We start from the raw sequence: 131,832 nt of genomic DNA, 5'->3' as shown, positions 1-131,832 counted from the left end.
GTGAAGCGTCGGCGCCGACGATGTCGTGTCAAGAAGCGTTACTGACGATGACATCGAGTAAAGAAGCGTCGCCACCCACGACAACGTGTCATGAAGCAATGTCGTCACCCATGACATTGTGTCAGGGCACGTCGTCGCACATGATGTCGTGTAGTGAAACATCGCCGCCCACGACATCGAGTAGTGAAGCAATGTCGTCGCCCACGACATCGTGTCATGAAGCAATGTCGTCGCCTATGACGTCGTGTCAATATTCGTCCCCGAACACAATCTTGTGTCGAGAAGCGAAGTCGTGTCAAGACGTGTCGCCGCACATGACATCGTGGAGCACTGCACCTTTTTACAGTGTTGAGGCGCTTACCAAGGTCAAATACACACATATGCTTCTACACACAATACACTCTCATACTTTCACACAAAGGCCTTTGTATTTGTAACAGATACAGAAACTGAATCATCTCCTCACTCCCATCTCCAAGCAAATAGAGATTTAGGTGACGCAGGACATCGGATGACCACTGGGCGTGTTCTTAGGTCATAAGCAACGAATCTTCCCGTTTTTAATCACATTCTGTATAGACTCTGGGCCCCTGGTTTTCACTTCTAGTCTGTGATGGTAAGCGTCTCTTTTTTAGCGCTAAAAAAGAATAAAAAACGTAAAGTCTGATTGCTTTGTGTTGGCTGATTTACTGCTCGTGCGCTTGCATGTTTTTGGTCCATAGGTGTAGCTGTGGCTGCTCTTAATTTGTAGGACGGTTTAAAGGCACTGTTCAGGTATTGTCACTGCTCTCAACCTGGAGTGTCGGTCAGAACACTACTTAGGTTGGATTCAGTTCAGGACCAGATGTGGTGCAGTAGGTGGAAGAAGGAAGACATGAGGCAGGATCCCTTTTACTTTCTGTATTCCAAGTCGGGTCACAGATCTTAGTCCAACAACAGGAATTGGCATCAAGGTGTATTTGGTGGGTGTGGGTGAGTGCTTCAGATATGTGTGTAGTTGTGTGTGTGGTCTCTTGTCACTAACGCACACTTATAAGGCGATCACACATATTCTGCCCCTCTCACGTATTAGCAGTGGCTCTGTAACCCCACCTCCCCCTCTGATATCAGGAACGGTTCTCTTTCTTACGACGATGTGATGACGTCATCGCCGCCCCAACTACGGTATGCCCTAAGTGGCAAAAGTAATGCAGAACAGAAATCACTACGAACAGTACTAGTTAACAAACTTAGATTATTTAAGGGGTCTTTTGAACAATCGGGTTTAGAATACATGATGGCTTTTCACAACAACAGGAAACTCATTCTGATGCATCTGATGTGAAGTTCTGGTCGCAGCAATGGGAAGATAAAATTCTCTTCAGTCACGGGACAAATGGATCGGCTGGAGTCGCCATCTGTTTTTGCAAATGTCCTGGTCAGATTTTGACTGAAAACGCTGATAAAGATGGACATTGGGTAACATGTGTTTTGGGAGTTGATGGTGTCCCAATAGTTTTGTTAAACATTTATGGGTATAATAATGATCATTCCAACAAAAATCTGTTACATAATATAACCTCTGTTTTTGCGGCGTTTACTGCCAATTTTCCTACAAATTATATTATAGTTGGTGGGGATTTTAACTTGGCTCCAGATGAATATATGGATCAATGGCCTTCAGTGCGGATAAAAGAGACTTTGAATCCTATTCCTGAGGAATTTGTTAATAACACAAAATTGTTGGACTATTGGCTGATATCTGCAGCAGTCCTAAAGTATGTTAAAGAAACAGAGATTGCAAGCTGTCTAGGTGATCACTGCATCATCAATTTAAAATTACAAAAACTAAATAGAAGGTGTAAACCCAATAATGACTGGAAATTTAATTCAAAACTTTTTACATACTTGGATTTTTGTCATCATATTAAAAAACTAATTCTACATATTTCAAATGACAATTGTATTAAAACATCGATTCTTAAATGGGAGTATCTGAAATATAATATTAGAAAATTTTTGATTAAATTTGGTCAAGATTTACAGAGGAAAATAAAAGCAGAAGAAAAAAATAGTGATTAAAGATCTTATGTCACTTTACAGGAAATTATGTTGGAGTGATGAGGATAGAGAAACAATCAATAAATTGCAATCCAAATTGGATGAAATACACATAAATAGAGCAAAAGGTGCATATGTAAGGTCTAAAGCTAGATTGATTGAAGAAGAAGAACAGAATAGTGCTTTCTTCTGCAACTTAGAAAAACGTAGACAGGAATGTAATGCAATTAATAATCTTATAATTGATGGAGTGGAATGTTCAGAGACTAAATAAATATCAGAGGAAGTATTTAAGTTCTCTAGTAATTTGTACAAATATTCACATACTGAACAAATTACTTCATTATTTTTCGATAAAGTAAGTAATCTGATTCCTGTATTGATGAAAACTAAGGAAATCTGTGATGAGGAGTTGACATTCGCTGAATTTGACATCGCTATAAGAAATATGGCGTCTGACCGCGCCGCGGTGCCAGACGGACTCACAGCTAACTTTTATAAACATTTCTAGGAGGAATTAAAACCCTTGCTATTAATGTTAGTTATTGTTTTGATGATTATAACCAAATATTATATCCATAAATGTCGTTATGCAAAATGCCCCTCTCAATCTCTGCTCTCAAAAACGAACTTTCCTCCTTTAACATACGTCTGAAAAAGACGCGGACAATAAAAGGTAATAAATGGTGTGATTTAATGGAAGAATTTCAGTTAGCCCCTCTTCTCAATAACTTACATTTTGTTATTTATTTTTTATTTATCTTTTTTTTAACTTATTTTGTTTATTGTTTTGTAATTTTTTATCATTTGTTCTGGCCTTTTTTCTGTATTAGAATTGTTAATAGGAGTTGTGATCTTATTTTTTTCTTGTAATGATCATTATTGACGTATTGTTTGATTTGTTATTGTTATTCTTTATTTCAATAAAAAAACAAAACAAACATGACATCTTGCAGTGGAACATCGCCACCCACGACATCGTGCAGTGAAACGTCGCCGCCCAAAACATGTCGTGAAGCATCGATGCCTTTGACGTCATGTCACGAAGCACAGTCTTGTCATGAAGCGAAGTCGTGTCATGAAGCATCGCTGCCTATGACATCGAGTAAAGAAGCATCGCCGCCCACAATCTTGTGTCAAGAATCAAAGTCATGTCATGAAGCGTCGTCGCCCACGACATCGTATCATGAAGCAATGTCGTCGCCTGTGACGTCGAGTGAAGACACATCGTCGTCCACGACGTCGTGTAGTGAAACATCACCGCCCACGACATCATGTCATGAAGCAACGTCGCCACCCACAATCTCGTGTCAAGAATCAAAGTGCATCGCCGCACACGATGTCATATGTCGCCGCACACGATGTCAATCGTCACCGCCCACGATATCATGTAGTGAAACATCGCTGCCCACGACATCGTGTCATGAAGCAATGTCGTCGCCTATGACGTCGTGCCAAGACACGTCGCAGCCCACGAAATCGTGTCATGAAGCAATGACGTTAAGTCAAGACATGTCGCACATGACATCGTGTCGGGAAACGTTGCCGCGCACGACATCGTGTCATGAAGCATCACAACTTATGATGTCGTATCAAGAAGCGTCGCCGCGCACGACATCGTGTAGTGAAGCAATGTCGTCGCCTATGACGCTGTGTCAGGACACGTCGTCGCATATGACGTCGTGTAGTGAAACATCGCCGCCCACGACATCATGTCATGAAGCAACGTCGCCACCCACAATCTCGTGTCAAGAATCAAAGTCGTGTCAAGAATCAAAGTCATGTCATGAAGCGTCGCCGCCCACGACATCGTGTCATGAAGCAATATCGTTGCCTATGACGTCGTGTGAAGACATGTCTTCGAATATGACGTCATGTAGGGAAACGTCGCAGGCCACGACATCGTGTCATGAAGCATCGCCACTTATGACGTCATATAAAGAAGCGTCACCGCACACGATGTCATGCATCGCTGCCCACGATATCGCGTAGTGAAACATCGCCGCCCACGACATCGAGTCATGAAGCAATGTCGTCGCCTATGATGTCGTGCCAAGACACGTCGTCGCACATGACATCGTGTAGGGAAACGTCACACCCCACGACATCGTGTCATAAAGCATCACCACTTATGACGTTGTATAAAGAAGCGTCGCCGCACACGATGTCAAATGTCGCCGCACACGATGTCCTGCGTCACCGCCCACAATACAGTGTAGTGAAACATCGCCGCCCACGACATCGTGTCATGAAGCAATGTCGTCGCCTATGATGTCGTGTAAAGACACGTCGTCGCACATGACGTCGTGTAGAGAAACGTTGCAGGCCACGACATCATGTCATGAAGCATCGCCACTTATGACGTCATATAAGGAAGCGTCACCGCACACGATGTCATGCATCGGTGCCCACGATATTGCGTAGTGAAACATCGCCCACGACATCGTGTCATGAAGCAATGTCGTCGCCTATGATGTCGTGCCAAGACACGTCGTCGCACATGACGTCGTGTAGGGAAACGACGCACCCCACGACATCGTGTCATGAAGCATCACCACTTATGACGTCGTATTAAGAAGCGTCGCCGCACACGATGTCATGCATCACCGCACACAATGTCATGTCGCCACACACGATGTCATATGTCGCCACACACGATGTCAATCGTCGCCGCCCACGATATCCTGTAGTGAAACATCGCCGCCCACGACATCGTGTCATGAAGCAATGTCGTCGCCTATGATGTCGTGCCAAGACACGTCGTCGCACATGACGTCGTGTAGGGAAACGTCGCACCCCACGACATCGTGTCATGAAGCAACGTCGCCACCCACAATCTCGTGTCAAGAATCAAAGTGCATCGCCGCACACGATGTCATATGTCGCCGCACACGATGTCAATCGTCACCGCCCACGATATCATGTAGTGAAACATCGCTGCCCACGACATCGTGTCATGAAGCAATGTCGTCGCCTATGACGTCGTGCCAAGACACGTCGCAGCCCACGAAATCGTGTCATGAAGCAATGACGTTAAGTCAAGACATGTCGCACATGACATCGTGTCGGGAAACGTTGCCGCGCACATCGTGTCATGAAGCATCACCACTTATGATGTCGTATCAAGAAGCGTCACCGCACACAATATCGTGTGTTGAAGCAATGCCGTCGCCTATGACGTCGTGTCAAGACACGTCGTCGCACATGACGTCGTGTAGTGAAACATCGCCGCCCACGACATCATGTCATGAAGCAACGTCGCCACCCACAATCTCGTGTCCAGAATCAAAGTCGTGTCAAGAATCAAAGTCATGTCATGAAGCGTCGCCGCCCACGACATCGTGTCATGAAGCAATATCGTTGCCTATGACGTCATGTGAAGACATGTCGTCGCATATGACGTCATGTGGAGAAACGTCGCAGTCCACGACATCGTGTCATGAAGCATCGACACTTATGACGTCATATAAAGAAGCGTCACCGCACACGATGTCATGCATCGCTGCCCACAATATCGCGTAGTGAAACATCGCCGCCCACGACATCGAGTCATGAAGCAATGTCGTCGCCTATGATGTCGTGCCAAGACACGTCGTCGCACATGACATCGTGTAGGGAAACGTCACACCCCACGACATCGTGTCATAAAGCATCACCACTTATGACGTCGTATCAAGAAGCGTCGCCGCACACGATGTCAAATGTCGCCGCACACGATGTCCTGCGTCACCGCCCACAATACAGTGTAGTGAAACATCGCCGCCCACGACATCGTGTCATGAAACAATGTCGTCGCCTATGATGTCGTGTAAAGACACGTCGTCGCACATGACGTCGTGTAGAGAAACGTTGCAGGCCACAACATCATGTCATGAAGCATCGCCACTTATGACATCATATAAGGAAGCGTCACCGCACACGATGTCATGCATCGGTGCCCACGATATTGCGTAGTGAAACATCGCCGCCCACGACATCGTGTCATGAAGCAATGTCGTCGCCTATGATGTCGTGCCAAGACACGTCGTCGCACATGACGTCGTGTAGGGAAACGACGCACCCCACGACATCGTGTGATGAAGCATCACCACTTATGACGTCGTTAAGAAGCATCGCGCACACGATCATGCATCAACGATGTCATGTCGCCACACACGATCGTCCCACGATATCCTGTAGTGAAACATCGCCGCCCACGACATCGTGTCATGAAGCAATGTCGTCGCCTATGATGTCGTGTAAAGACACGTCGTCGCAATGACGTCGTGTAGGGAAACGCAGGCAGGCCACGACATCATGTCATGAAGCATTGCCACTTATGACGTATAAAGAAGCGTCACCGCACACGATTCAATCGTCGCCGCCACGTAGTGAAACATGTGTCATGAAACGCCATGATGTCGTGCCAAGAAACGTCGTATGTGTCGTGCCAAGACACGTCGTCGACAGGGAGGAACGACGCCCCCACCCGTTCATAGACGTCGTATATTAAGAAGCATCGCCGCACACGATGTCATGCATCACCGCACACGATGTCATGTCGCCACACACGATGTCAATCGTCGCCGCCCACGATATCCTGTAGTGAAACATCGCCGCCCACGACATCGTGTCATGAAGCAATGTCGTCGCCTATGATGTCGTGTAAAGACACGTCGTCGCACATGACGTCGTGTAGGGAAACGTTGCAGGCCACGACATCATGTCATGAAGCATTGCCACTTATGACGTCATATAAAGAAGCGTCACCGCACACGATGTCATGCATCGCTGCCCACGATATCGCGTAGTGAAACATCGCCACCCACGACATCGTGTCATGAAGCAATGTCGTCGCCTATGATGTCGTGCCAAGACACGTCGTCGCACATGACGTCGTGTAGGGAAACGACGCACCCCACGACATCGTGTCATGAAGCATCACCACTTATGACGTCGTATTAAGAAGCATCGCCGCACACGATGTCATGCATCACCGCACACGATGTCATATGTCGCCACACACGATGTCAATCGTCGCCGCCCACGATATCCTGTAGTGAAACATCGCCGCCCACGACATCGTGTCATGAAGCAATGTCGTCGCCTATGATGTCGTGTAAAGACACGTCGTCGCACATGACGTCGTGTAGGGAAACATTGCAGGCCACGACATCATGTCATGAAGCATTGCCACTTATGACGTCATATAAAGAAGCGTCACCGCACACGATGTCATGCATCGCTGCCCACGATATCGCGTAGTGAAACATCGCCGCCCACGACATCGTGTCATGAAACAATGTCGTCGCCTATGATGTCATGCCAAGACACGTCGTCGCACATGACGTCGTGTAGGGAAACGTCGCACCCCACGACATCGTGTCATGAAGCATCACCACTTATGACGTCGTATCAAGAAGCGTCGCCGCACACGATGTCATATGTCGCCGCACACGATGTCATGCATCACCGCACACGATGTCATATGTCGCCACACACGATGTCAATCGTCGCCGCCCACGATATCCTGTAGTGAAACATCGCCGCCCACGACATCATGTCATGAAGCAATGTCGTCGCCTTTGACGTCGTGCCAAGACACGTCGCAGCCCACGACATCGTGTCATGAAGCATCACCACTTATTGACCTCTTATCAAGAAACGTCGCCGCACACGATGTCATGCGTCGCCGCACACGATGTCATGCGTCGCCGCACACAATGTCATCCGTCGCCGCCCACGATATCGTGGAGTGAAATATTGCCGCCCACAACATCTTGTAGTGAAGCAATGTCGTCGACAACAACATTGTGTCATGAAGCAAGGTCATCAAGACACGTCGCAAATGTTGCCGCGCACGACATCGTGTCATGAAGCATCACAACTTATGATGTCGTATCAAGAAGCCTCGCCGCACACGATATCGTGTAGTGAAACAACGCCGCCCACAACATCGTGTCAAGAATCAAAGTCATGTCATTAAGCGTTCGACGCCCACGACATCATGTCATGAAGCAATGTCGTCGCCTGTGACGTCATGTGAAGACAGGTCGTCGCACATAATGTCGTGTAGTGAAACATCGTCGCCCACGACATCGTGTCATGAAGCATCACCACTTATGACATCGTATCAAGAAGCGTCGCCGTACACGATGCCATATGTCGCCGCACACGATGTCCTGCGTCGCCGCCCACAATATCGTGTAGTGAAACATCGCCGCCCACGACATCGTATCATGAAGCAATGTCGTCCCTATGATGTCGTGTCAAGACACGTTGTCGCACATTACGTCGTGTAGGGAAACGTCGCAGGCCACGACATCGTGTCATGAAGCATCGCCACTTATGACGTCATATCAAGAAGCGTCACCTCACACGATGTTATGCATCGCCGCCCACGATATCGTGTAGTGAAACATTGCCGCCCACGACATCGAGTCATGAAGCAATGTCGCCGCACATGACGTTGTGTAGGGAAACGTCGCAGGCCATGACATCGTGTCATGAAGCATCACCACTTATTACGTTGTATCAAGAAGCGTCGCCGCACACGATGTCATATGTCGCCGCACACGATGTCATGCATCCCCGCACACGATGTCATGTCGCCGCACACGATGTTATGCATTGCTGCACACGATGTCAATCGTCGCCGCCCACAATATCATGTAGTGAAACATCGCCGCCGACAACATCGTGTCATGAAGCACTGTGGTCGCCTATGACGTCGTGTCAAGACACGTTGCACATGACGTCGTGTAGGGAAACGTTGCCGCGCATGACATCGTGTCATGAAGCAATGTCATCGCCTATGACGTCGTGTAGAGAAATGTCGCAACCCACGACATTTTGTCATGAAGCATCACCACTTATGACGTTATATCAAGAAGAGTCGCCGCACATGACACTAAGTCAAGAAGTCACGCAGTCCACGACATAGTGTCAAGAAGCGTAGTCGTGAGATAGTGTCAAGAAGCGTCCCCGCCCACTAATTTGTGTGAAGACATTGTGGGCAGCATGTTCATGTAAGAGGAGTCAGCTCAGCTCAGGAGGAGTTTAAATGAGCCTTTGCTGCTGCTGGTGGTCAGAGGTTCTCTTCGATCCTCTAGGACCAGCAAAGACAGCACATTTATTTTCTTTAAATTACAGAAATTTACAAAATAAAAAATCCTTTAATGACCCGTTTGGCACCTTGATGCTACCAAATGAAGTTCAGTCGAATATTGTGGATATGCGGAACAATGTTACAATGTGCTGCTTTTGCAGAGCTCAGGTATTTACATCCCTACAAAGTTTTTCAAATCATGTCCCTTGACAACCATCAACTATGATTACTTTTAATCTGATTTTATGACATAGAACAAGAAGAAAAACAGTCCACATCATTGTGAATTGGAAGAATTTATGATTTTCTATTATTTTATTGGAAATGAAAAGCTCCGTCAGACCAGATGCTGAGGATTTGGCTCTGAGCCTAAATTTATAGTTCAGGTTTTCCAAATCCTCCATCAGGTCGCACTACAGATTTCTATTTCTAATCAACTTTTAGGAGCAATTTTATATATTTTTCAGGAATAGTGCCATTTCATAACACAATCAAGTAACTATGTTACCTTCAGGTGTTGGACGTTTCACATTATTTCCATAATAACCGCATCATTATTCATTTGTCAGCTGTTCAAAGCTGTGGATATTATTTTAGAACCCAGCTGTGCTTTAAACGTCTGTATTTCTCTGTTTCTGACGTGTTTGTTGTGCTCCTTGGTCTTCATGTTGCTGTCAATGTTCATGCCATGTTCTCCAATATGTTCTTCAACAAACCAGTGAGGTCTTCATAGAAAAGCTGTATTTAGACTATGGTTGAATTACACGCTGGTACGCACTGTTCACTAATTGGTTGTCTTCTGAAGCTGGCTATATTTGATAGAAGTATCACAGAAAGGAGGGATTAAATACAAATAAATGTCACAATTTCTAGATTTTTATTTGTGAAAAAAAAACTTTGGTAACCATTTATTAGATTCCTTTCAGTTCACTCTGCTCTAAATTGTGTTGGTCTGTCACATAAGATCCTTATAAAAGTTTGTAGTTGTAATGTGACAAAATATGAAAAACTATTGTCCACACCACAATGTATGTGTAGTTTTGAAAAAACTACATTTTTATTTATTATTAGCTTTAAATGCAATTCACAACAGTTTCCAATTTGGAATTTACAAATTATATTACAAGTTTGTGGAATCAAACCAGATGATGTTGATCTTCCTCTAAACTTGCATTTACTGCGGAACAACAGGAAGTACTGTAACTTCTCAAGAATTTTGGTCAAATTTCTTGTTTTTCATTCAGAAATCCATAAAACTGTGCATCGGAAAAAACTGTTGGCTACTTTACAACAGAAACAATCCACATAGTCTCATCTGTGATTAGTGTTGCATCAGTTGTCAAAATCAAACCATTTTTTTTCTTGTTTAACATGTAACATACTGATGGGTGAGATGTCAGGATCCCACCCATCACATTTTTTTCTGGCTACAAAAGCATCAGCTTTTATGGATAAAGTGGGATAACCTCGTAGTAATTTACTTTTCTGTTGCTTACCACAAATTGAAAAAACAAAATTTAAACAGTTATGGAAAATTCCTACTACCAACTGATTTCTGTACGAGCAGCTATGTGTATTTTCACAAGCAGAAACTATTAACGTAACTTTAAATTTTAATGCTATTAATGTGACTTTTCCCTTTGCTGCCTACATTTTTTACCCCCAGGTAAAAAATGAAACTGTCACGGAGGCACTTTCTGAAGTTATCGTTTATCCAATTTTATTCAATAACAAATTTATCATCGTTTTTGCTTTTTATCTTATGAATAAATTATGAGTATCAACTTTAGACGACTGTTTCCACTGTTTAGCAGAATTGAGCCTGATGTCAGAATGTTTGAAGCGCCTCATGTCTTCCATGTTGTCCTGCTCAGGCTCAGGTTGGTGGCAAGTTAGCGCAAGAAGGTAAGGCTCGTGCGCTGGAAGTTGTGGATCACGTGCGTCACTGTCCGGGCTGAGCAGTCCAGCAGCGGGAGCCTTGCCGCATCACGACGGCTCCTCTGGGCGGACGCTTCCACTCTAACCACCGCCTCTCTTTCTCCAGCTACAGTGGGACAGATTTCTGCCGTAGCTTTTTTTTTTTTTTTTTTTTTTTTTTTTTATACATATGAGCGCCAGTCCACCCTCCGGGACTCTGTCGGGACGGTGAGGCCGTGTCAAAGAAGTGCGAAGACGGCATGGGAAGCCCCGTGTTACCCAGAAGAGCGATGGTTTGGCCAAAATAATCCCGTCTTTCTGTCGCCAGAGAGGGAAACTTAAAACAAGTCCTGTTTTTGGAGTCTCACCGCCCCTCTCCGCTCTCCCCGTAGGATTTGATTCAAAGGCGAATCCAAGATGGCTGCTGATTCCGTGCAGGTAGGAAAAGTTGAGAACTATTGCGAAAAGTGCGTAAACCCCGCCGAGAGATGCATTAATAAGCTAGCAAAGAGTTTTATTTCATAAAAGCGGGTCCTCTGTGGTTCCGTCGAGTTCTGTTGAGCTACAAGGCCGCCGACTGATCCCAGAGGACTGTCTTGGAGCTTTCCATGGATTGAGGCCTGGGAAACAATTATCCAAACTAAGTTGTCATGTAATATTCATCATTTAAGCAGGTTTCTTTGTTTTGTGAACGTTTTCGTGTTAAATTTGTGCAGCTCGCGTGAAAACACATTAAACGTAGCGCTGTTTAATATCCAAATAAATGATAGTTTACGTTTGGTTCAGATGTAACTTTAAAGTTAACGACTCTTCTGTAAACTAGTGAGGAGTTCCCGTCTCGCATTGTTTGCAGATATCAGCTATATGGATGCAATGGAATCTAAGCAGTGAAGAACTGGTCAGAAACTTTTTAAACGGGTTCAAGTTGTAGCCAGCTATACCGCCGTCAGGAAAAGTCCAGTTTAACAGCAAAAAAATAAATAAAAAATAAAAATGCCTCCCGGTTTTAAACGGTGTAAACGGAGTGTCTCCTTGTTGAGTATCAATACTCAGGACCGCGTTTAATGTGGTTTCATTTGAGTGACGTCAGCCCCAGAAGCAGACGTCCCAAGTGTGGCGTTTCAGTTCGGTGGTCTTGAGTAAACACGTTTTAGGTCAACCTGGACCTAATAACTTAAGTTGAAAGCATTCAATTTATCTAGACAGCATCTTAAAATCCGAGCTTCCAGGGTTGTTACTCTTCTCTAGTTTACATTGAATCACGTTAAAAGTGAAACAAGGCACATTTGTTACAAGTGTTATGTTTTTGTTACTTTTAATAAAACGTTTGTATTGAAGTTTCAACCCTTTTCAGTGGTTAAGATGAATGTATCAAAAATAGAGGTGGGCAATGTTGATTTCAAAATGTTATCGTGATATTTTGTGGTGCTATAGTGATAATGAAAGTGTTTATGAAAAACAAGTTTACCTATTAGCATTTTTTTAGCTGTGTTGATGTGGCTGCCTTCCACAGCAACCTTAGATCAAAACACAAAATATGCTCTTGAAAAACATTCCCATTTGAAACAGGCTTCTTCAGGACACCAGCTGAAGCTTCATCATTAAATGTGATTTTTTTAAAAATATCATTAATCTGCACACAGCAGCTGTGTGATGTCAGACTCAGAAGCTTTTTCATATGTAGGCACTTTTTGTCATAAGCCTATAGAGACACACTCATTTGATCACTTGTGGCTGATCGATAACCAATTTTTAACCGTCTGACCTACCGATACCAGTTACAGCTGATTTTAGTTTTCTCTTTTTAAAAACTAAATATAAACGGCATAGAAATACTTTATTTCCCCCTGTATAAAATAGAAAGTTATGGATATTTACTGTTGTGTGTTGAAATGTTAAATTATTCATTCGTTTTTTGTAACTCCACAGGAGACTTTCTGTCATTGTCAGTCGTTATCATTAATAATTCACATTTCGATCCGAGGCAACCTCACAGAGTGTGTGAGACAGAAATCAGTCACACAGCATTGCAGTTAGACAGGATTTCAGTAATTTTTTAAAACAAAGATGATTACAGATTTTGCATTTCTAAATAGTCTTTAACCTCTTGAATTGCACTCAGTCTCTCTGTGGTTTTCAAATGAAAGTGGTGGACATTTACCGTAATAGTAAGATTTCTAAAAGATTACCAAAAATTTCTAATTTATTATGTTCCGTGAGCATTAGAACTCTACTCTTCAAATGGATAAAACAGCAACTTTCATGTAGTACTTTGAGCTTCCCCTAATTTTCTAAAGAATTACTCATTTTTGTTTTATCCAGTATAAAAAACAACATGCCTCTATGGTGAAGTTGGGCAGTGTACCCAAAAGTTGTACTCAAGTATGTTCAGTATGTTTTTGCTAAGTAAAACTAAAAAGTAGCCAACCAAGAAATTACTCAAGAGTAAAAAACTGTTTAGTAAAAATCACTTACTCAATTACTGAGTAAGTGATCAAATGATCAATATTTTAATATTTAAAGATGACATTATCAGACGGACCAAAATAAAATGTTAAGTGGAAGTTTTGGTATTTTAAGGACGAAAATGTCAACAATTAAGATAAGTAACAAAAATAAAGTTTTTTTCTAAATCAGTTTTTTTCCAGTGGAAAAAAAAACTTCCAATCAGGAAGTTATGTGTATGTGGAGAATTTTTGGTTAAAGGATGGTTGTTCCTCATTCACTGGGTAGAGAATCCAGAAATTTTACTCGTTTAAAAGTAGCAAATATATGTCATAAATATGCCATAATAAAATTACTGAAGTAAAAGTACAGCATACTAAAAATACTCCTAAAAGTACTTCTCCCAATCCCCCCAAAAATTTCCTTGTAAATGTAGTTAGTTCATGTAACTAGTTACTACCCAGCTCTACTCTATAGAAAACAGTTTTCATTCTAAAACTTCTCAGACCTTCTCTGCTTTCTCTAACGTCTCATTGCTACTGAAAATGGCAAACTGGATCTTTTTCATTCGGTAACAACTTCCATTGTGGCCTGGTGCTTTCCCTGATCGGAAAATAATCAAATGTTTATGTAATCTTTCCAATGACCAATAATCGTTATTTTTTGGGTTAGTCATCAAAGTTCTGCAGTGCTGCTGGAGGATTAATTATGTTTGCTAAATCTGGTTCAATAGCCAGAGTAAAGCCGATTGTTTTGGTTCCTAATCATTTGGGTTAGAAATTCTTATCATGGTTATTTTTTAACAAGAAATATACTATTCTATAAATGCCCACTCCGAGTACAGACCTGTCTACTTGTACTGTTAGTAGCTGCATGTTTTTTCAGATGAACTTTAACCTTTGGCCTAAGCTGGTTTGTGTTTTATAAGTTCTCTGAGGGAACCTTGATTATTTCTCCAGTCCGTGGATCGTTTTCTACTGGGTTCCAATAGATGAAGACTCAAGATACAGAAACTGAAGTGATCCCTGTAAGTTAAGTGGTGTCTTTAAGTGTGCTGTACCGGTGCAGTTATCAAATACATTTGTAATTCAGTACATTTATGACTGTGCTTTTTTTTTTTTTTTTCTTAAAGAAACATTTAAAGTCAATTCAGCTCTGTTTTCTGTATCATCTTGGCTGATACTAATCTTTAGATATCTGTATCGGTATCAAAAGTGAAAAAAGTGGACTGGTGTATCCCTACTGGCAACAAAAAAAATTGTGTAAAAATAGTCAAAAACGTAATAGCTGATCTGTTAAAGGAATAGGTTTTCTTGTCAGTATTTTCTCTACAAGACATTTATTTCATCTGACTTCCAGATTTTGGTCTGGAAGTCAGATTCACTCAGTGTACCATGTTATTGAGGAGTGAGATGGCTACGAAAACATGAGATTTAAGCATCAACAACCAGCTTCAGCCAGTTAAACACATTATTCTTATTATTTTTCCCTATTCACAAATTTTAAATCCAGACTTTGAATCCAGCAGCTGCATCGTTTCTGATGGAAGCCTTCCTGTTTTTAACATTTCACATAAACTGAAGCCTTTCATTGAGACAAGAGGTGCTGATGCTCTGTTGTCATGTGAACAAGTAGTCATAAAATGGCTTTTTCAGTCCCACTGTGTTGACTGATTTCCCAGCACAGGTGCACTATATTTTCTGGTGCTTTTATTTTCACAGTTATGAGACATGATGGTGATAACAAATCAACTGGTTACTCGGTTGTGTGCTTCTTGGGAAGAAGTCAGTTCATTGTGCAGGGATGCACCAATCCATGTTTTTCATTTCCGATACCAATATCTGAAGCTTAGTGTCAGCCAATAGCAGTCCGATACAGAAAGACTGGCTTTTTTTAAAAACATGTAAAAACAACTTTAATTTGTTAAATCAGTCAAATCAGGAGTAGAGCAGACAATTCAAAAGAAATAATAAAGAAACTGAAACTCACAAAAACAATAGGTTAGCTGGCTTGGTCAAACATATGAAAAATGAACAACAAACTTTCTTTAAAATGATTCAGAAAACACAATTATAAATTCTAAATATAACGTAAAATAAATAAAGCATGAAGGTGCTCAGAGTACAAAGCATAGAAGTAGACTGAATAGATCTGTCCTTACAGTTTGGGAACATTATCATCCATATTCGATCTAGATTCTTTTTCTACATCGGGACAGATATTAATTAGGGTTACTCTACATTTTTCTCTGGCATCTTAGTAAGAAAACCATTATGTCTTTAGGATATCAGAAACAGGCAATATGTAGTCATAGCACAAACTATATCTTGACAAAAAAATATGCTGTTGAGCTGATTGTATCTGCTCTATTGGCTTCCTATGCTAATAGTAGCCGAAGTGAACCTACACAAGTCCCTCTGGGCCCCTGTGAGTGCAACGCAGGTCAGGACTCTCGGCAGGTTGGTCCTTCAGAGCCGCTCATTGGTCAATCTGTGACTTTGTTGCTCCATGTTCACACACAGCCTGCCGTAGCATGTGAAGCATGACCTTTAACAGAAACTCAAAGAGTGTAATATTACATACAGTGCAATCTGTCCCAAGATATTCTTGGGAGTCATGCTTGTAGAATCTATGTTCATTACCATGCTTCTATTTTTGACCAAAGTAACACACAAGGCCTTGGCCACTGCTGTGCAGCAGTCTGTGTCGAACGATGGATTCGGTGTAATACTCAGATGTTGTGGCTTCTAAGGGGAAAGTCTGTCTCTGTAAGCCTGGGCTTGGAGAGTGGCCCGAACCTTTCCATTGTCTTATTGTCTGACCAGCGCTCACATTGTTAACCTGCGTGAACCGTAGGTTCAGACCTGGTGTGGGAATTTACTGCCCAATCCAGGTCTTGTGTAAGCCACCAAATGAACCCATGAAGCCTATTATTACTAGGTATGACATTTGCTAATACTTTATTTATTCAATTCATATGCTTACTAGCCAGCCACTTTATACTAGTCTGCTGCATTTTATAAAAATAACAGAATTAAGATTTTTATTTTTTTTAACATATTTGTTAAAGCTTGTTGCCATGTTGTGACAGTATAATAGTATGTTATGATACAGATAATATGTAAAAAGATCGATCTCCTTCACCTCCTGTATCAGCTGCTGTTGTCATCTGAAGAAATGATCTGCTCATAGTCAAAAACAACCAGTCAGAACCAGGAGGAGGGTCTTAGCGCTGTCAATCATCTGATGTACTCTCTTCTAAATCTTCTAATGGCAGAGAAACAACTTAGCATTACATGAAAATTGGTGACCATGTTAACTAGCCTAGCATTTCACAACATGCAATGCTAGATCCAATGTAGCAGAGAGAATTTGGGATGCGGACAGGATAGTAGAGAGGGGGATGAGTAGCGCCACACAGAGGATGATTGACAGACCTGGCTCCTTTTCTGACTGGTTGTTTCCAGTTAGCACTGAGAGAAGACAGAGGAGCTTGTTTTTTTTTTCTCACAGATTATCTGTCTCATAACATGCTATCAGAACATAGTGACAGTTTCAATTTAAAATATATTTTGATAATTAAATTTTTTTTTTACAAAAGAAAGCAAGAAAAAAAATGATTGGATATCGCAGGGAAAAAAATATTTTATTTTTAAATCATATCCCTCAAATCAAGCCATTTTTACTATTATTATATAACTTGGGTAGTAGTGCATGATTATGGATTGTCTCATAGTAAATAGTGGAGCCACAGTCGTTGAGTCCATCAGTCTTGCGCTGTTTTCTTATGGAGTAAGTATTTGCCTACAATTCCTGCTTCACTTCTCTTTGAACCCATGACGTCTTATGTTCCTGGTATGACTTTTTTTTTCATCCACATGAGTCAGTGTGTTCAGTTTGCAAGAAATAACAATACCTGCACATGACGACCAACATCTCTGGCATCTGTGGCAAAGACAGTGGAAGTAGAGACCAGAATAGTCACGTCAAAGAGCGATGCGTGTGTTAATTTCAAATTAAAATGTAGGCCTTGTGTTTGCCTGAGTTGATTAATGTCAGGCTTATCTGATTGGCCTTTCTTGGATTTCCTTGCATTGTTGCACAGTAAAAAAGGATCGTTTCGGTGTCCACTGTTGTCCTTATATCACACTGGGCAAACACAGCAAGGAGTGCAAACAAATTTTGCATTGGAGTGAGCAAACGAGAGACCTCTTCCTCCCCCGTCCAATCACTCACAATCTCCATTTTAACTGTGAGTCATCAGAGAGAATATGTGCAAATTATACTTTCCTAAAGAAGCGGACACCTTGAGAAGAGAGGCTGGATCTATGGCTGCATGAGGCAGAAGGTTACTTGTTTAGTTTACCTCTACACGTTCTCTCCAAACTGTTAGTAACATGGGCGAACATCCTCCCCCTGCTCAACAATTAAGAAAGCATGGAATACTTTAAACGAAGAAAATAGTCTTTATTTTACCTTATTATTTGTAGGAAAGGAACGTGTGTGTCATTGTAAGTCTAAAACTTCAAGTGGGTTTTTGCTTATACATTGAAAGGCAATCACTTCACTAATTTGTTTTTGAAAAAATAAAGACTCAATCTATTCTCAGTGATGAAAACATGATTTAGGTTTTCTTGTGAAAAAGCTTTAATAATGTAGTTGAAAGCAATTGTCGGTGCACCAAAGTCGTCTTTAGTGTAAAAGTCAGTAGATAGTTGTGGTTCTGCATACCATGTACTAAAGGGAAAATAAAAAGCTTGGTAACTAAAAGATGACAATTATGTTGTGCTTCTAACATTTTTGTGAGAAGATTTTAATTTGTGGGCAGGCCAGTCACATTAACAGATTCTGCTGGACTATAAATTGTCCCAGTAATTGCTGCGCTAAACAATAATGTTATTGTTTTGAGGACATTTTCAGATAATATATTGGTAATGGCAAAATAACACAAATTCACCCGTTCAAACACCAATAAACTTTAATTTTGTTAAGAACACTTAGCACTGAAAAGGTAAGATATTTTGCATATCCCAAGTTAAAAACACCACAGCCAAAAACAATAAATATAACCACTTACAACTGAAACCATGAATTTAAAAAATAATGAGATCTCTCAACAAAATTGACCATAAAAAATGTATTCATAAGATTAGAAATTGAGTTTATTGCAATGAATTGATAAGTTGCTTATTTTGTCCAAATTGGGGAAATAAAAAGACTCCATCTGCATCAGAACAAATCTGTGTCACTGAGCGGCAACAAAAGGCCTCCGGGCCGTGCTTTGGACAACGCTGCTCTACATCTTGACAGAAAAAGCCTTGCTTCATTTACCAGTACAGTTAAAGGTGTTCACTTATCCATCCATGTTATTGCAGCTTTTTATTTTTATCACTTTTCCCCCCTTTAATATAGTTGTCAGTTATTTCTCTTGTACTTTAAAGAATTGAAGTCACCATAAAGGTCAAAAAGGTTTGGATTTATCATAATTTTAAATATGAAATTCTAAGAAATCTGGAATCGTACATAAACTTAAAATGTCAGTTATTTGATACTAAAACAACAATAATGAGCCTGTCGAAATAAACAATTGATCGCATGATAAATTAAAATGAGCCAGATAATTTTCAGTCTGATGATTCATATTTTTTGAAGAGCATTTTTGTTTTCAGAGACTTTATAATCCATTTTATGGTTGATTTTGGTTGTGTGGTTTTTATTTTCTTTTTTATTGTTTTCGGTGATTGTGCTTTTTGGATATTTGAAATACCTTCCAGTTACAAGTTGGGAATGTTCTGTACAAAGCTAAAGTTTATTGTTCTTTGATAGGACAAACTTATTATGCCATTATCAATATATTGCTTGAAAATGGTCTCAAAACAGCAATATTATCGCTTATCACAATAATTTCTGGGACAATTTATCGTCGGTGCCTAAATTATTCTAACCTTCTCATCTTTTATTACTACAGCTAATATTCTCCATAACGTACTAATTAACTAGTAGTTTGATTCTGATTACTACAGTTTGGACAATAACATGAAAAAAGAAAAACAAATAAAAGAAGTAGAAGTTTAACAAACATGTCACTCAGCTTGGGACTGAACACCAGCTGATGGCAGGGATCCTTTAATATCCATAAGACTGTTAAAGCTGTAATATGCAGCAGCAGTTGAGGGCCAGGGATTATGTGTCCCTTCTGGCTTTCTGTAGCGTGTTATTAAAATGACATACAACTGTAGGATCAGTAATAGAAGATTTTTGCTGTTTTTATATTCTAGCTTTGATTTAATTTATTATATTTATTTATGAAAGTTCTTGTTGAGCCAGGTATTTAAAAGAATTAAGTGTGCTTAACTACCAAGCTGTGTTTATTATGATTGTCATTCAGCCGTTTATTGTTTATTGTTTGATAATATCACAGGAGCAGAAGCCTCAACTAGATTCAACACACCCAGGATAATTCCCTGACTAAACCCTAACTCTGCAGGTTTGTCATAGTAATTCTACATGATTATAAAATCAATACTGGGACACAAGTTTTCTGGCTCGCAATGTGTGTTTTGATGGAAATAAGGACCAATCACACTGAAGAAACAGGAAAAGAATTGGCACACACACGCAGACACACACACAAAAACAGATAAATTAGGCCCGGAAAATAAATCCGTAACAATATACATAGTGACAGACATGTAATCTGCATGGATGGATAATACGTCTGCTAATTCAATATGTAGAATAATCACTGAACTCTGATCCAGAACTTCATGGCAGTCTAGGAGATGTAGGCAGAAGAAAGACTTTAGCTGCTCTGCCTTGCAAGGCCAGCTAAGCTAGGTTGATGACATCAGCATACTCACTTGCTCTTTGGTTACCTGCCACAGCCGACACCTGCACCTGCTGATGAGAGGAGCGGCCATAGTGAAGAAATGTGTATCAATATGGCAGTAGTTGCAGTTGCTCCCACTTTCTGACATTTTGATTTCATTCTGACTAGGATGTTGGAATTTTCCATTTACAGCTGGAACTCAGCTTTATTAGCTCCTGTTAATTAGTTGCTGTTGTTTTAAACTGTAATGCCTCCTTTTGAAAAGATTTATAATGAATACTGAGCACATTATGCTCTCCAAACTGCCACATATTGTGTCTGTGTGATTTTGTTGATACTGGGATTGCTTGGAGCTTTGTATATATTTAAAATGACTCAAGACAACACAAATAGTTAAAAACACTAATGGTTTTTTAAATGGATTCATGCTTTAATGATGTGGCTGCAGTGTAAATAGAAGAATTATTGTGCCTGTTCAGTGGATTTAGTCAGTGTCTTTGATCCCCTAATAGCAGCTTTGCCTGAGAGAACATCCCTGGCTTGACTTACTCAGTTGATAACAAGTTATTATACAACTTTAATGGCAAGTTTAGTTAAGCCAAAGCTGTTACAGAAAATCTGGACAGGTGCAAGTTGTTTCTTGGTATTAGGCCCCCGAAAATGATTGTGTATTGTGGTTACGTCTGGTGATGGTAGCCTAAATGAAGTCCAATATAACCTTGGTTTCACAGTAGCAGTGCTTCCATCACAAACATGGAAGCGCAGAAACTTTGTCAATATTCTGCTAATGTCGAAAAAATACAATTTCACTATTGTGGTGTTTCCATTTAATAAGAGACACAATTAAAATCACATGTGAATAAGTTTGTTCACACAATAAGTCATTTAAAAACCTGCTGTGCCATAATACTCCTACTATTTCCTCTTGTGTTCTTTGTTGTTTCTGCCAGGAGTAACATTCGGTTGTGGATCTTGTTAGATCCCAAAAAATTTATTTCCATGGCAGTTTTGCGAAATACATAAATTTCTACACAGCTGAAAAACCACCAAATTTTATGGAATTCTTGTGTTCCCTCTAGGCAAATTTTTTTTTATTCCAATTTTTGCAATTTTCTGGTCAATGGAAACACAGCTTGTAATGCCTACATGTCATTACTCATGGAGTAATGACCTGGATATTATCAGTTATGTAGAAATGATGTCATTTCACAGGATCTCTATGCTTTGCTTTGTGGCAATACCTCTCTGAGATCCCAGGGTGTTTCCTCCATCACACGTGTTCTCTGGTGGGGGGAGGGGTGCTGAAGACGACCAGTGATATTCTTCAACTGGTGTTAATTTTAAACCCGGTTCTCACCATGGAGTGAGATTAGGTCCCATTCTGGGCTGCTGTGACCTCACAGAGCGAGAAGCTAAGAAGGATTTGGCTGTCTCTGCTCAGACTGTTTATCTTCCCTGTTTATGTCAATGGTCTGTGTGAGAGAGTTGGAACAAAGCAGACACCGGCAGAGTCAATGACAGAGGCTCTGGCTGCCGCCTCTGCCCAGCGCAGCAAAACCTGGTCTTGGGCGGCATTGAATCAGTGTGTAATAGAACTGAAAGTGATGACGGTCTAGCTGGTCGGCAGAAGATGCACGGACTTGTTTGTTCAACTGATCTGGAGATGGATTTGGCTGAAGCTGATGAAGTTGTGGTAAGGGACAGCTAGTAATACCAAGGAACTTGTTTTTCATAGATAGATTCGCCTGAAGCAGTTTGAATAAATGTCAAAGTCAAGTTTGTTTGGATCGCACATTTCAACAAGGCATTTCAAAGTGCTTTGCATCATAAAATTATAATATCAGGCCTGTGACAATAGCAAATTTTGTGGGACAATAAATTCCTCAAGAAATTTTTGTGACAACATAATAATGGGATAAATAATGCAAGAACCCATTCTCAAAGATTAATTGACTTTAAACTGTAATGAACATTTAACACTGAAACTGGAACACATGTTAAATATCCAAAACAAAACAACAGAAACAACAAATTAAGTGAATTATGAAGTTTCCATAAACAAAATTGTCCTTCAAGAAAAGGGGCTAGTTTAGACTGAAGACTTGTCATCCAGTTTTTGATAGAAAGAGAGAGAAAGGAGAAAACAATAAATCAAGCAAATGGAAGTTATTCAGCTTGTTTTAATTAATAATGTGATTAATTGATTTATTTATAATTGTGACAGGTCTACAAAATACATGCTGTCATCAAAATTATCAAGCAAATTGAGAAGCAAATGGACCTCAAATGTCAATGTTCCAGTTCTTATCAATCAAAAGCAGTTCTGAACAGGATTTATAGCCTTGATATGAAGAAGCTCAGTGTTTCAGCTGTTTTGCAGTTTTCTGGAAGTGTGTTTCAGATTAGTCGAGGATAAAAACTGCTTTTCCACATTTGGTTAAATCATTTTTATGATGAATCTTTTAAAGGGTATTGTATAATATTGGCTTAATTCAGTTAGTTAGACCTTGTAGTGTTGAAAATAATGTTATGAACTTAAATAAAATATTGACTATTGCAATGTGTAAAGAACCGTGTTGTTTATTTCAATTGAAAATCATTGCGCATTCCTGGTGACCTCTAAAGCTGCGGCGTTCAGGAAGTGAGCGCTAATCCTCCTTAAGTTAAAGTGATGGTTTTAAAGATGCAGGTCACTGGTGACTGACGGCAGCAGTGAAAAGCAGGTGTATGGAGGCAGCTCAGGTTCAGAACTCCACAGTGTTGGAGTGAGGCCAGAGCACTCAGGCTGAACGGCTGAGCCTCATGTTCGGTCAGAAGATCTTTTCACTGCTACAGGCATCAGGGTTTTCTGCAGCCACTTGCCCTCCAGCCCAGTGGGAACTGACAGATCTTCACAACACAAAACTAGGGCAACTGAGTTGTGCAAATATATATGCTGAAAAAATGTTGGCAGTGTAGAATGACTCAGTACTATGCAAACAAGGAGCTGTTTGTTTTGTTTTGTTTTTTTACACTTTCCCTTTGATCCTTTTAATCAAAATGAGAAGACAAGAATTAACTTGTGAAGTTGCAATGACTAATTACTAGATTACATTAAAAAGTCATTTTCCATTTGCACAGTAACATCAATGTACACTGCAACAGTTACAATTGTAAAATATGTTATTACTTAAAAATGAATTATTATTTAATATTTGTCTAATAATTAAAATAAAGATGTTTCCTTTTGATAAACAACTATTTAAATCAGTAGTCCCCGCCCCTGGACCGGTACCGGTCAGTGGACCAATTGGTACCAGGCCACCCAAGAAATAGTAAAATACTTGAGTCTGGAGGATCTTATTTTGAAAATCCTCTAACCGGATTCTCCCGGTAACGTCTTGAACGGCAACATTGAGCCCACAAGCAGCGAAATGAGTAAGAAACAGATCAGATGTCTTTGGGAAGGGGAAACGGTTCACATGGCATAATTTAAAGATTGTCGGCTGATTTTCCAAACTTCCGTGACCTCACATGACACGAGCCGATAGAAGTCCAACAGGTTCGATCGGTTCAAGTGTCCAGCCACACAGCAGGAGCAACACACCACACACGAACCGATTCCACTCACGAACATCCCATTTCCAGAAGAAAATCTAGTAAAACCCCCAATAACATACAGCATACATGAATTTAGAATAATCAAACATGGATGACGATGTAGAAGCAGTAGTGATAGTTTGTGGACTCATTTTAAGCAATAAAAGACGTAACAAAAAGGAAAGACGTTTCATAAAAGACGGCAGGAGCAGGTGCTCTATTTGCTGCACTGTGATTTGGAGGTGACATTTTTAACTGAATAAACATAACTACATATAGTAAACATATAAAAGTTACCTTTATATATAGTCAGAAACATTTCCATATATTACCACCGGACTCTCAGTTGCGCCATGTCAACTGTTTGGGATTCCACCCCCCCCGTTCTTACCTCGACGCGATTTCTGATTGGCTACCTGTCACATTCAACAGGCTGCGTTCTGCTCCCAGTCAGGGAAAACCCCACATGCTGCGATAGTCGGGCCAAGACAATGTTGAATATGCCTGATGTTATATCGGACATATTCAACACACCACACACTGCAGGACATTGTAAGATTGTCGTAAAGGGAAAAATTGGGGCAAAGACTAAGCTTTAGCAAGAACACCAACATGCAGAAGAGAAGTCCCACTCTTCTGCCTCCTTCCTCTCTGTCGTCCCTCTGTGTTAATTACCAGGTTTCCGAATCGTGTCAACTTTGTTTTGTTTCTCACCTTTTCTTCTCCAGGGGGATGCCAGGGCCCAGCTGGTGGCAGAGCGACTGGGTCTTGGACAAAACCTGGACCTTTCTGACACCATGGTCCAGCAGAAGCTAGACGAGATCAAGGAGCAGATCCGTCGTGAGATCCGCAAGGAGTTAAAGATCAAAGAAGGTGCAGAGAACCTGCGCAAGGTAACCCCAAAAATATTACTTGCAAACAAAGTAATTTTTCTTTATTGCAAAGTTGTACCAAACGTTAATCATTTGCAGTTTGTAACTCTTTCTATTACTCTGTCAAATTTACCACCCAAAAGATGTAATTGTGCTCCTTTACTTTCTCATTCTTCCCCCATATCCTCAGGTCACCACAGACAAGAAGAGCCTGGCTTATGTGGACAATATGCTTAAAAAATCTAGCAAGAAGGTGGAGGAGCTCCACCAGGAGCTGCAAGAACTAAACGCGCATATAGTGGTCAAAGATCCAGAAGAACTAGCAGGTAATTAGAGCTGGCTGGCTGAATCGACTTCATGAGCTGCTTCTTCGTTATCCAAGTTGTACCAATGAAATATTTGTGACCAGTTCTCGTCCCTGGTTTTCCAAAGCTTTGACCGACCTATTTCTCTTTAAGAACTATAATATAAGAAGATGCAACATCATAATTCAGTTAAATACTTCAGTATTCCCTGTACCGAACTTGAAAATGTGACTTTATGTTGCTAACCCTTAGCATTCGTGAACAATTCCGAGGCGGAAGTGAGGGCACTGCGCAACACAAATAATCAACCGGCCTGAACTCAGTGCGCCAAATAAAAAAAACTTAATTTCTAAAGTTTTGAGGCAGATAATTTGGCTCGAAAAATTTTTATAATCAAGGTACTCAAATCATTCGAATAATCATTGCAGCCCTAGATGTTAGAGCAACCCTTTTTCTGATCGTTGATCAGAAAAAGATCAGTGGAAAGTAGCAGTGGATCACCAATCAATATCTCTTATAGCTATTCAAAATGTTTAGCTAAGCTTTACTGGTGACAGAGTTATGGGCTGACGTTTCCTCCGTCATGTCATCCCATTTAGCTGTGCATTTGCTGCATAGTTGTTTTAACTGTAGCTTCAAATATTGACAGTACAAACAATTTTGGGAGTGTTTTGTCAGAAGCCCTATATAAACTTACACATACTAATAGAGTGCACATCCAGTGTTTGGAGGTGACTCATTCCCCAGAGGCTGACATTGTTGCATTCCCACATTCCAGCGATAGCTACAATGAGCTGTCGATTGTTCCTCCCCGAGCCTGTTGAATGCCTGCTCCTGTTCGTTTGTCAGCAACAATGGAATTTGGAGAGAGTTGAAGCACAACAGCTGGGAGCATTCAGGATCGCCTTTGTTACCGCAGTTGTCTTGTGGAGTAGTTGTTGGCAGCTGTTGTTCTGATGGGTTAAGGAAGCAAACCGATGGCCTGTTGCTGTCACATCCCCGTGATTTAGGAAGTAGATTAGGGGAGATGTGTTAGTTTAGATTTATGTCTTGTGCACAACCTAAAATTCAGGCCAGGTCGGGCCAGAATTATTCACTTCACTGTCTGGTTGGGTTTGGACGTTAAAAATACACGTAGTGCATACAACACAGAAAAAGCCAAACGAGAACGCACAGTATTGTTGTGTTAATCTACTTATTATAGTGTAAATGGAGGAGGAGATGGTTTAACCTGTTGAGGAAATGAAAGTAAGTAGGATGCAGAAGTTCATCAGATTGTAACAAGTGCAGCGTGCTGCAGGTTCGCACGGCTCCACTTTGCTCCTTGCACCTTGCAGGTGAGATAGGATGCTATCAATCAATCATCCCAGAGGATTTGACTACTTGTCTCACCATGCAGTTACAACAAGCATCAAGATGGAGCCGGAAGATGTTGGGCAAAAGCTAAAAACAGGAGACGTTACACTGCTTACTTAAAGGGCACTGTTAAATATTTTCTAGGCTCATGGTCAGGAGTACCGTGTAGGGGGGGAAAGTTATGACAATTCCAAGGGCCCCTGACCAACAGAGGGCCCTCCACAATTTTTTATTTTTTATTTTTTTGTTCATAGAAATTAAAAAAGAATTGGGCCCCTGTCAATTACAAAATTGATTATATTGTGTTTTCTAAAATTGTTTTTAGCAGTAAAAATTAAATGTTATCCCTCCCAGACCAAAATGCACACATTTGCCCTGAACACCCCCTGGATTTGCATGAAATGGTTCGTTCCTGCTTGGAGCTTGATGATGACGGTGTTAAGCAGCAGACAGCGGAAGACAAGAACAAATGTGGCAGTCACTATGCTGCTAAGTAATAAAGATAGTTTTTCAAAATATAGAGAAATTTCCTCTGCCTTCTCGCAGTACTATCGAGAATCAACCAATCAGAGACAGGAGAGTTTTAAGTGCTGTTAATCACAATCTCATGTGGCTGCTCATCCCTGTGCTGCAATTAACACAGTCTGTTGTGAATGCTCAGTCTAGTTATCATAGCTACCAATGACAGCAGATAAACAATTTTTCCTGTGATGATAATGTTGTCTCTCCACCAATAGCGCATTTAGCAGTGAATTAATGAGGTTAATTGACAGCGATAAGAGCGTCCTACTGGTTCTGATTGGTTGTTTTGGTCAGAAAGTTGCATTACTTTAGCCAGTAATAGTATCCCAGGAATGTGGTGGAAGAGATTAATTGTTTTCACAGATTATCTGTCTCGTAACAAATTGTCACGACATGGTGGCAGCTTTAACAAATATGGAGAAAACATATATGCAGTATATATTAAATTTATATACTGCATCTTGAACAAAATGTAAGGCTGCATGTTGCCTATAACTGTTCCTTGTGGGGATAGACATTTCAGTAATTAAAACTAACAGGAAAAAATTTAAGCAACCTACTTGCAAACTGAATGTTGACTGTTGCATGTAAAATTCATGAGCAGTAAATATTGTGCTAGTTATCCATATTGGACCAAAGAAAGCAAGGCATTTGCAAGCCTTTAAAATTGTGATGCTTTTTGATGGGTCCGATAGACTCAAAAATTGCAATAGCAGCTGTGTGGGGGGACATCTATCTTTTTAAAAACTCTACACTTTCTGAAACTCCTCTTCAGGAGGTCATCGCTTTTCCTGAAATTGTGCCTTCAGGAAGTTTAACTTTTTTACCAGCATTGCACTGAGAAGTAGCTCCTAGTTTAACAGATATCCAGTTCGACCGCATGTTTGCTAATTGCTGTTGGCTAGTCTGAAGGAGCTCAGAAGGGGAGGTGGGTTCTAGGAGACGGAAGCTTGGAAACTGCACTTGGAAGGCGGGGCTAGGTCCAACCAGACATTTTGCACAAGTGATTGGTTGCCATGGGAGATTAATGATTTTTTTCAAACATGCATGTAAGAATCAAACAACACTCCAGGTATGTTTTTGATGAGGGGATAACATTATAAAATAATATAAAGCCATAAAAAAGCTTGGTTTTACATGATACTACCACTTTACATGGTGGCTGGAAACAAAAGCAGTAGAAGCTTAATTAAAATATGTGAAGTTTACTTTGAGCTCAGGCCTCTAATCAAAGTTAATGAGTTGAGTCTGATTGGCCTTGGTCACAATGCCTATTAGGCCCAGTCTAAATAATGTGTGTGTTTGAGGAGAGGAACCTTGTTGACTTCTCAATGGCTATCTTAAGTAGGAACAAATTTAGCTTGACTCTGTGACCTCCTATTTGATGAACTGGGGCATTCTGGATAAGTGATGCGGCCCCTGTGGAATGTTTCTGGCCATCACAGAATGAAAGAGGGAGGGCGTCTGAATGTTGCTGAGCTCCTCAGACCTGAAACCACATCTGGAATCATGCTGGGCTCTGGAACGTATGAGGAACATCACTCACTTCTAGAATTAATAAAAATGACTTTCTCTGACAGCAAGTGTTCATTGCTAAAGGGTATATGGCTTTTCTTCACCTCTCAGCTGAGGCCAGAAATAGACTGGCTGGGAAGCAATGACTTTGATGCAGGACCACCGGTCAGGTTCCACCAGCTACATCTGCTCTCTTTTCTAAGGGGAATTCCAACACACAGAGCTGATCCACTCTCTAATCTGCAATCATATCTCATTTCCATGGAGATAAACTCAGCATGGTTTCAGGTCTGAATTGTCTAGTGGTGATGTCATTGCTTAGTGAAACGTATTAGTCATGTTTGCCTTCCTATCAGATGCAGGCTGGGTTAATATGTGGGAGGGTTCCCCTTTGTCAGTGGTCCAGCGGTGACATCAGCCCTGCAGCTATTCAGGAGCTCACTGTGTTGTTCCACGGCCCACTCTCGGGGTGGGGGTCACTGAATTCCTGGTGGGAAACGACCTGAACCATACCCCACCCCCAACAGAGAGAGGCAAGCCCCCATCGTAAACTGGATGGCAGACTCAGCTCTTCTGCACGTGTTGTGGTGTGCCATCACCGCTGACATAACATGACCTCACTGCTAACTCTGCTGTTATTGCACTGATCAATGATTTGTGGCCAGTTTCTGATTTCTCTAGGGTAATCCACAGAAAAGCATAAATCATTCCTAATGCTGCTAAAATATTCCTTACATTAATGTGAAACAGCAATATCATATTGTTGCATGAGGTTGAAACTTGAGAGTTGGTAAGGTAAACTCTTGATCTTTCTTAAAAGGATAACATTATGTAAAATCAACTGTGTTGAGCTTTACATCATGTTCTGACATTATTCTCTCATCAAAAACATTCCAGAAACGTTTCCTTGATTCTTTGATAAATGTTTGAGAAATCCTTTAATCTCGCATGGCAGTCATTCATCTGTGCAAAACACCTGGTTGGACCTAATCCTGCCTTCAAGACGCTTCTCCTCCACCACCCCCCTCATTTTTTCCACTCAACTCCTTCAGACTAGCCAGCAGCAATGAACAAGTATCTGGTGGGATTGTGAATCTGCTGAGTTCATTATATGAGCTACTTCTCAGTGCAATGCTGGGAAAAACCTTGTTCAACTTCCTGAAGGCACAATTTCAGTAAGAGCAGGAGTTCTTAGAGACAGAGGCCCAATTTCAAGACGTTAAATTCCAAAGTAAAATTTCTTTTAAGTCATATTTATTATATGGAGCATTTTTATAGCAACTGAAAATAACATAGTTACTCAGTTGTGCTATAAAATGGCAGCATGTGCCTAGAAAATGCATAAACAAATAACAGCCTTTCAATAATAATCAATATCAACTGATATAAAATACTTATTTCTAAATCCTGAGTTAATTTCTCAGTTCATTTTTACGTTCTACGTGCCAAACATTTAGAATATTAATTTAGCTTTAGGCCCATCTAACTTCCTCAACTTACTTTCTCGTCTCTGTGTCCTCTACTCCCATTAAACAGAAAGCCCCAGTGCCAATCCTCCCCAGCCTTTTAAAGGTCATTACATGACTCATATAGTATTTTAGTTGAATGAATCACGTGGTTCCAGTTTGCTCTCATCCCACAGGTGTTCAACCGAAAACATTACACAGTGTTTACTGAACATCCGGAGCATGCGTCATACATTTTCGTTTCTGTCAGCGTCTTGGAGCTTTTTAAAAAAATCTTTTCTGTTTTTAGTGGAGATAGGCATATTTAGGAAATATTAAAGAACTCATTGATTTATCACTACTGTTTGTTCATATTTGCAGACATCAGGGCGCTGTGTCTGCATGTTTTCACCAAGCAAGGCGAATGCCTGCAGGCATTTCAACAAACAGAATTAAAGGGCCAATTTATTGTAAAATCATTGTTTTTTAGCTTAGCATCATGCAATTGAATATTTTTCCCTCATCAAAAACAATCCCCGAGTTTTGCCTTGATTCTTTTATGCATGGTTGAGCAGTCCTTTAATCTTCAAGACAACCATTGGACTGTGCAAAACGCCTGGCTGGACCTAGCTCCGCCTTCAAGGACCAACCTCCTCCTGAGAGCTGCAGTTTCTAAGCTCCCCAGCTTTCGCCACAGAGAGCAGCTCTTCCCTCACTCAGCTCCTTCAGACTAGCCAGCAGCAACTAGCAAACACCTGGTGGAACTGCTCATTTGCTGAGCTCATCTACGTGATACTTCTCAGTTCAATGCCGGTAAAAATGTTTGAATTTCAGAAGGCAGAATTTTAGAAAGAGCATACGTTTTTAAAGAGACTGATCCAATTTAAGGCATTATTTACCAAGACTTATTGGTGTAAGTCAAATTTCTTTTAAGTCATATTTGATACATGTACATTTTTATTAGAATTGTGCCAATCGATCGGCCACCGATCATAATCGGTCGATTTCTGTGAAAGTATATGATCAGTGATCACCGATCACTGTCTCTTGTTACCGATCACCAAAACCGATTAGCTGTATCTCACGTTCCGGCCTGCGTGTGCAGCTGATCTCCTGTTTCCTTCACACTACGCAACTGCGCGGCAAAAAATACTGTTGTGTGGAACAATAACGTTCTGAGAGGGAATGGAGTCGTTTGCATGTTGCACACTTCAGGGGTGAAGCACGTCAAAATACATCAACACAACAAATCTAATATGGCATTTAAAAATCAAGTGGAGTTTGGCTATACCTAGGCTCATCTGAAGTGGCCAGATAGTAGGTAAAGCAGTGCACAACTACCAACACTCATCCGGATTAGCATGATAGTCAGAAAGCAAAACAAATAACTCAAAGAATCATTTTTGAGCTGGTGGTGTTAGGCGCAGATTCTGCTCTTGTTCTTGGACCGTTGCTACGCGCAACTGGTAGTAATATTTCACAGACGTAGCGCCAGACGGTGAACTCTCACACCATCTGCTTAAAGCTGCAGCATGTAACTTTAAAAAAATTGTCTAAATTAGGTGAATTTATTGGCAGATATTTTTTCCATTTTGCCAGATAACAGCATCATTTACACCGAAAGTGAAAAATTAACAGCCATTCCAGGCAATCGGCAAAGATCGGAAATCGGCCTCTTGGGTGATCGGCATCATAATCGGCAGCAAAAAACCTGATTGGAGTGGTACTAATTTTTATAGCAACTGAAAATAACATAGTTATTTGATTGTGCTATAAAATAGCACTATGTACCTGGAAAATACATAATACTGGCCCTTTAAACTTCAAACAAAAGTAGATTATGAAGCATCAGTCATTTTGAACAACTTCATGGTTGCTATACTTTCAAAATCCTAGTGAGTCTTTGTGCAGCTGACCGTATGTTTCACCCTTTTTTGTCTGTTTCTAGAGTGCCCTTTAACTCCTGATACTCCAAGCAGTGAAGCAAGAACGTGCACAAGCAACAGCCGCCTGGCAGCTTTAAAACGGCAGAATGACATCGAGCTGAAGGTGAAACAGGGAGCTGAGAACATGATTCAGATGTACTCCAACGGCTCTTCCAAGGTGAACACAGCACGAGAGGAGCAGGACTCACTCGACTTTCAGGTTTTTGCTGAGTCATGACAAAATGTCAGCGTGAGTGAGATTGAAACGCCACCATTGTTCTCATTCTATCCAGTTGAAAGAAGGGTACATTTTATGAAGTAATATCTGCCGCTGAGAGAAGAGTTCTTACCCCAGCTGCTGTTTCAGCTGCCATTTTTAAAAACTCTTGGAAAACATGGCGCACATGAAACACAAAGTTTGCTGTGGCTTGTCACTGGTGTCCAAACCTTTATCCCACTGTGTAAAATCAGCAATTTAGAGGTACTACGGACATAAACGTAAAAAAAAAAAAAAAAAATAAGAAAAACAAAAATTTAAAAATATTGAACACACACAAACGGTACACAAAAAGAAAGTAGTAAAAAAAAAAAGTAAATCATAGATCCGAAACATAAAAAGAGGTTCTCTTGTTTGCCCTCAGAAAAAAGATATAGTCTGTCAGTTTTTGGGGGCTGATTGTTACAGTAATCTTGGTCCAGTTGTCTGTCCTGTTTAATTCTCATGAACATTAATGGGACATGGGACACTCTTTGTTCGAAAAAGCTTGCTGTATTTACCCAAAATCAAACAGAAATCAAAATCAGAAGGCACCTGGCGAAGGTGGGGCCATCAATGACAGAAACATAAGCTGGTAAATTTAACTCATGTTGCCCCTTGAACTTTTAAATGATAGATTTGTCTCCCCAGTGTGTTTCAGCCACTTAAAGAAGAGCTCAGAGTTTGAACTGAAAGCAGAAACTCTTAAACGTGACATGAAACCCAGTCTGTGACATGGCAGCTTGTTCAGGGGGAACGTGAGAAGGCGCTGACATACTGTGCTACACACACACTCAGCTGTTTGTTTCCAAAGCTGGACTGTCTCTTTCCCTACACGGAGGGAGGACAGACTGTAATTTAGGAGGAAGGTGTGTAGCACGAGGCTTCAGGTAATAACAGCTGGAACACTCAGAGTCTCATGTTTATCAGCACTACTGTCTGATGTTTAAATGTAAAACATCACCCTTGGATTACGGATTGCTTACTTTACTCAGTTTCTCTAGATCCTTAAAGTGTTAATTTGCCTTTGATTGAAGAACTTTGATTGCTCCTTCGATGTAAATACACAGATTCATCCAGAAACTGTTCACCTTTATATTTCATTAGTAAATATAAATATATATGACACTCTTCATTAAAAAAGTTATTGAGGAAAGTCTACACTATTTCTGATCTCAATGAGGATGATGGAGGAAGCTATTTGGTTTGTTTTGTTTGGTTCAGAGGTTTTAAAAAAAAAGGAAACTGGTGTGCATCTTAATTTTGACCTAGCTGTTCTACAAATGAATCACTATTTTTGTCCACATTTAATCAGAGCAGTAATTAAAACAAAACTGTACAAAAAACACATTTTGCACTCAAGATGTCAAATTCTTAGAAAAAAAAAACCTTCCTACAAATGTTCACACAAACAAACAATAATTTAATTTTAGGGAACTAAATGATTATTTTCTTATTTAACAAAAGGAATTGAGTTAGTTTTAAATTTTTATGGATTTTTAATATCGTACACAATAGGCTCAAATGGTTAAATTAAAAATCTGGAGAATGTGCCAGTTTTTTATCCGATTAATCAATTAATAGTAAGAATATAACTGTTAGTTCGTCCACATAAACATTTTCAAACAAGAGGAGCCTGCAGGTCATAACCAGGCCTGAGTATTGTTAACTGACTCTCAGCATCTGTCTGGGGGGTTGTTTGTGTGGGTGTGTGTGTGTGTGTGCGCGTGTGTGTGTGTGTGTGTGTGTGTGTGTGTGTGTGTGTGTGTGTGTGTGTGTGTGTGTGTGTGTGTGTGTGTGTGTGAGAGAGAGGGAATGTGGGGGGGATGTCACATTTTGTTCAGTGAACCTCCCCACTCCTCTTACCTCCTTCCACCTCCAGCCAGACAGAGGCAGCCATTCCATTGGAAATAGACCTGATGTCAGAGAGGAAATGCCTACTGGACGGAGGACCTTCCTGCGCGCGCAGCCATCAACAAGCAGCACTTAAACGTCATAGGAATTTGGGGTGGAGTGGGCTTTGTTCACACCGAGTGTGTGAGTGTGTGTGTGTGTATTAGCATGCATGAGAGGAACAGCAAATAGGAGGAACTCTGCAAAAGGATTCTGCTTTGTTTGCAGTGAATACAGTTTTCCATGTGGTCTGTTGTTGTATCACAGGTCCAATTAAGGGCACAAGTTGAGGTTGGGGAGCCAAATTTGGTCTCCCTCTGCAGGTGGTCAGATGGGTCATGACATCAGTGAATAACAGGGATAGAGGTGGGGGGCTCAAGGGAGGAATGTGATGTCCACAGTTTTCTTCAAACCACAAAATATGAATTTAACTCTGTTGTTCAAGACAAAGACTTTTTAACGTAGATTTTCCACTTTGTTTTTCATTGACAGGACCGCAAGTTACTGGCCGCTGCTCAGCAGATGCTTCAAGACAGCAAGACGAAGATCGAGTTCATCAGGATGCAGATCCTGAAGGCCAGTCAGGCCACGGAGTTGAGCTTTGAGAGCAATGACCTGATGGGTGAGCTGCCACACCCATTTACTGACCAGGGCTACACAACTACAGTTGGTGATCCAGCTACAGATAATTTAGCCTCCTCGCCAATCCTTGGTTGATTTGACACAAGTTTTTACTTGTAAAACTTGTAATAGAGCTGTTTCATAACGATTGTGCCTTGTTTTTTACCTGCTTTTAAAGACAATTATTTAATGATGTTCTGTTGTAAAGAAGTTTGCACAGTCTAAATTCTTAGAGCTCAAAGGAGGTAGATGCACCAATGTAATGGTGCCCTTCTCCTCCCTCACTTGTTGCTGCACACCACCAATGTTTACTTGAAAGTAGGTATATTATAGCTCCATCCATCCATTTTCTTACACCCCCGTCCCTAGTGGGGTCAAGAGAGGTGCTGGAAACTGAATCCAGCGAGACGTTTCAGGGAAGAGGTGGTGTCACCAGTCCATCGCAGATAATACAGCTCCAATTTTCTCAATTTTGGGAAATCGGCTGATGCTTAATGAGAAATCAATCAATTACTTCTAATTTCATCTACATTAGCAAAGGTCTGAAAATCAGCAGCTGTCCTCTTCTGTTCGTGGTGAGAGACATGCAGTGTTGACGTACTAAGTTGACGTAGTGATGTCAGCTTAGCAACTGTATTGCTATATTTAGTGACAAAAGCAAGAAAAAAAATCTGAATTATCAAGTCAGGCTTTTGAAGCATCTGATTTTGTCAGAACATCCCAGTTGCTGCAACTGTATTTGAAAACTCTTCTATTTTAGGTCTACCGTAAAAAATTATAAATCAATTGATCGCATGAAAACAAAGTCAATAATTTCCATTTGTATGATCTATTGTTCTTCTTTTCTTTCTCTTTCTATGTCTTCTGCCTGGTACTTTGGTCTCAACTATCCCTTTTTTAAGGACAATTTTGTTTGCAGAGACTTAATTAATTTTGTTTGTTGTTTCTGTTGTTTTAATATTTTGGATATTGAAACGCTTTCCAGGTTCAGTTTCAAATGTTAATTAGAATTTAAAAATTGTTGCTCTTTGAGAATGTGTTCTTGCATTATTATGCCATTACCATTACATTACTAGTCAATTGTCTCAAAACAACACATTTTTAATTTATTGCAATAACTTCTGGGACAATTTATCATCAGGCTGAACTTGTTTTCGTGACAGACCTGCTCTGTTTGTCTGCCTTAGTCCAAGCTTCATAGTCAAAATATTTCTGAATATATGTGAAAAAAGACATTATTAGAGCTTTAATAATCAGCAAGTTTTATTATTTCAAGACAATCTATTGCTTTTTTCTTTATTCTAAATAAAAGCAGCTTGATTATGTATATAAAATGTTATGTAAGAACACAACAGAATAGTAGGATTTACTAATTTTACTTTTCCATAAGACATAAAATTAGGATATGATGCTATTAAAAATGCTGTATTATAAAACTCTACATGTGGGATATGAGTTACGCCTGTAAGAGGTTGTTTTGTTGTTTCCATCCTGATGTTACTAACAATTTGTTTGTTCTCTGACTAGCTGACAAATCCATCATCAGTCCTCTGGACCTGCGGGTGGAGGAGCTGTGTCACCATGCCAGGATAGAGTCTGCAGTGGCAGAGGGAGCCAAGAACGTCATGAAGCTGCTGGGCTCCGGAAAAGTCACAGAAAAGAAAGCTCTCTCAGAGGCAAGAGTGTTTGAGTGTAAACTATAACATTCAAAGCAAGTCTTCTCGACTTGCATACCTGCGTCTTATGGTTTTAAATGGCTGTTCTCGTCCAGGCTCATGCTCGCTTTACCGAGTCCAACCAGAAGCTGGACCTGTTGCGTTACTCGTTAGAGGAGCGCCTTAGTGAGTTGCCAAAAAACCACCCTCGCAGCAGCGCCATCGTAGAGGAGCTGTCTCTGCTGTGCTCCCCCGCCCTCAGCCCCAGGTCCAGCATCATCTCCACACAGAACCAGTACAGTACCTTCACCAAGCCCGCAGCACTCACAGGTAACACACACACAGCTCGGCTGTACATCAGAAACCCACAACTGTACAGTGATTTGTTAATGCAGATCTTGAATGATAGTGTGACGTCATCCTCCTGACTTGGCTGATGTCGTTCCAGATGCGTTATAATTGCAACATTACTGTTTACATCAACACAGTGCCATGTTACATTAGTGAACCTGTTAGTCTTGTAAAAGCAATGCCCGTATTTTAGTGTTTCCTCTCTGCCTGTGCAGACACACCCCTCCACCTGTGTGTCTGAACAAGCTGCAGATTCGCCCACAGCCTGGCTGCACTGGGACCGGCCTAGTCAAAACACCTCACAAAAACCAGCTCATGTTCGGGCCAAAGATATATCCACATGCATCTTCTTTACTGCATGCTTAACGCAAATATAAGAAAATGCAAGCCTCTGAAAGCACATTTCAGATTTTAGAGGTTCCAGAGATTTTTGAGTACTGGCGAGCGGTGAGACTTTTATACTTAAATATTCTGTACCAGAAGAAGCCAGATGTGGTTGATATAGATGCAAATAAGCGCTAGAAATTATCATTATGAAGCTAGAGATGCAGCAATCCAATATTAATATCAATCAGTCCCGATTTTGAAAACAAATCCAGATCAAGTATCAATGATTAATGACAATGCACCTTATCTATTCAGATCTATTGAGTCTAATTCTATGCTTTATGCTCATCATGTTTGATTTATTTTACATTATGTTTAGAATTCCTAATTGCACTTTTTAAACCATTGGAAGATTTGTTGCAGTTTATTTTCACGTTTCATCAATCAAACTTCTTTTTGTCAGTTTCAGTTTTTTCAACATTTATTTCACACTAACTGTCTTACTCATAATTGAGCTGACTGAATACATGATGAATGTTTCTATATGTTTGACCAGACTTGTTGTGTTTAACTATGCTGTATTGGTGGAGAGAACATTTTTAATGTGGTACCGTGCATTAATTATGTCCGTTTAAAACAAAAATAAATGTTTTAAGTCAATTCAGCTGCTTTTCTGTATCGGCTCTGTATCCGCTAACACTAAACCTCAGATATCTGAATTGGTATTAGAAGTGAAAGTGGATCAGTGCATACATAAAACTATAAAAGAAGTCTTCTGGTTATGACTGTGCAACAGGTTTCTCTGTAGAAGCTGCAGTTGATATTCTATTAATTGTGTGCATGTTTGTTTTTTTTATTTGCCTCCATCTTATGAACTTGTCACAATCCTGTCTGTTTCCTGTTTTCCTTTAATATCATAAATATGATCCAAGATGGTGGCATTCGTTATTACTTCTGTAACAATCGCGTTGCAGTGTCATCTATTTTCTTCTTCTGTGAATTTGGGTCTCTTTGGAGTTATGAACCATTCACAACAGAACCCTGATTTTTGTCACTTTTAATTAGTACTATGAACAACCATCATGAACAAAAAAAGAAAGGAAAAAGCTGCTGTGTGAAGGGAGGCGAAGTTGTAACAATGATGCATAGCAACAGTTACCTCTTAGCTCTCAGTATCACTAAATAACCTTGGATGAGTCTTTTTGAATTAGGTAAGAAAACAAACAGGAGTGTTTCATTATTTTACATAAAGTAATCCATAAATATGCAGTGTGCTTCTATCTGTCTGTCTGTCTGTTTGTTTACTGACTGATAGACTACAGTTTGTAACAGTAATCATCTGTCTGAGGATGAGTGGACTTCTCTTTGAAGTTGATGCTGATGCACATAAATGTGGGATTTATTTAATTCTGCTGAGGTATCAGGCTTTGGCTGGATTAAGCTCCCATAAGCAGGGCTTAAAACTAAAACTGAGATTCAGTTAGACCTAGTAGGTCTTGTGTGTGTTTTATTTTAGTCAACAGTCGTTCTTAGAGTCGGCTTGTTGGCTTCCTCTGATAAAATGTAATTACTACTTGTTGTGAATCGGTCGAACCTGAATGTGATACTAGCCTACATGCAAGACCAGACTAGTCTAACTCATTAAATGACGTCACATTTGCATTTTTGCTGCTGCTGCAGTGTAAAAAAACGGTCTGACTAGGTTTGGAGCCTTCCACTCACTGACTGGTACGTTACCTTCATCCTCAGGCACGTTAGATGTCAGACTCATGGGCTGCCAGGACCTTCTGGAAAATGTCCCTGGCCGTTCCAAGGCGGCCCCCAGCCCGCTGCCTGGCTGGAGCCCCAGCGAGACGCGATCATCCTTCATTAGCCGAGCAAACAGAAACCGAGGCGTGAGCTCCAGGAACCTCACAAAGAGTGAGGAGGTCTCCAGTAAGTACACCTCACCTCCCTCTGACTCTGTTGGGATGGAAACTGAAGAACCAGGGAGCCGTCTATTGTGGTCTGCAGAATGTGCAGACTGCAATAGTTGACCAGAAACAACCAATCAGATCCAGGAGAAGGGTTTTAGCACTGTCGGTCAACTTCATGTGTGTGCTGCTCAAAGTGCAAACACACACACAAAAAAAAATATTCCAGGGTAAATAAATGTTCTTAGAAATTAATGTGTGTGATTAACAATAATCACCTCATGGTTGCCAATTTAGCAACTTTATTGCAATATTTAGTGACTTTTCAGACAAAAGAAACATCAGCTAAAATTTGAATCAGCAGGTCAGGCTTTTTGAAAATCGATAATCAGTTCATCCCTAGGAAAACACCTCATAACTATTCTAAAAAAAAAAAAAGGTCAAAGAAAATGATATTAAGCAGTTTGTATCATGAGTTAATAATAAACCCAAAAGAAATGACAACTGTGGCCTTGTCAGAAACAACCTGACAGCTCAATGTGTTTTCTTCAGATGAGATCAGTGCTGTCCTGAAGCTGGACAACACGGTGGTCGGACAGACGAGCTGGAAGCCCGTCAGCAACCAGGCCTGGGACCAGAAGTTTACACTGGAGCTGGATCGGGTAACACACATCTGCCTTTGATCTCCACCTGCGCCGCCAGCTGGGCCTCTCTGCTCCAAGTAAATGTTTGCTGCTGCTGACCCGGTTCTGTCCCGCAGTCTCGAGAGTTGGAGATCTCTGTGTACTGGCGCGACTGGCGTTCCCTCTGCGCTGTCAAATTCCTGAGGCTGGAGGACTTCCTGGACAACCAGCGTCATGGAATGTGTCTGTACCTGGAGCCACAGGGGATGCTGTTTGCTGAGGTAGGTCCATCCACACACACCAAGTTCTTCATGCCCATAAAAGGACGATCAGTGTTTCTGTATTCATAAACTGCTGTAGGAATAACACAGCTTTGATATCACAGTGAATATAAGTAGGTGGTGTTTTATCTATTCTATTTTTTTCTCTTACTTTTTTAAGGTAACATTTTTCAACCCTGTTATTGAGAGAAGACCAAAGTTGCAAAGACAAAAAAAGATTTTCTCTAAACAACAAGGTGAGGTGTTGTTACTATATCAGTGTTTTAAGGTGGACTGTGGTGGAAGTTTTAATTTTTTCTTATTATTTTCTTTTTTTTAATAAGAAAATAAATGCTAAAACTACATGAAGCTAATTATACTATTTAGCTTATTAAAATTGACCCTCCCAAGGAAATGTGGTCAATTAGGCCCTACTTGTTTTTTAGTCTGTGCACGGTCAAGCAGAGTTGCACTGACCCTAGCATTAATTTCTTTGACATGTTTTTTGTGTGTGTGGTTTCGGGAACTGACAGTCTGACGGGACAAGCCTTGCGCTTCCTCACTGTCCAACCATAACATTTGCTGAATGAAACACTGAGACCACAGAAGGGCTGTTTTTGATTTTAGGTCTTAAAATAAATAAATTTATCAAACTTTGTTATACTAAAGGAATGAACGTAATTTCTCAATAGAACATACATTTTTCAAAAAGAAAATTATTGTTAAAGAACATATACTTTGCAGCCAAAGGACATTTTACTTAAAAAAAAAAATTTATATATTGTTGATACTTTTGTGAAAATGTTTTGCTTGTCAGATGAAAACAAGCAGCATTTTTTTTTATCACTGTTGTAGTTTAAAACACTAATATGTTAGTATTTTTGACCAAAGTTAATAAGAGCCACAAGGTACAGATCACTCATTAAGAGTAAGGAAATTGCCTTACTTAAAATTATTATTTTTTATTACAATTCAGCTGATCTGCAATGTTCTCTTTTTGCCTTTGATTCACACAGCCCATGCTTTCTGTCACATTTCTCGTTTTGTTTCCCTGTCATTTGTTCTCATCAGGGAAGACTTTCCCACGAGCCCCCCAGATGAACATCAACATCGCCACCTGGGGGCGGCTGGTGAGAAGAGCCATACCCAATCTCAGCACCAACTCTTTCAGCCCCCAAGCTCCAGAGATGGGCCATGGTAGCGTTCCTGGTTCCCCCACACCCAGCAGGTGAACCAGCACATCATTCTGGGCTGTAAATTGTGCTTTTGGAGTGTTTTTTTATTTTGGTTTGGGGGGAGAAGTCAAGTTTATGCACAAAGATGTCAGTCCATATTTTAAAACGTGGTCAAATGTTGTTTAGTGTATGTATTTTTTAAGTTACCAACACACTTCTGTATAATTCTGTGTCTGAGCATTCTGGCTGATCACCAATCTTTAAAACAGATTTTGGCTGATACCAAATGTTCTTTTTTTTTTTCTTTTCAAAAATCTCTCCATAGAGTTACAAAGTTGCTAAGTTGGCAGCAATGCGGTGACTTTGTGGGCGGGGCTACTAGTCAGCTCTCTCACATAGCAGAAAGAAAGAGGACAGTGGCAGATTCTCAGATCGGTGATCACTGATCTCCCAAAATAAAGGAAGTTGAGTCAGATTTGTGACTGTAAAGTGAAGCTGAATAATTTGAGGGTTCTTCTGTTGTCTCTTAAAAGATGTATAATAAAACTCCCCCTCATCTGCTCCATTCAGCGATCCACTGGTGACCAAGCTGGATTTCGACAAAGAACCCACACCAGGACCCAAACACTACGCAGCACCTGATGATGTCAGAGAAACACCTGCACAGAACAAGATTCCCAACAAGCAGGAAGTGGAGGTGGGATTTTGTCACGGGAACAGTACAGTATCTGTGATGACGCTCCACCCAACACATGTCATTGCCTCTGTGTGTGTCTGCAGGACGCACTGAGTGAATTCAACTTCCTGAACAAGAGAATCAGCACAGTTCTGGAACCAGACGCTGACGGGGTTCTGGAGCCAGAGTTCCAGCATCCCAACCTGGAGCTCACTTCCATCCAGAAGGACTCAGAGATAAGGTAGGACAGACAGGTCTTTGTCAGACCCTCACTATTTCACTCTTCTTGATTTTACATGTGTGACATATACCATGTTTTTTATTTGTGTAAATGCTGCCCCCTGGCATCTCTAGCCAACATTACATCCATTTATCTCTCTTCAAGGGAAGAAGAGCAGTTCCACTTCAGTCTCCAAGATTTTAAATGTGTGGCGGTTCTTGGACGCGGTCACTTTGGAAAGGCAAGTTCTTCTAGTTGTTTTCTCACAGGCAGAATCCTTTCAAACATTATTTTTCTCCCAAATCGCCAGATTTGGCTCATGTCCTTCCGATAGATTTAAAGATTTGTTATTTGCTTATGCAAATAGATGGAGATGATGTATGAAATAAGAAAACTCACCAATTTCCTATTCATTTTTGTTCTTCAGGTGCTGCTATCAGAATATAAAAGCACAGGCGAGATGTTTGCCATTAAAGCTTTGAAGAAAGGAGACATTGTGGCTCGAGATGAGGTGGACAGGTAAGCAGTTCCAACTGTCCTCAGACTGGATGTTCGCACTACACACAATGCCAGGATCTTTTTCATTAAGCTCAAGCCACAACTTGTGAATTGATCAGTTAATTTGATTTGTATATCACATTTCAGCAACAAGACCATTCAAAGTGCTTTACAGCATAAAAACATCAGACGCCAACTTTAGAACAAACAACATATTTTGTCAAGTGCTATCATCAAAAACAGCAATGCACATTATATGTTGGTATATGAATTCACTTCCCAGATTTTCAAGCCAACAGCTGTCAAACTTGGACTCTTTATCAAAATCTGGACTGTCCACTCCTACTTCTTTTTAATACTGGCTCTACTTTGTTGAGTTTATTTTATTATTATGACTATTAAACAATTTTGACTCATGTTTCAGGCTCATCTATAAATATTGTTGTTTTTACAGATAGAATAATATCAATCTCAAATTGTGCTATAAAAATAGCACACGTAAAAGTTTAATTCTGAGTGTAAAATAATTCAGTTGAATTCTAATATGTGACATTTTGTATCTAGAGATGTTGAAATGAAATATCAACTCCTTCAAAATGCTGAACTGGCCCTTTAAATGAGTGCCAAATTGCAGGCGCCTCAAAGACACTTTGTATTTTTTGTCATCTATAAAAAATATGCTAACACACAAGGTTAGCATCGCGCTAGTCCTGATGCTAACTCAATTGAAGTCCCGCTTGTTGCTGAAGTCCAGCTGTCTGTCTTCCAGTCTGATGTGTGAGAAGAGGATTTTTGAGACGGTCAACAGCGTCCGCCACCCCTTCCTGGTCAACCTGTTTGCGTGCTTCCAGACGTCGGAGCACGTTTGCTTCGTGATGGAGTACGCAGCGGGAGGCGACCTGATGATGCACATCCACGCCGACGTGTTCTCTGAGCCCCGGGCCGTGTGAGTGGAGCTGCAGCTTCCTATTGGTCACACACACATTCTGAACGCTGCTGGCCTCGTTTTCATGCACCAATCCACTTTTTTCACTACAGATACTGACATCTGAGGTTCAGCGATCAGATGCAGAAAAACTGCTGAATTTACTGAAAATGTTTTGGGTTTTTTGTTTGTTTGTTTTTTAGCACAGACATAAATGCACTGAGTTACAAATTAGTGTGATAACTTTGCACCTGTACAAACACTTAAATGCACCAACAGCTTCACAAGCTCGGTCAGACACGTGAAACAACTTTCATTTGTTCAGTCAGTGCAATTAGGAGTAGAACAAATGTAAAAATAAATAATAAAGAAACTGACAAAAACAACTACCTTGGTCAAACATAAAATATAAACTGCTGCAAACCTTTAAAAGGTTCAGGAAATGACATGATAAATTCTAAATATAATTTCAAAATAAATGTCAAAGCATAATGTTGCTCAGAGCCCAGCATAGACGTAATAGATCTGCCCTTATGGATTGGGAACGCTGTCACTCATACCAATCTAGAATCTGTTTCTATATTATCCTGGAAATGGGATCATATCTGTACGCTGTCAGTGTCCAGCTGCTGGACACCGTATCCCGTTTCCTGGTTCCTGATATTAATATCTGATTGGTGCATCTCTCGCTCTCATCCAGCTTGTGGAGTTTCCCATCGCCATCACAACCATGACTGGTGTGAAAACCATTTGATTTGATGCTCAAACTATTTTCTCTGTTTCTTTGCTCTCCTCGGTGGCGGCCATGTTCTTATTGCCATTCTGTCCTCTTGCAGATTTTATGCAGCGTGTGTCGTTCTGGGGTTACAGTTTTTACACGACCACAAGATCGTGTACAGGTACGTTCCTCTGACTGCTGCTCAGTCAAACCTTGTTCTCTGGGAAACAAATTCAAGGGATTTGTTTTACTGGTTTAGAGTGAAATGACATTTATCACAAATCCCTGAACAAAATCAAAAACAGCTTCTAGGGTTGTTGGTTCAATTCCACATAAAAAAGTGGATCAGAAGTGGATCAAGCTTGTTGTTACACACATGAATATGTGACCTTTCACTTCTCATCTCATTGTTTCTGAGATGTCTGCATTTAGTAAAACATATCAGTCGTGAGGTGATTTATGTTTTCTTTTATTCTGAAGTTTTATTTTATGTTTTTATCCTTTTGCCAGGAATAGAGATGGAAATGAGCCCCCTCATGTATTTACATGTACATGTTCTCCAATGTTTCTAAAAATAAACTTGAACTTAATGTCTGGAATCCTGTGAAAACTCTGAATATAACGGGGAGTGTGTGTGATCCTCAGAGACCTGAAGCTGGACAACCTGCTCCTGGACACAGAGGGATACGTGAAGATCGCTGACTTTGGCCTTTGCAAAGAAGGTAAGATGACATATTGCATAAACACCACTTTGATAAAATGCTCCTGCTTGATCCGGTCGTGTCAGCACAGCGCACTCTGAAGCGCTGCTGGTTCTGATTAGTGCGTCCCGCTCTCAGGAATGGGCTTCAGGGATCGCACCAGCACCTTCTGCGGCACGCCGGAGTTCCTGGCCCCGGAGGTTTTAACAGAGACGTCATACACCCGCGCCGTGGACTGGTGGGGTCTGGGCGTGCTCATCTTCGAGATGCTGGTGGGAGAGGTGAGCTGCCGCCTCCTGGTAGATTACCGCCGCCTATGAGCAAGGCAGGGCTTTCTTTAACCGTCTGTGTTTGTGTCCAGTCGCCGTTTCCTGGCGACGACGAGGAGGAGGTGTTCGACAGCATCGTGAACGATGAAGTCCGCTACCCACGCTTCCTCTCCACCGAGGCCATCTCCATCATGAGGAGGGTGTGTGTCAGGATGAGTCCGCACTAATGAGTCTCTCTATCGCATTAATAACATACTGAGGTCAGCAGTTGGAACCTGATAAAATGTCAAAAGGTTCAGGAAGTATCAATGTTTTTGTAAGGCACTGAAAATCCTAAATCCAGACGCCCTCTAGTGGCCACGGAAAGAATTGAGTACAGTATGGCGTCTGAACCAAATCGTTTCCTCCTGAGACAATGTTTGATAACTAGCTCCAATAAAAATCCTTTAAATTATTTAAAGATCCAAATAAACTCCATCACATACATTAAGTTAAGCCGACATATTTTTTGAGGTTTTTCACCGGGTTGTTTTCTTTGTTTGCAGCTTTTGAGGAGGAGCCCGGATCGCCGTCTGGGAGCAGGAGAAAGAGATGCAGAGGAAGTTAAGAAACATCTATTCTTCAGGGTAGGAGGGGAAGAAAACCCCATTTTAATAACTTCTTTATTGAAATGATGTGTAAGCAGAATGCTAACTGCGGTGTGTGTGTGCATCGGTAGAACTTGGACTGGGACGGCTTACTGGCCAAGAAGGTGAAGCCGCCGTTCGTGCCGACCATCCAGGGCACCAACGACGTCAGCAACTTCGACGATGAATTTACCTCAGAGGCTCCGATTTTAACCCCCCCAAGAGAACCCCGAGTCCTGAGCTCCGAGGAGCAGAACCTGTTTTCTGACTTTGATTACATCGCTGACTGGTGTTAGCTTCACCGACAAAGACACACACACACACACACACTGTGAACTAAGCAGCTCAGCGATGACTGGAGCTCACTTTTTATAAACAATCCTTCCTTCCTTCCTCCCTACCCAAAATGTTGACAGAACAAACTGTGCCATTGAGAAGAAAATCTAGATGACCTCTACAAGGACCTCAGATGTTTTTTTTTTTAAATCCATGAGATTGTTGTCTTTTTTTTTATTGAATGGAATTGTGCTGGATGGAAGGTGGAGGGATATCCTGCACAGATCGCCGTTGTGTCCGTTGACTGACCACTGAGAATGTTTTCCATACGGACTGAGAAGACAGCACCATTACAATCACATTATTCAGTGTTGCTGTCTTCAGATTTTTAAAGAACAAACAAAAAAAAAACATGTACAGATTATATTCAGTCACATATTTGATGTGTTATTTTATGTGCTCTTGTAAATCCCTCAGCATGGATCATATCTGGACCTGGTGTTCAGTGAAGGCTTGGTCACTGAACGGTCAGCTACAGCTAACATCTTGACTACTACAGCAGCTTCCTGACTTGAAAAAAAACAACAAAAACGCTTCCCCTCTGGCGAGCAGTTCAACCAGTCACTTCTAGAGAAAAAAAGAAAGATGTCTTCTTTTAAAATGCTTTAAAATAGACTAGATATTAGCATTACATTGCAATGCCTTATAAAATCCCCACTAGGGTGCAACAGCATATTGGGGCCATTGTAGATAGGTTGGAGAAAAAGAAAAAGTCTGAAATTTTTTGATTAATCTCAGAAAATTTCTCATTTCTGACTTTGAGAAGTCAACAATTTTCTAGAAAAAAAATTTACATTTTGAGACGAATCTCAAATATTTTTGTTTTTTCAGTTTCAAAAGTTAAACATTTTAGAAATTAATCTCAAAATGTGAGCAAATGTTTGACTTTTTAATCAGAAATTTCAAATTTTTTCCTAAAAAAATCTAAAAAAAATCTGATTTTTTTCTGACAGAAACTTCCTTTTTTTTCTACAATAACCCTAATGTTATGGAGTTGAACTCAAATGAAATGTTTCATTGTCCCCAGCTAGTTGTGATGGACAGAACTTTGACTAAAGATACCTCAGTAAAATCAGCACACCAAAACTGACAAGTTTATTTTCATTTTTCAGGTGAAACACTACATCTAGTTTTTAATGTTTAAACACCATTAAAGCTCGTGCTTCCTCCATAAACCTGATTGGACGTTTCCAGCTGACTTCCTGTCAGTGTGCATGTTAAATACGACTGATTGGATATTTCAGACCTGCTAATGCATCACTACAGAGGGGGCAGGGAGTATATTATGCATACTGTATGTACACAGGTAAGATGAAAGCACTAATTTTATCAATAGTTTATCTACATTTCTTAATTATGGAAATGGATTGTACAAAGTGTTTTTTTTTTATGTGCTTGTGCATGTTGTTTCCAGAACAGATATAAACTGAATGGATGGTACAAATGACCCAAATCACAACTGTTCTCATTCATCCGGGTGTATAATGTTAAAGAAATGCATCTTTGCAGTCACTGTTACCTATCATGAATGCACAGATTAAACATTTGTAATATTGGCTTTTTTTTATTTCACTGCTGAAACATCCTGGCTTAAAGGAGGTACTGAAATACAGCAGGCTCCTAATGAAAGTCAAATTCAAGATTGAAAAATTACTACATATCAATTATTTACAATCAGCCAGCTGATTGTAAATACTTTATTAACAGGCTCGTGTTAGTTGATTAGTAATCGAGTAGCTGATTTCATCTTTAAGTCTCATATCTTCCTACAGACAGCCGACTAGCAGTGCAGCAACGTGAAGGTTTTAATTCAAACCATGAGCTGATTAATTGAAAAATGTTTATTTTTTAAATTACTTGGAACAATTCAAACAAAATAGAACCTGGCAAATTTTTCTACAAAACAAAAGCTTTGTGTATACAATATGAAAAGAGTCTAAAGTTGCAAGGCGTCAAGTTAATGTTTTCCCACTTGGACATATATACATGGTACAGTATATACAGTCAAATGAAATACTGCAAGTACAGTCTGCAAGCTGCTCATTCAAGCTCTGGAATGTGTGTCCGCTGTATTTCTGTCACAGTGCCTCCATAAAGGCTGCTTGTTTTGAGAACGACCAAAGAATATTCAAACCCTACAACAGAAAAATGTACAGCAGAGAAACTTCAGCAATGAATAGGCAGAGTCTAGTTCACAGTTGAGGCAGTTTATCAACAGGTGTGTCAAACTTAAAGTCTGGAGGGAAAAGTTCTGCTGCACGTGGATAGATGAGTCGGTAGGACTGTCTGATGGTGACGTCAGCAACACCAGCGATGTCACCGATTTCTGGGGGGAAAAACAAGAAGGAAGCATGTAGAAAATATTTACATAATTAACCAACTATCACCGTGTTGTGACAGGATAATATGAGACAGATGATCTGAAAATGATCAAGCTCCTCCACCTATTATCTTCAGAAATGCACAAAACCAACCAATCAGAGTCAGGAGGAGGATCTTAATGCTGTCAATCAATCTCATGTAGTCGCAGCTAAATGTCCTAGAGGCAGAGAAGCAACTCACTGCTCCAGGAAAACTGTTTATTGACCATCATCGGTGGACGTGCTAACTAACATTAGCATTCCTGGTAGGATCTGGTCCAAAGAGCTAGCCGTTTCTGAGAGCAGTGTATGTCTGTAGCTGGCAGCAGGGGCTAAATATCTGTTTCATGTTATAATGTCACTGTCACGACAGTGACAATTTTAACAATTGTGTAAAAGAAAAATTATGCAAGCTGTTTGGATTATCTGGTATATAACTTATACGTTTTTGTTCTTGTGTTTTTTTAGACAAAGTTCAGTTAAATCCACCAGATTGCCACACTTCATGAGAGGTTGTGTGTCATTTGATCATGTTGAATCTGTAGCTCTAACGTAAAACTAGATTCATTTCCCCAAACTGCTGCGTATGTATCTGCTCTAACGCCTGTATCAGATGCCAGTTTCCTCAGAAGTATGATTATATCTCATGGAAATGATAACATCTGTCCCCGTCATGATTTTTAATGTCTTGAACAAACATATTCATTCACTTATTAATGGAGACGCCGCAATTGCGAAATGTAGTTTTTTCTACATTAGTGGAATATCGACAAAGTTTTGCACACGTTTGTCGTGGAAGCGCAGCTGGTGAGAGTGAGCAGTGTCTCCACAGAACCTCTCACCTTTCTGGGTCTTCTTCTCAGCGGAGGCCTGGGAGGCCATGTAGATGGCTGCGGCGGCCACCGAGATGGGGCTCCTGCCGGGCACCAGGTCCAGCTCCACGGCTTTCCTGGCGATGAAGGTGGCGGCCATTTGCACCTGCTTCGGCAGGCCCAGGTTGGAGCAGAAGCGGGACATGAAGTCTCCCGTGGTGATGAGGTCCACGCTGGTCTCCAGAGCCTTCAGGATCAGCTTGAAGCACCTGCCGATCTCCTTCTTTGAGATTCTGGAGACGGCGCAGATCTCTGGAAGAGAGGACGTGTCGGTTTAGTCCTGATTGGGTTTGTTTCGCAACTATAAAGGAAATTACAAACATAAAATATATTCTTGGCTAAAAATGGGATCATTTGTTCCCGTAACAGCAGCTTTAACAGTAAGGCTGGACAATAAATCAATAATCATGTATATCATAATATATGTTATAGATAATACATCAGATTCAACATATAGAAAATTCACTGAACTCTGATCCAGAACTGAACAGCATTCTGGGGGATGTAGGCAGAAGTCCAGCCTTACCTCAACCTCACAGCCAGCTAAGCAAGGCTGGTGGCATCAGCTCATTCACTCTTTGGTTGCCTAGCAACAACCTGTTGAGTAACCTATGCAGCAGCAGTTTCAGGTTTCTCCACCGTGTCTCATAAAAAACTGGCTGAAGGGAAAAGTGGACTAAAGAGGAAAGGTGATGCCACCAGGTTGGCTGCATTTCAGATATGAAGTGTGTGGATAGTGATATGTTTTTCAGCCGGCCATATTTCACTATGAAGCAGAAAAGGAAATCAGCTTTAAGACCAGAGAGAACCAAATCTGACCTTTAAATGTCCTCGGTACGCCCTCTTGTCTGCAGGCGATGTAGAGGCAGGCTGAGGCGATGGCGTCGTTGGCTCGCCCCTTCAGACTCTTCTGCTCATAAACCTGCTTGAACAGGTTGTTTGTTCTGTCCTGAGAAGACAAATGGAGCATTAAAACGGATTGATGAGACGTTCAGGGAGAGACGAAGACCAGTAATGAGAATCCATCTCCTCTCTCTGAACTTACTACAATGTTTCTCGGCAGGTTGATGCGATCCGCCATGGTGCTGATCTCCTTGAAGGCGTTCAGCATGGCCCGGTCAGAGCTGCTCATGGTCCGCCGGTTCTGGTACTTTGAGTTGCCGAACTCATCGAAGCTGGCCGCGCCCGTTCCCTGTGGAGGACACGCTTTCAACATGTCAACAGAAACCCGCAGTGAGGAGCTGACGGCCGCTTGAGCCTCAACCAGAGGAACAGTCGGGTACAGAGAGGAGCGCACCGATCCAAACGCCTCACATGCTTGTTAGGATTTTGGCCAATACCGATTTTTTTGTCTAAAAAGTCAGTAAATAAAGCAACAGAGTTGCTAAGTTGGAAAGAGTGTGTTTACTATTGTTAACCATGCCTGGTTTGTATCTATTCATCTTTTTTTGCAGACACAGACAAAATCAGAGGATCTGCCCATATTTAAATAGTTTCCCATTTAAATGTGGGTTGATCTCCAATCACCCAAAGTGAAGGAAACTGGACCGGTTTCTGAGTTTGTCTGAAGGTAATACTGATGGAGGCACTGCGGCTCACCCTGCTGATCATGGTGGTCAGGTCTCCTCCGTTGAGCAGGGGGTTCTGAGCGTCTCCCACTCTGGATGGATCCTTGAGAGCCTTCTCATTAGAAAACGTCCTCCACTCTGAGCCCACGTCGATCACACGGTCACCTGGAGACAGAGCGCCTGCATCAACCAAACAACGCCACCACAAAACACAACATTCTGGAAAAAAACAAACAAACAAAGATCCAGATTGTGTAAACAAGTTGCTCTTTCATCCCGTCTGACTTCCTGTTTAGCATCTGTAAACAAACCATCAATAAAAAACGTTAAGAGTTCTGAACCATCAAAACCTAAAAGAATTCTTTCAGTTCTATTGGAGCTTATTTAGTTCTGAAACATGTGATGCTGTTTGAGTCCAGATGCTGACCGCTGCTCTCAGGACTTTCTATCCTGTTAGATTTGACAGGAAACTGAGTCTGTCAACAGACTGCAGCCAAATTCCAGAGAGACGACGATGATGATAAAGATGAGGATGATGATCCCCCTGTTCGTCATTTTCCATCCCTGGTGGGATAATTAGAGGACAGTAATATTCTGGCTGCTATTACCTCATGCAAGCTGCCGGGTGTAAGATCAGATCTCTGATGATGTTTAGGTTTCATTCTAGTTGGATGGAGGTGAAGGTGAGGTCTATTTCAGAGTCACAGCACCATCTAGACACATCGGAGCCACATCAGACAGACCAGTCCAAACGGGTCACTGTTTTCTCTTCAGGTGACTAAAAGACTTGAATCCAGTTCAGCTGTGAGTCTGAGTCTGGGAGTGGCAGTCATCGTCTCCTCAGAGGCCTGCAGCAGAGATGCAAGCCAGACGCTGAGCTTTCATCAGAAAGCAGCCGACGCAGCTCTTCTCCCACCTGACCCGCCCGGCGCCGAGGGGCTCATTACCGGAGAACCCGGCGTTCCCAGTGGGTCTGAGATGTTTGGGCTGGATGTGTTACAGTTCAGACCTCACCTTGAACAGACAACGTTTGCACTCTGAATGAAGTCAATGTCAACGATGACATTCCTTTTTTATTTTTAGTATATTAAAAAAAAACTAATTTGAAGATCTGTTTTGAAATGAGAAACAATCATCGTATCTGCTGCTTCAGGATATCAATAGTTGTGATAAAGAGAAAAAAATTATAGTTGTGTTTATTATAAATATGTCAAAATGTGCACAGGTTTCACTAGATGTAGTGTACATATGAAACAATCTGAACTTGTCTAAAATAACAGTAAAACTCATGTTAGGGAACTCCTATATATTCACCTTCATACAAATTCAAATAATATACATTACAAATATTTCATCATCCCAATTTCAGTGTTTGCACTGAAACTTACAAATCCCAAGTTTTAGGTCTTTATGCTTCGATAGGATATTCTGCGTGTGCTTATGAAAACTTTAGCGGTCAGTTTATGAATCACTGGACGGCTTCACACCACAATACATCAAATATCTGCTGTTGTCATAGCAACCATCCAGATGTCTCAGGTCTTCAGGTTCTGCTTTGCATCCAGAACCAGCAACAAACAGAGAAGCAGCATTCAACATCTACGCACCACACATCTGGAGCAAACGTCCAGAAAACTGAAAAACAGACGAAACACTGAATTCCTTTAGATCCAGACTAAAAACAAACCTGGTTAGAGTTGATTTTGAAAAGAAACTTTGACCAACATAGTGCATGCGTATGATTTTGTTGACGGCACTCATCAAAATGTGATGTTTATTGGCTTTCACAACTCTTAAAAATATATGCTAGTGCAATTGTTAATGTCCCAACAGGATCGGTCTTTTTGCTTTACACATAACTGCCGTTCAGTTGCGTCGCAGCTCAGAAATGCTAAAATGTCGCTAATTGATAGTAGGAGAATCAGAATTTGTCAACACTCTTTCATACGAAAGATTTTCTTTCAGATCAGCTCCAGTCACCAAAACATTTGAATGGTGTCGCTTTAAGGTAAGTGCTCTGATCCGTACCGTCAGCTACTGCTGCGTCACACAGTGAACTTAGTCACAGTTTCTCTCCAGTCTTTCCATTTAATCTAAATAATAGCTCCATGTCAGTCATTTTAAGCCTTTTGGTGGATTAAGATTTGTAATCCCATAACATTTCAAACAGGTGAGTCATAATGACAGACGAAACACAAAAACAAAGTGAGGTTTAAACTGACGGGAGACATTTAGTGAAGGCGCATTCTCAACATTTATCATGTAAATACTCACCAACAACAAGGCCACATTCAGGACAAATCATGTCGCCTGCTCTGTAGTCCTCCACCAGTAACGCATCAGGATGGTTGGGACACTGAACTTTGGGTAAGGCCAGAGATTCTCCACTGCGAAAGCAAACAAAGCCAGATGAGAGCAGGTCTGCTTCCCATCAGAGGAACCGACATGAAGAGTCAGAGATCCTCCGACTCTTAACCTGGTCTTAAAACCTCAGGTAACTGGAGTTACCAATCACACCTGACTCCTTCATACTGTGGTACGGTCAACTACAAGTTACAATGATTGCAGAGCGAGCCCCGACCATCACCCCTCCACCACCGTATCTGTGAGCTGGTTTTCTATCAAAGCGGTTTCATTATGTTCTCCTCTGCCTGAAGAACTTTGCTCCACAAGACTTGGTCCGTGTTCAGTCCGTCTTCTAAGACAAAGATCGCTCACACTGTTGAATGTCAGCAAGAAATACACGACACTACATCTATCCGGCAGTTAGTCAGCATTTCTTTTCATAGCAAACTCAAAATGTTCGCATTCACAGAATGAATGCATTGATTGGCATCACCTGGCAGCATGCATCCTTACAGAATTGAATTATGAGCTGATATTGTAAGGCTGTTTTCTGTGCACAAGGTTATGACCATAAAATGACTAAATCATCGACACCAAATGAAAAGCTGCCAAACTGAGAGAGCACGAAATCCGTTTTTACTGTGACTCTAATTTACAAGTAGAAACGTTCTGTTCTCTGTGTTTTACATTCACTCTCACTTCCCCTTTACACAGAGGACAGAGCATATCTTGATGAGATCAGCTCAGGGGCCCGACTTGGAAAGGAAGCAAAGCCGTAGAAGCAGACAGACTTAAACATGAATCCATATGCAGATAATAACATGTCATTACAGCAAAGGTCATAAACATGTCGATACGCTGAGTAGCAAGTTTAACCGTCTTTAATTTGATGTTATTGCACGGAAATGAGAACTGCGAGGTGAATTTTTCGAGATATAATTGAACTCATTTTCAGCAGATAACATCAGCTGGTGCTGGACTGTACGAACAATAAGAAGCCTTGAGTTGTTGAGCCTTGTTCTCAATGGCCTGCTTGTTTACAGATGTCTGGATTGTATAGCGTCATCGGAATCCATAGACAGATTTAACCTTTTGTTTTATTTTTAACTAAATTGAATACATAACCTTAAAACAGGAGAAAGTAGATTTAGAAGCAGCCTAACGTGAGCGCAGCGGCGACACACCAAAGACTTCTGGCAGCATCTACTCACGACCCCGCGAGCTAACTAGCTGTCACCAGGCACAATAGACCCAACAAATCTAACGGTAGAGAAAGGAGCGGCTTATTCGGAGAACGAGCGCAACACTCTCTTCCTATTCCAAAGCTAACAATGTATATGTTCACCACAAGACATCTTGAAAGCGTTTTTGAAAAAAAACAAAACCGCGACATAGTTGGAAAAAGTGGTTACGCACCGACTCGTTGACGCCATGTTTCTCTTCGCTCTTTCCTTTAGTCAAAGAGGCGAACGGACTGCGCACGTCTATTTATAAGCTGCTCCTGTCACGTGGCAGTCGAACTACGGCGAGTCAAAGAGAACAAGTTACACCCGGCCATTAAAACTTGCCTACGAGAGCAAATAATCCCTGTAATTTTAGATTCGCCTACACTAACGTCATCAGGAAAATTGATTTAGCATTTTACTATTAATTTAAACCTTCGCACTTTTCACTTCACAGACGTCGTGCTGAATTTTACCGGCTTCTCCTTCAGTAGTTTTTCTGTTTTACCTTGGTACGTTCCAGTATAGATTTTGTAAAGAAGAATACAAAATATTAATTGGAGCACTCTGCACAATATATATCAAACCTATAAGTACAAAATTTGTCCGTCTGCTTGGGTTTTGTGCTAGAAAAAGTGCAAAAACATATAATTAATTAAAAATAATAATAATAATTGAGTAGGAATTTGACTATTTTGGACATTTGCTTATGTGTTTATTCAGAATTAATATAAAATATTTGTATACACTGCCCATGGAGACAAGATATTCATTATGCAGTATTATTACCAATTCTTTCTTGATTTCCTAAATGAAATCAAAAATATTACATTGTGTTGTCAAGTTGCATGGAATCAGACTGCTTGGGTTTGGATCAGTATTTATTGGATATAGATTGAATGAATTGGACTGAAGGAAATTGAATGTAATAATTTTTTATCTTATTAGACTGGGTGTGACTAAATGTAATTTGATTGGATTTGGGTTTTCTTTATTTTATTTATTTATTTATGTATTTGTTTATTTATTTATTTATTAAGTGTTTTGAGCTGACTTGCTCTAAATTGGTGCCATAAAAACAAAATGAAATGAACCATTTTATTATTATTATTATTTTATAGAAAAACTATTTCCTGTCATCTACACTGCAAAAAGACCCCAGATGTCTGAGAACCATTGTGAGATGCTGGTGGTTTTTCTTGCTGATTCTTTTAACAGAACAAAGACCTCACTGATCATGGCTTGCAACTTAAATTGCCTTACAGACAGAGACTGCATGTGCTTGACAAGTCTTCCTGAAAACATACAATACTTTAGAGAAGAATTAGATATCCAAATAAGAAATTTCTCAAAATTTAAACTCTATTTTCTTTCTTCTTCTTTTTTCTTTAAGTGAAAATAAAAATAGAATGGCCATCTGTGTCTCTGTGCCCATGAATCAGTGCCAGTCTGTGACTCTGAGGTTCCTTCATTCCTCTGACCTGGTTGGGAAATTATTAATCCCAACACAAGTCAACCATTTATTGCATTGCTTCCATTCTGCTTTTCTTTCTAACTTGAAAAATAGCAAAGAAAATTTCATAGATTTATCGACATGACGCAATACTTGTTTTTGTGCATATAGACGACAGCAGGTGGCGCCATACTATAACAGATTTGTGTACATACTTTATCTCTACCCAGAAGCAAATTCTGTGGTTTGGAAAAAGCTCAAGTTATACAACACTTAGCAAAAATGTTCACTACCTTTGATTATTTTTTATTTTTATATTTGTGATATCACAGCCACAAACTTTCCCCCAGTTTGTTAGTATTTTATGTTACTGGCCAACTCAAAATAAGGGATGAGCCTGACCCGGAAGAAAAATGAAATATAGTTTTAATATAGTTTTAATTTACCAGACAAATCTGAGTCAATACTTTGCAGAACAATATTTGCTACAATCACAGTTGAAAGTGTCTTGGGATATTCCTTTACCAATCTGGCAGGATACGACTGAAATCCTGCCAATTCTTCTTTAAAAATTGGTCAACCTACATCAGATTAAATGGAGTGCAATGCATCCAAATTCTTTCAAGACATTTCAAATTTATGTCTGGACTTTGACTGGGCCACTAATCTGTGAAAACACTGTGGTCTGACCCATCTTTACTGGTATTGCCTGCTGGAAGGTGAACTTCTCCACAATTTCTCAATTTTTTCTGTCAACTCTGACCAGCGTCACTGTTGCTGCAGAAGGAAAGTGTCCCTAACTTCTGCATTTTACGCAGGTCGTTCAGAGGAAAGAGCTCAAGGTTACAAATGTACTTTTCAATTTTTTCTTGTGAAAATTTAGCAAAACTATGTAATATTTTCCTTCTACTTCACAATGATGAGCAATTTGGTCCACATAAAATTCCCCCCAAAATTATTTTGAAGTTTGTTCTTGTGACGTAACAAAATGTAGAAAGGTTGAAGCGACGTGAACACTTTTGCGAAGCCTTTATATTTGGCACTTAACTTACATTTTTGAGAAGTTCAGCAATATGGGTTGATGTTACTAAAAAGCATAGAGAGGTTATGATAAACCAGACTTTCCAGGAACACTGCCACAAGAAAAACGTGCTAGAAAGACATGTCTGTGCAAATATTGTCAGTGAGAATGCATTCAAGTCACAACAAGACAAAAGAGGCCTGCCAGCTAAGCATACCATTACCCTGGTTTTAGGAAGTTGTTCTTTCAGGTCTCTGCAACATGACGTCTTTATTCTGTCAGAATGTTTCAGAAATGCTCAAAAAGCAAAAGTAGAGGAGTGTGTGAGAGTGGGATCTGTGGGTTTTTCTGTGCAAACAGAAAACTGTAGCAGCTAGAAAGAAGTAAGTTTGTTTGGGTTGTTGTTGGTTTGTGGTTTCTGATGCGCAGCTAAAGAACTGCAAGTGTCTATTTTGTGTGAGAATGTCTGTCTGTTACTTCCTGTTCCCTCCAGCCAACTTTCTTATGTTTCTACCTTGGTGGTCTGATTGCCAACGCACTCATCTGGCTGCCAGCAGTAAACGGGCTGTGTCCTGAAAAGAAGACCCATAATAGTTTACCCGCTACCTCAGTGCTTGAAGAAAAAACCAACTGATTACATTTTTTTACTTCTTCATCTGGTTCACCCCACTAACCGCATGTCTCGCCACAGTCCCCATAATGCTGTGGTTCCCAGGCCTGGTCCCTCTCTGTCCTGCATATTGTTGATGTTTCCCTGATGACACACACCGGACTGGAATGAATGGGTGGCTATCAGACTTCTGCAGCACTTTATAGCATACTTATGAACTAATGCGATCATTTATTTATTGCTTTATTCGTTTTGAGTCATATAAAAGAAAACATATGTATTGTACCCTTGAATAAGTGAAAACAAAATAAAGAAAAGGATCCACTTATACAGAAATACATACAGTAATATTCATAGATCAAGAACAAGACATTGTCTGAGTTAACAAAATTATGTTTTATGTGATAATACTGTACAAATACATAAACAAGAATGCATTTAGCTTGAAAACAAGTGGTTAGGAAACAAACTTATTGTGTGTTTACCAGAAGCTGCAGCCTGGACAGGCAGCTGCTTCATCTCAGAACTAAAATAACTCTAAGGCTCAAATATTCGGCACGGAAACACATTTCTCAGTTTTTGTGCCGTATTTATTCTTTAAGCAATCAATGTGCAGCATTGCTGGTATACGTCAGGTACAAGCCATTGACCAAATTAAGATTATTTAAAAGATGTTGCGCAATATGGTGTTGATGGATTAGAGAGACGATGTGAGAAAAAAAGTTCTTTGAAGTCACTAGATTTACGTTTTTTTTTTTTTTTTTTGAGGAACAGGTGATTTCACTGCTGAGAATAAAGTGGCACTTAATCCTGAGGAAACACTGGGCACCCCTGCAGAAGTGTCATTGGTGCATGCAGGAAGGAGGCAGGTCCCATCAACATGTGAAATGTGTGTGCACCAAAGCAAATACGCAAAACAAACAAAGTCCATGTTACCTTACTTAAACGCACTCACGAACAAATCGCTTAATTTGTGGAGACATGTGGAAGTGTTTGACTATAATAACCATCATTACCTTTGGAGGAAAAAGGGAAAAGACTGAAAAGCCTGAGAGCAACACCATAATAGTGAAGAACTGGGGAGAGGTGTTTTTTTTGTACGACAGTGTTGCAGGCAAGTATTTCACGCAATTGATGGCATCAAGAGGAAATACTCTGTCAACATCCTGAGACGTCAACCACGAAGTTAAATACATTTTTCGAATCGACAATGATCTAAAGCATACTCCAAAATTTGTTGCAAAGTTGCTAAAGCACAATTAAATGCGTTTTGTGGTGGCCATCACAAAGTCCTTATCTCAACTCCACAGAAACTGTGGGCAGGGCGAAAAGGGTGTGTGAGCAAAGTGGCCCACAACATTGACTCAGTAACAACAGTTCTGTCAAGAAGAAAGGGTCAGAATGCCAGGAAACTTGTGAGAAACTTGTGGAGGACAGGAAAACTGTTTCAGATGAACGAAAACTAAGGAAATGTGATCGATTCCGCTTTGCTTTTTAATTGCTTTAAAATTGTACTATTAAATTATCTCTCATTCTGAAACAACATAGATAATCCTGATGGCGCTAAAACAGGAAAGGTTTAATTGATTGAATGTCAGATAGTAGGAGTCTTTTCTTTCTTTCTCTCTTTGTTTCTTTTTGTACATACAAATTGTATGTAAATATCATTGTATGCAGTATACTGCATCCGCTTTGTCTAGTTAGTTATTCCCCCCAGAGTCTGATCAACTATCTCAGCGTGTGACTTCACATGCTGAGTCTAGCTTCTGCTTTTCTTTCCTTCTTTCGTCATTCTTTTCTTCCCCCTCTCTGTTCTCCCACTGCAGCCCAGAGGGGCAGAGTGAGAGAAAGCAGACTGGCAGCAGCCCGGTACCGGTTGAAACCTGTTTGGCTTGCAACTGAGAAGACATTTCCTCCGCCCAGTGCATCATCAACCAGAACCAGAAAGAACTGGAAGTTATGCCGCAGCAAACAGAAATAAGCACAAAAGAAATAATAATAAATAAATAAAAAATAAGAATGAAGACAGAAATATTGCACAACTTGACACAATTTGTTATTTCTGAGTTGGGAGATTTTGAGCAAAAGTCTTACAAGAAGAAGAATATGATGCTGCGTTCATGACCGGAAGGGGACACCGAGTTATACATATAGAAAAGACCTCAATTTATATTGAATGTGTTTCTCGGTCTATTATTCATCTACTTTTTGAACTTACTGGGAGGTTAGCTTTTTGTCCACACACTTGCCAGATAAATTATTAAACTCCTTACAATTCTGTTCCTCGAAGAACACAAAGCCCTGTTCGTTACATTACGTTACGCTCCGTGGTCTGGTGTGGCCTACTTCCCGAATTTCCTAAAGCAGTTTTTGGATCCTCTCAGTTATCCATTTTATGTTTGGAATCTTAAATGAATTTAAGTTGAATTCATTTTCCTACATGTAAAATTTCGATTACAAATAAATGCTCCTTGAGACGCCAACGTTCTGATTTTTAATTTATTAGTAAATAACTTACAAATAGCACAGAGATCGGTTGCGTTGTAATGATTGTTCAGAAAATGTTACTTTCCCCCAGCCCCCATGGTCAGTAAACGCAGCATTTGATAACTAGTGGGCGGCGACTACTGGAACTTGCTCTTATCCAGCCGACCAATAGGAAAGGCCCGTTGAACCCACAAACAGCGCAGAGCGCGGCTCCATATTGGATCGGACTTCTTCTGAGAAATACGCTGCTCGGTCGGGCATATTATCTGATACACCGACAAGAATCTCACTTTACGCCTAGGCATGAGGACTAGCAGCCGGCAAGTACCACTGTCACGAGCAAACCTTCCCCAGGACTCTGCTTCTCTGAGCGGCGTCGTTGCCTCCGCGAACGCCGTTATTAAAGGCGCTTAGAAATTAGGTTAACCGCGCACCTGAGGAGCGGCTGGAAAAGTGGCATGCAGAGTGAGGAACACACACTTGGACTGAGATAACGTTGGCAGTAAGTATGTTTCCCTCTACAAAAACATATAAACTAAAAATAAAGTATGTTTCAGTGACATAACTGATTTATTAAGGCCCAAAATACATAGTGACGCTTCACTTTAACGTGTCTAATCAAGTCATCTGACCTTCTGAGGCAGCGTTCAAAAACTGACTGACTGGAAAGGTCAAGTTTTTCCATCAACAGAGCATGAAAAAAAAACAAACAAACAATATTTTCTTTTAGGACATGTAGAAAAACGCCTCGGGATGTCCAGCAGCATATACTAACTGGTGGCCATCTTAGAAGTTCCAGTTTATCTCTGAACTTGACTTACTGTCCCGCTACTGTCACGCGCGCTCTACAGTCTTGCTCATTGTCTTTTTTTTTTCTGTTTTCTTCAAAGGTTAACATTTGAAGAAGGCTTGTTCCGCCTTTCTCGAGGCACACGCGACGCTTGCTGAGACACAATGAGAATTGAAAGTTGATCATGAAGCATGTCAGATCTGCTCAGTCATTAATGTAGTTTACAAACTTGCACTGTTGCTTCCAGCTACTGAGTAAATGGAGGAAACCTCTCTGTTTGAGATATGTTAAATATTTGAATGTTCTCTTTCTTAAAGAAGAACTTTACATCAGAGAACATCAGTGAAAACTAAAAATTAATATCAGCCAGGGAAAGCCTAGTATGTGTATCTCTATTTTCTCCACCCATTTAGTTGTACTCTGTGTAGCTGCTGAGTTGTAAATTTGGCAACAATAAAAGGCATGCAAGGGGTTTGTGAAGAGGACCAGGGCAGACTGGAAAGGTCACATATAAAGATCTTGTTTCTTACAGGAATGCTTTGGCTCTTGTTTTTCTGTGGCTGAAGTGACTGCCTGTCAAATATATCTCAATCCCACCAGTTGGCCACAACATGCATCTGCAATATAAGCTATACCATTACCATTAGTCAACTCCACAGTGCAGAAGTTAGAAAGAAATCCGATCGCCTGGCAATAGAAGATGGAAGGTATTTGATGAAGCTAAACTGTTAGGAATTTTAACTGCATGCAGTGCCACTTGTTCTAGAAAATCCTGTTACTATTAGGAGTTCACAGATGAGTTGACATTAATTTTAAGATATTGGTTTTTGGCTTAATCGTGTGGCATCTGTTTTATCAACCAATCTTGTCTATATAATAAATTTGTAACACTCTGCATTGTCTTTAAATTGGATGAAACAAACTAGCAGACTGGCTCCAGTTTATACTAACAATTAATATTGAGGCCTGACAACATGTGGCCTGAGGAAGAGTAATGCCAGGACTTCTCGTGCTGGCAAATCCAATTTGCCCTGTTCTCAGGTGGTGGAGGACAGGTCTTGAAAGTATCGAGTGTTTCAACATGTCATAGTTTAAAAAAAACAAGGTGTTGACATCAGTGATCTCTGCAGTTTGTTCAGGATTTGATTGAGTCAGCAACCACAGTTCTGAAGCCCTAGATAAGCAAAAAATACACAATATACCTCTATCTTGCATGGACTCTTTACAGTCACTCATATTTAATTAAGTTTAATTGCGTTAATCTATTAGTCAGAAAATAAATTACCTAGGAGGAGTTCTTTTTAAGTTTTGCACCATGAATTTAGGTAGAATCTCAATTAGCGACAAATGCTTCAATCTTTGTTGTTATAATTAATACTGATATTGCACAGGCAAGCCGTTGAAATATTTACAACATATGTTTTAGAGCTAGTAGTGCTTTGTAATCACCTGTGTTGTTGACTGGAAAATCTCTTTGTTGTAGTCCCAGGGACTGTTATCCCTTGTGCATAAAACAGTGTTGGAAAGAAAACAGTGTTAGAAAATGAATAAGAACAAATGTTTTTTTAAACAAACACTGTTTTCATTATTACACTACAGAATCACTCTGACACACACAGTCCCAGAGGCAGTGGCGGTTGATGGTGATATTTGAAGGGAGGGCTTATATATATTCTTTTTTTTTTCTAATTCCAATGAGAAACCCATCCAATTTGAAAAATAAGAAGAAAACTTGCTAAAGACAACCATGGAAACATACCAAATACAGCTAAAAACATTACTACTACATTGCTTTTCCAGTCAGCTTGTGTTCCCTGTTTAACCATAAGAAAATATTGTATTCATGTATGTTGTCATAATTACTCAAAATTATTTGTTTATAGTCCAAAATATTGGACTTATTATTTATGGAAAAGTGCATACCGAGTTTATAGTTTCTTTAGCTGTCCCCAAATAATGCGTTCTATTACAAATTTATTCTACTGCTACTTGTCCACGTCCCATTTTTGCCTACTGTGTCAAAAAAGCTTCAAACCCAAAATTCCAAATTACTTTTAGAATCTTCTTCATGTCATGTCTGTCCTGTAAATCAATCTTAAAATAGATGTGTAAGCTAGTATAAATATTTGTTTTTATTGCCAATCTGACCTCAGATATAGTAAATTAAGTTGATATGATCAACTAAGTCTTATTTTTGTTTTCCCAGTGCTGCTTTCATGAGCCACATATGATTCAGTGTAGTCTGACCACTAGGAGGTGCCAGAACACCTCTCACTGAAGTCTTTTGGTATTAGAGGCATTTGTATCAACCTAAGTGTCTCTTCAGAGTGGAACAGGAATGATGTTAATTTGTGACACTCATCCAGAAGAGCTTATAGGCTACATGACGTTAAGCTGTTAGCTCTAAAAGATGCTGTTTTTGCTAGGGTTAAGGTAATTATATGGACACACAATTAAAGCTACATCATCATAAAGTTAGTTATTTTTGAACTAACTTTATGATGAAAAAATAACACAAACTAATCTAAAGAAAAATTCTGTGAGCATAGTGAACATGCCTCAATGACTAAATTAGGGTTGATTTTCAGGCATTTGGTTAATGAAACATGTGAGTCAAATGGCTCAGTGGATCAGAGGAGAAGAGTTTGGGGTGGAGGGCGTGGGTTTTGGGTAAGACTTTGTAACATGTCTGGATTTAGCAAAATCGTGACCCAACACTTAAACGTTGTGAAGTAAGACTGAAAAACTCGGTGACAGGAAGTGAAAGTTCAGTGAAGCAGACCATAGTGCAATTATGGCGCAGACTCCTTCTCAGCGGTGCCATTGGTTACTTATTTACAGCCTGTTTTACTCCGATGAAATAAGACTCCAGCAACTAGGGCAAGGAGCAACAGTGTGGCACTCCACTTTTCTCACTCTGCTGCTAAATGGACCAGAGTTTAAGCTGTAAAATGTTTCTGATAAAAGTTTGCTTTTCCCAGAAACTTGCATTGAATCTTATTTTGATGACTTCCTTCTTTTGTGTAAAAGAGAATAGTGATTATGTGTAGTTCTAAGCTTTCAGAATGTGTTCATGCTGACCAGTGTTGAGGGAATTACGGTGTTTTTGTGTTGGTAGAAACATGTCGTAACTCATTCTCAATGTTACGACATCTTTGCTTTGTTTGAAATTTAAGCTACTTCTACTTTATTTGGCAGTTATTACTATAATTATCACGATCAATGGCAGGTTCAAACAGCCTCTGTTTTCTCTTTGACCTCTTCTCTTCAGCATTAACTATTTGGATAAAATCCCCAATTTAAAAAAAATGTTTGTAAAATACTCATCTACAATCCACAACCCTCAGTCTGAATTAATGATTCTGAAATGTTACATTTTTACCTAAATGAAGAAACAGATTTTTTATGATCTAAATAAGAATGTCTTTTTTTTTTCCATTGCAGTAATGTTTACACTCACAGAGGTTGCATCCCTGAATGACATCCAGCCGACGTATCGCATCTTAAAGCCATGGTGGGACGTCTTCATGGACTACCTGGGCCTGGTCATGCTCATGTTGGCCATATTTGCAATGACCATGCAAATCACCAAGGACCATGTTGCTTGCCTTCCTTGTCCTGAAGAAACGGGTGGGGTTTCAGAAACTGAAGCTAATCTGTACTCCACCCAAAAAGGATCCTCTCCAACACCCACCGGAGCCCCTGTTACACCTACAATCCCTTCGGGCACTATGGCACAGTCCAACAAAGCCATCACTGGTATTCTCACAACGCATCGGCCTGCAACAGCAGAACAGAAAACAAATCCCCAACCTGAACCCAGAGGGGTTAAAACCAACCTGGACTTTCAACAATATGTCTTTATCAATCAAATGTGTTACCATGATGCCTTACCCTGGTCTTCCAAGTACTTTCCATACCTTACACTTATTCACACCATTATTCTCATGGTCAGTAGCAATTTCTGGTTTAAATACCCCAAGACAAGTTCAAAGATTGAGCATTTTGTCTCTATTCTGGGTCGGTGTTTTGAGTCGCCTTGGACGACGAAGGCTTTGTCTGAAACGGCGTGTGAGGACTCTGAGGAGAACAAACAGAGGTTTACAGGCAGTTCCTCAGGACCAAAGCAGGTGTCTTTAGAGGGGAAGGAGGAAAGTCCCGACACCAACCCATCCACACCAATGCTTGGGGTCAAGGTCTCTGCAGATAAACCCATTGCGGAGGTCCCAAGCAGCATGACCATCCTGGATAAAAAAGACGGAGAGCAGGCCAAAGCCCTGTTTGAGAAGGTGCGAAAGTTCCGAGCCCACGTGGAAGACAGTGATTTCATTTACAGGCTCTATGTTGCTCAAACCTCTGTCAAAACTGTTAAGTTTATTTTGATCCTGTCCTACACTTCCACCTTGGTTAAAATAGAATTCAAGCATTATTGTGAACCAGACATAGAACAGCTAACAGGCTATAAAAAATTCTACTGTACACACAACATGGCTTTCATGCTGAACAAGCTGCTCTTTACCTACATGGTGTTGATCGTAATCTATGGAATGACATGCCTATACTCCCTGTTTTGGGTGTTCCGACGCCCTCTGAAAGAGTATTCCTTTGAGAAGGTGAGAGAAGAGAGCAGCTTCAGTGACATTCCAGATGTCAAGAACGATTTTGCGTTTCTACTGCACATGGTCGACCAGTACGATCAGCTTCACTCCAAGCGCTTCGGCATCTTTCTGTCGGAGGTCAGCGAAAACAAGCTGAGGGAGATCAGCCTCAATCACGAGTGGACATTTGAAAAACTAAAGCAGCATGTCACGCGCAATGCACACGACCAGCAGGAGCTGCACCTCTTCATGCTATCCGGCCTGCCGAACGCTGTATTTGACCTGACAGACCTGGAAGTGCTGAAGCTGGAGCTGATTCCAGAGGTGAGATTTTCTGCCAAGGTTTCCCAGATGACCAGCATGCAGGAGCTGCATCTGTGCCATTGTCCGGCCAAAGTGGATCAGACCGGTTTTGCCTTCCTACGGGATCACCTGCGCCGCCTGCACGTCAAGTTCACGGATGTCGCAGAGATCCCACCTTGGGTCTACTTGCTGCGGAGTCTGAGAGAGCTGTACCTAATGGGGAACTTGAACTCAGAAAACAACAAAATGATCGGCCTGGAGTCCATGAGGGATTTGAGGCATCTGAAGACACTATGCCTGAAGAGTAATCTCACAAAGATGCCGACAAACATCACTGAGCTCTCCCCGCATCTCCTTCGACTGGTGGTGCACAACGATGGGACGAAACTGCTGGTGCTGAACAGTCTGAAGAAAATGACGAGCCTCATTGAGCTAGAGCTGCACAACTGTGAACTGGAAAGGATCCCTCATGCCATCTTTAGCCTGACCAACTTGCAAGAACTCGACTTGAAGTCCAACAACATCAGAACTATAGAAGAGATCATCAGCTTCCAGCATCTCAAGAGGCTGACATGCCTAAAGCTCTGGCACAACAAAATCATCACCATCCCAGCATCCATCGGCCATGTCAAGTCCCTGGAATCTCTCCACCTTTCTCACAATAAGCTGGAGTCCCTTCCTTCAGCCTTGTTTACTCTTCCCAAGCTGCGACACTTGGACGTGGCCCACAACTCCATCACAGTGCTTCCACCTGACGTGGGCCTCCTCAACAACCTTCAGCATCTGGCCATTAATTCAAACAAGCTGGAAGCCCTGCCCAAACCTCTCTTCAGATGCACCAAGCTGAAGGTGCTTTGTCTAGGTCACAACGCGCTCACCAGTCTGCCAGAGACCGTGGGTCAGCTGGTGCAGCTCACACAGCTGGAGGTCAGAGGGAACTGCCTGGACAGACTGCCTGTCCAGTTGGGAAGCTGCCGAATGCTGCGGAAGAACGGCCTCATCGTGGAGGACCATCTTTTTGACACCCTGCCAGTGGAAGTTAAAGAGAGCATCAGCAGAGAAACAAATGTTTCCTTTAATGGTTTATAAAACAAGATCCATTTAAAAGGCACAACTACATTTCTGGAAATGTTTGCAAAAATGGGGAAACAAATTTATTATTTACAAAAATGAATTAATTTACTTGATCATGTCAGAGGATAAAATTGGTTGCTAACATTAACATTAGGGGTGCACCGATAAATTAGCCCTGATTTCCTTAATTTTGGGAGAGCAGTGATTCTCCAACATTTGCACGTGAAGTCGATCTCATCTACCTCGGCAAAGGTCTAGAAATCGATCACTGTCCTCTTAAGAGGTTTGACTAACAGACCGGCCCACCAGGCAGTCAATAGTCAGTTCTCTGTTGCCAACTTTGCAACTTTCTTGCTATAGATTTAGCAACATATGAGACACAAAAATTAATACCAGCCAAGATTGTCATCAGCAAGTCAAGCTTTTAGAAGATCGATAATCTGCGATTGACCTGAAAACTGCAATCGGTGCCACCCCTGATTAATCTAGCTTTAAAGAGGCATTTTTGTTGGCCAGTGCAGTAACAGGCAAAAGTTGTTTTTTATTCCCGTTAAATTTATATTAAGATCTTAAGTGATCGACCAACACAGAGTAATGTATGAGTATTTAGTAACAGATAAAGGAGACTGAATTTTTTTTTACATTTTTTTGTAAACATTTGCAATTTACATGACAAATGGTAATGAAGACATGAATGGATACCAAGTGTTGGCTTTTTATTAGGGATGCACCATATATTGGTATTAACTGGGCCAATATCAGATTAAAAACAAAGCATAAAAATCACTGTCAAGTCCTGACGCAATATGTTTAAGCTCATTGTTTTGCTGCTCCAGGATCGAGTGTTTTCCATGTCCAACAAGATTTCCTCCAGATTAATTACTAACAATAAAATAAACATGTGACTGAGAGGTTTGACTGACTGGGACTCCTTTCTTGCCCTGTCAGTTTTGAAATCCATGTCTAGGTAGGTTTGCAATTGTGCCATGCTCTTTTCCAAATGAAGAATTGATTGAAGTTAAAAGTTTGGGATATCGATGTAGAAACTGTTTAAATGTCATCGTTCTTCCTGACCAGTCTGTGTTCCCTGGACTCCAGAATACTATTTATTTACTGATAAACCTCAGAGGTCTTCACAGAACATCTGCATTAATGCTTGAATAAAAAGCATCAGAAAGCAGGTGGTTGCATTAGACATTATTTAGGGGCATCAGAGTAAAGGGAGCTGAATACAAACGAATGTCATCCTTTTCAGATTTTTAATGAAAGATAGTGAAAATCATGCACTGTTTTGTATCATGCATGTTATAATTTCAAAAGATGAGCTCTGGATGTTAAAATTTTAAAATGCTGTAATGAGAATTTATTGCAGAATTTTTAATTGGAGTAGATAATATTTTCTCTGCATCCAGCTGGAACTGTACAAATGTAAATACTGCACCTAAACTTAAAACTTGTCCCATCAGGTTACTTCAGTACACCAACTAGTGATTTTACTGCAGGTCAGTGATCAGAACTTTTTATTTTTGTTCCTTGCATCTATTAAAGCTGCCATGTAACCAAGAGTAGAACAGATGATGAAAGTGAAACCATTTGTCTCCATGAACGGCTACCAAGTGTCATGGTATATTGCACCATAGATTGGCATTACCTGGGCTGATATTAATAACTGATGTTTTTCCTTGTTGCCGTTTGTGTTTCTTGAGGAGAAGATTGGCCAAGTGATGTTCAGTCATGTGTCAAAAGGGCAGGGAAATATATTGGGTAAATGTTGGTTATTGGCCATAAAAATAAGATATCAGGAATCCATATAAGTCCAAATTTTCATATCTGTGCATCCCTGATTTTTGTGTTGTCCAAAAGTTAGATTTTATTGCTAGAAGTTAATTACTTTGATTAAAAAAAATTCTCTGATAAACATATCCCTATGATGTTTCATTTTAATGCACTGTGTGTTGGTCCATCACATAAAATCCTAATGGAATACACTGAATCTGGTGGTAATAGGACAGAATGTAAAGGGGTTGAAAAGGTGGAAATAGTTTTGCAAGGTACTCGCATTAAATTTTGTTGTTCATAGCTTTAAGTCATTGGGGCAAAATCCCCCCCATAAATGTAACTTTATTCTCTTTTAACCAAAACCATTTGCTCCAATGATTAAATGTAGATTTGTTTTAATAGTCTTTGTAGATACTCAGGTATAAATTGTAACCATGGGGAATAATCTTTTTTTTTTGTTTTGTTTTGTTGCCTTAACTGCTGCTATATTTGTTTTTCCACAGCAAAAGACCAAAAATGAAATGGAATGTTTTCTTGTCTGTCTGCTTTGGCAGAGCATTTTTATTTTAAATTCTCTTCGAGAAGTAAAAAAAGAAAAAAAATCTCAGCCCTCCTATCTTGGTGGTTCTTAACTGGTTTCTCATATTCTTGCATATTTCTGTAGCGGACTGAATGACCTGAGAGTTGTAAAACTCAGGACTAGAAAAAAACCTTTACCTCACTGTTGTAGAGATTGTACACAAAGGCCTCTGTGGTTTGTACCTAAAACCTTCATGATGTAAAAAATGAATGTCTCTTACTGATGGCATGTTTAGACTGAGAACAGAGCTGATAAAAGGGAAACATGTTGGCTCTAACTTTTTAAATCGTGTTTTCATATTTTAGCCTGTGATTGAGAACGATCATTAGCTCAGTCACTGATGATGATGATGTCTGCCTTCACTCTTTAAGTGTACCTCTTTGTAACCCTGTAAGTGTTCTTCAGAGCTCATGTATCATGTTAGTCATCTCATGCTGCAATTTGATTTGGCAATAAAAAGAAAATCTACATTACTGTCTGAACATTATTGATCTTCCTCATTTGAGTTGTACCCAACATTGGGTTGTGGACAGAATAGAACATTGTCATTTACTCTTTACTGAAATATGCATGCAGACTATTTTAGCCCTGTTGTGGAAAAAAGCTTTTAGTGTGTAGCAAAGTTACTGACAGACCATCCTCCTGGTTCTGATTGGTCGGTTGTGACAATCAATCAGCTATCTTCTATTTCTGAAGCTAGCTAAGAGTTGGCAGAACAACTTTTTTTCACGTTTGTCTCACAACATTGACAGTTTTGAACAAGTATGTGGCAATAAATAAATAAATCTAATTTAATTAGCCACAACTGACTTGAAGTTATTACAGCATTCCTTATTTGTGTCACGAGACAAAAGATCAGCGTCAGTTTTCCTTATTTCTTCTTCAGGACTTTTCTTAGAAGGCCTCTGTATTTCCTGTTGACATCAGGGCCACTCAGGACTGTGCTTTCAGTGTTGCTTAGAACAGAGTGAAAAATGTTGTGGCGGCCTCAGCACCTAGGAAGAAAAATCCCCCATTGTGAAACATTCAGAAGTTAAGTGATAAGGCAAACCAACTTGCTTTTTTTGGCCTCGGGTTTAGCACATGGGTTTTCTCCAACCTTCACCAACAAATTCACTCATCTACATTATCTTACAGTGTCGGACATCAGACTAGATGGTGCTAAATCTGGTTAGGATTTTGCAGGAATGAAGGGATCAGCAGTGAATGGGATCTTGTGAGTCCTGTCAAAGTGGAACAGCAGCATCAGTGTGGCCCACGCAGACATTTCAGACTACCTTCCTGAGAAAGAAGTCATTGTTTACCTGTCCTTGAAACACCCCTGGTTGAAATCAAATATGAATGCATATCCAAATCAAACCAGTTAGGGTTTAGTAAACATTTCCAGATGAACAGTTTTTATCAGGTAAGAAGTCTATCTCACCTTGTCCCCTTCACATTAAAAGTATTGTGAAGTATTTCACACATTCGGATGTGAAATATATACACTGCTAAAAAAAAATAAAGGGAACACTCAAGTAACACATCGCAGATCTGAATGAATGAAATAAATATGAAAATAATTTCCACCTGTTGTCTCTTCCATTTGCACAACAGCAGGCGATATTGATTGTCAATCAGTGTTGCTTTCTAAGTGGACAGTTTGATTTCACAGAAGTTTGATTTACTTGAAGTTATATTGTGTTGTTTGAGTGTTGTCTTTATTTATTTATTTTTAGCAGTATACATTGTATACGCCACAATATACTTTATTGCTAAATGTAATAGAGCCTTGAGACGTGACGTCATACGCAGTCGCGTCAGTTCCAAAGCTCTCGTCTATTGGGTTTTGCCGCCACCTGTCGGTGACTTTGCGGTAAAGCAGCAGTTTGTTAGCGAGTGAGACTCATTTCACAGACACAGACTGATACAACACACCGACAATTTCGATTTACAGGAATGATGAGACGCATGCTCGGAAATCCGTTTGAACCCGTAGTTAGACTCCCACCGCCAGCGTTGGGGCTCAAAGCGGCTCCAGCTCCAAGGTTTGCAAACTGTTAGCTACAGCAAAGTCAAAGCCTTTGGGGTTTGTTTAGCTAACGGGCTAAAGGGTGCCAGCTTTCTTTCCCTGTCAACACCTTTTACCTCCAGCCCCCAGAAAAAAAAAATCCTCCTTGCTCTCAGTGCCGGGTGCTTGTTGTGAGGCTCGGGGTGAACGGTTCTCCTTGATGATTTATCTTCTTTTGTTTTGCTGTACAGCTAAATCAAAACTAGCCCCGCTAGCTTAGCCTCCGTCCCCGTTTCTATCAGGTTATTTCCGCCTCGCGCGCTGAGGCTCAGTCTCATGACTTTGCTGTCCTTTTCCAGAGTCCCCCAGCATTTTATAGAAGCTATGAAGCGAATTTCAGGAACACCGGACATGGCTTCCAACACCCAGCCCCAGAAAGGTGAAGGTAATGGCTGACACATCCAGACTTTCCTGAACTAACGAACAATCCTGAAACAGCTGATGCCTCCTCGGCCTGTCGGTCCTTCTGTGGCTGTTTGTGTTGTCATTGGGGACATTAAGCAATAAAACTCAGTTTCCTGTGACTTCTCCTACTTCCGGGTGACAGAGGGACACCTCTGGAATGCATACACATTTTAACATATAAAAGATTTCGGATACTCAGCCTAGAGGTTGGGGGACAACAACAGGACATAAAGGAGGAAAAAAACATTTCCATAAGGCAACACCTCTTAAGATTTTTTTAAAATAAAAAAGTGAAATGCCAACTAACTTTTTAATGCAAAGTGTTCATATATTCTTGAAGACAGTAACTCACAGCATGAGAAGCAGCCTCGATGTCATTGTCAGCCTTACAGCACGACTAGAAAAGAAGTGATAGTGACAGTTTTTATAGAATGGCTCTTTGAAGGTTTGTTTGGCGTTTTGCAGCGGATGCTTCTGTTGACAAATGGAAATCCTCCTTCCAGCCGATTGATAAACAGAAGGAGAAATCTGAGGACAGAAGTCCAAGTTCTGACATGAGGTGAGGAAATTGTGTCGAATGTTTTCCAAGGTGAGTCCTCTGCCTCAATCGTTGCATCAGAGCATCCATTTTGTTTCTGTTGCTGAAGCCTTTTCCATTGACCTGGTGGTTGAAATTGGGTTGCTACTAGAAGCAACTCACAGTTTCTCCTCCTGTCACTCGTAGGACTGAGCTTTATGACCCCAACAACCCTCTGTCGTCAGACTCTGAGCCTGAGATGTCACAGCTGCCCCCTGCTGTTCAGGACAGCAGCCAGAGATGCAAGCGATCCTCTCCGGACAGAGACCCCCGGCGCAGAGAGTCGTCGACGGCAGCGAACCGTCCACTTGAAAGACGGACTGTTCCACAGACAGCCAGACCCACAGACAGCCGAGATCTGAGTCCAGGGCATATTCTGGCTAAAAGCCGGACTTACAGCCCAGATAGTAAACTACTGGACCATCCGGGTTATGAATTCCCAGCTGGACACTTGGAGGCAAGAATCCACAGTCCTGACAGACTGAGTCATGGCTCTTCCTCCCAGGCTATCCCCGAGTCCTTCAGGGGGCTGAGGACCAACGGAGGGGAGAGGAAACCTCTTCCTGATTATCCAAGAGAGGTAGCGCTCAACGTTTTCTAAAAGTTTCACAGAGCATTTTTTTTTTTTTTGCTCTTTCTTTAAATGTGAACATTATCCTAAAGAGGGTGTTTCCTGCTGTAATACCGTGTTGGTCTTTTCTCTCTGTGCAGATGGCCGTCCCCCTCAGGGTGTCTCCACCTCGGTTAAAGCGAGACCATCAACAGCTGGGATACGTAGAAAGAGGTGAACGTGTGAGCTCTTTGCACATGATTCCAAAAATAATTGCATGAAAAATAAAGCTGACATGATTCGAATTGATTATTGAAATCGTTGTCAACTAGTTTGGTAATCCATCAATGCTACGGACTCAAAAAAAAGCTAAAAGAACAACGCAGATCAGTAATTCAGCCTAAACAGTAGAAAAATGTTTACATTTTGCATTCAAGATGAAAAAAATACTTCTAACTCTGCATGTGGCGGAGTTTCAGCCAATCAGTTCATTATGTAAAAGTAAACATCTTTGATTAAGTGCCTATTGATATCTAATTATCAGTTGATGCATCCTTAATGGACAAAATGTTATTGCTCGTAATGACTTTTTGTGTTTGTGCGTTTGAACAGGACTGGACCAGGAAGCGCCTCCACCGAAACTCTCCAGGACTAAAGGGGAAAATGCTAAACTGAACAAGTAAGCACCAGGCGTGTTCCTGTCTTCATTGAAGCTGTTTGCTCTGAAACTAAGTTTTCCCTTCAGACCGTCAGTTCCCGAAACCAACAGAATCAATCACAATCAATCACACAGAACCAACCTCCTCACTCTGACTTTGATGTGTGTTCTAGGTGTCCCATCACCTGTGACCTCTGTGACATAGAGCTGTCCAACGCTCAGGAACTGGAAGAACATCTGGACAGCCGAACCCACTGGGACACTCTGGAGCACATCCAGCGCAGCAGCAGCTACGACGATATGGCTATAGCGTTTCTACAGGTGAGAGAACATCTAGCGCAAATACATGTAACCTCATGTTAGATAACCGCAGTGTCAACATATCTAAAATAAGAACAAAATCTGATTAGTAGGAGGTATTTTTCTCCCTATAGGAAGTCATGGTGTATAAAAGCCAGCACTGTAGCCGAGCGGTAGAGGAAGACGCACTTCCAGGTAAACACGTGACTGCTGTCAGGAATGAGACCCGCCGGCCCGCTCTCACTCCAGCTGGTTGTGTTTGTCGGCGTCCCCAGGTCTGCAGGAGAACCACCACATGACGAAGGTGGAAATGCTTCACTGTGCGGCCTGTAAGGTCCACGTGTCCACATCTGCAGCCGAAGTGGAGGCCCACGTCTCCTCACTGGAACACCTGACCAACACCAAGGTGAGGCTGCTGACTGACCAGCCTCTGCTGACTGACCAGCCTCTGCCGACAACATCCAGCAACACCAGCTGGGCTCCAAGGTTTTCCACTGGCTGATTATTTTGTTTCCCATCAGGGGTTTGAAGTTCAGCAGAGACATTCCTGCCTCAGCAAAGCAGAAGCCATGCTCAAGAAGCTGCAGCCACAGTTTGAACTCTTCTTGAAGGTATTTAGAGCAGCCCAGCTTACGAAAGGGGCAGAATTGAAAATATTAGATGTAAAATTGATTTTTGAGTTTTACCTTATGTTACATTATTATTCCTTCATCAAAAAAAAAACCTGGAGTGTTGCCTTTCATATGCTTGAGAAATCCTTTAATCGCCATGGCAACCATTCAGCTGTGCAGAACGCCCAGGTGGACATAGCTCCGCCTTCAAGGAGCAGCTCCTCCTCAGAGCTGAAGTTTCCAGGCTTGTGCCTCACAGAGCAGCCCTCCATATGACACACACACACACCCCCCCACACACACACACAGTTGTGTTTTCATGACTTCTGTTCATTTTCTACAGCCTAAACGTAACATCACAGACCAAACCCCGAATCCAAACAGTATTTCCCCTCATAGGGACCAAGAAAATGTCCCCAGAAGGAGCTCTGGTCCCCACAGCCCATATTGTAGACAGGAACAGGTCCCCACAAGGATATAAAAACCTAGTGCACACACACAATCTGAAAAATGTAGTTTTTAGATTGTAATTTTTTTTTACACTGGAATAAAAATAATAAACTATTTTATTATAAGTCTTCAATAATATACAGTAGATCTTCTTAGCCTTAACATTGCAAGGTGTGCGAACAAAAATGTGTTGCAGGTAAAAGAATAAGTCCGTTTATTCAGCTGTGATGAAACTCAGCAGCTTGTTTGAAGGATCCTGTATGGATCAGACGCATGATGATGTTCATGTCATCAGTTCTGTACTAAATCTAAAATCTAACAGCTGAACTGTTTGTTGTTTCAGGGAGCCTGCCCGTTTGAATGAAATCACTCCATGGTCAAGGATCTCCTCAGCTGAACACTCAACTCTCATCAATATCACTTCCACGTCATAATCCCAATAAAATACTGTCATTTTTCCACATTCTCTTTATTTATTCATGACAGAAATTATTTGAAAAAGTCAGCAGTTAGTTTTCCTGTTTTTTTTTATTATCATTATTTAGAACAACACAAATGTTTACGCATTGTATCTGTGATATAGTACATTTCAAATTAAATTATTTCAAAACAGTATATTGAAACATTAAATATAGGTAACATGAACGAAGGGCATGAACTGTGTGGTTTGTGCGCATTAGGGCTTTTTCTTTTCGTCACCGACTTTCAGATTTTACTGTATTTAAAAATGATGCAGTTGCTGAAATTTTATAAAACACTTTATTCGTATTAAAAAACGTTGCAGACTTTTTTTTCTCTCTTTTTTTTTTTTGCACTTAGAAGTAAAAAAAAAAAAGTGTCATCGCTCTAAACTCTGGCCTGATAAGTGTGTGTTGACTGGGTCGTGTTTCGACGCAAAAAAAGAAAAAAGTGTTTTCTACGGGGACCAACGAAGGCTCCCAGATCTGGACTAAAACGGACTAAAACCATGAAAAATCTGAGGTATAAGTTGTCTTCTTTAGAAATGGATCCAACACTACATTACTGCATAAAATAATAAGAGTCTTGTCCATTTGGAATTTAATTCCTCATAAATGGACCATGTAAAAAGAGACGAAGGTAACAATATTCCAAAATAATATTTTCTCATCCGTCCAAAATGTTCAAACAGGCGCAATGTCTAAAACATTGAGGCTGTGTTGTCCTTTTGGCCATTATTTCATTGACTTTAAAAACAAAAGTAAGTGAACAAACATCCAATGTACATGTACATACAATCTAGTGAAATCTAGAAAAAGGTCCCCTTGGCCTCATGAGGCAGCGGTGGCGACCGGCAAAGAGCCGTCTTCGTCCGTCTTCAGGGTGGGGGGGTTTGTGGACAGAGAGGTGACCTCAGCCATGCCGAGCCCAGTGCGAGGGACACCAGTGTTCATAATGTGTCTCTGTAAATGTTTGATCCAGTCCTCCTGGACTGACAGCGGACCCTGGAAGACGAGGTCACAGAACCTTTGGAGGGGAAAGTAAGGCAGTCGGTGAATTCCTCTCAACGCCAAGAAAGCAGCAGGGAGGAGAATTGGGGTCATTGAAGACGGCAAACAAAAAAACTAGGAAATTTTGAGCTTAATCTGAGTTTTTCTACAAAAAGTGTATTTCTGAGCTTCAAAAGTTCAATATCTGCAAGAAACAACTCAGAAATCTTGAGCTCAATCTTAGAAATTTCACTTAAACTTTTTCTGAGTTTCCAAAGTCCAAAATCTTCAACTTTTGAAACTGAAATTTCCAAGTTTTTTCTAAGAAGAACATTTCTGAGCTCACTCTCAGAATTTCTGTTTCATCTTGCAAACTTTAGACTTTTTTTTTCTTCTTTTCCATCAACAACAGCCCCAACATGCTGCCACACAGCAGAGCTTTTGAAAAGGCAGAACAAACTTGCCTGCAGGTGAGCCTGTACATCTCCTCTGGACTCTGGGCTAAGGGCAGTGTCTTCTTCTTCAGACCGGGCCTTGAACGGGTCCTGACCGCTTTACACTGAATTGCTGCAAGATGAGAATTCCAGTTAAACCCACAGAGTGACGGGTCAGATTACAGCACAGCCTTGCTATGAATGAACAGTATAATAATCAGTAGGTGGTGGAGCTTTGATACACACATTGTTTGCTCACATATCTCTGTCTGGATCTCAGCTCCTGCTTCCTTGTTTCAGGATGGGGAGTGTTCTCAATTAATATAGCGTCATCTTTCTATAACAATGGCCTCAGCCATTTTTATGTATTTTTTTGCAAGTGACTTTGGCAAAAAAAAAAAAAATCACCCTCTTCTTTCTAAAAGTATTTATAGGCAACCCCCCACTTTTAGCAAAAAATGTCATTACTTTAAGAATGACATTTTTTGACAATATGCACTATTGTGATTGCTTAATCTGCTCCTCTGGGTTTTGGGCAGAAATGTGACGCCATTTAAATCTTCTACTTAGAACATTTACTTAAACTTTGTTTAAAGTTTGACCGTCATGCCCGATCTGAGTGGCTCCTGTTTTTGCCACTTTTGGAAATACTGCAAAGTTAAGTTAAATACTCGCAGGTTGTTCATAAGACTGCTGCTGGGCTTCACATCCAGGCAACTAAAGTTGCCTCAGTTGTTGTCACACCACTTATAGTCTGGCTAGACTGGTTCTCTTTTACTTCAAGAGTTTTGTAACATCCTGGTTCTGACTTGAGGAAGACATCCTTCACAGAGGCTTTGAAACTCTGGTGTGGGGAAATGTCATCTACCATGTCAGATTGAAAAATGAAGGTAAAAAAAGTCTTAATCTCCTACTGGATTAAAAGTGAACTCTGTTTTCCAGGTCCGTTCATTTTTTGTTTAGTGCTTTTGCTAACTTTGGCATCTGAGGTTTCTCTACATTAAATAAATAAACTCTAAAGTGCCACCTCACTTGGCTGTTTGGTAAACTTTCAGTCTGTGCTGAAAGAATTCTTCAAGAGTCGTAGTCGTCCAAAGGAAGATCAACCTTGAATTAAGGTTAGCGCTTTAATGTAAGGTTCAGCTACATGTCACAATGGTGTAGCGCTTTAGCATTAGCGGAATTGATGTTTATGATTTTCTAAAAAAAAAAAAAAAAAAAAAAAAACTAAAAGTATTTAAAAACTGATATTGCTGAGTTTGTGGCATTTGCTGTTTCTAAACATTGTTGGGGTGAGGATCAAATACAGATACATTCAAAATGTGCAAAGATGACTTATTGTGTGAGGAGGACACACAATAAGTTAGTTAGAAATGTAAATGAAGTCATGTTTAAAACTGAACTTACTGGTCCCTTCCAGTAAGGCAATCTGTTGTCGTTTTGCAAAAGCTCGAAGGTGATTGGACAAGCTGACTCCACTGTGGAAAGTGGCATTACAGTGGATGCACACTTTCCTATTGAATTCACCCTTTTCTGTAAAGACACAGATGACAAGCAAAACATTATTGAACATTTTTAAAACATGGTTTGTGGAGGTTTCCATCTCGTTCTACTACTTCATGCTGACGATATCACACTGTAGTGTAGCAGAAAATAAGTTCAATTAACTGGTTTAAGAAAGAAATCCACCTCCTCTGCCTTCTCCATGTGTCAACGTCATAAATACTTCAATCACAACCAGCGCTGTCAATCACATTTGTGTAACCACTGCTCCACATCCTATGCTGAGCTCTCTGCTAACATGCTCCTAGTTGATCTAACAGCAAGCAGAATGCTGCCATGAATGCTATGGCTAATTAGCATGGCCACTAGTGGCGGCGGAGAAACAGTTTTCCTGGAACGGCGAGTTGTTTCTCTGCCATTAATATACATTCAGAAGCGAGTACATGAAGTTGATTGACTGCGGTAAGCCCCTCCTCTGCTCTCTGATTGGTTGTTGGAGGAGGAGATAAATTTTTTTTCACAGTTTATCTGTCTCAAATGGTCACAAAATACTGATAGCTTTAACAAATATGTAAAAAAATTTTTTTAATAAAAGTTACACACCTCAGCTTCAATCCCTCTCAATTCAAAAGTATTAATAGCAGTTCATACAAACACTTTTAAGGACAGTTAAAGTGTTATTGCCTTTGACTTGACGGTTGCCTGTAGAACAGTGCATGTTTATTGAAAAAGAAGCGCATGGCTTCAGGATTATTTGTTCAGGAAAACTTGGCAAACAAGTCTAAATTCTCCAAATCCTCTTTCACTTTTGTTTACTCTTCACCGTCTCTGGTGAATTTAATGTAGAGGTTTTATTTTCACAGCCTGATAGATTTGGTCTGAGATCAGACCCAAAGTCTGGAGACAAAAAAAAAATGAAACCATCCTCCCTCTGTCCCTCAATGACCAGCACGGCCGCTAACAAACACCGGTTTGGTTGAATAAAGGGTGGTGTGTGTTTCACACGTCAGTGGCCAGTGATGCAGGAGAATCACTGGAAACAAACCATCTGCTATTTAACAGTGTTTTTAATTTGAAATCCACCACACTAAAATTGATCATTTCAATGTGTTTTGTGTTTTTTTGTGCAGCGACGGTAACAGCCCTGGAGGCTGAATCCTCCAGAACTGGAGGATTCAGTGCTCAGTGGAGAACCTGGTCTGTGTCCTTGCAGATCTCCAAGCATTTGATGCAGTTGTTACATAAGCTGAACATTTTCCCAGTGCTGGTCTGATTAAATGAAATGACCTGTCTGGTAAGTCACTGCAGTAGAGTTGTCTATATTTCCTGGTGGAACACATAGAGGTTATCGTGTTTGAACTTGATTTGTTTTTCAAACTTCTGTCTCCAACATTATGTTTTATTTTAGACTTGAATAAACAATGAACAATCGTGCTTGAGATATCTGGAATCATTCGGAACATTCTTGATTCGTTCCGGGCAATTTGTAACGTTGTTACAACTGAATGTAAAAGTTATTCTGTACACAGTTTTCAGGTTTAAAAAAAAAAACCTTTTACGACTTCCAGGTGGTGTAATATAACCTCTCCCCTCCCCCAGCAACAGAGGGTCATAACTACTAAAGAAACCATGCTAGTAAATTTGTTTTTTGTTGTTTCAAATGTTGAGAATTGTTGTTGTTTTTTTAAATGAATCTTTGTGCTATTTTATTTAAATCATTCCATATAAGGACATATTGATCTGATTTTTCCCCTTTATGAACATGAGACTTTTACGTGGTGATCAGAGCTCCTCTGTGCCTCTCTGACCTGCTTCAGCCTTATGTTTCACCAGATCAGCTTCTGGTGGCTAAAACTAGGCTGAAGCTCTAAAACTACAAAAACAAGCTGCCATTACATATTAAACAGGCTTCTTCTCTTGATGTTTTCAAGTCTCTCTTAAAAACACTGACTTCAGTGCCTTTTGTAGAGTGACATGATTCATTTCTGTTTCTATTTTACTACAGGCTGTGGTCCATTTCATTGTTTTCTTTTATTTGTGTCTTTCTTTCTTCTAACAGCACTTTAAACATTCTTTTAAATATGCTTTGTGAATAACGTAGATTTAGATTTGAACTAGATTAGCATATTATCTGTATTGTGCTACTTATTAAACATGGAGATTTTACTCTCTTTAATCCATTTACTGCGGTTATCTGCTAATGGAGAGCACATAAAAATTAGTGATCTTGCTACAGTCAGCATATTTACATCACCTGTTACATTAATATGCACGTCCCTTTTAAATAAGTACATTTCGATTGGAATATAAAGACGTTTTGATCGCATTCTGATGATGAGTGCTCAGGAAACTGCTCCTTTATGTTGATGACGCCTTACTTCAACAAAAATAATCAATGGTGGTAATATCTCTATCAAATCTTTTCTTCTACAATAACACATTTTGAATAAGAATAAATTCATTTTCCCTCTAACCCATTTACTTCTGTTTGAGTTACTTACCACCAGGAACTGAGTTTGGCAGTGAAGATACAACTTTTGATCCTGAACTTTCCTCAGGATTCGACGAAACTGGCAAACCGTTTCTTGACATCTGAGAGGATCCCTTTTGTCTTGCATCTTCCTGACACTTCCTCTTTTTCAGGATCCCAATAAGGGCGGTCGTGCCTTGGAGGGATGTCTTAACATCCAGCTTTTCTAGTTGCCCACTTTCAGATTTGCCCTCTGCTAAAGAAAAGGACATCAGTGGTTTGGCATCAATGCAATGGTTTGGAACCGAGTGACTTTTTGGGAATCCCAACTGAGAAGAGGCGAAGCGATTGACGATGGGGAGCTTTGGCAAAGCACCATACTGGAAATGGTTTCGTCTTTTTCCCAGAATCTGAAAGGCCCGCTGGCACTCCTTCTTGTCGCGCATCAGCTCACGGAGTAAAATTAATGGGGATTTGGTCTTTGTAGAAAAGTTCCTTCCGAGCTTTTTCAGATGACCTCGTATGTGGTTGGACTGTCCAGTTCTGTTGTCAAATGAGTCCCCGCATAATGGACAAGAGTGAATGGTCCTCACAGTTTCGGAATCTGAATCTTCCTGTAGTGCTGTAGGGAGAAAAGAAGGTAAAAGTGAAAACATTATCGTAACGTTATGACTTGGATACTACTTCTAGCATGTGTTAAGAATAGAAATTTTGCATTTACTACAGTAAGACTTTGACAATGACATGTGGGTTCTAGGTAACTTTTCAGAGAAAAAAAATGTCTCTCTCAGTAAGAGAAAGCCTTAATGATTCCACAAGAACACAATGTCTTCTTCAGAAATCCAGTCCTGCATTGACTGATGGTAAGAGTTATTCATTGGCTTTTCCACCTGCACCACCAAGACTGCTTTGAATATTGTCTCTAATCACTAATCATGGCTCATCAAAGACCACATAACCCATCTATGATGAAAGACCAAGACGGAAATCCAACAGTCCAAGCCGTCTCTAACTCGAAGCTGGAAAGTTAAGGAATGATGCATAAAATAATTTAGTACAAACTCTTTGGCCTGTGTAGAAAACTAAACAAACTGTGACCAGGGGTGCTGTGGAGGGCAAAAGCACAACCCACATAAAGCGATTATGGGCTGCATTGAGGACAGCTTCGAATCTTTTCCTGGTGACATTGGCCGCATGTCCTTCCCCTCTTCTATTTTCTTTTGGAATGTTTTAAAATAAAGGCCACTATAGTCAATAAAAACTTTAAACATATGTGACCAAGTACTTTACTTGCACATCCAAATGCATAAATAAAACAACCACAAAAACTGAACTTTTTTTTTGTTTACAGGAAATGACGATGTCACGTCACTTTTCTCTATTGGTAGACATGCTAGCTGCTCCCAACAGAGCTCGGCTTTGGTAAAGTGTAAGATTAATTTGTTCTCAGGGTAAGATCCCAATATTAGCTCAGGGATGATGCCAGTTGGAGGTCAGTGAAGAAATAAACATGGCAGAGTTCTTTTTTCTTTTAATTTATCCAAATTCATCACTAGCTTTCACCTCGTTAGCTGCAAATTCTTGCAAAAGTCCAGTAAATTTGAAATCAAACCATCCTTCTTTGTCTTTTCGCTCAATATTTTCTTCTAAATCTTGTGTTTAATGTCTTTCTTACTTCCACTTAAAGTGTGGTTTTTTTTCACATTTACTTGTTTAACATTGTTACAACAAATTGTTTGACTTCATATCTTTTTATTTAATAAAAAGATATGCACAAATAATACCTTTTTTCAGTCGCCGTAATGTTGAATTCTTCCGTCGAATTCGTGGCCTTTTGTCCTGATAACCCACCTCCTGTGGAGACCCACCATGCTGTGAATCATAGCTCACTCTAACCCTGTGAAGATGTCCACGTACATGATTAGACAGTCCGATTCCTGACTCGAAAACAGCAGGACAGTATGGACATTTCTTAGTGTCCATTTCTGCCTCTGACAAATCGTCTGAGGGGGATTCCCCCAATGGGATTTGGTGGGCCTCGAATGTTTCTTGAAATACTTCGGTTTCAATGCATTCTTCTTTGATTTCAACATCATTCTGTTCCTGTTCTTCAGTCTTGATTTTCTCAAACAGCTTTTTCGACGCCTGTAGAGCACCTCTCATTGACATTCTCCTACTGTATGTGTATATTATGTGTTTCTTTTCTTTTTTGATCACGTCACTAAAATGATTACCGTTGGCTTCAGAGTCTTTGACCGGGAAAATGTCCTTTTCATCATGGTCTGACACATCTTCTGAGCTAACTTTCTTAGGACTAGGCGAAGGTTTTGGTAAAATGAAACATGAGTCTTGATCGGAGGTGTTGCGATATGGGGTGGACATTTTTCGTTTCGACTGAGACTTTTTGACTGGTGAGTGCTCCAGGTTAAAGTTAGGACTATGGTGTGGTCCAGCAGACTCTTCAACCTTGACGGACATCATTTCTTGTGATTCATCACAACCGTCTCTGTCCTTTTTGGAATCATAATCATTTGTGCTAGAGTTATTGCTTTCATCCTTTTGCTCGACGCCCGTCTTTCTATGATTCTGACGAGACAAGAGAACATTAATCGATTTGTCAAGCTTTGATTCTGTCAATTGAGACTTGGGATCTCGCTTAAACTTGCTATTTTTGAACAAGTCAGAAATTCCACCAGACTCGTTGGGTACGTCTTCAACTGATATTTTTGATGTAAACTCTGCATCTTCGAATTGAGTTTTACGCCCAGGTGACTTGCGTTCCCTGGTCTGTTGTGCATTTGTCTCCTCTTTCTGTGCTCTTGTGTATTCCTCAAAAGACATTTGATGACGAAGGATTAAGTGATTCACAAAAACTTGCTTGCCAAAAGCTTTATAGGAACAAATTTCGCAAGGGTACATATCATTATCATCCCTTCGCACTCTTTTTCTAACTCTAATAACCGTGTGGTGCATAACGCTATGTCTCCTAAGATCGTGGTCAGTCACGGCTCTGTAACTGCATTTGTCACATTTAAACCTTCTTTTGTCTTTTTCATGAGTTTTTGCGTGCTGAACAAAAGAGTCTGGGCAGCTTGTACCGAACGGACACTGAGGGCAGAATAACTTTGCGTCTTCTTTTTTCTTGTCAATCGCATCTTTTTCTTCTTCCATGAGCCTCGTTTTCTTCTCATGGGTAGACATGTGGTCAATTAGTGAATTGCTTTGTTTGAAACATTTGCCACATTCTCTGCATATGAAGGGCTTTGCTGGATAACTAGGAGGGTCATTGTGAGACTTCATATGATTAAACAAGCGATGCTCCTTCTTGAAAACCAGATTACATTTTGAGCAAGGGAACGGCAATGGCCTCCCCTGTGAATGAGAATTTACTTTCAGCCGCCCTTTTAGTGTTGAATGTTTATCATTTATGTTATTCCCATGTGAGCTTCTTGCAGGTGTTTTGTACAGAATTTGCTTAATGACCTTTACTGTACCATTTGGGTACTTAGGAACTATATCTGCAGTAGATGACTGTGGTGTGGACAACTTCTGTGGTTTAGTGATGTCTCTAACATGACCGGAGTCAATGTAGCCTTCAGCATCAGACGATTTCTCAGATGTTTTGGGGCTTAGATCCGGGTAGAGATCTTCTGAAGGATCGACCATTACCACCATGTCCATCTTGCGCTTCCTTCTCCTTTGACTGTTGGCAAGACCAACTTCCTCTTTCGGCTCCTCTGCAGGGGAATCATTGTGGTTCTCCAAAAGAAACTGCATAAACTCTTTGTGAGGGTCCCAGTTGAGGTCACTGGCACTGCTGAAATCGTCCAATGAATTCTCTGCTGATTCTGCGTCAAATCCCCAAATTCCAGGACTGTCTATTTCCTGCACAGTCTTTAGCTGGGTGATGCTCTTTTCCTCGTCTTTTTCGGAGGTAATGCAGTGAAGTTCATGAGCTTGAGTAGCCTGATGCAAAGAGGGCCCATTTGCCAAACCGATTGGAGACAACATATCCGAGCTGGACAGAACATCTAGGACATTGTTTTGATGCAAAGATGGCGTGTCAAAAGAATCGGTGCAAGAGCCCGAATCTTGTGCCATTTTTACAGGTTGCAGCAGCATGAGGGACTGAATTTCAGAATCAGCATCTTTTTCATCTTCATCAACACCTGTCAGACATGACACCTCCATGGCCATGACCTGGAAGACAAAAGAAAAGCCTATTCAAATTACCATAACAACAGGTAGATAAAATACATTTTTGAATTTGAGGTAAATTTGTCAACATTTGCATGCAAACAGAAACAAATCAGTCATTTTTTTTAATGAACAGAAATCAAAATTACAGTGGATCCCCCTCTATTTGTGGTTCAGTGTTGGCAGATTCACCTATCTATGGATTTTTTTTAATGGAGTGAAAGTTCAAATTATTAGTGGAAAATTTGCCATGCCACAGATTTTTTGTTGAGTACCACTAAAATATTCAAAAGAAAATGCAGTTCAGGAAGCTGAAATCTCTATAAGCAATGTTACTTGATACACTACTGGCTGGCATTTACAAAGCAGCCAATCCAGGACCACTATTCATTTTTCTTGCCACTGATTGGCTATAATCTCTGCATGATTGTCGACATTAGATGCTCAAATGATCGGAAACCCTCGGAGGTTTTCCGGTCATTTGACAATCAGTGACAAGAAACACAAATCATACTTCTGGATTGGCTACTGTGCAAATGCCAGCCAATAACACATGCATGGAAAGTAGCATCTTCCATGCATGCTGCTTTCCACACAGCATTTTGTTTTGAATAGTTGAGATATGCTCTATGAAACAATCCACCCTTAGGCAGGTTTCCATGAACAATTTGGAGCCATGTTCCAGAAAAAAGTGCAGATATATAAATTTGTGAATACCAGACCATGGAGAGGAAGGGGTTTATTGTAATTATTAACTTAATTTTGACAACGCAAAAACAGAACCTGAAAGCATGTAATTGTGAGGCCAGGCACAGACAGTTTAGGGTAGGGGTGCCCAAAGTCAGTGCTCGAGGGCCGGCATCCTGCACGTTTTAGTTCTCTCCCTGGTAGTACCAATAACCTTTTCAGTGTTCTTCTTATACCATTTAACGAGCCATCATTTGATCCAGGTGCATTAAACCAGGGAGCAAACTAAAACATGCAGGATACCGGCCCTCGAGGACCGACTCCGGGCACCCTTGGTTTAGGGTGATCGCATAAAGTCACATGGGTACTTGCAGTACCCTCAGTACAGGCGATGTAATGCTCAACATTCTCTGATCACCACCCAATCAGACCAAAACAAAGTCATAAGATAACTACAAGTAAGTTGAAAAACTCTTAACGTGATGCAGGTACAGTCATTGTCATGCAGCCATTTGTCACCAAAGGTATATATTGTCAAATGTGTGGCATACCATCCAGGAATTGGTGATGGTTGAAACTGGAAATAGTCATTTCAGGATCAATTTTCAAAGAGATTAAACAAAAATGATCTGTTTACGAGGGCTCAACAATATAAGAAAACCATGCCATGATATTGGTAAATATATTGGAATAGAAATGAGTTGCAGTTAATCTACATTTTATACGGCTATCAATGCCTCTGCATTACTTTCCAGCAAAATGTTCCTACCTGGAGAAAACGGTTAAGTCTCTATAGACTGTTTTATGTTAAGAAGAACAATGAATATACAGTACACAGTGCTACATCTAGCTTAACCCCTAAACCCGGAACGCCTGCATACCGTTTTTCCATTGCATGAAGAAGAGAAGGAGGGAGGGGGCTGTCGTACCAAATGGAGACTCCAAACAGCACACATGACAACACCTATACATCCTCCAAAATAAACATGTCCAAACTGACATTTCTTTTTTTGTGCCATTTTGATCAGTCTTGAAATCCATGAGCAGAATACTTTATTCTACAGATTTATTGTATTGCCCTGTCCATACATTGAACACTGTGCGAATTTACAATAAATAAAAATGAAAATTCTGGATAAAGCAAGATTTTTCAATTTCTTTTGTTTCACAAACCTAATAGCTACAAACTACTTACAGTTACCGTATCTTTGACTGCAAAAATAGAAAATTTAACTCGTCATCTTTATGAAGAGACCAAGCTTTTGGATGTACTCCAAATAGTTCAAGAACACCAACTGATTTAATTTGGGTATATCTTTTCAGGTATTTTTGGTGATTTTAGGGGTGAAGTTTAAGGTGTTAAATGGAAAACTGAACTGTTTTCACAGTTGTTGAGGAAAAGGCAAAAAGAATTCCTTCCTTGAAATCCTCTACTGCCCAAGAAAGTGTTTTGTAGAACTTAAAATGGTCATCAATCAAAGTTGTACAATAGTGTGTCGTGGTAGTGCAAGTCGAGGGCCTTTCTGACCATAACACTGGTTAAGCAAGTCCATTGTCTGGAGACTGCTGGACACAATTCCAGAAAGGAACCAACGACAAGTGCTCCCCTCCCCAAGAAACAGAAATGAAGACAATGAAAAAAATAGATGTTTAATTAGTATTTTGCTTTCAAAGTCTGTTGCTAGTAACTGGGAATAAAGCTGTTCCAGTTGTCCAAGCAGTCCTTTAAATGTCTTTGGGTGGAAGATATGACATAATACCAAACATACTTCCAACTGCAGTGTGTCAAAGTTCCCACATACCTTGGAAAAGGCAAGTCAATTCAAAGGTTCAATGTAGCTTTTACCACCAAGGATCAGTGACCATCCACAGTAGTTAAGAATCAGGACTTTTGGGCCACGTTAATTTCTTGGATATGATATCCCATCTTAAGGACATGGAGAGTGTGATCTCCATGTCCACATTCTACAGTAACACCCCACCAAGTAGCAGCATCAGGAGCAAGTAGGACAACTCTAACAAGTGACACACACTGCCACGAAATCTTGTGCGCATTTCCTGATGTGATGTTTGTTCCCTGGAACTATCGGTATGCTATTGCTTTCTCTTTTTATTGGGTGTGGGGGATCATTTGCGTGTGTTAGGGACGTGTTGCATTGTAGCCCAACTGGCTCATCATTGTATTTGAACTGAATCTTGTATTGCCCATTTCTAATTTGGAATTTGAAGCTTTTTAGTGACACTACGCAACGAAGGAATGGAAATGAGTAATTCTAGTGTTAATAAATATGTAAATTTTTGGCATGCTTGTGGAAATGGTCAATTCTGTGTGTTTTGCAACTTTAAAGGTGGAAGGTTCAAATAAACTCAAATGTGTCATGTGATCGATAGCAAAAACAGCAGTAAATCTATTGGCCAATTGGATACTTTAAGTGAAGATGTGAAGGAACACAATAAACATTTTTTGGTACAGTACCATTAATTGTTACCAGTGTTCAGTTTTTGCAATTTTGTTGCTGCTGTTTTAATACATCTCACTCTATGGTTGCATCATAGGGCTGTTTCTAGTGGGAGAGTAGTTTGAAATGGACAAGAAATGCTTATTGTTGAGGCTGAAAAAAATCTAAATTTGTTATTATAACAGTTGTAAAAAAGATATTTCCTGGTATTATAGCTTTTAGGTGGATTTACATACTGAACATTTTATGGTATAAAATAATTTTAGAGTAAGAAGTCATCTATTAATATTTTTATTGTAAGCCATGCTATATGATAGCATAGTTAACTGGATTCAACTATAATCCATTGATATATTATAGTCATGTAATAACAATATGCTTTCTTTGTGCAATTTAGCATGATGAATGCAATGTTCGCTGGAAGCGTTAATTAATACACAACAAAAGACACAAAGGTCTTCTGGTATGTGTTGCCTTTTAAATGTCAAAAAGGCTGGAAACATTTCCAAATCCAGCATGTCCATGACAAAAGAATAACATTTGGAAGAATAAAATTAAGCGACATTAATGCGATTAGCTATGTGTTGAAAGTCTTGCTCTCGCTCGCTCCCACGCAGCCTAAGTTGAACTGCATACGTTTCAATATATTGCATGAGGTAATTTTCTTTGAAATAGTTTCTTACATCTGTTGTTCCTCTGGTTATGAAAATAGCTTGACAACTTTTCTTATAGTGATATAGCTTTCATAATAACAAGTGTTGTTATTACCCCAAACAAGTGACACTTAAGGACTATGTACTTTCCAATTTTGGATATAGATAGAATTTTTGAGTTAGGGATAACCAGAATAAAAACTGCATATTTTTTTTAATTATTCTTTAAGAGGATGCTATTATCAAAGCAGTCACTAGAGTTAACTCCAATGGTTTTAGGTTGTGTAGCGCTAAAAATTCACGGCAGCTGATGATTGGCCGATACTTACATATGAAGTCGATCTCATCCACCAATCATATCTACCCCTGCAAAGGTGTAAAACTTAACCACTGTCCTCTTCTGCTTTGCGCTGTGAGAAAGGTTTGGCTGACAGACCAGCCCACCGACTCATGTCGGCACATTTACAGTTAACAATATCCAATCTTACCAACTCAGCGACTTTCGTGCTATGAATGGCTTCAGACAAAAAAAAAATTGATATCAGCCAAAATCAGAATCAGCGATCGGTCAAAAAACTGCAATCGGTGCATCCCGAATGCTAACTGCAATAATAAATCAGGACCTAATTGTTATGAGTTTAAACAATATTTTAGCATTTAAGCTTTAAGTGCGTTTTCTGAATGTCTTTATTTTAGTGAACATTTTGTTTTCAGGCAACAAAAAAAAAAACTAAGTTACGAATAATCTTGATTTTTTTTAAAGTATATTTTCCATGCTGCTAAATAATGTGATTTCATCAAATCTGTCGTTATGTGCATGTCAGCTATATGACGAGTTAGTCATATAGCGCATAAAGCGCAAATCATAATTGAGCTCAGTGGTTAATTGTGGCTGTTCATGAAACTACAAGGTCGAGGGAGCGAGAGCTCCAGCATATGAAGGGCAATATAAGTGTCTTTCCAACTGAGTAGGGTTTTGGCAGATGAAGGTGTTTGTCACATTTATACGGCGGTACTGAATGTTCAAACCGATGGACATGGCAAAGGGCTTTTGATGAGGCGGTGGTGGATTTTGCACAGAGCAGAAACTTTCAGTACAGGAGTTCAGTATCATGCTACCATCGACAGCTGCGACGTATGACTAAATGTATCTGCTCCCAGAATCAATCGGAGCTTTAACAGCTCTGTCTAGTTGCGGTATAAGAGCTTTTCTTTGACAGTTGTGTCACGCTGTGTTGTTGGATGCTGCTTGCAGGAGCTGCAGACCATTCCATTAAGGCTGTTCCACAGCAAAACCTATTCCTCAGGCTAAACTGTGGCTAATGACAATCATCCCCTCGATGGTTGCTAATGAAACACGAATAACACGGTAACAAACAAGCAAGCATTACCTCTGAGCGGCTTGGATGACAGCTGAAGACGACCGAAACGCTGCATTTAATGATTTCTTACTTTCGTCTTCCATCTATTTCACAGTCGCCATTTTCCGTGGTGGTCTGGTGTGGGCCGGATCATTTCTTTTGTAAGGGTTTCCACTCGTCCAGTCACATCTGCGACTCCAGAAACACCAAATGCTCAAATAACCGAGTCAGGTGGTGGACTACTTTATAAAAACGCCAAAGCCGACAAATTCCTTAGAGTTAGTGTCGTGGATCATTTCGTCACGTATTGTGACGCGGCGGCGCCGTGCTCCCCCGAAAGACATCGTAATGGTTCAGTCCAGATAGGAGGCATAAAAACCTGAGTTAATGACCATCTCTTTTGGGTGGCAGATTTTTTTTAGGTGATGGCGGTTAAACATCGTTTGATTCTATTAGATAAATGAAACATTCCTCTCCTGTCTGGGTTGGACATTTGCGACTCAGACGTTTCCCTGTTCACAGCTGGGAAACTGCCAATAAGGCAAAGACAGGAGTCATCTTCCAACAGGAGAGTTGATATTGTACCACCATCTGCCCAAGGTTGTCTTTTCTTTGGCCTTTGTTGTTTTTGCGACCAGCAATTTTCCTGTCCAGTCCTCTGTGGAGCGATCTTTCCTGGGAAAGACGCGATCACTCACTGTTAAAAGCACCACTGCGGTTCACAGACCGACCTGTTTCACAGTTTTCACATGTAGCGCTCTGGTAGCATCTGAAGATAAAACCTGTCAAAAACAAAAACATGCAAATGGAAATAGCTACTGCGTTATATGAGTTCAACCTTCATCTGCTGGAGAGTAATACTAACAGAGAAGGTCAAGGCTTTTGCTCCAGACGCACCTAACAATGTTGGAATAAGTACGGACCTATATGTTTATTGTTACAGGTATGTATACAAAGATTATTTAGAATGCATTATGTCGTTTATTCAACCAACATTATAGCGTCAAACTGGGCTGTTAAACTTGAGAGTTTAGAAGCTGTCAAAGTGCGTCACACGGCATTGCTAGCTTAGGTTAGCTAATGACCGAGGAGTTTTATTAAATAGTCAATTTAATACTTATTAAAATGATTCATTGGCGCTAAAAGCCGTATAAACACCAAGGTTGTTCTCAAACTTATAACAATACGACAAATACGGCCCAGCTAGCCTTTCCGTCATCATGTTGAACATTGAAACCGTTCAACTTGGCTTTTTAATGATGTTGTTTTATGTCAAAAAAGAAAATAAAAACATATAGTTTACTATTGACATTACTTGACTGATTGAAGGACATGTATTAATTTCAATCAGAAGTTAAAGGCTGTTATTTTTTATTTTAAGGGGCCTGAAATTGTAAGGTTTAACCATGACACCAAAATCTAATATGGCTACCGGCATAAAAATGGTGATAGTTGTGGTAAAAATTATATTTTGTGTGTCACTAAATTATGTAACATAGTTCTTACCAGAACATGCTGCTTCAGTGTTTTGAAGTATAAAGCAGAGAATATATTGTTAAAATTGTGTTAGCTTGCTTTGCTAATTGTGGTTTATCTGATCACAGAGCATAAGGTCATGACAAAAATTAAGATACCTCATAAAAAGTATCGTAAAAGAGTATTTATTGTTATTCTTTAACATATTGGACCTTTTTAATATCAGTTGTAGCAGTGCTTGTATACAGTTGCATACAGTGTATGCAATATAGCCAAGCCAAAGACAATAGTTTTTTAAATCTTAAAAATATGGCATAAATTAGAACAAGCTAGCAGTTATCACAACTTAAAATAGCTAAAGGCTTGAATAAAAGATTATTTAAAAAAAATAATAGAAGCAACGGTTATTACACTTGTTGCTTTAAGAAAAGCACAGTAATTATTGAAGTTTTGAAAAAAAAAGTTAATTTGTTTTTATTTTTAAGCATGTGCTCAAATGAAATTCTACAAATATTTTGAGTGCTGATTCTACTGAATGTTATACCTTTTTTAAGCAATGTTAAACCATTTAATTTTAAGTCTTTGATATACCTTGATTCCGCTAATACAGATTTACATTTACAATACTAATTATATGAATATATGAATGTTTAAATTAGAATTTCAAGAAGATCAATTTGAGTTTTTTAGATTAAATATTAACATGACTTTTGGATTTTATTTTTGCTTGTTGAATTATATGAAATGCATTAATAGCTCATAATTTAATACTAAATCTAAGCATAAAATTAAAGTGGAAACATGTAAGGAAAGACAGTAATTATAAGAAGGTTTTGTTCTCTGAAACACTAATAAAGATTTTTCTCTAATGATAATTTTAACATTTCTGACATTCCACTTTTTAAATAAAATATAAACATAACAGATATTTTTTTAACCTTCATAATAATTTTTACATTGTTGTATTGTTTTGTAAGGAGTCTGTTTATTTACCATTCTTCTTGATTGAAGTCAAACAATTTTAAATCTAAATCTGTCAGAGGTATAATCATTTTGAGCTTAAATGTAGATAAATGAAATTATTATTAATTGATTGAATAAAAAAACATTGCCTGTTGTCATAATAGAGCACTTTTCAAATATGTAGCTTTTTTTTTTTAGGTGTGTTCTTACTTTTTATTATTAACTTCATATTAAACTATTCAAAAATGTATTGGATCTGTTAAGTGAATAGCACAAGAACATAATGGTAACTTATTGTTTGATGCTTTAAAATGTATCTATTTAAAATGTATCTATTTATGGTGTATCTATTTATGAGCTTCTAATTGGTCTACATTTAAGGATAAGAGAAATATTTGTCAGTCTGTGGCATGAAAACTTTTCCTTTTTTTTTTTTGTAGCCAGACTTCTGTCACCAGTCCGCAGGCTGACTGATTAATTTTCTGAGGTTCACATTTAAAAGACAGTCTGCATTACCTGGAGTGATGTTTGATGCAGATGACTGCACACTGTCCTTGGACAGTCTGTTTTTTGAGAAGCCCACTGTACAAAAGGTGTAAGTAGAGATCCACTGCACAATTATTAATTATTGTCCACTTTCCGGGGGAAATTATCCTGTTTTTTTCCCCCTGACTCTTATTTTGACAGAAAACCATTGCCTCTGGAAGGCAGTCAGTGGCATATGGATGCACCTCCACCTCTTACACATATCCCAGCCACTCAGGACATGCAACAGGAGGCTGAATCTCTCTCTGCCTTGTACAGTATGTAATGTTTCTAATACACTGCTTTATATCTGACTTGTAGAAGCCCTGAAAGATGTGCTTTTCATTTCTCATGCTAATAGATTTGAAAGTTCTGCAGTTGAGCTTCACTTGATGTTTCTTCAGTTGTCAGAGGCATAGCATTATTGACACTTCCAGCTAAATTTCTTCTTGTGGTGTTTTCGGCACAGGGCACCCCTTCAGCTTATACAAAGTTACATTTGGTTTTAACATGTGTTCCATGTTTTGATTACCTAACAGTTAAAAGTGTTAAATTCAAGAGCTGTTAGTTTTGCTAGTAAAAGAGATGCTGGGACAGCAGAAGCAGCTCATACTTAAAGTGCTAATAACAAGACTGTAGACTTTATGTAATTTTGCAACAATGGAGAATAACAATATTCAGTGGCAGTTTCAGGTTTGGCCACCATGCCAAATAACTGCTTAGAATAAAGATGATGCCACCAGTTTGGCGGTATTTGAGATATTTACATACATAATATAACTATCAATTAAAATCTTAAGTCATGATACGTTCTTCAGCCATTTTGTGACTCCCTAACTGGACATGATAAAGTCATGACTGTGCAGGTTATGAGTCAGCCATGCTTATTATCATGCAAATATCCTTCATTTAAAAAAGTGCCGCGGCACCAGCTGGGTCAGCGGCTGAAAAATCCCACAGCCATATTGTGATGAACAGTTTGCGATTGTTTTGACCAAAATACACCCGTGATGGAAGCAGCTGAAAACGTTGACGATTGTATTGTCATCAACATTTTCAACATCATGTCCAATTGGTCATGATTTGACATGACCAATTTACTACTTATGTATTTTCAGGTATCACACAGAAGCCCAAGACGTTCCAGCCTCCTTTTAAAGGACTCAATGCCTCTTTGTCAAAAATCAACAGTTTCTCCAGTTTTAATGATGAAGAGAGAAGATTTGAGGAGACTCAAGGTCATTGCACCAGCAACTTCAGGGGAAATAGTGGTTACTCTGGTAATGACGGGTTGACGGATTACCCTGAGGGTAGTTTTCTGAGTGGTGGAGGTGGAGATGAGACCTGGCTGGACTCTTGTCATGCGGCTATCAGCAGATGCTTGCCTGCTCTACCTTTAAGAAGAAGGCAAGTGCCATTCACTTATCAGAATTCCATTAATTAAACTGGACCAAAGAAGCTACTGCCATTGTTTTCTGAAATAATCACACATGAATTGTTGTATGTGACTGCAAAGTGATTGAAATGTTTAAGTACACGTGGCCAGTGTCCATACACAGCAGGTCAACAGAGTTGGTCTCCACAGCGGGCAGATACAGACCATTATTCAGGCATGCCTTACCTAACAGGATTACTGTCTGCACCTACAGTGCCTTGCTAAAGTTTTAAGGTCTATTCTCATTCTGTTTTGTTCCAGCCACAAGCTTGAATTCAGTTTACTAGGATTTTTATATGATAGAGAAAATAAAAAGAACTGCACATAACCCTTTTAAAATGTCCTGTGTAAATATGAAAGCGATATACAATGACAAATCATTCGAAAACATTTTACAAATGTAACAAGACCTATATAAAGAAAGAAAAGCATGCAAAAATTCAGTTGCATTAGATTAATACAATACCTTTAGATTATATTTAGTTGGCGTATACTCGAGTAACTTACAAAACAAATGAGCATTTTGACCCTATGATATTTTCTACCTCCAAGCATTGATGGACAAATATCAAAGTTTGATGGATTTAATCATGGTAGGTGATTTAATTCTGTGTGATAAGATACATTTTGAGTTGTTTGTAATTCTGACTTAAATGACATGAGATGGGAAAATTTGTTTTTCATCTAGTTGCATAATGATTCTGCACACTAATAGTTGCCTAATAAATGTGCACATATATTCCCTATAAGGAAACTAAAATCACACTTTTACTTCATGTTTGAGGTTAATTAACATATTGGATGAAGCGAGAGAAACTATGCACACACAATTTCCTTCAGCTCTTTTGACATGGCTGTTGGTCTCGTAGTAGAATCTATTATTAGTTTCTCTCACATATGTATATCAGATATCTGCATATGGATGTGGGGAGAAACATCCATATATGTATCAGTTTTTCTATATTTTCTCCAATTATTGGAGAAATGATTTGAGAAATGATGGAAATTTCCCTGAGTCGTGGTGTACAAATAGGTATGTGCTGTATAATGCAGCTCCAGTCTTCAGAAGCCAGTGTCTTGCAGATGTGTCACTGCTCCAACACAGCTGACTCATGACTAAATTACCTCCTCAGGATCTCATCAGGCTCTAGAGGGGCTTGGGAATAAATCATTCATGATACAGAAGTATCATGAATACTCTGCTTCTACAATGTGTTGCTTAAGGGAAGCTAAATACAAATGCACACCGTGCTTTTTAGATTTTATTCAATTTTCTTTTAGATTTGTAATTTTTTGTAGTAATTTATGTTTTTCTATCCAACAAAATCAATTTATCTTGTGGTCATAACATTCCAAAATGTATTTGAGTTCAAAAAGTATAAATACCTTTGCACTTTCACATGCAAAACCTCTGTTTCTATGAAATGGATATATAGTCTCAATAGACTGACATTTTTGCTTGAGAATTAAAATAATTTTAACATCATATAAATAATCAGACAGGATAAAAATTCAATGTTTTAAATTGAAATGTCTTAAAAGCTCGGATTTCTTCAATATGTTTGTTTTATTCAGATCCACAATGGGTTGCTTTTCTCTATATATGTGGATTTAAGCCTGTCACAATAACAAATTTTACTTGACGATAAATTTTGCCAGAAGCTATGTGGATAAACAATAATATTGTTGTTCTGAGACCATTTTCAGGTAGCTAGTACAATAGTAATAGCATAATAATGCAAGAACACATTCTCAAATATCAATAATCTTTCATTTCTAATGAGCATTTAACACTGGAACTGAAAGACATTTTAAATAAAAAATTAAACAAAACAACAGAAACAACAAATAACATGAATTATGAAGTCTCTGCAAACAAAATTGTCCTCCAAAAAAGGACTTACTGAGACCAAAGCACCAGACTGAAGACTTTTGTCCTCCAGTTTTAGGTAGAAAGAGAAAAACCAAAAATCATTCAAATGAAAATTATCGACCTTGTTTTAATTTATTATACGATTGATTGACTACATTAAAATATCTTGCTGATTCCTTAAAGTAGGCGTGCTGTAAATATTCTCAGAGTTTTGCAAAAGAACACAAGAAGGTGTTTAGCCGTCCTCCATACTGGTCTTGCAGGACCAGTATGGACGCCTGAACGCTTTCCCCCCTCAGCAGTAGTCGTCCTTCCCCCTCTACCTTCCTGCTCTTGCTTCAGTTTCTCTTTCTCTCCTTCCACACTCAACAGCTTGTTCAGGAGTCCTGCGCTAAGCGGCGCAGGAGATTTGTCGACCAACGTCGCCCTCAAGTCTCTCAGCGGGAACGGTGGAGGTGGCGGCGGTGGCGGCGGCTGCGGCGAGAAAACATCCAGACCTCAAACTTTTCTCAGCCCGGTTGTCATGGCGACAGTGCCTCCTGCTCTCCAACTACCACAGGCTGCTGTCGGTAAAGTGGCTCCCCCGTTCTCAGGCTCGTCTGTGGCGAGCGTGCGACCTCTGCAGCAGGCGCCGCATGCAGAAACGCAGGACAAGGGTGCAAAGAGAGCCTTCGTTCCACCCATGACTCCTCAACCGCTGCACATACAAGGTTCTGCTCAACACTGATACACTCACTGTTTATCAAATAATACTCGTAATGATAAGTATTCCCATTACTGAGTGTGGCAGAAGCTGCCATAATGTGTCTGGGTAAGATGAGGCGTTATAATGTGAGCTCCCTTCATTGACTGGTTCGCTGTAATGAAACCAACTGGTCACTATGTGGTGACCACTTGAAGCTGCAGACAGTAATACTATGGAGCTTCTGAACTCACTGATTCTTCAAAGAATAATATTTGCATTTAGTTTGACTCATATATTTTATTAAAATGTTATAATTGATAAAATCTACTATTTGATTACATAATTATTTACTTGAATCAAGCTTCTACAACTAGCTGAAGAGTTACTTTGAAATTAGTTTTTTTTTTCAAGTGTACTAAGCCAGAAACACTTGGTAAAATTTTGTGTTTTGCTGTGCAATGTGGCTGTAAGCAAACATCGTCTTTGGTTTGCTTCCATCTTAGGATCTTCTGGCTCTGAAGTTCTGCGCCCCGTGTCAGAAATCCGTATCCTTTCCTGTTTGTTTCATGTACATGAAGACTTTTAGAAATTACCTGTCCACTTCTGAGCTACACTGGAAACAAGTGGAGTGATTTCCTGAAACGTGTAACGCAGCAGTGAAATTCAGATCCATCTTTAGCGAGTTCCCCTTTTTCAATTACGTCCAATCCAAAGCTCTGGATGATGTGAGTGTTAAAAGAAACCATACAAACATATTGCTAAATAAGATAATATTGTTATAATTCTGTGTTTGCAGGTTCTTTACACAAACAAGAACTTTGTAGCCTGCGCTCCCACTGGATCGGGGAAAACGGTTCTGTTTGAGCTCGCCATCATTCGCCTATTAATGGAGAGCCAGGAGCCATGGAGAGATGTCAAAGCTGTGTATAGTGAGACCAATATATAGGGCAATTTTCTCTATGGTTGGATCTGATTGGTTAAAAATATATCCAGCACATCAAATACTGAAAGCTTGGAGTTTATTTTTCTATTCATGAAATAGGCTAGGCCACCAAACTCCCACTACTTTTATTGTATAAACGCACCAAGAAACAGCATAAACCTTTTTTTTAAAGTTTAGTGACAGTCAAGAAAAGTTAGTATGCTTTAAGATATGAATTAGAACAATTGCAATTCTTCATCTCCTGTTGTGCTCAGTCCTTAAAAAACAAAATTGTTCAAAATGAGAATCAGCAGGTCAGATGTAAAAAAATAATATCAAAGGCCTCGACCAAGAAATGCCTGATCGGTTCAGGCACACAACATTATTGTAAGGTAAGGTAAAGTCATTTTATTTGTGTATCACATTTTCAGCAATAAGAAAATTCAAAGTGCTTCACATGACTGAAAGGAAATACAAACAAAATGACAAACAAAAAGAAAGAGCAAAAGAAGAAAAAGAATAATAATGTTGATCTAAAGTATAAAAACTAGATACTCCTGCTCAGGGTTGCTAGATATGTATAAGTAAGTATCACAAAGGCCCAATTCCTTTTCTGGATTTGAATAGGAGTCTGAAAAGTTATTGCTAAAGTTGTTCTCCTGGATTCTAAGTTTGTTCTATTCCCTGTTCTGAGTTTCTAAATAAATATTTTGCTGGATAAATATACCAGTAAGCAAGTATTCTCTGGACTTTCTAAAATGCTCTAAATTTGTTAGAGTAATTAGTACTCCACAGTTTCTCAGTAATAATATAATAATAATAATGATAAAAGCCCAACCGTTTGCTAAAATGAAATAATTGCAATATAATATTTTCCTGTGGGATTTGTGTCAAATTGCAAAACACATATAGAAATAAAATGATAGATTTGTTTCTGGTGGGCAGATTGTGTGTTTGTTGTCCCCAGTGGCTCCCATCAAAGCGCTCTGCAGCCAGTGTTATGACAGCTGGACCAAGAAGTTTGGTCCTCTGGGGGTGACCTGCAAGGAACTGACCGGTGACACAGAGATCGATGACTTGTTTGAGATTCATGACTCCCACATCATCCTGACCACGCCTGTGTGTGATGCAACTCAAACGAGAGCACCAAAAGAAAACCTCTGATATCTAAAACCATTGTTGTTTCCCTCAGCAGTTAAAGCATTGCTGTGTTTGGTCATTAGGAGAAGTGGGACAGCATGACAAGAAAATGGAAGGATAATTCTTTGCTGCAGCTTGTTAGACTCTTCCTTATTGACGAGGTCAGTATGTAATATCACTTATTTCACAATGTGCATCACTTGTAAAGATGAATAGTGCCTTTTTATCTGCTAGTTGGTGGATGATCAATATCACTATTGTAATCTCAACTCAGTAAAATTGGATTGATTGTGTTGATTGGCAGCCTGTTTTTGGATGTTCATTTGGGTCGAATCTCTTACCGAGGCATAATAAAAAAAATGGAAAGGGTTTGAATACTTCCTGAAAGTATTGTATCTTTCAGAAATCTTTAACTGCATCTATTATTAATAATAGATGCAATAAAAAAAAAGATTTGGTCAACTTCCTGTTAAATCCCAGACATGTTTCTGGTTTTAACCAGCATAAACAAAAAAAGTATTTCCAGGTTCATGTAGTGAAGGATGCGACCCGTGGCGCCACGTTGGAAGTGGTGGTGAGCAGAATGAAGGCAGTGAATTCATACAGGACATCTCAGAACCCAGATGCAGGCATCACAATGAGATTAGTGGCTGTGTCGGCCACAATCCCCAACATATGTGACGTAGGTGTCACGAAGAAATACGTTCAGTTAGAGATCTGTCTTGGCAGCGTTAGTAATCTGCGACTGACTTCAGAACTGCTTGGGTTGATAGATAGCTGACTGGCTGTCCAATGGGAGCGAGCCGGCCTCCTATCTGAGTCTGGATGAGAGCCACCGTCCAGTAAAGCTTCGGAAAGTGGTCCTGGGATTCCCCTGCAGCGGGACACAGACAGAGTTCAAGTTTGATTTGTCACTCAACTACAAGATGGCCAACATCATACAGACGTACTCTGACCAGAAGCCTACACTAGTGGTAAGTGGAGCAGGTGACAGTTAGTTAATGCTTTTTGCGTTTTCATGTAATCCTTGTGTGGCAATGTAAAGTAAAGCAGTCTGCAGAGGGAAAATATAAAACTCACTGGTTTTATGAAAAATTACCAAACTAAATAGAACATAAAGAAAGAGGCAGAGCCACTAACTATTGTGGATGAGCAACTGTGGAACTGCAACTTGCAGATTAGTGAGGAAACATGACAAAAATATTTCCAGGTTCATGTGGTGTAATATTAGGAAATATGACTGCTCTAGCCTTATTAACAATTGTGTAAATTAAAAAACACGCAGTTTGTGGTCCAGTGTCGTAGTTATACTTAAATGACTTTATAGAAGGTGGCAATATTTTTTTTGTTTAAAGGATTACTGCTCCCCTTTTTCTGTTTACTCTTTCTTTCATTTTGCGTCTCTTGCGTTTTGTAGTTTTGCTCAACAAGGAAAGGAGTTCAGCAGTCGGCTGCAGTTCTGGCCAAGGATGCGCGATTCATAATGAGCTTTGAACACAAGCAAAGGTGCACCATTCAGATGTCTTTATGTGGGCGAATCATTTAATAACAATATGTTGTAGATTTCTTTAGAGTATTACAGGTTTCTCTGCTGTGTTTATGAGATCTTATTGACTTTGCAGGTTGATGAAATATGCTAACTCTATTCTGGATTCAAAATTGAGAGGTAATGCACCTTGCAACATGTTAAACCAAACATTTGGGAAACTATTATATGCCGATGCATAAAAGTAGTAATAATGCAGTGTAGTTGTATTACTTGATGGCCTATTTAATTAGTACCGTGAATTGCTCTAGAACTGTCTTGCTTAATAACGATCAACTATTTGGTCAAATAACCTATTTTTATAATAACTCAAAAGTGAGACGTAAACTTGTTAAAGTCTGGATCATCTGACAGAATCCACATGTGTTTAACTAAAACATTTTATGTTAATCTTTTGGCCCAGATTTGATGATGTTAGGAGTTGGTTACCACCATGCAGGCGTTGACTTGTCTGACAGGAAGCTGGTAGAAGAGGCCTTCACCCTGGGGGACCTGCCTGTCCTGTGTAAGAGCAAATACAAGCTCTATTGAAAAACATTTTATTATTGTCATCACTCAAAAAATAGTCACAGTGTCTGTTTTGGAAAATAACTATGCCAGGAAATTACCCAATATTTTTTATAATATATTAATGGTTAAGATAATTGCATCAAACCACACAGTTTTTTTCATTGGAGTTCAATGTACTTCTCTTCCTTCTCTACAAAATGATGAGAAAACGTCAGTATGTGGGTACATTTTACAAGTATGTTTAAAATTGTTCAACCCCACAACTAAATTTGCATTTTAGTTGCATCTGACACCTTAAAATTGACTTTTGTCTGTTTAAGAAGCTCCTACACTTTCCAGCATTTCATCACAATATTACTTCTCCATGATTCCGTTTACAACAGTTTTAGAAATATTGGGCTGAGAAGTAGTTCCTATAATGTGCTCAGCCGATCTGCAGTTTAACTCGGTGTTTGCTAATTGATGCTACCACTAGTCTGGAGGAGCAGAGTGGGGGAGTCCGGAGGGAGGGCTGCTCAGTGGGGCGAGAGCTCAGCTGGGGACTAAAACTTTAAGGTGGAGCTTTGGGTAAATATGCAATGATTTGTAGGAATAGGCATCCCCGAATGGTTGTCACGGGGATTAAACAATTTCTCAAATCAAAGCAACACTCTAGGTATGTCTTTGATGAGTGATAATACAAAAATTCAAAAACAATCTTTTGCAAGGTACCCCCCCTTAAAAACCAACAGACTTGATGTAAATAATCAAAGCGTTGAGAGATCAGGTGTGGTCCCAGGCTTATGAAAAATAAATTATTTGCTTAAACTGTTATTATGTAATTTCTTTATTGTAAACACATGGACCAGTTAGAATTTTGTCCACAAAGCTAATTGGCAGAGAAGGCTGAATAATTTAAGGTGCCCTGCTGTTTGTGATGTCCCAGTTACAACCCGGACTCTGGCTATGGGGGTGAACCTTCCTGCTCACCTGGTGGTCATCAAGTCAACCATGCAGTACGTTGCCGGCTCCTGTGAAGAGTACAGCGAGTCTGACATCCTGCAGATGATTGGCCGGGCAGGGCGGCCTCAGGTAGCAACACAGTTAAAACTTGAGGGACACTTTCTGTTTTTTTGTTCTCATTACAATGTTTATTGTTTTTTTTTAATACAATGACATTTTACACCATCTTTCTCACTGCATTTAAACCCCTCAGTTTGATACATCCGCTACTGCAGTGATCATGACCAAGGTTCACACCAGAGAGAAGTATATGAAACTTATGAATGGGATAGAGATCATTGAGAGCAGGTAGGACAAAGAGATGCCTGTTCTTATTCCCCACCCCTCTTTTTTTCTTTTTTTTTCTGTCCTTCTTTCCTGCAGAAGTATACCCACAGTACAGATAATATTATAATACGCTGTGCTCCTGTAGCTTACACAGTCACCTGGTGGAGCACCTGAATGCTGAGATTGTTCTCCAGACCATCAGTGATGTCAACATGGCTCTGGACTGGATACGCTCCACCTTCCTGTACATCAGAGCCCTTAAGAACCCGTCACACTATGGTCAGCCCCATAAATTCAAATCAAGTGAGGAAGTGCCTTTGTGTGCAAGGCACTTCCTCAGTGCCTTGCATACAAATCCTTTTTCTCACATTAAAATTTGGGATGCACCAATCCACTCTTTTTACTTCAGATACATATACAGATATTGGAGGTTTAGCATTAATACAATAAAAATAATAAAGTATGACGGTTACGCCTTTATGTTCTCACTTTCTACTCAGGTTTCTCAACCAACTTAGACAGATATGGTATTGAAGCAAAGCTGCAAGGTGAGCGTTGACTGATCAATAACCTGCAAATACAATTATGGAAAGCAGGGACAAAATAGATATTAGCAAAATGCTAACAGTATTCTTTTAGTCAAAGATAAAGGTTGAGGTAACACTTTATTTGAAGGGCGTGCATAAGACTGATATGACTGTCATAAACATAACAAAACACCTTTAATGAACATGAATGTTCATGACCGTTGTCATTAAGTGTCATTTGGTAAATAATGCTATTTTTAATTTGCATTAAAAATAACACTTTTAATACAAAGTGTCACTGCAAAACTGGGACCAGATTAACACTTTTAATTTGCTTTAAACGTGTCACTTAAAGGAAAGTTGAGACTTTTGCAACATTTTGCATCAAAAATGTCAGTATTTACCGAGTGACACTTAATGACGACTGTCATAAACATTCATGAAGACTTTTTCATGTTCTTTATAGGTGTTTTTTGTTATACTTATGACAGTGTCATGACATTCTTATGCACACCCCTTCAAATACAAGCTTACTCAGTGGGATTATTCTGTCTTTTTCAGAACTGTGTCTGAAGACCCTCAACTCTCTGTCGGCCATTGATTTGATCACTATGGATGAGGATATCAACATCAAACCCACAGGTGGAGAAACATAGTATGGTAAACTTTGTGCTTTGAAAGGAGTTTCTATGTTTTTATCTGAAGACGCTTCTTATATTTTAACAGAAGCTGGCAGGTTGATGGCGAGATACTGTGTAGCCTTTGAAACAATGCAGCTGTTCAGCGGAGTAACCGGCACCGAAACACTGCCTGACCTGGTAGGCTCTCTGTGCTACAGGAAAAGAAATCCACATTCTGTGTGCTTTGGCTTAAAACAGGACTTTTGTCGGTGCAAATATTTTGAGAGAACACTTTTACTAAATTTTGTGCGCAGGTTGACCTGGTGTCAAAGAGCAAGGAGTTCAGAGACGTTCAGTTGAGAGTAAACGAGAAGAAATCCCTGAACACCCTGAACAGAGACAAGAACAGGGCTACCATCAGGTCAGACGCCTGTGAAGGATTATAAAATATCGCATCAAAACATGTTATTGATGCGATGTATGCCTCACCAGTTACAGTAATAGCAGCGTTAGATTGTTGGATGTATTCTTTTAGATTTCCACTTGAGGGAAAGATCAAAACCAGCGAGATGAAAGTGAACTGGTCGGTTTGTTTTGGTAGAATATCATATAAAAGTGTTTGTCTCAAGAACATTGATGGTTCTGATCCATATTTTCTTGTAGCTTAATTCAGGCTCAGTTGAGCTCTATCTCAATCCAAGACTTTGGTCTTACGCAAGATACTGCAAAGATCTTCAGAATCGGGATGCGCATTAGCAAATGTGAGTTTTATATAAAAAATGGCAAAAAGTGAACAGTTTCTTTTTCATTTCAGAGGCGTCTTTTTATAACCTACCTTGTGTTCTCTTCTCAACAGGCCTGTCAGAGTTTCTTACTCAGCAATCTAAGACCGGATTTTGTGCTGCACTTAACTCTCTGATCTTAGCTAAGTGCTTTAGAGCTAAGCTGTGGGAAAACTCACCTTTTGTTTCCAAACAGATGGAGAAGATAGGTCAGCGTTTCGACACACTATGCATCATAAAATGGCTAAATTCAAGACCACATTATTAAAATATATTATAACACTTCCCACACAAGGCATTTTTGTACCTAAATATCTGCGTCATTCACTTAAACTTGATGTTTTTCTGTGTCACATCGTGCTTCAGGTTTGACTCTGTCAACTGCCATGGTGAATGCTGGCCTCACCAGTTTCAGCAAAATAGAGCAAACCAACCCGAGAGAGCTGGAGCTGGTCAGCCACGCTAACGTTTTTACTGGAAACCTCTGACAACCATGCACTATTGTGTGTTTCACTGCACTATGATATACAGACACATTCAATAAATTTGAATATTATTGAAAAGTTCATTTATTTAAACTTAAATCACTATGTGAAGCACATTTTATAGATTAATTGTAGCTTTTCTTCTGTTAGTTATGATAATTTTACCACAGGCAGCTAATACAAACAGGACATTTAAAATTAGACATCAGACCAATAAAAAATAACAAAAACATGTTTAATAGAGTAATGTGAGCTTAATGAAAAGTATATTTAGTACCTAATTTTAGGATGTTATTTTCAGCTCTTCGTTTGAATGCACTTTCACATTTTTTGGATTAGAATATGACTGTTAGTTTAGTGACTGCTTATAATTGAAGTTCTTTTCATTTGAACCGTGTTTTGATTTTAACCTTTTGCCTCATTTTCTGCCAATAACAATTTTTTTGTCCCAATGCAGATTCTTAACAGACATCCACCATTTGGAAGCCAAATCAGAGAATCTGTCGTCCATCTTCCAAAGTACGACATTCACCTGGAGCAGGTGAGCCTCACAGCAACAAGAATCAGAAAAGCATCTTTGTATTAATTTGGATCATTTTATGTTTTTAAAAGATAAATTTTCTGTCCAGAGTTTCTTTTCTGTTTCATTACCAAACATTTTATTAAAATTCTCTTTGTTCACTTTAGCAAAGACAAAGAAAGCTGTAGAATTACTTCAACTCCAAGTTTAGAATCCAACATGACTGCCTCCACATATAGAATGTAGTGATAGTTGTTGTAAAGTCTAAATATGATTTTTTTTAGATTTCTGACTTAATAAACGAGTGGCATACATTATTATGAACAAGTTCAAATAGAATAGAATAAGCCTTATTGGTTCTCAGCAGCAAAGTGACAGCAGGCAAATTGTAGCATATAGATTGACACAAAAAAAAATTAATAACAGCAGTAGGAATAACATACTGTACAGTAACGGCAAACATAAGACATAAAAATACTGTTCAGTTATTAATAATTGCATTTTTGTTCCAAAGAAATTAAGTAGGAGTAGGATCATTAAAATAATGTACAAAATGTTCCCTTTTTTTCAACAAAAACAATAGGCTATTTAAAATAATTGAGAAAAGAGTTTGGGCATGTGGCATTTTTTTATCAGGCTGTGTTTGAGTAGCGGTTAGCACCAACATAAATAGCAATTCTCACTGGTTTTTGACTTGCAGCTAGAACACACTGAACTCATTCGCAGTTCCAAGCTCTGACCTTCAGGCGAATCAGATGCAGCAATAAAACATGTCTGACTTTAAAACATGTCTGACTTTTTATTACCGAGAAACTTTTTGTTGTTGTTTTGAGCGACAGCTTTTAGTTTGGTTTAAATATGACTTCTCGGCGAAGATAACTAAAACTGAGTAAATAGAGAACTTCCTTTTAACCCCTGTTCCCTCCTTTCTTACTGAACTATTCCATTTTGATTACTTCAGAATAGATTTCCATCCTACACTAGTGATTTCAACATCTGCTATCGCCACTCTTCTATCTATAAGTTTCTTGTTTTTTTTGTAGCTGCCCAGGTACAGTAGTGCCACAGCTGAGATTGTGGTAAAGGTGACCCTACAAAACCAAACCCAGCTGCTGTCCAGGAGAACAGCTCCAGACCATCACTATGTCTCTCTGATCATTGGCAACTCTGAAAACCAAGTAGTCATTCTTCACAAACTCAAGTGAGAAACATACAAAAACACAACTGGAGTTTAATCTGGTCCAAGAAGGGCTTTTTCATCTCTGTTTCTTCAGGGACTCGTTGCTGCTGAAGTCTGGCAGCTGGACCAAAAAGATAGATGTGCCAAAGGCTTCCCTAGAAAATGAGATCAGTGTCAACCTCATCAGCTCAGAATATGGTAAACTATGGAAATATCTTTAGATACATTTATGCTTAGAAATATATTAACAAACATTTCAAAAGTCTTTTTCTCTCACATGTTAGAGATGAGAGTTCATTCTCATCTCGCAGTTCATTCATATCAATCTGTAATTTGAAAACATTTATTTTGTAGATGAAAATTCAGTGTTGGGAAGTAATTACACTTAGTTTTTTTTATTTTTTGGGGTAAAATGCAGAGTTTTATTAAAACAGTAGAATTTTCAGAGCTCGTTAAACTTGACTTTGTCGTTCTTTGCAGTGGGTTTGGACATCCAGCTGAAGTTTCCTGTGTACTACTCTGCCGCAGCTCAAAATCTTGGGACTGAAATTCCACAAAGCAAAACAGATAATCTTGTTGGACAGAGAGCTCAACGCTCCCACTGCGCTGAGACTCAAAAAACCTCATCTGGAAAGAAGCAAGGCAATATAAAGCAGCTTAAAAATGATGGTTTTGGTTGATGCCATAAGGTAAAATAGTTTTTGTTCCTTACATCAACAAAGAGAGCTGACTCTTTTTTTTGGTGTGTGTGTGTGTGTGTGTGTGTGTGTGTGTGTGTGTGTGTGTGTGGTGTGTGTGTGTGTGTGTGTGTGTGTGTGTGTGTGTGTGTGTGTGTGATCAGACTCAACCAGTAAAAGACAGTGCAATCATTTCTGCAAAAATAAGAACCTCTGTGCTCATGACTGCTGTGAGTAAAACATATAACTTTTTCTGTTTACTGTGTCAGTAATTTGCGTGTTTCCTTTTGTCAATTTTGTGTTGACCCCTCTGTATTTCCTCCTTAGGTAAAGTAGGTCTTGCTGTAGGACAGAAAAGGTCAGCCAACCATGAATCCAGCTTCTCCTCTTACTTGGAGGACCTGAGGAGCAGGTCTGACTTACTTGCACAGACCCCAGTCAAGCGCCTTAAGGTAGACAAGAAGATTTCTGTAGTGCCTCTCTGCTTCAATGTTAGTCTATATAATAATCATAGCTTTACAACTTGTTCTGGCCATTGTTGTAGCTTTTCTGAAAGACTTTTCAGAGTTCGGTAATGAACCACTCTTGTACTTTAAGTTCAGACAGATTGCAAGGTTATGCTTTTCTGTCAATATTTATTTCTCATTAAGCATTTATTACCGGCTTATGACTCATCCAGGCCTAAAAATACAAGTGATCAACTGTTGTATCAACACAGAAAGGAAAACATAGGAAAGAATATAGAAAGGCATACAAGATATAAGTGTAAAACCCAATGCAGTTATCAATTAATCTACTGATTAAAAAAACATAAGTTGGCACATTCTTCAGATTTTTCACTGATTCTGTTCATTTTTGTTCTAAGGACAATCCTTAAATACAACATCTGTATTTCAAAGTTCATTCTATCAAGGACCTTGTATGTGTGTTGGTGCAAACGCCTTTATATGTAAAATATTAAGTTTAATATTGCCACATATGTGCTTCATGTTGAATGTTTCATGTTTTGTGATCAACAGATAAAAATGAGTGAAGAGTCTCCGTCTGTCAACATGAAGAAGTTTGCTTACAAACCCAGAGAAACGCTTCCCTCTGACTCCTGGTATTTACATTTCATTCATTCATTCATTCATTCATTACAAATACAATCCATCAGTTAGGTCATTTAGTTCAGCTAGTTTTTGTAGCTAAAATGCTAGCTTGTAACATATTGGAAAACCTTTAGACAAGAGATAAAACAATAAAAATAAAAATTGGTACACCCAATATATTTCATCTTTTATTTAGATATTTACATGTAAAAAGTTGAATATTTCAAAGAAGAAATGAGATCGTTGATCTACTAGACAATATTTTTCAGCTTTCTAGTAAAAAGGTTAAGTGTCCCAACTTTTTTTTTCTGCTTTGACTGAGACTTATGCTTCCATACTGTGCAGCTCTAGCAGATCTGCATTTCGTTTTGTTTTTGAAAATCAGATTTTCTCATTTCATTTTTCACAACACTAAGACATGATCCCTAGCTTTTTCTGGCATCTGTTTGATGAAAAGTTGTGGCTATATAAATGCTAAAACAAGCATCGTGTGAGTAAACTTTGATATTTTAAGCTTTTGTTCTGTGTGTTTGTGTGCAGGCATGCAGGAAATGGGTATAAAAGTGGAGAAACGGAGCTGACAGCTGAACGCTTTGCTGAGCTGCCTGATGTAGTTTGTCTGGAGGATTTTGACAGAGGTAAACAAGCTGCAACATTAAGAGTACATTAAACTCCACAAGCCTTTTAACACAGAACTTGAGAGATCCATCAGCCTGCAGATGATCATCTGCTGTGGCCAGTCTTTGGCCCTCCTTGTAAACACAAATAATAATAACCACCTTTCAATGTTTGAAACTCAAAAATGTTTTAGAGGTTTTAGGTGAAAATTTATTCCTCCTTTTGTTTTCTGACCACAATGGCCCACCATTGTACTAACCTGATTTTGACAGCATGCATTTATTTTTTTTGTTCTACTGTCCTATTGTTTCTTTTTCAGATTACCGTTTCCATGCAGAAAATGGTCCTGATGGAATGGCAGAGACTTTCCAAACTTCTCCTGCAGCACCAGCTTATCATCAAAGTACAGCGATCCATGTTCTGCATAATTAGTTAATTTTGTTTATAAATATGGCACCTTCTGTGGCATGTATGTTAAGTGCCATATGTTTTTTCTCTTTATAGTAATTAAAAAATAACTTGCTTGTGATGTAGAAAGTTGAAATCTCACGCTGCACTTTTCTAGAACTCTACAACTATATTTTATTTTACTTCCTGTCTGTTTTCTATATAATTTTTCTGTCCAGTTTCCTCAAAGTGGATGACCCTGAAATCCGGCTCGGGCTCCAGACCGCCTCCGAACCAGATCAGCACAGTCAGCTCAGCTTCATCGGGCTGGTCTACTGCGGTGCCAGAACAAAAACACCCCTACAAAAGTCCTTCATCTCTCCAAATACCAAGTGTCACCTTTGACCTGGGAAATGAATGGGATGACTGGAGAGATTTTGATGATGAAAACTTGGTGAATGCCAGCGAAACATCACCACCCCCATGTACAAGCAGCTTTCAGCCTCAGGTGCAGCAGCATGTTCAAAACAAGACATCAGGTAGTTACATTTTAAGTCAAATTTAATTGGAAAATTTTTTTTAATGTTATTTTATCAAGGCTTTTGTGTATTTTATGATCAATAAGACTTTTGGAATATCTCTCCATTAGAGATACACCAATAAATCTTCACCAATTTTCTAAATTATGGGAGATTGGAGAAGGGCGCACACTTGCATGATTAACACTAGTGACCCCCTTTCACCAACTTTGCTACTTTGTCTCTATATGTAGCAAATCTTCAGAAAATAAAAAATCAATATAAACCAAAATTGTTATGATAAATCAGGCTTTTAAAAGATCAATGATAGGCCAGAAAACTCTAATCTGAACAACCCTCCTTTCCATAACTGTGATGACTATATGTTTACTTATGGTGTATTTTTTGACAGCACCAGTGCTGCTCAGCAGCTCACAAGCAGAGCCCTGTATGACCACTTTCACTACTTCACTGAGGTCAGACTTCAAAAAAGGATTCAATCTAGCCTCTTATTACAGCTGAATTTATAACATAAAACCACACTTATCTAATAACATCTTTCAATTTCATGCTTGTTTTAGGTCAACTTCACATCCAAATCCTGAAATCAGGAAAGTTGGAGCCTCTTCTATCAGTCAGTCATTCACACCACAGAAGAGGATTGCACTGGACTGGGATAAACAGGTGTGAGCATGCTGGTTGTCCTTCTATTCTTTCTGTTTGACTTGCTAATTGAACGTGATCTGAAGTGCCGACGTTGCTTCTTATTGTTGGTGTGTTGTTCTTTGTTGTGGGAGTTGTACAGTTATTGTGTTCTTGTCTTTCATTTTGTGTAGAGACCAAATGTTTTCAGTGATGTTTTCAATGCAAAAACACCTGAAAAGCTCCCAGCACATACTCTGGGTGGACAGGTTAGCAGAAGGTTGAATTTCTTCTCCACAATGAATGCAACATTCAACCCAGCTCTTCATGAAAGGTAATCTGATCTCACTGTTTATCTAGGGATGTCCCAATCAGGATCTGTCGTCCCAAGTGTTTTAAGACGGGTTATCATCAGCATTCATTAAAACTGTGTAAATTGACAGTGCAGTAAAATCAACTTGATTAATTTTATCTGTATTACATGGTCGGTATTAATATTGTGACTGTATCTCACCTAACAGACAATAAAGTTCCAGATGCTACAGTCTGTGCTGTCACTTTTTCTTGACAGCACCAGATTTAAAGTATCAAAACTTTTCAGAATCAAATCTTTTCATTACAGGGAGTCACTGTTTAGTAAAAACTAAATAATGTGTATAGTAAAACTAAGCTATGCCTTTGGAAAAAAATATATACCTAGTTTCTTTTTAATAATAAGTTGTGTAAAAGTCAACCAGATGAGTTGATTGGACTGTAGTACACCAACAACAAGTATCCAGAATTGCATTTTAATGAGGGCTCTGATAGCGATTGTTTCTGTGACTGGGACTTCTCTACTTTTATTAAGGTGATTTTATTTTTGCATGATTAATATATAATTGTATTTTAATAAATCTTCATGTTCATTACTTACAGCTCAGAGGAGGAAGCTTTCCTTGGCATATTTGATGGTATATTCTAGAATATACTATTGTCTAAGAGATCTGTTACAGTTCAGTGTTCAATGCTAAACTTTTATTCTTTCACAAACCTCTCAGAACTGTATTGGTATATTGAGTTATATTATATGTGTTTATATTAAACAAGTTGTTCCTGTTCTATTTGTTGTAATGAATGTATTTATGCTTGCTATTAAATAAATCCTACGTTAACTTGTTTATTTCTTGAATCGTGGTTAAATAAGAATGAAATTAATAGTTGCAAAAGTGAGATTTTGTTTTTCTTTTTACTAGAAAAGGTTCAAATTATGTTTTCATTTGTTTAGACAAATTAAAGTCATATAGCAGTAATGACAAGTACATTTTTCAATTTTTTAAATGATTTTATTTTGTAAACAAGTTTTACATAGCCAAACAGTGACAAGAATTAATAAAACATTCATTAATCGGAGTAGAATTTTGGAAAATACAAATGTTTGCTTAAATAAAAAGCAAAGGTCTATCTCATAATTTGTGACACATGTCGGTTTTACTTTTGCTTTCTTACAGTAAAGATAAGACAACGAACTTTAATTATTAGGAAAAATTTAAAAAATCTACAAAGTTTTATATGGTTTGTGCTTTTTGTGTCGACCAGAAAGTATTTGTAAAACTCAGCACTCAGGCCATCGATTCCGGGGGATTTGTTCATTTTGAGACGTGAGATGGCGTCCTCAATCTCTTGTAGAGAGATTGATTCATCACAACATTCCCGTTCACTATCAGAAATTTGACTAACTGATAAATTGATCATCAGGGCATCAGCTGAAACTTGACAGAAGTTAGAGAGATGAAGAGATTCATAGAAGGAACTACAATATCTAGCTATATCATCAAGGTTATCTGTAACAGCATTGTTAATCTTTAGCCTGGTAATAGAGTTATTGATCGAATTATGTTTTTCTAGATTAAAAAAGTAATGAGTGTTTTGTTCTCCTTCTTCTAACCATTTTCTCCGTGATCTAATGAAGGCTCCTTTACTCTTATTGATGTAAAAATGATCCAATTTAATTTGTAATTCAGTTAATTCTTGTAGCTACACTAAATATGTTTATCAGTGATTTCAGTCTGTCATTGACGCTTCGCGCAGACCACGTGATTTGCGCTGAATTATCGCGAGATGTCTCACGTCACTTTTAGCGCGGAGTTTGTTGTCGGCGGAAGAGGCTCTGTCAAAGTTACAATAAAGTGTTTAAGTCGACTTTACCACAAATAAACTTCCAAAGTTAACATTAAACTGAGGAGAGAATACGTAAAGACGATATGGCGGATTAATGAAACCCGTATTTTCAATTCTGTGACTTTCAATAACCAAGTGAAGCGGTAAGTTTCTTTGTTTTGCTAGACGTTGCGGCTAGCTTGTTCTGCAGTGGTAATGTCAGACTTATGTTGCACTTTTCTTTGGCATATGTAACTTTTAACTAGATCATCTGTCTAGTGACTGCAGGTCCTTGTTTTAATTTGATATTGACAAGATCAAGATTCAAAGTGAGTAAGTTTAAAACCTGAATGTTTCCAGTAAGTTTGTCTGCATATCTGGTTTTCAGATGGAGCTTTCTCCTGTCTGCTCTGAGGACATCAGCTCACATGGAGGCATTTTGAAATCAGACACAGCTCACAGGAAAAGAAAAATCTCAAGTGAGTCAGGAGTTTTATGACAGTCGAGCCGTTCTGTAGAATACACAAACAACTAGTTTAAAACGGCGCTTGTTTTATTTGCAGCGTAATTCACACGTGTAATATTTCAGTACAAGTGTAAATTCTGAATTAACTAGATCTATATTGATACTGTGCTTAGGTATAGTGGCTTCCAAAAGTATTCATACTCTACTTTTTCCAGTTTTATTTTGCCATTTGGATTCTTTGACTTTGTAAACTGTGGGAAATCAGTTTTGTATCCAACAGTGACAAAGTGTGAAAATAGTGTTTTATTGACCTTTGAATTAAAAACACAAAGAAGAAATAATACATTTTCTTGTATAACTAGATTTTTTTTTTTGGAATAACATTTGGAATATTTCTCCGCTGCACCTCACTTTCCTTGGCATGCAAATGCAGATCCCAGTCAGACTTTGATCTACGTTTTGTAAATTAACCTGATCAGAAAAGGCAAGTGAAGGTCAACAGAGCTACTTGGTACATATCTAATGCAAAAAAAGTAAGCTATATTGAAGGTCCATAAAAACAACAATATTAATAATTTTCAAATAGATGACAGTTGTGTCATTTGCACATACTAAATAAACTAATAATTTCAAAACAAAAATTACTTTTGTAATTTTTTTCTCACTCAGTTTTTCTTCAGATGTCTTGTCAGGGAAAAATTTGAATTAGCCTCCAGAGGTTCTGTTCAGTTGCAGGGCAAGGTCTTTTGGAGCAACCCCTACAGTCCAAAAGACCTCAGCCTCTGAAGTATTTGGCTTTTCTTTTTGATGTCTCCATTTTTGTATGAAGTACTGAGAGAAAAACTTAATCAAATTGTAGCATGACACTGCATCTGAACAACTTTCTGAACCCAACATTGTCTGAACGTTTAGTTTCACTGCATTATAGCCACCATTCATCTGTTTTTCTTTCATGTTCAGAGGATGTGGAGCTGGATATTGAGTCCCTGTACAAAGCTGTCCCTCAGCTCTCCAAAGTGTTTCACATCACAGACAAAATTGGAGAAGGTACAAACAACAACTTTATTTTAAGTTAAATTTATCCGTGTTGTTAAATCCAAGCAAAAAAGTCTTCAGAAAGATTCATTTATTTGCCTTTAGGCACCTTCAGCTCAGTGTACTTGGGTGAAGCCCAGATGCGTGATGGGAGAAAAGAGATGTTTGCACTGAAGCATCTCATCCCCACCAGCCATCCGACACGCATCGCTGCTGAACTTCAGTGTCTGACTTTGGCAGGGTGGGTCCAGCACTGTTTACTTCCCTAACATGTTTTTTTGTTCTTGTTGTTGTTTTATAATGTTAATGAATATAGCGCATTGTAGATATTTGAACTTGAAAACTACTCCTGGTAAATTAGTGAGGGAGGGGGTTGTTTTGTTTTTTGTGACAAAATATTTCATTCCTAATAAATTTCCCCTCCTACTGCAGCGGCAGGGAGAATGTGATGGGAGTGACGTACTGCTTCAGGAAGGCGGACCACGTTGTAATCGTAATGCCATACATGGAGCATCAACCTATTGTGGTTTGTACATGTTTACAAAGTAAACTTGCAAAACGTATTTTTCATCTATATGCTTTCACCCTACTGTAAATCCAAAATTTCTGCAAATTTATAAAACGTTTCAAATTTAATATTCTTAATTTTAGGCTTGAGTCTATCCAGATTTTTCATACTAGATATTATTTCCTTTTCTTCTGTTAGATTCATCATTCATCACAGAAAATATGGGTGATTTTAGTACCTGAAAACTATTTTTTGTATTTCTTATAAAGTGTACTGTATACTAGAGATGCACTGATATGATATTAACATATGCATTATTTCCAATATTTAAAAAAATTCTAGATTGGGTATCAGCCACTGTGGTCTGAGTCATAAGGACAGACCTATTGAGTCAAAATCTGTGCTTTGTGCTCTTAGTGACGTCATGCTTGATTAGAATTTCTAATTTCACTTTCTGAACCATTTGGAAGAAGTTTGTGGTAGTTTATTATTTACATGTTTGGCTAAGGTTAGTCAACCTATTGCTTTTGTTAATTTCAGTTTACATTGGCTGTTCTACTCCTAATTACACTGAGTGAACAAATGAAAGTTGTTTTAAATGTTTGACCAAGTTTATCAGGCTGTTGATGTATTTAAGTGGGATGTACTGATGCAGAGTTATCAAATACATTTTTTGTAATTCAGTTCATTCAAGTCTATTTTTATATTTTGAAGGGAACATTTTAAGTTTATTCAGCACTGTTTATCTGTATCGTATCGGTATTGGCCAGTACGAAGCCTCAGATATCGGAATGGAAAGGGAAAAAGGTGGATCAGTGCGTCTCTACTTGTGTACTCAGGGACAGTCCTGAAATTCGGTAGCTGAATTATAAAACCATTTAAGTCACACCCCAGACATTAAAAACTCACTTTTCAAGTTGACAAAGTTCTACTGAACTTGCTTAAGTTTTGAAGTTAGTAAACTATGTTAAAGTAAATTCTGAGGCTTCTTTTAAAAATGTTATGTTGGTCTTATTTAAATTGTAACTGATTTTAGAAAAGATCTTTAAAAAGTCTTGAATGTGACTCACTCTATTGATGCAGCTGTCAGTTCTTGTATCTGAACTGTAACATGTTCTTCAGGACATCATCGGGTCACTGAGCTATGAAGAGGTCCGTCTGTACATCTACCACCTGCTGAAAGCTCTGAAACACATCCATCAGTTTGGGATCATCCATCGGGACATTAAGCCAAACAATTTCCTCTACAACAGGAAGCAAAGAATGTAAGTGCTTTGTGAACATAATTCTGCTATGATGGGTTTTCTGATGAAAGAAGATATTTTTTTTATGAATTTAAACCCAGGTTTAATGTAGCGGGTAACATTTCCAAGGTAAATTCTCATTATTCTGCGTGTGCAAATGTAGGTATGCGCTTGTGGACTTCGGCTTGGCTCAGGGAACCGCTGACTCCCAGATTGAGCTGCTGAAGGTGATGAGACAGAAGCCATCACAGAAAGGTGGAGGGCTGCCAGGGAAACGGGAAGCAGCACAAAGAAGCAGAGCATTTCCTAAACCCCCTGTTAAGACCAGCACCGCTCCAACTTCACTAGCTCTACCGCCACACCAATCAGTACCTTCTACCTCCTCTTCTTCCTCCTCTCCCTGCATCACCACATCCTCCCCAGCACCTGGGAAAGCACTGGTTAGAAAAGCACGGGCCACCTCCACCTCCTACTCTCGAACAAAACTCACAAAGGTGCCTACACTGAGATGTTTTACTGTCATTCCAGTTGTTTTGTTGTAAAATATGCACAATTTAAAAGGGTGTTTTTCCTGTGTCTGTTTTCTTCTCCCTGCACTACATTTTTGGCCTTTGTATGTTTTGCTGTAGGATTTGGCAGGACTCCGCAGAGTTCCTCGACCAGTGTTTGGAGAGAGAAATTTGAACAGCTGCACACCAGCGCCCCCTACCTCTAAGCATGCACCACTTAAGACTGAAGTAAGAAATCCAAGGAGGGAGAGTTTTCTGTAGGGCTGCAACGATTAATCATAAAATTAGAAATTCATGTTTATTTCTGTTGAATATTTCAAAGTTTCCATCGTTTTACTAATGAGTTTCTTGCTGTCCCAACACAAGTCGCTAAAAGCCAAGAAGACAGCGGATGCAGCCAGCTACAAACATGCTTCAGCCAACCGGGGCCTGGTGTCGGTCAGGACGTCCAGCAGCAGCCAGAAACCACAGCGGGCCCCTCAGCAGGGCCTCACATGTAACTGCTACCTCACTGATCGCGTCTGCAACGTCTGCCTGGCCAGGTAAACAGTTGAAATCATTACTAATTCACTGTATTCTAATTTACTGGCTTTGTAAGGTTCATCTCAGCTGTATAAGGAACAATCCTATTAAATTACACATAAAGGCACTTTTGTTAACTATTTAGTGTGTGATGTTTGGTGTATGTGTGTGTGTGTGTGTGTGTGTGTGTGTGTGTGTGTGTGTGTGTGTTAAGAAAGCAGCAGGTTGCACCAAGAGCGGGGACTCCCGGTTTCAGAGCACCAGAAGTCCTGACCAAATGTCCCAACCAAGGCACAGGTTAGTGTTTGATCCAGTTATTCACAAGTTTGCCATAATGCACAGTGCCTTCAAATAGTTTCACTTCAAACGCAAAGTTTAACGTAATTCATTTGAATTTCACTGTAAAATACACAAAATAGTGTATAGTTACAAAATGGAAGGACAGTGATTTATGGTTTTCCACATTTTTAACAAGCAAAAACCTCAAATTGCTTGTACATTTCTACTCCAGCCCTTTGACACTCCTAAATTACTGACCCATTCAATAAATTAGAAAATCATTGAAAAGCACATTTATTTCAACAGTTTCATCCCTAAGAGAAACACTATACAGTATATAATTATTTCACTCACATTGATATTTGAAAGCCTTTATTTCTGGTCATTTTCTCCTTATAGTTAATGAAAAGATGACATTTAAGTTTAGAATGTTACATCAGAGCAACAGAAAAAAAGGGAAATAAGGGCTTAATGTTTAATACCTGCGAGAAGGTTGTTTTCAAAAATGTTCTTTTGATCTGACAAACGAAGCTCATCGTGTATTTTAATTTACTGAATATGACTGAATTCTCTGGTTCTTTTTAATATTGTCTCCAGATCCACTATTTTTCAGATCTATATGAAAAAAAAAAAACCCAAAACAAATATTCTAATCCTGGATGAGCGTTGTCTACTTTTAAATCAGACCACACTCTGGCTGACCTGGAACATAAAATCCCATTTTAAAGAAACAGTATATGGCTATTACGTAATAAACATGTCGACCATATGAACACTTTAGCAAGACAGTCAGATTTCTAACTGCCACAAAGGCCAATTGATCTTTTCATGTCTTCTTCCTGTCCATGATGGTCTCTCGTCCTTCGTCATAACACCCTGCGTTGCAGCCATAGACATGTGGTCGGCTGGTGTGATCCTGCTGTCCCTGCTCAGTGGCCGCTACCCCTTCTTTAAAGCCAGCGACGATCTGATTGCCCTCGCACAGATCATGACCATTAGAGGCTCCAGAGAGACCATTCAGGCTGCAAAGACATTTGGTATGCACGAACCTGTATCATTCTTATATCATGTTTCAGATGTAAAACTGATACATGATATCAGTAAACTGGTTTTGGGGGTTGAAACTTGTCCAGGAAAAGCAGTGGTGTGCAGCCGGGAGCTTCCTCGCCAGGACCTCAGGACGCTTTGTGAGACGCTGAGAGGACGGCGGTCTTCAGCGGACGTCACCACGGTTCCAGAAGCAGGTGGAGAGACGTCCGCCGCCCGCAGGAGCACAGACCAAGATGAAACTCCAACACCCTGGCCCAACGGCCCTCAGCTCAGCACGCACAAAGAAGAAGTCAGTGAAACTTGCCCAGAGCAACACAGACGTTCAGGTAGCAGCAAAGCCCCAACCAATCAGAGCTTCCTGTCAGAAAGTAAAGTGGGGAATGATAAGAAGGGCTGGGACAGGGTTCCTGACGAGGCCTTTGACCTTTTGGATCTGCTGCTGGACCTAAACCCCTCCACGAGGATCACAGCTGCTGACGCTCTGCAGCATCCTCTCTTTAAGGATCTGTCAGCAGGATGAGAGCGTGTGGCTCTCCAGGCTGGGATTAGAACTCTTAATGAATAAATAGTTCACATGATTGTTTAGCAGGGTAAGAGTTCATATTGGAATGAAGAAGTTATCTAAGAAGAAGACTTTAAAATAAAACATTGGTGTAAATAAAGTTTAGACATTTTTCATGGCAGTCATGATGTAGACTTCTGTTTTGTTATGTAGTTTGAAAACTTTCATATAAACATTTGAGGGCTTTTAATTTGACTGATTTCTGCTGGGTTAGCTGCTGTCATTAATAGTATTTATTTATATGGAAATGTCTTTTTTTTTTAAAGATTTTCACAATAAAATCTCCACTGAACCTCCTGCTTTTTACAACCTGAAACAATAGAGCCATTCTTCTTCAACTTAAAACTAACCACCAGAACTGCCTGTGCCATAATCATCCTAGAGCAACTTCTGTTCTAAAACAGACTTTTGAGTTAAAACCTATGCAAACGCATCTAGTGATTTGTGGAAATGGGCATCTGAGGAACTTAGAATCTATTATTTTTGTAGTTGCCACAAATTCTTGCACGATTCTTGGTTGGTGGTGCTTATATGAACTTACTACTTTCCCAGTGCAGACATTTAAACATTACGTACATTTTTAATAGTGTTAAAGGTTTAGGCTTCCCCATAAGCTTCAAATCAACTTTTTTTGGTGGTAAACTGTCTATAAATATTTTTAAGGGTGCCATCTTTGTGTGAATTTAATTTTGTGATATTTTGCCTAAAACTGTCTCAGATCTGGTCTCCTAAGGTTGAATAGTGGCCAATTGAATTTTCCTATTGTTTACAAGTGTACAGCGACTCCACAGCCCTGCCATAAGTATAAAACAATATCAGACATACGCCTCCTAGTGGTGAGTCAAGAGATCCAATAGGGAGTCTCTAGATTTTTTGCTAGCTGGTCCAAAGATGTCAACTTTTGTCTTGTCTGAAATTTAGTCGTCTAAGTTTGTTTTTTCACTGAGACTTTCCTGTAATCTACCTTACTGAATATATATTTATATATCTATATATATCTATATATATATATATATATATATATATAGATATATAAAAGACAAGAACCCTAAAGTACTCCAAAAGCAGCCTTAGAGTCTATTGAATGAACACCATCCCTAAATTTAAGTAAAAATCTAAACAAGACTGTTTGTAATGACATGACATAAAAATGTCAGTGGGCCGAATGGAAACATCTTCAGACTTTGCTGATATATGTATAAAAATGGTGAATTATCACATTGTAATAAAAGCACAGATTGAATCAAATGTATGAAACTTCTTTGTTTTTATTATCAGTTACAGCTCTATCAGAATATACACAAGGTACAAGAGCTGACCCTTTCATCTTAGAAAATCTGAAACAGGGAGGAGAAACAACAGTCGAGTGGTTTGAAATGATACATTTACATATTAGGCCCCGCCCCCTTTTGTTTTGTTAGGCTCTGAGAAGTTGGGGCTCTCCTGCAGTTTCCAGGCCGTCCTTCACCTCCACCAGCTCCTCTATCCGCACCAACACGCTCTCGATCATGTCGAATGTGTGGAGCGCCGAGTGCAGAGCCTGAAACGAACCAATCGGATTCAGTCACATGTAATTGTCCTGCTTGGTTGTGTTTCATTTGGATGCGATGGTCTGACCTGAATCTGAGATTCTGATGTCATTTTTGGCAGCTTCTCCCCACCAACAGAAACAGACAGCACCGACTCCTCTGTGGAATAACATGCCAACATGCTGTTAGAAAAACAAGCCATCTCTGGGAGGCTGGAGGGAAATGTTGTTACTGACTGTGACCTTTGGCGTTTTCCTTCTTCTTCTCCCTGGTGTCCTGCAGCTCCCTCTCGTAGTGGGCTCTCGACATGTTCACGCCGACACGCAGAGGCTTCATGAACGTATCTTCTATTTTATACAGCTCGGTCCAGACGCCGGTCTGCAAGATGGCAAAACGTGAGTGGCCTGCAACACTTTAACATTTTTAAACATGCACATTAGAAGACATAAATCAAATGTTTAAGGTTCCTTCTCTGTGTTCTTAGTAGCATGAGACCATAGGGTCTCCTTCCACTGCCAGACTGCTCTCTGCACTCACCTGGTTCTCTGTTACTTTGTCTCTGATGACCAGGTAACGCAGCAGGTTTAGAGACTCCATGACTCTGCAGGAAAATAATAAAGAAATAGTTATGTTTTGGCCAGTATCAACATCTGGCATTAATATTTGCTATTCTCTCGACACCTTGAAAAAATAAAGAACCACACTGTTGACAGTTCAGTCAAACATCAAAGTTTGACTGAACATCACTACATGACCAACTTCCTCTTCCAAACAGCAACATGGAAATAATTTATTCATATTGACCTAGCTCAGTGCTTCTCAATTATTTTCCGTTACGCCCCCCCTAGCAAGAAGAAAACTATTCGCGCCCCCCACTCCCCACCGTGACTATCCATCTCTGCATAACATTTTTTCCTTATTAACATTTTTTTCGCTGAAAAAACTCTAGCGGCTTATCGGCGTGATTGGGATGTAACGTATTTAAGTGACGCGCTAATTTATTTGGCTTCATGCTGTCCGCTGCGAGCATTTTTAGACACAGCAAACACAGCGGTCTTTCCTCTTCTCCAACTGTAGTCACAGTGAAGCCAAGCGCTAAATACGCTTCGTCGTATTTCCTCTTCTTAGCTTTCGGTTGACTTTCTGTTGTCTCATTATCTTTGTCTCTCTCCGCTTTTCTTTTCATCCCTGTGAAAAACTTTTTCATGTTGGGGGTTGTTGAATAACGGAGGCCATAGACAGAACGCAGTCGGAGGTTTTTGTTGACTTAACACTGCTAACCAAGGCAAACCTGTTGTCTTGTAAGTCATAAAATGTTGCACTGTCGCAAACGTGACAGAAGTAACAATGAGAGCGCCACTGCCGCCTACTGTGCGCAATTACTTTATACTAGTTTGGCCAAAAAAAAGCCTGTTCCCCAGGATCACACGCGCACCCCCAGGTATCGCACCGCGCCCCCCAAAGGGGGCCCGCCCCACTATTTGAGAAGCACTGACCTAGCTTTAAATATTGGACTGATACAGATCTGTTAAAAATGACTAATATCTGCCGATACTGATGTTGGTGACAATACTCTGTGCATTCCTAAAAATAATAAGAATCTCTTAGGAAATTTGTGCGGAAGGTAAAGATTAGGGTGATGGCAAGCAGACCTTCCAATATCCAAATCATCAAAACTGCTGATGGAAACATGTAAAAAGCTTCATAAGAAGTTTACTGCAATACGAATAGAGATTTTCACCTGATTAATTGAAACGTTGTAATTAATGATCAGCATGCAAATCTCTAATAAAATGTGAATAAAAATATATCGATTAAAAAAAAAACTGGTTATTTTACATTTTATCAATTTTTCAGAGACACCTGTCAACTTTGCTAAATGAACTCATTGAGTCAATGTGCTCCACTATATATTTTGGGTTGTGATTTTGATGGAAGGTTGACCTTTGACCTTGTTTGACCTTGTTGAAGTCTGCAACATGTTTTTTGTTTCTTCAGAATTTCTCTCCTGTCTTCCCTTTCCATCCTTTAAAACAATCTAAAATTCAAGTCAATGTGTGTGTGTGTGTGTGTGTGTGTGTGTGTGTGTGTGTGTGTGTGTGTGTGTGTGTGTGTGTGTGTGTGTGTGTACCTGTCCAGGTACTGCAGGAGATCCGTCTCTGGGCCGTCTGGAAGACTAAATACCTTGCGCAGCAAAGGCAGCAGGTGAACTCCCTCAAACCAGATGTTGCCGTTTCCCGGCTGCAGACACAGAGTGAGAGAGACACTGCAGGTCGGCTCTGAGCTGCAGCACAAAACTGCAGGAGCAGACAGCCTGAGAGGCCCCTTTACCTGCAGAGCTGCATCGATCTGATTCTTGATGTTTTTAATGATGTAGCCTTCTACTCCTGAGTGGCTGCTAGTCCTGAGCATGTATCTGAGACAAGGAATAGAAACGAATTCCAGAGTCTGTGACAGGAAAACATTCATGCGGTCTCTGCGGGGGGAATGTGGAGCTTACTGGAAAAATCGGTACTTGGCTTCAGTGTTGAACTTGTCGATGCTGAGCTGGAACACCTTCAGTCCTTTAGTCCTCTGCAACCAAACGACAAGAACAAAAACCAGCAGGTCATTTTCTCACACAAACTGTGACAATCATCCAAATTGAATCCAAATTGAGAAAGGTTTAAAAATGTCCAGAGGTCTTACCAGATCATGCTTGGGGCAAATTGTCATGACCTTTACTAAGTTCTGAAAAGGAGACAAATGTTATTAGAAAACTGCTTGAAACATACTGAAGAGGGTTAAAGATGGCGTCATAATGAACTGCGGTCACCTGAGGGACGGTGAGGAAGGTTTTGATCTCGAGCAGATCCGCTGGGAGACTGCCATCCTCCACCCGCACCAGACTCTTCTCATACAGCTCCTGAAAGGATGGAGAAACACAGAAATCACAGCCTTACCTAGCAAAGGTTTTACAACACACTTTTAGTCCCATTAGGCCACAGACTGCAAGAACCAGGAAATGAATGAGACAGTCCTTAACAGTGGAAACAACTGCCTAAATGAAATAAAAACAGCTCTAATAATTTTATCAACAAATGTCAATTTAGAAAAACAAATGTGTGATTCAGTTTATCTTACCAGTCCTTTCTGTAGCCTGGAGGTCTCAGTTCTAGAGAAACAGAATCAAGTGCCAAAAATGAACAGCTGTGACTCAAATCCTTTCTTATTTATACCCTCAGCCTCAACTAGCCCATAAATCGGCTCTGAATCCCTTTATTCTGGACAGTTAACCCCCAAAAATTCACTGGCATCATCCAAAATAAGCATCGGCAGGTCAGGCTTTCTGAAGATCTGTAATCAGAAAACTCCAGTCGGTGACACATACACTCAAGCAAATAATTATTTGGACCCTGCTCTCCTTTTAAAAGTTGCCTCACTAAAAAATTAACACTGTAGCATGTTTATGTTATTTTAAAGGAAGAACATCAACCAGGATTTTAGAAACATTTACCATATAAACTGAGTGGAATAAGTATTTGATCCCCTCCATACAGGGCAGAATCCTGGCTCCCACAAGGCAACATTAATCTGTTAATTAAATATAGGTTTTCCTCTTCACACCTGATCACAGACCCAATAATCCCAACCAAATGTCTCATTGGCAAAATCAAAACATCAGGAAACTTGTTCCTTCATCAAGGAAGACCTTGGTGAAAAGGTCTTCACTATTGGTCTGGAGCTTAATTCAAGATGATGAGATGGTGAAGGGACCAGGCAAGAAACCACCATGAGGAGAATGTTCCTGATCCGAAGGTAGAGAGAACCTCAGTCACCACTGGTAACGTACTCTACAGTAATTAAGATCTTGTTGCCTTACAGCTACAGGAATGTGGAGAATATCTAATTAATGGATGAAGTACGGTGGTCTGGTTAGGCCAAAATCAAGCTTTTTAGGAGATGTGCATTGAGCAATCAACCGACCAGAACCTGAACAGACCCCCTGGTCTATTTGTGGTTTTTGGTTGTTTTATTGTCTTCTAATTCCAGCGTGGAGTTTTTCTTACAAAATTATAGCTTATTAGTTTTTTCATCTGTTACTGATTGAATAGATTTTATCTTTCTATATGATTGTATAGAAAGCTGCTTTTCTGCAGGTTGGGTGCGAGAGACCAACGGAGCCGCATACCGTCAAACACGGGACAAGATCAGTGTTCCCCAACCCAAAACGCACGAGCCGAGCAAAGGAGAAGCACATCCTGTAAAGGTCAGTGCCGCCTCAGTCTGACAGAAACTCTGTGGTGGGAGCAGCAGCTAAAAACCTGAAGGGGTTTAAAAACTTGTTTAGGGAGGAGCAGGCTGCATTACCGGGACAGAAGAATAGAGATGTGCTCCATGTTGCAGCGCAGACAGAAGACGGGGCTGTGGAGAGAGAACGGAGAGGTCAGAGGGTTAATATTACATTTACACCCAAAATATTATCTCAATAATCGTCACAAAAACAGTCAATGTTTAAGGAGGTGTGGCTGTTTATCCAGTATTTTCTGGGCTACCTGAAAACACTAGGGAAAGTATCGGCTGCCAGGTGATGCACGAAAACCAGGTGTGCCAAGCAGGCCAGGGAATTTTTGGGATAACGGACCTCCTCCTCCAGGAAGCCAGGAACCTCTTTCTTCTTAAGCAGAGGGTGAAACACAAGACCTGGGAGAGACTCTCCGGCAGCGCCCAGAATGTCCTATAGAACCACACAGAACCACAGGTTCACAGCTCAAACACCACACCATGCTGGAAGCATGCAGGGTTTACAATCCGTACCAGAATCTCTGCAGCAAAAGTCCGGAGTGGAGACAGAGGCAGCGTGTCTGGGTCCCAGATCTGTACGTCCAGCAGAGGGTGGCTCAGGGTCTTCATGCAGCTGCAGAAACACAGACGTTCGGTCACACTGCTTTTTAAACAGCTTTAAACTCCTGGGGAAACGTCAAGCTTTTTGCCACTCACAACTTCAGCAGTTCTGTCCTCAGCTCGTCCTCTGTTCCCTTCTCCTGTTCACCCGCTGTTTTGTGGGAGTTCCGTAGCTGATTCCCGCTGCTCTGATTCAGCCTCACCTCCTGCACAAAGGGCCCAACAAACTGCGCGAGGTCGGCGCAGCAGTGGCCGAGCGAAAAGACGTCGTCCTCTTCTTGCTCCTTGGTGTCAGGGACAGGCAGCTTGACCAGCTGGTCCAGGACGGAGGACAGGGTCATTCCCAGGGAGGACGCCTTCCGGCCGCCCAGGCGCAGCAGCACTGAATGGGGGACAGAGCACAGCAGTCTGGTGGAAACTGAGCTGAGGTGACTGGGAAACCATTCAAATGCCTTCTACTTTGTCACTTTCTACAACGACTGAAACGGATTATTCAGATAAACTGATTATTGAAATAATCGCTGATTAATGCGGTGGGAGCAGCAGCTAAAAACCAGGCAAGAAACCACCATAAGGAGAATGTTCCTGATCCAAAGGAACATTCTAATGTAGTAGTCAATTACTGTACAAAAAAAAAAAAACACATTTTGAATTTAAGATTAAAAAAACAAAACTCAAGTGTCATAGTTTTAGGTTCAAATCCTGTAAAGAAAAGTTCCTATTAAATACTTTTAGCTATCCAATAATTACTCAGTTAATCCAAAAAATAATCAACATGTCAGTTGTACGAATAAACTTTACTTAAATAAATTACATTGACGTCTGGTGTGACAAAATATGAAAAAGGAGGTATGTGCAATTTTGCGAGAAACTGAATTTCTGAGTCTGTTTGTGTGAGATTCTTAAAGGTACAGGTCACCTTTCTGTAGCGGGTTCAGAAGCAGATGGAGACTTTCAGCTATTCTGTCGGCATCGTCATGTTCCAGCAGCTCCAGAAGGCCAATCAGCAACTCTTTAGGACTGCAGGTCTGCAATACCAGAGGAGACGAAGCATTTACAAACTCAGGCTCCAAACCCGTGACAGTATGAAAGCAAAGGTTTGGTCAGACCTCTAACAGGTGGTTAAAAATGGCCAGGCACTGAGGGAGATGTTTATCGTTTTTCCTAAGCAGCACCTGAACCAGCGGCGGCAGCAGGTTCCAGCCCATACTCCTCACCACGCTCTGCAGGTCAGAGTTAAAGGCAGCGTCAGGGATGGCAGAGAGAACCGCACGCCACCGACATCTTTGTTGAGAAACACACCTGATTCTTTTCATCCAGGACGATGCTGAGGACCTGCGGGCTGTGTCCCTCCTCGATGCAGCTCCGACCCGCTACAGTGAACGCATCATGATCCTCTGAGCTGTAGCTGTCATCTGGGAGCGCCTGCTGTTTAGAATACACACAAAGAGGTAAAGAGGTCTATTGGAAGAAATTATGAAGAAAAAAAGTGCAGTAAATGTTTCCTGTCCAGCTACTTAGTGGACCGATTCCTACAAAATTGGTCCACAACGATGTGAAAGATACTACATTTTTACACAGTTGATGTAATCTGAATCAGGAATTTGTGATATATAGACAGCAACATCAGTATTAGCCAATATTAGTCATTTTTTAAATATATTAGTATCAGTAAAGTATAAGTAAATCTGGGCAAATGTGAACAACTGGTGTTTGTTTCCATTTCTTTACGTGTCATCATGTCATGGTGGTAATGATGCCGTACAGGATTGTGGGGAGTTTAACTGAAGCACAAAAGCAATGCCAACAATTGTTAAAGAGTCACAATGGTAGAAAAATATAAATAATTCAGGCAAATATTGGTTATCGGGCATATTTGTGATAATATCAGCATTGTTCAAAATTTTCAAATTGGTATATTCTTAATCTGAACATGTATCACATATGTGAATGATGCATATTTGTCCGAATAGACCTTGTACCTATAAGGTTGAACTAGATGATGGAGGGGAACAACTGCCCTTCACCTGGGATTTTTATTTTATTTCTTTGAAATCACATAAACCAATATTAAGCCTCATAATGCATATAAGCCTCTTCTCTCCTGGAGGAGAGGAAGAACAAAGAATTTCACACCCTTCAGGAGCCTCAGACCAGGAGGGGATCTTGGCTGAAGACTGTCAGACGAAAATCCAGAAACGCAGAATGTGTGGTGTTTGGAAACCTAATTAAGAAAGCGTTAACATGAGTAGCACCTACACATCTCTGGACCACATCACTGAGCTGCTCCAGAGCCATCTCTGCTGTCTTCACTCACATGGGCTGGATCTTCACCAAGTAATCCTTCAAAATATAAAAAAAGGGGGGCAGAATTAAAATAATTAATTAAACCGCCGCGCACAAGACGAATGTGTAACACACACATACAAATAAGAGGTTATCTGAGGCTACGGTCAGCAGTGAATCCCCGCAGCTTCCAGCAAACTAGATGCTAGTCCTGCTGATTCTGAATGATCTGAGCTCAGGGAGGAGCGACGCCACCTCGGTGGGCAAAACAAGCGAACATTACAGAGAAAGCAGAGTCACACACCTTCTCTTCATGCCCTCAGATAGCCCGGGAGCAAATAAAAACACACGCTTAAATGCACACTTTCCGAATACAGCGTGAAAAACTGGTACGGCCCTACCGGCTGCCGTACAATGGGGACGTCACGGGGTCAGAGTTGAACGGAAGGAAAACAAGCAGCATGGAGACAGAAGAGAGGCGGAGGAGAAGGGGTTCTGCGAAAAGCTCCAAAAAAGGTCCAATTTTCAAACTGTTAACCTGGAAGAGCGGCTTTTTTACGGCTGCTGACAAGCTAAGAGGAGAGCAGGTTACTGTCCGGCTGAAACAAACATGAATGTAGCCGCCATTTTTAGCTTCTTTATGTGCTACTTAAAGCTACGCACCCGACTTTATTGTAACTTCAGTTAAATTCTCTTTAGGTATAGTTTGTCACGTGGAAAATGTCACAGTTAGTGTTTCTATGTATTAAGTGTAATTTAATTAAAAGTAATAACTCCCCAAAACAAGCTTTCGTGGGCTGTAGTGACATCACACAAGGTATGCAGCAGTTGATAGAGGAATTCAGAAGAAGACATTGGTGTTTTCCTGGGCTGTTTTTCACTATTTGGAGGTTTTCATCAAATTTCATCTTCAAAGGCGTTGAGGTGTGTATGGCAGCAGCATATTTGAATTTTATGAACGTCACATCTCCACAGTGTTTAGTGTTCAGTTGGTCTGGAGCTCGGATCTGCGCATCCCATCACATCCGAGTTGGACCTGTCCTTCGTGTCCGTTGAGAAACTGCATTATAACTGTTGAGTTGCTAACACTGAACAAACATGTTTACAGTACTTTATGTGCTGCTGCTTTAATGCGACACACTTTTATTCAGCAGCCAGATTCCCAAAGTTCACAGGTGATTTTCATATTTCAGTGGCAGTTCTTGCATTTCTGATTGGTCATTTGGAAGCTCGGACTTTTGACTAAAAGTGGAATCAGCTGCCTGCTGTGATGCCATTGGTGCAAATAAACCCAGAACAGAATTTGTGTTTATTTCTTAGTACGCTTTTCAAAAAACTGCTGTGGAAAGCCAGACTCTTTTACCCAGCTGTGTTTTCATGGCCAGGACGGATCAGTTGGATGAAACCAGAGGAAAGTGTCTTTAACTCTGTTCTGGTTTGCCTGACAGGTGGGAAATGTGTCAAAGTAAGGACCGCCGAAGAAGAAGCGAGGAGGTGTGGAAACAGTTTACGCTTGTAAGCCTTTCAGGCTCTCAGCTCAAACAGTATTTGGTAAATGTCAACGTGTGCTTTATTCATCAGGAGAGAGGAGGTGAAGGAGAGGCTGAGGGAGAAGCTGGAGCTGGAGAGGAGAGCCCTGAAGGTGGTGGAGCGCCTCCTAGAGGACAGCGTGGCTGAAGACTTTCTGATTGACTGTGTATGTAGATGATCTTACTTTCTTTATATTGATTTATATTTCACTGTATATGTATTATTGAATGAATCTGGACTGTCCACTATTTGTGAATATTTATTCAGCTTTTTTGTTCTATGTGAAAAAAGTGGCATAAGGTGTTTCATAGAATATCTTAAGCATTCTGTCATTGCAAAATACATTAACAGTAAACAACTTTGGTATGAATTAGCAAGTAACCTGGGCTGTCAGGACAAACTACTCCACCAATGTTTTTAATTTTATGTGCCTGATGCCAATTTCTAAAAATCAGGGCAGCCACGTTGTTTTTGTTGTGTTTGACTGAAAGGGTTCAACTCAATAATACTTTATTCAGTCATAAAGTGAAGCTTCTTCATAGAATCATTATCAGTGGTGATGGCTGTTAGACTGTGTCACATAGTACCAATCAAATGTGTACCAACACCTATATCTACTGCAAACAATTGCTGATTGCGTCATCCTCTTATGAGTGAAAGAGGTGTTATAGGACCAATTATTCAGATTTAGAAATGTGGAAGTTCCACTTTTGAAAAAAAATAAAATAATAATAATTAATGAAAAATGTCATGTTTCACTTTCTTTCTCTCTTCCTCCCAGGCCAAGCTCATAACTCCTGCTAACTACAAAGACGCTGTGGAGGAGAGATTCATCGCCAAACTCTGTGGTTATCCTGTATGTCCAAACAAACTGGGCAAGGTAGAACTCTTAGCCTGGTCCGCCCGGACCTGTGAACTCACTACAAGTCTCACATTTAAAAAGTTCAGATTCACTTTGTCATGACTCATCTACACTGTTCAATCTCTAGATCCCAAACCAACGGTTTAAAATATCTACCAAAACAAACCGGGTTTATGACATCACAGAGCGGAAGGTGAGTTCTTTTTATTTTTCCTTACTATTATCAGGTCATTTTTTTCAGACAAATATTTGAAAAGCTGCACTTCTGTTGTTTGTGTCTAGTGTTTTTGCAGCAACTTCTGCTACAAAGCTTCCAAACACTATGAGCTGCAGATATCGAAGACGCCTCTTTGGCTCAGGCAGCATGAAAGGTTCTGCCGCTTCTGTCTCTTCTCTGTTCTCAGAAAGTCCGAAATATAAAAAACATTCTGTTTGATTTATGTTTCTTGGCAGTCCCCCAGAGGTGAGGTTGCTGAAGAAAGGAGATGGGTATGTACTGCTGCTTTAAGATTTCCACACAGTGAGCTAGAGTTGTGTAAAAAACTATGGTACTTATGAGTATTTTTGTTATATTTGGACATACATCAAATATCAATTTTAACAATTTGAAGCAGTTGATGTGCTAAAGCTAATTAGAACTAAGGTTGCACTAAATGCGGTTTTCTGGCTGATCATGATCTTTAAAAAGCCTGACCTGTTGACATTATCAGGTGTTATAATGACACCAGGCACTCGCAATATTCCAATCTTATTTTATAGAAAAACCCAGAACAAAACCCATCAAATGATACCAATTACACATGAAGTAGTTCTCCCAAATATACTTGCATTTAGAATGTTCTTTCCTGACCTTTGCGGAGTTAGATGAGATCAGTTTCAAGTTTAGTTTATCTATATCGCACCAAGGCTAAATAAGTCTTTCCAATTCAATCACACAGACATTCCAATTGATCCTTATTGTTCAAAGTAGATGAAAACATTTCTAAGGAAACACACATTGTATTGAATCATTGACTTGCAGCATTCACTCCTCCGCCTTCACATCTGAGAATCGGCTGATGGTCCAAAAGGACGAATATCGATGCACTCCTAGTTATTAAGAATAAATGTTGTTCATTTTCTACAATTGAAAATACACCTGAAAAATAATTTTTGCATCAATTTGAGTTGAGATTTTAAGTAGACTGAAGGTGTGTGTTCTGTGTGTGTGTGTGTGTGTCCAGTGGGAGCTCTGGTGAGGAGGTGCTGCTGTCCGAGAGGCGCCTCAAAGAGGAGGACATCGAGGACCCCCTGGCTGCCCCGCCTCAGGACCCTCCTGGCTCCAAGCACAGTGCCACAGGAAGTGACCTCAGTCAAAGCAGCGACAGCGAACAGGAGCAGGACTTCGTCTCCAGTGTTGTCCCCAGAGCCCATGTGAGCTGGGCAGACCTGCCCAAACACACAGACGGACACGGGAAGCAGAGCGAGCAGCGACATGCTGACAACCCAGAGGACAGGGGGAGAGCAGGAGGAGATGATGGGTCTCCTGGGAACAGACCTGTGGAGGAGGCCACAGCAAAGCTGAACGAGTGTAGCGTGTCAGAGAGAGTCCATCCCAACTCTGATCTGCTAGAAGCTGGAAGCAAACAGGCTCCAAACCTGGCGGCTCTCAGCATCACCCAGGTGGGGATGAGTCAGAGAGGAGCAGCTGGGCTGCGGGATCTCCTGAACACCCAGACTGGAGAAGCCAATCCTGACACGGTGCGGCTCAATCTGCTGGCATGCCTGAAGAGGACGCTAAAAGAGTGGTGCACAGACGACACTCTGAGCTTCCTGTACGGAGCCAACCATTCTCTGGGATCCCCATTCTCCGACGTAAAGGAAACGCAGGAAGAGGAGCTGGATGAAGATGACCTCGAGGACGACGACGTGACAGAGCAGGGTGCCGAAGAGCAGGACAGGGGTCGGCCGGCAGCAGCTCCGGACTACGAGACACTGTGTAAGGAGACGGAGCGGCTGCAGCTCAGAGTCACAGAGTTTTACAGAGGGACGTGGATTCTGCCTGAGGAGGAAGAGATGAAGCCCAGCGAGGTGAGCGGAGGAACACTGCTGCTGGTCAGACGACACGGTGGAACTTTACATCATTCTGTATAAACACGGGATGTTTATACAGAATGATGCAGTGTATCACAAAAAAGTGATACACTGCATCACAAAAAAAGTGATGCACTGACTCAGAAGAAGAATTCCAGGAGACCTTTCAAGCTCATTTTGGTCATTGTGACTTGAATCAAATTCAGTTA

At 40.0% G+C, this 131,832-nt stretch overlaps 9 protein-coding genes across 16 annotated transcripts in view; 6 read left to right on the top strand and 3 right to left on the bottom strand.

Moving 5' to 3' along the window:
- The first annotated feature begins 10,987 nt into the window (after positions 1-10,987).
- On the top strand, positions 10,988-47,436 carry pkn2a (protein kinase N2a). Of its 2 annotated transcripts, none has more exons than XM_055032735.1 (23): positions 10,988-11,482; positions 24,626-24,790; positions 24,960-25,095; positions 31,861-32,015; positions 34,479-34,608; positions 36,135-36,283; positions 36,379-36,592; positions 38,690-38,875; positions 39,406-39,515; positions 39,614-39,757; positions 39,918-39,993; positions 40,808-40,964; positions 41,482-41,608; positions 41,692-41,828; positions 41,973-42,048; positions 42,235-42,326; positions 43,075-43,251; positions 44,067-44,129; positions 44,594-44,670; positions 44,788-44,930; positions 45,011-45,118; positions 45,464-45,544; positions 45,637-47,436. In XM_055032735.1, exons 1-23 carry the CDS (start codon positions 11,462-11,464, stop codon positions 45,838-45,840), a joined length of 2,928 nt encoding a protein of 975 aa, XP_054888710.1. In that variant the 5' UTR covers positions 10,988-11,461; the 3' UTR covers positions 45,841-47,436. The 2 variants fall into 2 exon arrangements, with proteins under 2 accessions (XP_054888710.1, XP_054888709.1); XM_055032734.1 differs by lacking the exon at positions 10,988-11,482 and adding an exon at positions 21,783-22,011.
- Positions 47,437-47,706: 270 nt separating this feature from the next.
- On the bottom strand, positions 47,707-54,541 carry gtf2b (general transcription factor IIB). The gene is made up of 7 exons (XM_055032754.1): positions 54,443-54,541; positions 52,955-53,067; positions 50,712-50,845; positions 50,158-50,304; positions 49,932-50,061; positions 49,083-49,364; positions 47,707-48,206 (listed from the first exon to the last, which is right to left on the bottom strand). Exons 1-7 carry the CDS (start codon positions 54,457-54,459, stop codon positions 48,073-48,075), a joined length of 957 nt encoding a protein of 318 aa, XP_054888729.1. The 5' UTR covers positions 54,460-54,541; the 3' UTR covers positions 47,707-48,072.
- Positions 54,542-60,023: 5,482 nt separating this feature from the next.
- On the top strand, positions 60,024-69,414 carry lrrc8da (leucine rich repeat containing 8 VRAC subunit Da). The gene is made up of 2 exons (XM_055032736.1): positions 60,024-60,322; positions 64,055-69,414. The coding sequence occupies exon 2, from the start codon at positions 64,057-64,059 to the stop codon at positions 66,598-66,600; it is 2,544 nt and encodes an 847-aa protein (XP_054888711.1). The 5' UTR covers positions 60,024-60,322; positions 64,055-64,056; the 3' UTR covers positions 66,601-69,414.
- A 1,374-nt stretch (positions 69,415-70,788) lies between these two features.
- Positions 70,789-75,333, top strand: LOC129361719 (uncharacterized). 2 transcript variants are annotated; one of them, XM_055032746.1, is made up of 11 exons: positions 70,789-70,971; positions 71,294-71,373; positions 71,865-71,958; positions 72,124-72,556; positions 72,688-72,760; positions 73,139-73,205; positions 73,358-73,505; positions 73,619-73,679; positions 73,760-73,890; positions 74,006-74,095; positions 74,889-75,333. In XM_055032746.1, the coding sequence occupies exons 1-11, from the start codon at positions 70,883-70,885 to the stop codon at positions 74,907-74,909; spliced, it is 1,287 nt and encodes a 428-aa protein (XP_054888721.1). In that variant the 5' UTR covers positions 70,789-70,882; the 3' UTR covers positions 74,910-75,333. The 2 variants fall into 2 exon arrangements, with proteins under 2 accessions (XP_054888721.1, XP_054888720.1); XM_055032745.1 differs by having other exon boundaries at positions 71,294-71,379.
- Positions 75,317-90,079, bottom strand: znf644a (zinc finger protein 644a). Its single transcript, XM_055032733.1, has 6 exons — positions 89,788-90,079; positions 82,185-84,600; positions 80,432-81,022; positions 77,835-77,960; positions 76,458-76,560; positions 75,317-76,030 (listed from the first exon to the last, which is right to left on the bottom strand). The coding sequence occupies exons 2-6, from the start codon at positions 84,595-84,597 to the stop codon at positions 75,835-75,837; spliced, it is 3,429 nt and encodes a 1,142-aa protein (XP_054888708.1). The 5' UTR covers positions 84,598-84,600; positions 89,788-90,079; the 3' UTR covers positions 75,317-75,834.
- A 538-nt stretch (positions 90,080-90,617) lies between these two features.
- hfm1 (helicase for meiosis 1) lies at positions 90,618-111,282 on the top strand. Its single transcript, XM_055032732.1, has 40 exons — positions 90,618-90,700; positions 92,637-92,791; positions 92,884-92,999; positions 93,840-94,128; positions 96,402-96,739; positions 97,218-97,259; positions 97,369-97,439; positions 97,511-97,643; positions 98,604-98,755; positions 98,860-98,937; positions 99,303-99,458; positions 99,550-99,750; positions 100,194-100,282; positions 100,399-100,442; positions 100,726-100,827; positions 101,758-101,903; positions 102,028-102,122; positions 102,247-102,380; positions 102,602-102,649; positions 103,190-103,270; positions 103,355-103,446; positions 103,563-103,669; positions 103,784-103,831; positions 103,912-104,009; positions 104,105-104,239; positions 104,397-104,482; positions 104,973-105,056; positions 106,079-106,236; positions 106,310-106,413; positions 106,696-106,857; positions 107,057-107,122; positions 107,220-107,344; positions 107,912-107,994; positions 108,524-108,621; positions 108,921-109,004; positions 109,228-109,527; positions 109,919-109,982; positions 110,088-110,190; positions 110,343-110,482; positions 111,064-111,282. The coding sequence occupies exons 2-40, from the start codon at positions 92,721-92,723 to the stop codon at positions 111,107-111,109; spliced, it is 4,569 nt and encodes a 1,522-aa protein (XP_054888707.1). The 5' UTR covers positions 90,618-90,700; positions 92,637-92,720; the 3' UTR covers positions 111,110-111,282.
- A 978-nt stretch (positions 111,283-112,260) lies between these two features.
- On the top strand, positions 112,261-118,580 carry cdc7 (cell division cycle 7 homolog (S. cerevisiae)). The gene is made up of 12 exons (XM_055032744.1): positions 112,261-112,448; positions 112,673-112,763; positions 113,711-113,797; positions 113,891-114,026; positions 114,218-114,311; positions 115,416-115,558; positions 115,701-116,031; positions 116,167-116,274; positions 116,413-116,588; positions 116,783-116,865; positions 117,735-117,884; positions 117,981-118,580. Exons 2-12 carry the CDS (start codon positions 112,673-112,675, stop codon positions 118,415-118,417), a joined length of 1,836 nt encoding a protein of 611 aa, XP_054888719.1. The 5' UTR covers positions 112,261-112,448; the 3' UTR covers positions 118,418-118,580.
- A 1,129-nt stretch (positions 118,581-119,709) lies between these two features.
- On the bottom strand, positions 119,710-127,558 carry glmna (glomulin, FKBP associated protein a). Of its 5 annotated transcripts, none has more exons than XM_055032740.1 (19): positions 127,296-127,558; positions 127,132-127,215; positions 126,175-126,300; positions 125,982-126,095; positions 125,792-125,900; positions 124,969-125,254; positions 124,786-124,885; positions 124,524-124,705; positions 124,339-124,392; positions 123,112-123,142; positions 122,804-122,893; positions 122,677-122,718; positions 122,489-122,562; positions 122,320-122,404; positions 122,120-122,229; positions 120,526-120,589; positions 120,225-120,366; positions 120,077-120,147; positions 119,710-119,999 (listed from the first exon to the last, which is right to left on the bottom strand). In XM_055032740.1, the coding sequence occupies exons 2-19, from the start codon at positions 127,168-127,170 to the stop codon at positions 119,877-119,879; spliced, it is 1,842 nt and encodes a 613-aa protein (XP_054888715.1). In that variant the 5' UTR covers positions 127,171-127,215; positions 127,296-127,558; the 3' UTR covers positions 119,710-119,876. The 5 variants fall into 5 exon arrangements, with proteins under 5 accessions (XP_054888715.1, XP_054888713.1, XP_054888717.1 ...); XM_055032738.1 differs by having other exon boundaries at positions 127,300-127,558; XM_055032742.1 differs by having other exon boundaries at positions 120,231-120,366; positions 127,300-127,558.
- rpap2 (RNA polymerase II associated protein 2) overlaps positions 127,469-131,832 on the top strand; it is a 9,553-nt gene continuing 5,189 nt past the window's right edge. For both annotated transcript variants that reach the window (XR_008606167.1, XM_055032737.1), the window contains exons 1-8: positions 127,469-127,674; positions 128,607-128,652; positions 128,740-128,854; positions 129,470-129,568; positions 129,678-129,743; positions 129,833-129,921; positions 130,004-130,039; positions 130,774-131,620. Coding sequence is in view for 1 of the 2 variants with exons in the window: in XM_055032737.1 (XP_054888712.1) it covers positions 127,515-127,674; positions 128,607-128,652; positions 128,740-128,854; positions 129,470-129,568; positions 129,678-129,743; positions 129,833-129,921; positions 130,004-130,039; positions 130,774-131,620 (1,458 nt within the window). In the remaining variant the exon portion in view is untranslated. The remainder of the gene's footprint in view (positions 127,675-128,606; positions 128,653-128,739; positions 128,855-129,469; positions 129,569-129,677; positions 129,744-129,832; positions 129,922-130,003; positions 130,040-130,773; positions 131,621-131,832) is intronic.

This window comes from Poeciliopsis prolifica, unplaced genomic scaffold (genome assembly GCF_027474105.1).
Source record: "Poeciliopsis prolifica strain line A6 unplaced genomic scaffold, Auburn_PproV2 SCAFFOLD008, whole genome shotgun sequence".
In the NCBI taxonomy this organism is placed as follows: domain Eukaryota; kingdom Metazoa; phylum Chordata; class Actinopteri; order Cyprinodontiformes; family Poeciliidae; genus Poeciliopsis; species Poeciliopsis prolifica.
The sequence above is the reverse complement of the archived record's forward strand: the minus strand, read 5'-3'. Positions and strand labels throughout refer to the sequence as shown.

Bases quoted from the DNA above. Each gene is read 5' to 3' on its own strand.
- glmna (XM_055032740.1), bottom strand. From the start codon at position 127,170: ATGGCTCTGGAGCAGCTCAGTGATGTGGTCCAGAGATGT. The intron at 123,143-124,338 runs GTAATGCAGCCT...CTGTTTCTCTAG, and splicing joins ATCTCTATTCTTCTGTCCCG to AACTGAGACCTCCAGGCTAC. The intron at 122,894-123,111 runs GTAAGATAAACT...CCATCCTTTCAG, and splicing joins CCAGGCTACAGAAAGGACTG to GAGCTGTATGAGAAGAGTCT.
- lrrc8da (XM_055032736.1), top strand. From the start codon at position 64,057: ATGTTTACACTCACAGAGGTTGCATCCCTGAATGACATCCAGCCGACG.
- znf644a (XM_055032733.1), bottom strand. From the start codon at position 84,597: ATGGCCATGGAGGTGTCATGTCTGACAGGTGTTGATGAAGATGAAAAA. The intron at 81,023-82,184 runs GTATTATTTGTG...TTCTCCCTACAG, and splicing joins ATTACGGCGACTGAAAAAAG to CACTACAGGAAGATTCAGAT. The intron at 77,961-80,431 runs GTAAGTAACTCA...GTGTCTTTACAG, and splicing joins GCCAAACTCAGTTCCTGGTG to AAAAGGGTGAATTCAATAGG.
- LOC129361719 (XM_055032745.1), top strand. From the start codon at position 70,883: ATGATGAGACGCATGCTCGGAAATCCGTTTGAACCCGTAGTTAGACTC. The intron at 70,972-71,293 runs GTTTGCAAACTG...GTCCTTTTCCAG, and splicing joins AAAGCGGCTCCAGCTCCAAG to AGTCCCCCAGCATTTTATAG. The intron at 71,959-72,123 runs GTGAGGAAATTG...TGTCACTCGTAG, and splicing joins AGTCCAAGTTCTGACATGAG to GACTGAGCTTTATGACCCCA.
- pkn2a (XM_055032734.1), top strand. From the start codon at position 21,949: ATGCACGGACTTGTTTGTTCAACTGATCTGGAGATGGATTTGGCTGAA. The intron at 36,593-38,689 runs GTAACACACACA...CTTCATCCTCAG, and splicing joins CAAGCCCGCAGCACTCACAG to GCACGTTAGATGTCAGACTC. The intron at 38,876-39,405 runs GTAAGTACACCT...TGTTTTCTTCAG, and splicing joins AAAGAGTGAGGAGGTCTCCA to ATGAGATCAGTGCTGTCCTG.
- hfm1 (XM_055032732.1), top strand. From the start codon at position 92,721: ATGTTTGATGCAGATGACTGCACACTGTCCTTGGACAGTCTGTTTTTT. The intron at 98,756-98,859 runs GTGTGTGATGCA...TTTGGTCATTAG, and splicing joins ACATCATCCTGACCACGCCT to GAGAAGTGGGACAGCATGAC. The intron at 103,447-103,562 runs GTAGGCTCTCTG...TTTTGTGCGCAG, and splicing joins CCGAAACACTGCCTGACCTG to GTTGACCTGGTGTCAAAGAG.
- cdc7 (XM_055032744.1), top strand. From the start codon at position 112,673: ATGGAGCTTTCTCCTGTCTGCTCTGAGGACATCAGCTCACATGGAGGC. The intron at 112,764-113,710 runs GTGAGTCAGGAG...TTTCATGTTCAG, and splicing joins CAGGAAAAGAAAAATCTCAA to AGGATGTGGAGCTGGATATT. The intron at 114,312-115,415 runs GTTTGTACATGT...CATGTTCTTCAG, and splicing joins TGGAGCATCAACCTATTGTG to GACATCATCGGGTCACTGAG.
- gtf2b (XM_055032754.1), bottom strand. The intron at 50,846-52,954 runs GTGAGTATTTAC...CTCTGTCTCCAG, and splicing joins TGAATGTGGCCTTGTTGTTG to GTGACCGTGTGATCGACGTG. The intron at 50,305-50,711 runs GTGAGCCGCAGT...TGTCCTCCACAG, and splicing joins TGACCACCATGATCAGCAGG to GGAACGGGCGCGGCCAGCTT.